Raw genomic sequence first — 144,179 nt, forward strand, 5'->3', positions numbered from 1 at the left:
TATTTGTCTTGAGGATGTTGATGGAAAAGTACAGAGAAGGTCAGAAGGAGCTACATTGTGTCTTTGTAGATCTAGAGAAAGCCTATGACAGAGTACCCAGAGAGGAACTGTGGTACTGCATGCGGAAGTCTGGAGTGGCAGAGAAGTATGTTAGAATAATACAGGACATGTACAAGGGCAGCAGAACAGTGGTGAGGTGTGCTGTAGGTGTGACAGACAAATTTAAGGTGGAGGTGGGACTGCATCAGGGATCAGCCCTGAGCCCCTTCCTGTTTGCAGTGGTGATGGATAGGCTGACAGATTGGGTTAGACTGGAATCCCCGTGGACCATGATGTTTACAGATGACATTGTGATCTGCAGTGAAAGCAGGGAGCAGGTGGAGGAACAGTTAGAAATATGGAGGCATTCAATGGTGAGTGTGGTAAGGAAGTGAAGAAACGGGTCCAAGCAGGTTGGAACGGGTGGAAGAAGGTATCAGGTGTGTTATGTGACAGAAGAGTCTCTGCTAGGATGAAGGGCAAAGTTTATAAAACAGTGGTGAGGCCAGCCATGATGTACGGATTAGAGACAGTGGCACTGAAGAGACAACAGGAAGCAGAGCTGGAGGTGGCGGAAATGAATATGTGGAGGTTCGCTCTCGGAGTGATCAGGTTGGATAAAATTAGAAATGACCTCATCAGAGGGACAGCCAAGGTTCGATGTTTTGGAGACAAAGTTAGAGAGAGCAGACTTCGACGGTTTGTACACGTCCAGAGGAGAAATAGTGAGTATATTGGTAGAAGGATTATGAGGATGGAGCTGCCAGGCAAGAGAGCTAGAGGAAGACAAAAGAGAAGGTTGATGGATGTCGTGAGGGAAGACCTGAGGGCAGTTGGTGTTCGAGAGGAGGAAGCAGGAGATAGGCTTACATGGAAAAGGATGACGGGCTGTGGCGACCCTTAAAGGGACAAGCCGAAAGGAAAAGAAGAAGACTGTAAATAACCACGGTTCGTACTGATGTCCACAATCGTTTTATTGGATGTCCATCATGGAACACCCTGAAAGCGTGTGCGCCTTACATACTAGCAGTAGATAAATTGAAGATTACAAGTCCACCACACAGTCAAATGCTATTGTCTCTGTCAATATCTTTCTTTCTGTCTCTGTCTTTCTCTCTCTCTCTCTCTCTCTCTTTCTCTCTCGCGCAATCCATCTGAATACGTAACCTGAGCCAGAAGTGATCGTTCACTTTAAATTCTAAAATAAAACACTTCAACAAACTTTAAACACAAGACCATGACCATATTATGTGTGCATATAAATATATACATGTAAATAAGTTGAAATAGTTGCACATTTACAAGTTTTCTGTCATAGCAACCTAGCGAACACAATATGAGCGTCAACTACACTCCCACCAAATAACCGTTTGATGAATATAATTGTAGAAATTTAGACTTACACTTCTAAATAATAAACGGTCAACAAATGGTCTTTTGTGTTGTAACAAAATGAACCATATGAAGTTCGCCTTTCAGCATCATATGAAGTTCGCCTTGAGGGGAACCCTGGCAAGCTTCAATTCATTGCAAGGGACCTCCTCCCATTTAGAGTGTTTCCTCTACCTTGATATTGTATTTTGTTGTGATGATGAGCAGTGATGAGGTTTGTAACAGCACCATCTTTCAGGAGTATTAGTGGATGTCTCAATTCAAGTGACAGAGGTGCCTTTTTTAGTCTTCCTCCCACTCTCAATATACGATCTTGAAGGAATGGATCGAGCTGACAGTCGGTGTTTACAAGGCAGCTTTCCTCAGTTCTGGCTGAGCATGTTTAAATCTTTTTGGCATCTTGTTGTGCAAGCTTAACGAAAAGTCAGTGTAGCTTGCCTTTTCTCCTCTACATTTAAAGGTACAGTGGTTTAGATGCTCTTGGCCAGCCAGTTGATGCGAACAATGACATTTACTGCTATTGTCCACCTTGAAAACTGTCACAGGTGCTTTTGAATGCCAAATTGCTTTACAGCCTCTGTTTTCAGCAACTTCTCACCTCTGGATCTCCCACAAGCAGCACAAGTGTGACCTGTTTCCTGGCTATTTCTCTCTCCCATAAAAACCTTGGACTGGAGAGCCAATTTGAGTCAATGAGGTCAGCCACCTTGAGGCCTCTGGAGGCACGGTCAGCAAGGTTTTCTCCTGTGTTGCCGGAGTGACATTGCTTTGTGTCAGTGTTTTCTTGAATTCCCGGGACCCAATTTCCAATGAAGACATGAAAGCGCTTGGCTTCATTGTTAATGTGACCTAGAATCACTCTAGTCTGTCCAAAAATATTCTTCAACTGTCTTTAGATCTAGTTCGTCCCTTAACATCTTGCTCACGGCCGCTCATGTTACTTAGCTTGAACCTTGGTATGGTGAGTATTTTGGTTGGAGATATTCTTGTTTTGCCCATGACCAAGGAACAGTTCACATTCTCTTCACTCACCAATCTAATCTAGGAACAATGGCCATATCCTTGGCTACTTGCATCAAAAAAGTGGTGAAGTTCGACTTTCTGCACTTCGCCAAACTTGTCCAGTGTGAAACATCTTGGAATCTCAATTGTCTCAAGGTTCTCCAAATCCTTTATCCAATTCTCCAACCTGAACTTCAAGTCCATGGCTAGTGGATCATCCCACGCTGTACCTCTCTGACACATCTCTTATAGTACCCCCTCTTTCCTTTGAATGGGGCTAGAAATCCTCAAGGGTCATATAAAGAGGCTACAATTGAGATAATGTCTCGTCGTGTTGTGGGTTTCTCATCAAGTGACACCTTGAAGGGAGAAACTGTTGCTTTCAATCTTCCATCTTATTCCCAGCACTCTTTGCACTGGTAAGTCCTCATGGATATCAACATTATTCACATTCACAGCATGTTCTGCAACATCAATTGAATCTAGCACTTTTCAGTTGTTGGAAAGAAATGTGCGGCACGGTGGACGACTGGTTAGAGCGTCAGCCTCACAGTTCTGAGGTGCGGGGTTCAATCCCCGTCCCCGCCTGTGTGGAGTTTGCATGTTCTCCCCGTGCCTGCGTGGGTTTTCTCCGGGCATTCCGGTTTCCTCCCACATCCCAAAAAACATGCATTAATTGGAGACTCTAAATTGCCCGTAGGCATGACTGTGAGTGCGAATGGTTGTTTGGTTCTATGTGCCCTGCGATTGGCTGGCAACCAGTTCAGGGTGTACCCCGCCTCCTGCCCGATGATAGCTGGGATAGGCTCCAGCACGCCCGCGACCCTAGTGAGGAGAAGCGGCTCAGAAAATGGATGGATGGATGGAAAGAAATGTATGGAGGTGGAGCTTGTGTGCATGTGTGTCAGTGAGAGGAGGGGTTCAAAAAAAAAACTGCAAAGGTTGCCTTCATAAGTTTAATGTTTTTTCTTTGGTCAGATGCCACTCCAGACGCTGCTCCAGTCATGCATGTGTGCCCAAGAGATGAATTCTCAACGCATTTCCCTCGTCTACTTACATTTTAATGTTTTACTTTTACTCTCATTTTTACTTTTTGAGACTATTTTGAGTTTTTTGAGAGCAGTGCAGCCCCGTTTTCGAGGCCAGGAGCTCCAGCCGTACCCTTGCATGACACCGATAAGGGTCCTCGGCTGCCGCAAACTTTGCCTCCAATACTCCGACCAAATAAACTTGAGTATAGATTTGTGTATCACTTGCACCCTTCTCTTTGAGTGACTTTCCCTGCTAGAGGGACGTGTCCGCCATCTAGAGCAGAATAGTTTGGTAACTGTACATGTGGCGGGCACACCTGATAGTGTAGGTTGTAGCTGACCTACCAGTCCTGTCAGCATTAGCCCCAAGCAGTTAGCTCACTATAGCGAGCCTGTTCAGACGCATAACAGATTCACTCCTTTAGCTAGACGCATTTCTACTCAGTCTAATGGCTCCCGAATGTTAGTCATACAGTAAGTGACTCCATCACTCGTAACTTCAAGCTTAAAAACCCAGCCATTGTAATGTGTATTCCTGGGGCCAGAACACCCGACATCGAAGCTAAACACTAGCGTGTGGCTAACAACACAAGCTACTTGGATACAGTGATACATGTCGGCTCCAATGATAGAAGGATGAAGCAATCAGGGACTACAAAGAAGAACAGCTTCTTCCCTCTTGCAATCAACTTCTTAAAAACCTAACCTACAATTCCATTGCAACATGCTGGCAATTTTTTTGTCTTGAGTTTGTTGTCACATTTCTGTGGGGACAATTATACATTACTCATGCACTCAGTATAGTAGTCTCGCCACTATTTACACAATTTGGCATATATGCTGCACTATTTGCATATCTATTTGCATATCTGTTGTTGACCAATACTGACCACTCATGCCAGAGTACCATCTGCTCCATTTGCACACTGACTGAGGAGTATCTGCAACATTTGCACAATCAACATTGTCCCTGACTATCGTACTACTCGCTTGAAGTCTCGACGCCCTTCGCACAATGGTCATTGCACTGGACTATTGCAATATTAGTAATTCAAACTGTTCTAAGTGCTAGAGGACTCTGCATCTTTTTGCACAATTGTCGGAAAAAAAACACGGCATTACCAGATAACGAGCAACCCTTTATTGCTCAGTGACTGTTTTTTTGTCAATGTCTTTATGTCCCACAAGTATTCTCTGTCAATTGACTGTCTGTTGTCGTACTAGAGCGGCTCCAACTACCGGAGACAAATTCCTTGTGTGTTTTTTGGACATACTTGGCAAATAAAGATGATTCTGATTCTGATTGTGACATAGTCAGGACTTGTAATCTCACCAGAAAAATATGTCGGCTTCGAGTAATTGTCTCTGGCCCCTTGCCTGCCAGATAAAATGATGAAAAGTTTAGCAAATTATTCTTGTTTAATCGGTGGCTGGCTAGCTTCTGCAGCAGCCAGAGGGACTACAGTTTGTCGATAACTGGCCTTCGTTCTGGAGGACTCCCGGCTTGATGAGGAAGGGTAGCCTTCACCCTAACAGGATAGGTGCTGTCACTCTTTCTGGAAACATAATGTCGATTACTGTTTGATCTTTCCATGACAGTACATACTAGTACAAGCTGGGACACAGATGATTAGCGAGCCTGTTAGAACGGGTGTGGTCTGTAAAGTTAAGGCTAACTAGCGTTATGGTGGATTCTAACGACACACATAGTACTATATGTAGAATACAGCGATATACTACACATTCTGATCCATTACTCACTAATGCATTGCCGACTGTTATGCTGTTATACTGTTATACTGATGTAGTACGGTGTGTTGAGTTTAAGCACTCTTCCCTGGTTCGTTCTACTGATGACAAGTCAAGAAATAACTACCAGATTCCTGCATTATTAACCCCTCACCACGCCCACAGCAACTTGAAATATAATGATGCAATCTTATTAACATTACTACTATGAATATTCTGGGAGTAAATAGGACCGATCAGCCCACTTTAATGAAAATGCGTCTTATGAATATTAGATCACTTTCCCCTAAAGCTTTCCTTGTCAATGATCTTATCAGAGACCATAATCTTAATATGATTAGTCTTTCCGAAACCAAATAAGTTTTTATCACTTAATGAGGCGTCTGCTCCAAACTTTGTGAGTTCACGTTGCGCGTCCTATTAAGAAGGGATGGGGCGTCGCCCTCATCTCCGAATCCGTTCACAACATTAGCACTTAACATCGACTTAAATCGAAAAGTATTCGAAAAATATTGCTGTACACATAGGCTACATTTGTCAGGCCGAAAAGGTTACTTATGGGATTTTAGAACTTTCAACCGTTTGTTATGAATTTTATGGAGAGTTAAAAAGGTGAAAATATCTGAGTGAATTTAAAGCGGTGGCTCAACTCACAGGAGAGGACTACGTCGAGGTCCTGAAGGCTGTAAAATCTCTCCTGGTAATCCATTACCAAACCAAGGCCCGCCCCTAAAATAGAGATTTCTTCAGATTCCAATGAGAAATTGGTATTGTCTGTTCCACAGACTACCAACCCGGCACAGTTGTCCAACATTGCCCCCTTCAGTCCCATTGAAGGTGATACAAGTGGAGCACAGAATTTGAGTGAGTCGTCACAAATCCCTTTAACTTCCAAGGCCCAGGATTTGACAAGTCTACGCCCATGAATCGGATTACAACGCTTGGCGAGCTGGTGTTAATCCCATGTTAAAAGATTCTGCCATTTCAGACCTGCAACGCTCTGGAAAAATATTTGAAATTTTACTTCCACCAGTGACAGGTGTGGTGAGATATCCTTTGCCTGAATCACATCCTACGGTTTATCTTCAGATCCTTGACTCTGCATATGGAATGGCCCAAGATGGCGATGAGTTGTACAGAAAGTTCATGGAGCTGTTCCAGATGCTGGTGAAAAATCATCTGCATAAACTTGGCTGTGAAAAGGGGAGGCGTCCAAGCCGCTGAGCTGAGCCGACATCTATGAAATCAATTTTGTCATGGCTGCTGGGACAACATGCTCCTATCAGAACTTCAGCTCAAGCGGTGCAGGTCCAATTGTCCATCTTTTGCTGAGTTGTTGCGGTTACTCTGGATAGAGGAAGATAGGCTCAGTGGATGAAGCACCACCTCGGTTCAAAAGCAAGAGCCAGGGCATATCCTCAATATGCATCTGTTGCCAGAGAAGAGACAAAAGTTGATGCGCTGACTATCACCACTCAGCAGCTCACCCAACAACTTTCTGGGATTCAAAAGCAGCTGAGCTGGCAGCTCTTACTACTCAGTCCAGACAGAAGATGTCTATTCCACCCACACCAACACATGTAAGCCAGCTCAATGACGGCATGAAATCCAGCAAAACTACTCCTAGATCTTCTCAGCAGCCTCCTTCATCTGGGCCGAAACCAGATTACTGCTATAATTGTGGAGAAGATGGACACATAAAACCAAATTACAACAATGATTTATAATAATCTGTCACTTGTAGCCAGGAAGAACAAACAGTTCACAGAAAGACAGAGAAAATTGTCAAGATCAAACCCTCACGGTAACGCTTTAAAATAAATGAGGTTCCTGCTGAAGGGCAAACAGGAACTGCAATAGATTCACAAAGTCCCACCAAGGAGACACAAGTGAAATGTATCAACCAGGTTTAATCAGCTCAAAATGCACTGGCAAAATAATTATTGCTGATCAAGAATGTTCGTGCTTTCTGGATACTGGATCGCAAGTAATGACGATACAAGATTCTTCTCATTGGAGAGCATGGCCATTCCATTGAGACGATCCTCAGGAAGGTCTTGATTCTCTTAGTGGTGAGAAACACCTCTCAGATTCAGCTGTGGTCATGGGAGTAAAGGAAACTGTGTTTTAAAATCACCAATTAACTCTCGAGGTTCCAAGCGTGTTCGTTTTCGTGAAAGAACTACAATTAAAACGACGTTAAAAGCCAACCAATTTATTCCTGACAGAGGAGTCTATACATACTTCAGAGCTCTGGGTCAGCAACTACGCTTATCTTAGCCTCAGCAGAGATAGTGTAGACTCAACAAAGCTATCTGTTCCTGACCCAGTCTTATCAAATTTTTTAAAGAGGGAGTGTGGAGTTGTCTCCGTCTGGTTGGCCCAAGGTCCATTGACGTCATCGTTGCTATGCAGAATTATGGCCCTTTACCGCTGGTGCCAGACGCTGTCAACACTTCTTACTTCCTCATAAAGTGCAGCAATGCTTTGTAGCCACGGTTATCTCCGAGAGATGTTTCCTGTGACCTCCACATGCACCCTACTGGGAATTTTCAAGCAACACACCCCCACACCCTTATCTTCACTTTCACTCCCCTCACGCTTCACTTCAACAAAGCACCATTGTTTAAGCACAAACCAAGCCACTAGCGTGATTATATCATTTTTAGCTATTTACAAAAAACATATCCCATTAATCCCCCATTTGATCTCTGCTAATCAGAGATCAACACCCTCTAAATATGCAGCCAATATACTAAGTATAGCCCAAACTAAATAAAAAAACTTAAGGAGAGGATACAGAGGCGACGTCCAATGGAGCGAGCGCGCTTATGGTCTCCACGTCCTCTTTCAGGGACAGCAGCTGATATTGGCCGTGGGGGTCGTTCCCCTCAAAGGCCTTGTGGACAATCCGGAGGATAAGACTCCTGAGACAAGGAATGATATAACATCCACACAAAGCAAGCACAGCAATGACAACCAGGAGGGTAGTTGCCAAAGTCAACATGAGACCTTTCCATTTACTAAACACCTACAACCTACAATTCCATTACAACATGCTGGCAATTTTTTGACTTGAGTTCGTTGTCACATTTCTGTGGGGCCAATTATATATTACTCGTGCACTCACTGTAGTAGTCTCGCCACACTGCACTATTTGCATATCTGTTGTTGACCAATACTGGCCACTCATGCCAGAGAAGCATCTGCTCCATTTGCACACTGACTGAGGAGTATCTGCAACATTTGCACAATCAACATTGTCCCAGATTATCGCGCTACTCGTCACTTTAAACTACATACACTCCTTGAAGTCTCGGCGCCCTTTGCACAATGGTCATTGCACCGGACTATTGCAATATTAGTCATTCGAACTGCTCTAAGTGCTAGAGGACTCTGCATCTTTTTCACAATTGTCCAAAAAAAAAAATATGTACCAGCATTACCAGATAACTATTAACCCTTTTTTGCTCAGTGACTGTTTTTTGTCAATGTCTTTATCTCTCAAAAGTGTTCTATGTCAATTGGCTGGGGGTGTCGATGGGAGTTTTACTTCACCGACGTCTTGGTCTGTCATTTGAGCGGCTCCCTCGACTGGCAAAGCCGGATAAAGGGAAGTTACTGGGGGGCCACTTTTGGGAAGGTCCGTAATAGGATTTAGTGGGTCGATTTGTCGCGCTTTTTCGCGCCGAACAGCTGCCATGGCAGTGGACACCACACAAATCTCGTGAACATTTCTCCTCAATTTTTCATTCTCTACTATTTTCTTATTCAAATCTCTTTTCTCCATCCACCCTGCAGTGTCCAACTTCTCCTTCATCTCTTTTCCCTTCAGAATAACCTCTCTTTCTTCCTTCTGAAACTCATCTGCTACATGAAACAACGTACATTTCTGCCTTTCCATCTTCTTTTCCTTTTTCCACTTTGCCCAAACACTTCTAAATTCTGCTTGTTTCTTTTTCTGCTTCTTTCAATGCCAGCCAACAACTGACCTTCTATTTCAATCCACAAATCCTCCAATGACTTCTGGTAGTCACTCTGATACATATCACATTCATTACGTCTACACTCGACTGACCAGTTCACACCCCAGGGTTTTGGTGGCACACTCATCTTATTCTAAATCGGTTTTTGGGGGTCCCAAAATCCCCAACGTCTACAGAAACGTCACAGTATGAAACCGCGTCCGATTTCAAGTCAGTCTACGACGGGACTAGTAGGCACCTCGTTACCCTACTTTTGCCAGGTCATCTGTTACCCTGGTCTGTCAGGTCATCTGTTACCCTGACCAGTCAGGCCCTCTGTTACCCTGACTTCCAATTAACACAACAATAACAACACAACGTCTTAGTAACTATTGACAATGAAACAATTGTAGCACATATCTCCCATATTTAACAATTTTCAATGTGCAGAATTCGTTATATACAGGTTTCTGCTCACCTCTTTCTGTCGGTGCACCGGGGAGATTGCAGTCCAACTGAATCCCTGTCCACTCCTCTGTCCTTTTATCTGATGTCCTTCCAGGATGACGTACGGGCTCACCATTTAAGGGAACCTGTGTTTTAAAATTACCAATTAACTCTCGAGGTTCCAAGTGTGTTCGTTTTCATGAAAAAACTACAATTAAAACGACGTGTTAAAAGCCAACCAATTTATTCCTGAAGGAGGAGTCTATACATACTTCAGAACTACGCTTATCTTAGCCTCAGCAGATATAGTGTAGACTGAACAAAGCTATCTGTTCCTGACCCAGTCTTATACAATTTCTTAAAGAGCAAGTGTGGGGTTGTCTTCGTCTGGTTGGTCCAAGGTCCATTGACGTCATCGTTGCTATGCAGAATTATGGCCCTTTACCGCTGGTGCCAGACGCTGTCAACACTTCTCACTTATCACTTCCTCATAAAATTTGCAGCAACACTTTGTAGCCACGGTTATCTCCGAGAGATGTTTCCTGTGACCTCCACATGCACCCTACTTGGAATTTTCAAGCAGCACACCCCCACACCCTTATGTTCATTTTCACTCCCCTCACGCTTCAGTTCAACAAAGCACCATTGTTTAAGCACAAACCAAACCAAGCCACTAGCGTGATTATATGATTTTTAGATATTTACAAAAAACATCCCATTAGTAGTTATGATGATAATCTTTAGTCGAGCCACCATTTCTGAGATGTCCTGAAGATTGTTCAACGTGAAAAGCTGGTACAAAGCCACAGCACAACTCCAATTCCTAAACTCATCATTGTTGTAAATTAGAGCCAGTTCAGTTTTCAGCCTGTTATTGTTCAACAATGGGTAAGCCTTGATGGTGTTGTTCAGTGCTCCTCCTGGTAACTGGCTGTGGTACTCCTGAAATCTGGTTGCCCATAGCAGTGTAGCACTAATCAGATGCTTTGTGAAGGCAAATCTTTCACTTGCATGGCCCATAATGGTGTCAAAAACTTAAAAAATGAATGCAAAAATATACAAATAATTCAGTGTATGGATGTGTTCATTATTGCGTATGAAAAACATACAGTACATACTATGCATATAAAATATTGTTTTTATTAAATTTTACTTACGGAATGAATAAAATAACTCCACCATAACTCCCATGCCTGGTTGAGAAAGGAGGCGGGTTGGCACCCAATGGTAACCCAAGCTAACCCCTCTAGCTAAAGAAACCAAAGCGATAAAAGGTGATGCCAATACCAGGTAACAACAGCGTGAAAATGAAGATGAGGGCTCATCATCATCAGTTATGACGCCGCTGAATCTTGTGCAGTTTATGTGTGATCGTCGAGCTTCTGGATAACTGCAATGAGGATTGGCACCCTGTAGAGGGCAACAATGCCTTGAGATAAACTTCCCTCCCGCAGAGGAAGAAGAGGAAGAAGAAGGAGGGGGTGGGGCGGCGGGGCACAAGAGACAATGAGAAGAGACAAACATAATGGCGGAAAATAGAGAAGACAAAATGAAACAAATCTAAAAAAAAAAATAAAAAAAACCTTTCGGTACTAGGAATGTATTGCGCCAAGGCAAGAAAAATATTTTTGCGACCGACAGAAATTACGCCTTATATCATGTGGGGAATAAAGAATGACACGCCGAGTCAGAATGAAACAAAGCGATCGCTCAAAATTCCGGCTCATACATATGGTGGGGATCCTCCCAGCCGCTTGCCAGCTGATCGTCTCAAGACCAGGATTTGAGTAAATGGGATCCGGAATCGTGATGAGTAAACTCCGTCTGGATCGCCAAACCAACTTCATGACGAGCTTCATCCGACGAAGTCGAAGGTAACTCGTTTGCAGTTTGCGTTAGCTACATTTAGCGAGCAAACACCCTCCTTCAATCCTTGTTACATAAAAACATAATTTAGTCCCACTACTTCACATTACCCCTCCTTGAGCCGTCACCTTATCGTGGTGGAGGGGTTTGTGTGTCCCAATGATCCTAGGAGCTAAGTTGTCTGTGGCTTTATGCCCCTGGCAGGGTCACCCATGGCAAACAGGTCCAAGGTGAGGGACCAGACAAAGCACTGTTCCAAAAACCCCTATGACGAGTACAATAAATGGATTCAGGTTTCCCTTGCCCGGACGCGGGTCACCTCTGGAGCCAGGCCCGGAGGTGGGGATCGAAGTCGAGCGCCTGGTGGCCGGGCCTGCATCCATGGGGCCCGGCCGGGCACAGCCCGAAAGGGTAACAAGGGTCCCCATTCCCATGGGCTCACCACCTGTAGAAGGGGCCATAGGGGTCGGGTGCAGTGCGAGCTGGGCGATGGCCGAAGGCGGGAACCTTGGCGATCCAATCCCCGGCTACAGAAGCTGGCTCTAGGGACATGGAATGTCACCTCTCTGGCAGGGAAGGAGCCCGAGCTGGTGTATGAGGTTGAGAAGTTCCGACTAGATATAGTCGGACTCGCCTCCATGCACAGCTTGGGCTCTGGTACCAGTCCTCTCGAGAGGGGTTGGACTCTCTTCCACTCTGGAGTTGCCCACGGTGAGAGGCGCCGAGCAGGTGTGAGTATACTTATTGCTCCCTGACTCGGCGCCTGTATGTTGGGGTTCACCCCGGTGGATGAGAGGGTAGCCTCCCTCCGGCTTCGGGTGGGGGGACGGGTCCTGACTGTTGTTTGTGCCTATGCACGAAACAGCAGTTCAGAGTACCCACCCTTTTTGGAGTCCTTGGAGGGGGTGCTGGAGAGCGCTCCCACTGGGGACTCCATCGTTCTGCTGGGGGACTTCAATGCTCATGTGGGCAATGACAGTGAGACCTGGAAGGGCATGATTGGAAGGAACACCCCCCCCGATCAGACTATTGGACTTCTGTGCTCATCACGGATTGTCCATAATGAACACCATGTTCAAGCATAAGGGTGTCCACACGTTCGTGGCGGCAATCCCCGAACCCGTAGGTGGACACCAACAGTGAGGGATGCCGTCAAGATGAAGGACTTGAGTTCGTTGTCACATTTCTGTGGGGCCAATTATATATTACTCGTGCACTCACTGTAGTAGTCTCGCCACGCTGCACTATTTGCATATCTGTTGTTGACCAATACTGGCCACTCATGCCAGAGAAGCATCTGCTCCATTTGCACACTGATTGAGGAATATCTGCAACATTTGCACAATCAACATTGTCCCAGATTATCGCACTACTCGCTTGAAGTCTCGGCGCCCTTTGCATAATGGTCATTGCACCGGACTATTGCAATATTAGCCATTCGAACTGCTCTAAGTGCTAGAGGACTCTGCATCTTTTGCACAATTGTCCAAAAAAAAATAAAAAATAATGTACCGCCATTACCAGATAACTAGCAACCTTTTATTGCTCAGTGACTGTTTTTTGTCAATGTCTTTATGTCTCAAAGGTGTTCTCTGTCAATTGACTGTCTGTTGTCGTACTAGAGCGGCTCCAACTACCGGAGACAAATTCCTTGTGTGTTTTTTTGACATACTTGGCAAATAAAGATGATTCTGATTATGATTCTAATTCTGATTCTGATAAGCAGCTGGTATAAATGATTTGAGAAGTCTGTACATAATCATCAGAGAACTGTCTGGTGCAAAGAGCAATTCATCAGCACCAATCAAGGACAAGAATGGCAAAATGCTGTAAACAAGTGAAGAACAAGCAAAAAAGTGGATGGAGCACTTCACGGAGACCTTTAACCAACCAGAATCAACTGTAAAATTTACCTTTGAAGAAGAGTCAGGTAGAGAAGCATTGGGTGTCAATCAAAACTGAAAAACAATAAAGGACCAGGATGGGACGAATTCAATACTGAACTACTGAAGGCTGGTGGTACGATAGTAAACAGAATAATCACTGAACTGTTAAATACATGCTGAATAGAGGAAGAGGTACCAAAAGACTGGAGAAAAGGAGTCATCGTTAAGCCGAAGAAAGGAAACCTGACAAAGTGCACAAACTGGCGATGGGTGACTTTGCTGTCAGTGCCTGGGAAGGTGTTTATGACTGTCCAATTGCAGAGACGTAAGGAAGTTATGGACCAAAAGCTACAGGAACAGTATTCAGGCAACATAGATCCTATGCTGAACAAATCTTCACGCTCAGAACCATTGTCAAACAATGTGTTGACTATCGAATGCCAGTGATGGTAAATTTGATCAACTTTAAAAAAGCCTTTGACTCCGTTCACGGACCATCGTTATGGAAGATTGCCAAGCAGGATGGAATATCAGAAAAGTTTATAAACATTTTAACAAAACATCTATGACTCAAGTTGTTGAGTGAAGACTGAAGAAGGCAAGAAAGACTTGTTCAACATTGTTTCTGGATTAAGACAAGGCTGTATCCTGTCACCACTGCTGTTTCTACTAATAGTTGACTATGTGATGAAGAAGAAATTTGGTGGAACAGAGCTGGGCATCAAGTGGAAAGAAGGAAGAAGACTGGCTGACTTGGACTTCGCAGATGACATGGCACTAGAGCCTAGCAGAGCTGCAAGAGTTAACAAATAGGCTTAGTGAAGCAGCGGGCATAGTAAGAATGAAGATAACCTGTGAAAAAAAGAAAACAATGACAGTAGTGGGACAACAACAACAAGTAACAAATCGGCTACAAGTCCAGACACGCCAGATCCATACTGAACAGCAACAAATTGAGATTGTAGCTCGGTTTAGCTACCTGGGCAGTGTCATTGATTGCAAAGGTGATATGGAAAATTACGTTGTTTGGAGACTGAGGAAAGCAGGAGCCATTTTTCATCGACTTCAAAAGATTTGGAACAGTAAAACAGCACCATTGTGTTGCCGACTGCGATCTACGTCCGAGAGACCTGGAAAATCACAGTAAGAATTGCCCATAAATTGGAGGTTTTCATCAGTGATGCCTAAGGAAAATACTGAAAATCAGATACACAGACCACACTTCAGAAATGAAGGGCGAAAAGGAGAAAGCTGTCAGAAATTGCAGCAGAATGATGGTTGAAATTTGCCTGACACCAGAATTGCCAAAACAGCAATGAAATGGACACCACCAGGAGGGAAAAGAGGAAGGAAGGAGGGTGACGCTATTGGAAGATATTACTGAAAGAGGAGTAACAGAAGAAGAGGAAAGAAGAAAGCGACGAAAGAGCAGCAACATAGACTGGATAGAAGAACTAGAGAACATCGTAGGTGACCGGACAAGGTGGCGCCGAATCGTTGAATCCCCATGTGCAAGAGTCCATGGAGGGACATGATGAACAAGAAAAATGAATAAAATATCCATCTATCAATGCATCTATCTATCTGTCATGTAATAGCATTGCTCCCCTCTTTGTTGCTACATAGCACAACAATGATTAAATACAGTGTAAAGACTAACAACACATTTAAGTTGTATCTCACCTCTGTAGCTATCCTCTGAAGACCACCTGGGCCGAGTGTGCACTGTTTCTTGGCCTTTTCGTTTCTTTTTTTTTTAACCCGTTAAATGTCTGTGAGACGTTTCTTGGCCTGCTGAGATACACCGCCACTGCGTTCTCTACAGACAGTAAGGAGGGAATCTCTGAACAGAGGCGTTCAGAAAAAAAAGGTTACGTTTCCAGGTAAAACAAAACAATTGTTGTCCAGGCATCATAGGAATTAACACAATGTCAATAATATTAAACGGCACAACCTAAACATGTATTTACCTGATCTTTTGTATGTTGTCTGTGAACTGCTGCATAATTCCCTGAACAAAGACCGAGTTGATGGTCCGCTTCTGTCGATGGCTGTGGAAAATGTCCACATGAGGCATTATGAGATGGAACAGTTTCAAGAAGAAGCTGAAACTGTCATCCTCCAGCAGTCTCACAAAACCTCCAGCTTCTTTCACAGTGGTAGGCTCAAACTCTCTTGAGTCTCTGATGGTTCCAAACACTGGAACAGGTCTTCTTTGTGCTTAAAAATGGTGTTCACAGCTTGGTTGTGGAAGTTCCACCTCAGTGTGCTTGGTTTTGGGAGTCTATGGGTCACCATGCTATCAAGCACACCGGTTCTCTTTGGAGAACTTGAAAAAACACAGCGAATCCATCCAAGTCTGAGAAGAAATTACTCACTTTTGCGATATGTGAAGTGACCTGCTGCATGATGAGGTTTAGTTGGTGAGCATAGTAATGGACATAATGAGCATTCCCATAGACTACATCCCGAACCTTCTTTTGCATACCACCTGTGGCTCCTCTCATGACACTTGCACCATCATATGCTTGGGAAATGAGATTGCTATTCTGGTCATCAGAGAGAATAGAGCTCAGCCTATCCAGAAGTGCTGTGGCAATGGAATCAGCTATAGCACTTTGGAGTGCGACGAACTAAAAAAAAAACCTCTCTTTAATATGATGGGCTTTGACAATTTAGTCAGACCACAATCACCAGCTGACACTGAGAGGAAATGTCCATTGTTTCATCAGTCTGGATGGCAAGAAAATATGCTCTCCTGATTTCTTCAATGATACACTCCCAAAACAGCATGCGATCAAGGCGTTCATCCTGTACAGTCTTTGATGTTCCCTTAAACACAGTGGCAGTCTGCCGGTGCTTGTGTAGAACTGTATCCAGTGATGCCACAAAATCCACCAATCCTCTAAAAACACCAGAATTTTCTCAGCCTTGACCTCCATCATGGCCGCGCAGTGAATGTTCAAATGCACCACAGCACTTAACATGAGCTATTATTTTAGATCAGTGATTTCCAACGTTTATGGAGCCAAGGCACAATATTTTACAATTGAAAAATCTCACGGCACACCAACAAACAAAAATGTTACAAAAAGTGGATACATTAATTACTGTATGTACTTCCTGCTATCTAATAGAAGAGCATTTATTTATTCTGTCTGTCACAATGCCTCACTGGAATAAATAGATGTATTAAGATACATTATTTCTTGAAAGTAATTAATTTTTTAGCAATTAAGTAAAATTTGATAATTTCCCATGGGACACCTGAAGAGCGCTCACGGCACACTAATGTGCCCTGGCTCACGGCACACTAATGTGCCCTGGCACACTAGTTAGAATCACTGTTTTAGATCGGATGTTCCTGTTTTTGTTAACCTCCTTATTGTCGTTAGATGGCTAGACACAATGAATTTGCCATGTTGATCCCACAAAGTTCCTGCTTTTTTGCCTTTTCAGCAAAGTGTTTTAAATGTGTCATACCTGTCTTGTCCATGCAGAATCACATCCTGACATTTGAAAAAGCAGGCAGGGGAAACAAAACAGAGCATTCATCTCAGTGCACGCCATTAGCCAGGCCCAATTTCTAAACCAGCTCATAGAAAAAGCCCTCGTGTATTCTCTCCATCTGTCTTTTGACTTCTGCTTGATTTTAATGTTCGGCTGGTCAGGTCCGGTTTCTTTAGTGTTTCTACTTCTGCTAGTACGTTCTTCTCTCAACGTCTGCTGCTTTAAGATACTTAATTGAATTACTTAAAGGGAACCATGATTGTAATGACAAATACTTCTTAAAATACAACCACTGACCTCTACTTTTGAAATACAGTGTTACATATTTATAAATTATTATTTTAAGTTATACAAATACTGTAGCTTTTGTTCGTGGCCGCCGTTTTTGCATGTGCATTCTGGAATTGATGTATAATGGCATATTGCTTCCCTTTCTTATATTTGTTAAATGTTGAAAACTTGTATTGCACACTTGTATTGTAAACTGTCATAAAAAAAAAAAACATTGCTGCCCTCTGCCAAGCTAAAGGCTGCTGCACACCTACACAGAAGCTTTCCCTTACATTGAAAATACAGTACATTTCCGTGTTTTAATTGCGCCGCCCCGTAGACTCAAGCCATACAAATAATATATAAAGCATCAGATATTGTTTTACATCCATACTTAAATATATTCATAATCAATAATGTGCCTGTGGATGAAGAAGCAAAGCTTGGTACCCAGCGCACGTTCAAATGACCTCTCTTTAGAAAACCGCTTCTTCCTTAACTATTAATCTAACTTTTTATGGTTTAATAAATGTGATAAAGTACTAAGGGTAGCTGTGTTCACCACAGTGACATCACAGACATGCACAGCTCTGTCCAGTTTGCAATGTACTGTAGCTGTACAGTGAATGAATGGCACGGTTAAACGTGACAGTCTTTGATGGAGATAGTGACAGTAACTCAGAGGATGTGTTTATTTTTCTTGATGACTCCATTGAACACAGCCAGCGGTGAAAATGAAAGCAGCTCTTTATGGGGAATCAGAATCATCTTTATTTAATACACGAGATGCTCTCCTTCTCAGTTGGCTTTGCCAAGTAGAAGCCAAGACGCCACCCAAAAATGAGCAACTTGCGCTTCTTCACGCCCATCATCTTCATTCTTGTCTCCAATTTCATTGCTGGTTAATTCCTCTCTCTCCTCATGTCTTTGCTCACACGCTGACTCGAAACTGTAAGGGCTGAACAGCGTCCATCGCTGCCGCGGCTAATACTGTAGCTAATGCTAAAAACACCAGCGAAACTGGGCATAACCCACGTTTGACGTCACTACCCAGCGACACAAACAAACCATTGTTGTTTGACCAATGTTGAAATGTTTCGTAAAAATATATGAACCTGGAAATTATTTTCAAAAGTTTTATAGCATTGTTATGTTACTTACATCGAAACAGAACATATAAATCAAACGTCATTGCAATCGGAATTCTTTTCAAGGTCTCTGCTAACATTTTTCAAATTGCATGTGGCTCCACAATGGCAAACGAAAATGCTGAGAGAGGAGGTTGGAAGGCCCGGAGACCTGAAATGAACGTTGACGGACACGAACGGCGAATGGTGAGTGGCATTTCGTTTGAAACCCGTTAAGCGAGCGCTGGAATGCAACGTCCCCCCTCCGCAATATATCTTGCATTGGACTAGGACCCAATGCGCATGTCAAACTTTTAACGAGAGTATACTGGAAAAAACGGCTGAGCGTCCCTAGACTGGAAATTACGTCACAGAACAAGACAGCAGCAATAAGTAAATGGTTTTTACTCTTCATTAACTTTGTACAATTTATCCTGTTGAACTAAAAATACATATACGTATAATATGTAATATTTCTATTATAATATTTCATTTTAATTAACTTTTTTCTTATTTAAAGTAGTGACTCTGCTAAACTGCAGGGCGGCGCCCCGAGCGCCCTTATTGACCAGCCCCCACTGATTATATCTTGTGCAGACAATGTAATCTGAAGGAGGTTACTGAAAGTAAGGTAGTGGTAGAGTGTAGCTAGACAGCATAGGATGGTGGTGTGAAAGATGTGGTGGTGTTGGGGACGTTTTGTGCAGCTTTTCGAGAAGAGTTGAGAAAGGCTCTCGGTGGGCAAGAGGAGCGTTTAGAAGACTGGACCACTTCAGCTAAAGAGGATCAGAGAGACAGGCAGGAGAGTACTTTGTGTCTCTTCTGGAAGTAAAGGGGAGGAGACTTGGTGGTGGAACAAGGAAAGAGGTTAGCTAAGAAGTGGGACACTGAGAGGACTGAGGAGAGGTGACAAGAATACATGGTGATGCAATGTGGGGCGAAGGTAGAGGTGGCAAAGGCCAAACAAGAGGCCTATGATGACATGTATGCCATGTTGGACACTAAAGAAGGGGAAAATATATATATAGGTTGGCCAGACATAGGGATAGAAATGGGAAGGATGTGCAGCAGGTTAGGGTGGGTGGTTAGGTTAAGGATAGAGATGGAAATGTGTTGACTGGTGCCAGTAGTGTGCTGGATAAATCGAAAGAATACTTTGAGGAGTTGATGAAGGAGGAAAATGAGAGAAAAGGAAGAGTAGAAGAGGCAAGTCTGTTGGATCAAGAAGTGATGCAACACAGAAAATGAGTAGGCATATGGATCAATACATGAAATACATTAAAGGCATTGTAATAACACCAGGGGAGCCAAACACCAGCTACTGGTCGACAGGTCAATCACCCAAGACTGTAAAACCAGAAGTACCAACCTGTGCACTTCCTGGATTGACTAAAAGAAAGACTACGACTCAATAGTGAGACAACCCTAATTCCAATGAAGTTGGGACGTTGTGTTAAATATAAATAAAAACAGAATACAATGATTTGCAAATCATGTTCAACCTATATTTAATTGAGTACACTACAAAGACAAGATATTTAATGTTCAAACTGATACATTTGTATTTTTTTTTATTTTTTAGCAAATAATCATTAACTTAGAATTTTATGGCTGCAACACGTTCCAAAAAAGCTGGGACAGGGTCATGTTTACCACTGTGTTAAATCACCTTTTGTTCAATAAATGTTTGGGAACTGAGGACACTAATTGTTGAAGCTTTGTAGGTGGCATTCTTTCCCATTCTTGCTTGATGTACAACTTCAGCTGTTCGACAGTTCGGGGTCTCCGTTGTCATATTTTACGCTTTATAATGCGCCATAAATTTTCAATGGGAGACAGGTCTGGACTGCAAGCAGGCCAGTCTAGTACCCGCACTCTTTTACTACGAAGCCACGCTGTTGTAACATGTGCAGAATGTGGTTTGGCATTGTCTTGGTGAAATAAGCAGGGGCGTCCATGAAAAAGACGTTGCTTGGATTGCAGCATATGTTTCTCCAAAACCTGTATGTACCTTTCAGCATTAATGGTGCCTTCACAGATGTGTGAGTTACCGATGCCATTGGCACTAAGACAGCCCCATACCATCACAGATGCTGGCTTTTGAACTTTGCATCCATAACAGTCCGGATGGTACTTTTCCTCTTTGGCCCGGAGGACACGACGTCCACAATTTCCAAAAACAGTTTGAAATGTGGACTCGTCGAACCTCAGAACACTTTTCCACTTTGCATCAGTCCATTTTAGATGAGCTCGGGCCCAGAGAAGCCGGCGACGTTTCTGGGTGTTGTTAATAAATGGCTTTTGCTTTGCATAGGCACTTACGGATGTAGCGCCGAACTGTATTTTCTGACATTGGTTTTATGAAGTGTTCCTGAGCCCATGTGGTGATATCCTTTACACATTGATGTCGGTTTTTGATGCAGTGCCACCTGAGGGATCGAAGGTCACGGGCATTTAATGTTGGTTTTCGGCCTTGCCGCTTACATGCAGTGATTTCTCCAGATTCTCTGAACCTTTTGATTATATTATGGACCGTAGATGATGAAATCCCTAAATTGAGGAACATTGTCCTTAAACTGTTTGACAATTTTCTCACACATTTGTTCACAAAGATTTGACCCTCGCCCCATCTTTGCTTGTGAGTGACTGAGCAATTCAGGGAAGCTCCTTTTATACCTAATCATGGCACCCACCTGTTCCCAATTAGCCTGTTCACCTATGGGATGTTCCAAACAGGTGTTTGATGAGCAGTCCTCAACTTTCTCAGTCTTTTTTGCCACCTGTCCCAGCTTTTTTGGAAAGTGTTGGAGCCATAAAATTCTAAGTTAATAATTATTTTCTGAGAACAAGGCGGCACGGTGTCCGACTGGTTAGAGCGTCAGCCTCACAGTTCTGAGGACTGGGGTTCAATCCCCGGCCCCCCCTGTGTGGAGTTTGCATGTTGTCCCTGTGCCTGCGTGGGTTTTCTCCGGGCCCTCCGGTTTCCTCCCACATTCCGAAAACATGAATTGGAGACTCTAAATTGCCCGTGGGTGTGAATGCGAGTGCAAATGGTTGTATGTGCCCTGCGATTGGCTGGCAACCAGTTCAGGGTGTACCTCGCCTCCTGCCTGATGAAAGCTGGGATAGGCTCCAGCACGCCCTCGACCCTAGTGAGGAGAAGTGGCTCAGAAAATGGATGGATGGATGCTGAAAAAAATACATTTTATCAGTTTGAACATTAAATATCTTGTCTTTGTAGTGTATTCAATTAAATATAGGTTGAACATGATTTGCAAATGGTGGCACGGTGGATGACTGGTTAGTGTGGAGTTTGCATGTTCTCTCCGTGCCTGCGTGGGTTTTCCCGGGCACTCCGGTTTCCTCCGACATCCCAAAAACATGCATGGTAGGTTGATTGACAACTCTAAATTGTCCGTAGGTGTGAATGTGAGTGCGAATGGTTGTTTGTTTGTATGTGCCCTGCAATTGGCTGGCAACCAGTTCAGGGTGTACCCCTGTGCCTCCTGCCCGATGATAGCTGGGATAATGATTTGCAAATCATTGTATTCTGTTTTTATTTATGTTTAACACAACATCCCAACTTCATTGGAATTGGGATTGTATTATTAGTTAATGTAATAAAATGTAAGCCTAGATTGAAGATAGATTTCCCCATCAAGCTTCCTCTAATGGCTTGTCACGGGACTCCTTTTTCTGGTGAGTGGCGCACAGTGATCAATAAATTCATTCACAATAAAAAAGCTAAAGCTAAAAGTTTTTCCTGGCTCATGGAGTGTTTGAATGGCCTTTTCTCTTTTGCAAAGAGCTACAAAAATAAATGTTTTTTTATGTCTTTATGTCTCAAAAGTATTCTCTGTCAATTGTCTGTTGTCGTACTAGAGGGGCTCCAACTACCAGAGACAAATTCCTTGTGTGTTTTTGACATACTTGGCAAATGAAGATGATTCTGATTCTGAAAAGAAGTTGCTTATGGCACTCTCTTGAACTGTGCATTTTCGCACCATCAAAGTAAATCTCCTTGATTCTATTTTTTTATGTTAAAAATAAAAGTAGAGACAAGAGGAGCGTTGTTTTGCTGTAAGCTATGTGTCGTGATTTCAGACAATTTAATCAAATGAACTGTTTAAAATAATTTGACACATCTTCCATCTGTAAACTGTTCACAACACAATCGCGTAGCGGCTTCATTAGGCATACCTCCACGACGCTCACAAAACCACAACACATATACAGTGTCAGCTTTCACAGTAATTACGAAGTTGCAGAGCGTGCCCAGGCTCACAGCAGTGTTAAACAAATCAATTCAAGAATGCTTAGTTTGTAAACCGCTATCTATTTCTGTGTGTGCGTTCACACTGATGCTTCTCTGAGCCTATCCCATAGGGCATTTATAAAGAGACTTTTGGAAATGTGTAATTGGAAGGATAGCTACAGGCTGACCCACAAATACACTTTATTGATCCACAGCATCTCCAATAAAGCGCCTAAAGCTAGCACAAACACGTCAGCAAGGCGTTGTATTGACTTTATTCACATTTTGTTGTTATCAGTGCTTGTTTATCGAGTGATCAATAATCTCTGAGTTTCTCATTTCTTTAAATGGCAAAATATCCTGAATATTTGTAATTTATGATCTGTAAAGGGAGTCGGCACTGGAGGGTTGCATGACATTTTTCATTTTATAAATGTATTTTTAAAATAACCTTTGGAAGATGTAGGCAGGGATCGAAGGAAAGGATCCAAGAGGTAAAAAGTGGGATGAAGGGTTAGTCACTGAAGAAGAGAGTTAAGATGCTGATGTTTGGTGCTCACCAGGAAGCCATTAGTTTAGCTGAACATTATTTGCATGTTAAGTGGTGTCAATCTTCATCGATTCCTAGCTAAATGAAATACAGTTTTCAATAGAGCCTGTGCTTTGGAAAGCCCTCCTACCTGTTACAACCACTTTATTGGATTCAGATTAACATGCACAGTATAGACTTCTGAACCACTTATCTTTAATTAAAATCACTTCCGCCACTGGATTCTCTGAACAGGATTTTATCCAACTGATCCTCGACTGCCTAGGCCAGATTGAATTGCTCTGGGCTAATACCAAAATTACTTGTTGAGCTAATGTTAAAGTGTGCAGGAATAAAAGATGAATGTAAAGTACTTCACAATGACCCCTGGTCCAATCATTGTAAGCAGTAAATTTGACTCATATTGATTGGAATTGTTGAACCCTGTCCAGTCTCAATTGAAATTGACCAGAACATACAGACACGCAATCCATGCTAAGAGTAATAAGACAGAACATGCAGTATTTATGGCATGCAAAACATTATTTTGACATATAGAAATAGACTAAATTATGCATTCGTTGAAAGGGAACCTCTTTTTTCTGCCAAATTTGTCAGCGCTCCTTCTACAGAGCCGTTTCATGCAGAGTTGAGCATTTGACAAAACTTGCAATCTCCCTGTGTGGACAGTAAAATTATTTTTTTCCAATAAATCTGCCAAAGATGCCGCTGTTATTAGGACCCGCAAGTCAAGCCAAAGATAGTCATACAAGGTTCACTCAATAACCTCGACTTTTCTGCTCAAGATGTAGTATTTGTTGTCGTTTTTGCCTCAGCAAAACTGCATTCCACTAAACCAGCCAGTACTCATCAGCTGCCTCTGGAGTCCCACTGGCAAAAAGGGCTCGATAGGACTCTATTCTTCACCACCGGAGTCCACCACCGGTTTTGGGGACTGTTGCCAGGACAGGCACCAACCTTTTTACGGCCACAGCTCCGCATGTCCGCTGCGACAACGGAGGTATGGAACACGGCCCAATAGGACTCAATGTCACATGCCTCCCATGGGACGTGGTCAAAGTCCTTTCTGAGTTGGAGTGGAAATGGTACGTTTGGGTGAAGGTGGAGTGATAGCCGGAGGCTGTTGATACTAACGATGGAAGTAGGCAGACCAGATAGTTTTATTCCTTGGGCTTGGAATAACATGGTGGTGGGTGGCGTGGCGCAGAGGATAAGTGTACGCCCTGCCACAGGAGGGTTGTTTGTTCATATCCCCACTCAAGCATGTCATGATTGTGTCCCTGAGCAAGGAGCTTAACACATTTCTTAGGACTGAATGTGATTGGACTTTTGGTCGTGGTCAGAGGGGCCATAGGCACAGGATGACAGCCCCAGGGCAGCTGTGGTCACCACACAAGTAGCTTACTCCCCCCCCAGGTGTGACCGTGGAATGAATGAAAAGCATTTTTGAGTGCCTAGAAAAGCGCTATCCATCCATTCATCCATCCATCCATCCATTTTCTGAACCGCTTCTCCTCACTAGGGTCGCAGGCATGCTGGACCCTATCCCAGCAATCATCGGGCAGGAGGCGGGTTACAACCTGAACTGGTTGCCAGCCATTCGCAGGGCACATACAAACAAACAACCATTCGCACTCACAGTCACACCTACAGGCAATTTAGAGTCTCCAATTAATGCATGTTTTTGGGATGTGGGAGGAAATCGGAGTGCCCGGAAAAACCCATGGTTTTTGTGCACGGGGAGAAAAATGCAAACTCCACACAGGCAGGCCCGGGGATTGAACCCCGGTCCTCAGAACTGTGAGGCTGATGCTCTAACCAGTCGTCCACCGTGCCGCCTTAGAAAAGCGCTATATAAGTGTAATGCATTACAATTATTATTCTGGTGCCCAGACTTAACCTCAGGGGAGGGGGATACAGAAAAGTTGTCAATGATGAGGTTCAAACTAGGATGCTTGGCAAGAATGGATTTGGAGCTGATGAGGACAATCTTCGTTTTGTCACTTGAGTTTGAGTAAATTTGAGAAAAGCTCATTTGATTTCCTGCAGACAGGTAGAAAGGGATGAGGGTGGGAAGGTGGTAGTGGGTTTGGACGAAAGGTACAGCTGGGTGTTTTCTTAGCAGTGGAAGTGGATGTTGCAATTGTGGAATATATGAGGTATGATGGAAATTATTGGCTGCACGCTTACACAACACTGCATACACTTTTGTTTGTTACATCCCATTATAGATACACACCCAGATCTCCTTATAAACATATAGTTGCATTACACTTAGTTGCACCGACACAACAAATGCACTAAATATCAACGCAGGGTGTTTTGGGAAATTCACTCCTGGCGTGCTTTCTGCACCCCGGAACCTTCAGTAACTCGGAGCGTTGTTGGAGTGTGCCGTTCGATACAAGCATAAAATGGGGGTTGTAGTGACGTATCCCTGCCAATAGCCAAGACATTCATTAGTAACATTAAAGAAAATGGTGGAAAATGGAAAATGCTGTCTCTGTGTACCGCAATCTTGGGGCGCGATAAGAGCGTTGGAGTGAGTTTCCAAAGCACCCAGACACCGAGGCGAAGCTAAGTTTGGTCCGAGACTGCATGACGTCACGACAGGAAGCAGTTTTGGCCACAAAACACGTGGAGGAAAGCTTCCGGGGTCTTTTTCATACAGACGCGGTTCCGAGCCACGTGCGAGAGAGCCCAGCGCTGAACCTTCACCAACCTTATTGTTTGATTCTGTATTTTCGAATATATTGTTAAACTCTTCAGTCGGCCTGATCATTGAAGAATCCCCTCGAACCGAATAAAAGAACCAGGCCGGCAGGCTAAACTCGGGCTGTGACTTTTCTTTGTTCTCTTTCAGCCTCTAACAAATGGTGCCGTGACCCCCTGGGTTCTGAAGAACTGCAATACAGGGAAAGCGAACCGAGACAACACTGCAGAGACTAAAGGTACCGTATTTTCACGACCATAAGGCACACCGTTTTAAAAGACGCAGTCTCAGTTACGGGGTCTATTTCTGTATTTAACACATACATAAGGCGCACTGTATTATTGGGCACAGACATGGTAAAACATACGCTAGCTTAAAACATACGGTAGCATGCATGCATGCTAAAACAATGTTTTTAAAAAGGCAGCGGGAGCAAAACTGAGTTCAGTTGTACTTCATTGAAGTATTTAACAATGTACTCACGTTATTTTTTTATCAATCCTCATCCACAAATCCATCAATGTCCTCATCTTCTGTATGCGAAATGAACAGCTGGGCAAGTTCTCAATCGAACACGCCATGTTCCCTCATTGTCGGAGTCAGTCTCGTTTGGTCTCACTTTGAACACCCTGTTAACACCGATGTCCAGCGGTTGGAGTTAGTCAAGCCTCCCGGAATGATGGCAAGCTTCCTCACTTGCTGCACATGGCAGAGTTATTGCACTCAGTCGAATGGTGACTTGAGACGCTTCTCCCGGCTGTTCTTTGCTCATTAATCCGTCTTCCAACTCGGGCCACCACGCCTTGTTTCCGCGGTAACTCAGCTTGGTCTTCTTGACTTGGCAAAGCTCGTTTTCCTGCTTCCTCCACTTGCGAACCATGGATTCGGTGATCTTGAATTATTTTGCGGCTGCTTAATTCCCATGTTCCTCCGCGTAACTGACAGCTTGCAGTTTAAACTGTGCTTCGTAAGCGTGTCTCTTCGTAGGTGCCATTTTCGGGGGTCCATAACCAAACCGATGTTGTTTTGCACAATGCACACCCCGGCGCTATATACCTACTGGGGGCGTGGCTTTACCGTCCTCCTTCACGCACCTTTCCCCCTTTACTTCCGCATGCTGTCCTCAGCCACATCAGCTTTTCCTCTGTATAAGCAGCGTGTCGGCAGGAAATGCTCCCAGTCAGTCAAGCGGTCAAAAAAAGTGAAAAAAAAAAAAGTGCTCATCACACAACGACATTTATAGATGTTGGAACTCGGTGCACACATAAGGCGCGTCACATTATAAGGCGCCCCGTCCATTTTGGAGAAAAATTAAGACTTTTAAGTGCGCCTTATGGTCGTGAAAATACGGTAAGCAGTAATCCTTTATCTAAATTTCTGCCGGATTCTCTCCCTGTGTTGTTTAAATCTAAGTGGCACAAACTTGAAAGAGACAATAAGGGTAAGTTTTTTTGGGGGAATTGAAAAGGTGTGTTTTTGTCTGTCTTTATGTAAAAAAAACAAAAAGCACTGGAATCCCTAGCAGGTACCGACGTGTTCCCGCCTAAACAGGTTTCAAAGCCCTAGATTCAGCCGGCATGCGAATGTTAAAAATTTCAAAGTGGCAAACTCTAAAAAGGTTGAGAATCCCAAATGCCGCGGCAATGGTAATTTAAAAATATCTGGGGGGAATTAATATCCGAAAGGATGAGGTAAGAAGATTGGTTCTGGTTTCGGGTTGGAAAACCCGTGCACAAAATCAATGGTTTGGTGACCCCACTCCCTGATGAAAGGAACATTTGTTGGTTTGTAGTCCATTCACGGAGGAAGAATAGTCTCTAACGAAACTCTACGAAATTAGGATTTGAGATGAAGATGAGGTGAAATTTACAAAGAAAGTAATTGGAGACATGTTGAAATATAAATTGTGTTCGCAGGAACTTCACTATACTCACACGTCCCATTCAGGAGGTTACGAGTGGCGGAGGAAGGCCCTCCCCCGTCTCTCAGAACAAAAGCCCATGGACCCTTTTACGGACATGTGTAAAAAAAATGACAGAAAGGGGAGAGGTGCGCCAACCCTCCCCCGTATCAATCTGGGCCATATGCGCTAGTCAGTGAACTATTGACTCAGACTAAAAAACGACAACAGCAGTAAATCAACAAGCAAATAATACATATCCAAGAAGGTGTCTTAGAGACTCACCATAATACAGAAGTAGAGAAATAAAGTGTCATTTTTAAAACTCTAGTGTGTGCATTAGAGGAGAGAAAGAAAACAGAAAAAGAAAGAATTTAAGAAAAGACAAGAAAATTAGAAGAGGAATTTGAGGAAAAGACAGCAACATTGGCAGAAAAGCATTGACAAATGGGGTTAAAAGGGAGGAAAAAACATTGGAAGCAGGGGACAGTGAAGATAGCGAAAACAGCGAAGGGAAAGCGAAGTTGCTTCTACCAACTGTAACCCTCTTTTTCCCTTCGCTGAAAAAGAGGGTTACAGTTGGTAGAAGCAAGAAGGAAATAAGATCAAAAGCCTGTAATAACCCAGAATTAACAAAACATGCTACAATCCATCGATCCATCCATTTTCTCGACCGCTTATCCTCACTAGGGTTGCGGGCGTGCTGGAGCGTATCCCAGCTATCTTCGGGTGAGAGGCGGGGTACATCTGAACTGGTTGCCAATCGCAGAACATGCTACCAAAATTTATGATTTAAGATTACGTCCTAGAACAAATCCAAAATATGCAATGCCTCTCGGTCCAATGCGTGACATGGTTGGACAGGTAACACACACCTATGCCCCATTTACACTGTCAAATGCGGAACACAATTAGGACAAGGCTCTCCTCCCCAAAGGAGGGTGGAGCATCCTGGATTGCAGCTTTCATCGAGCTGACCACCGGATACGTCTGAGGTTTTGGGGACTTGGGGAGTGCGATGAATGCTCATTTAACCAAGACTGAATTACGCATCCTAGAGGATGAAGCAAGTACTGCAAACTTAGAAAATGATACACCCTTAGCAGAGGTTGCAAATGAATATATATGGCCTGCAATTAGAGACATGTTCCCGACTAAGACAAAAGGTACAGACCTTATGACATGCATACCCATACTAGGTGAGACAGGAACAGAATTTGCCCAATGTTGCCGTAACCTATGGAAACAGCAGCTGGGACCCTTAGGGGAGTCCACAGAAGTTCTATTTAGGTAGATCGTTATCCAACACCTAGACTGTAAAGTGAGAACCAAGCTTACCGATGTCATAGATTTGGAATAAAAGACACCAGAGCAATGGGCCAAACACGTGATTCACTTTAGAGACAAACACCTGAAAACTGAAGAGGACTTAGAAAGGGAACTCAATACAAACCAACTACAACTAGCAAAGGCACAATTTCAAGCAAACAAACAGCAGAATAAGACATGTCCGCAAGTCCACAAACCCAAGAGCCCACAGCTGAATCTGCACAGATGATGTTTCAGAGGGGACCTTTGACTTGGGGCCAGTAACTGGGACAATGGTCCTCAAACAGAAAATGGTCTCCATACAATCAGGGGTGTTTTGCATGTGAAGACATGGGCCACTGGGCAAATGAATGTCCTTACTCCACACAACAAAGACCGACAGGCCGAGGTAGCTTCAACAGAGGAAGGGGCAGGAACACCAGAGGTGGAAGGGGACCACAGAGGGCACTTATGCAAGGTCAACAGTGGCATCAACCACTTTACACCGCTCAACAGCCTCCCCAGCAACCAATCCAACAACAGCCCCAACACCAACAGTAGGGGCCACCCCAAGCCCAAAATAGCTACCCGCCCAAACAACATAAGATGCCCCAATAGAGGGGCCAAGGTCCAGCCTTAGACAAGCAAGACTATCCAGAAGGAGTTTTGGACATTAGTGTGAATGGTTCGTGCCTGCCCTTCATGGTTGATACCAGAGGCAGGTGTAGTACAATAAATAGCAGTCTCCCCCTCTCGTCCACTTATGTCAGTGTGATGTTTTGGAAATTAAATCAGGAAACAATCTTTTCTTTTGTATTTTTAATAAAATCTTTGCCAAGAGAGAGAAAGTCAAGAGAGGTTACAATTACTTCGCGTCTCTGCCTATCTCTGAAGAAGATGGAAGAACAACGCCTTATTAAACCAAAGAAAAAAATGGGAGGGAGATGAGGAAAAGAAAGAAAGTCCTATTCACAAAGTTGTCTCATCTTGTCCTTGAGAGAAAAGGGAGGTTGGTATAGTCACCGAGACAGTATGATGGAAAGTACTAAGACTAAGAAACAATTTAGCTACTAGACGATTTAGCTACTAGGCCACACAAGAACAAAGGACTATTTAAGTAATAAAATTATCACGCACAAAACTATGGGATAAAATATATGGGATAATATAAGAAACTGTGGGATAATATAATAATATAATAATAATATATTTTCACGACCATAAGGCACACTTAAAAGTCTTAAATTTTCTCCAAAATGGATGGGGCACTTTGTGCACTGAGTTCCAAAATCTGTAAATGTTGTGGTGTGACTTTGATGAGCGCTCCTCTTGACTGACTGGGAGCATTTCCTGCCGACACGCTGCTCATATAGAGGAAAGCCGGACGTGACTGAGGACAGGATGCGTACGTAAAGGGGGAAGGGTACGCGTGACAGAGACACGCCCCCAGTAGGTATATAGCGCTGGTATGTGCATTCTGCAAAACAACATCGGTTTGGCTAAGGACCCCCGAAAATGGCACCTACGAAGAAACACGCTTATGAAGCACAGTTTAAACTGCAAACGATATATCAGTTATGCGGAGGAACATGGGAATCGAGCAGCCGCGAGAGAATTCAAGATCAACGAATCCATGGTTCGCAAGTGGAGGAAGCAGGAAAACGAGCTTCGCCAAGTGAAGAAGACAAAGGTGAGTTTCCGCGGAAACAAGGTGAGGTGGCCCGAGTTGGAAGACCAACTCAAGTAATGGATCAATGAGCAAAGAACAGCCGGGAGAAGCGTCGCTACAGTCACCATTCGACTGAGGGCAATAACGCTTGCAGAAGAAATGAAAATCGAACATTTTCAAGGAGGTCCGTCTTTGTGCTTTTGTTTTATGGAACGGCGCCATCTATCCATCCGGACAAAGACTACCGTGGCGCAGCAACGTCCGGCGGATTACAAGGAAAGGCTGGCCATCTTCCACTCCTACTGCAGTAAAAAGATTGCCGACAAACACATCACCAACATGGACGAGGTGCCGCTCACTTTCTGTCACGTACGTGGTTAGGGCGAAGGCGAGGAACGCAAGGCAAGAACATGGTGGACCCAATTGCAGGGAAGCAGGGAGGCAAGGCAGGAGTGCGGGAATCTCAAAATAATAATATTTAATCACAATGATAAAAACAACTGGCGACTATGACATGGCAAGACATGTGACAACGACAATGAACCGACAAGAACTGAAAGAAACCAGGGAACTAAATACAAACAAATTGACGAGACAACGAGAAACACCTGGACAAGACACGAGTGGCTGGAGAGAGCTGATTGGTCGACACAAAGTAGACGAGACCAGGTGGACACAACAACCTAATGAGCACACGACAAACATGGAACACAGGAAAACTAAACACAACCCAAACCAAAACACAGACCATGACACTTTCGCTCACTTTAGAGAAGAAGGGGACCACCACGGTAGCGATACGCACAACAGGGCACAAGAAGTCGGCTTTTACTGTTGTGCTTGGTTGCCATGCTAATGGACAGAAACTGCCACCGATGGTGATTTTTAAGAGGAAGACGCTGCCTAAAGAAAAGTGTCCAGCCGAAGTTATCGTTAAGGCCAATCAAAAGGGCTGGATGGACAAGGAGAAAATGAGAGAGTGGCTGAGTGAGGTGTATGTAAAGTGACCGGATGTTTTTTTCCACGCGTCACCATCCCTGTTGATCTGTGACTCCATGCGCGCCCATCCCACACCCACTGTGAAAAACCAAGTGCAACTAAGACTGGGAGGCAATGCCGGGCGAGTTACGCCACCATATGTGAATGGATTGTGGATGCTTGGGCTAAGGTATCTGCTTTGACTGTTGTCCGAGCTTTCGCGAAAGCCGGCATCATTGCTGAACAGCCCCCCGGCAACGAGACTGACTCTGACAATGACGAGAGGGAACCCGGCGATTTGGATGGAGAACTTGCCCAGCTGTTCATTTCGGATACAGAAGATGAGGACTTTGATGGATTTGTGGATGAGGATTGATCAAAGGGGACCGGAGGGTGTGTTCCAACTACAGGGGGATCACACTCCTCAGCCACCCTGGTAAGGTCTATTCAGGGGTGCTGGAGAGGAGGGTCCGTCGGGAAGTTGAAATCTCAGATTCAGGAGGAGCAGTGTGGTTTTCGACCTGGCCTTGGAACAGTGGACCAGCTCTACACCCTTGGGAGAGTCCTCGAGGGTGCATGGGAATTCGCCCAACCAGTCTACATGTGTTTTGTGGACTTGGAGAAGGCGTTCAACCGTGTCCCTCGGGGGTTCCTGTGGGGGGTGCTTCGGGAGTATGGGGTACCGACCGGTGTTTTAGTTTGGTCCGCATATTCAGCAGTAAGTCGGACTCGTTTCCGGTGAGGGTTGGACTACGCCAAGGCTGCCCTTTGTCACCGATTCTGTTCATAACTTTTATGGACAGAATTTCTAGGTGCAGCCGAGGCGTAGAGGGGGTCCGGTTTGGGGGCCTCAGTATTGCATCTCTGCTTTTTGCAGATGATGTGGTTCTGTTGGCTTCATCAAGCCGTAACCTCCAACTCTCACTGGAGCAGTTCGCAGCTGAGTGTGAAGCGGCTGGGATGAGAATCAGCACCTCGAAATCTGAGACCATGGTCCTCAGTCGAAAAATGGTGGTGTGTCCTCTCTGGGTCGGGGATGAGATCCTGCCCCAAGTGGAGGAGTTCAAGTATCTTGGGGTCTTGTTCACGAGTGAGGGAAGAATGGAACGGGAGATCGACAGGCGGATCGATGCATTGTCTGCAGTGATGCGGACTTAGTATCGATCCGTTGTGGTAAAGAAGGAGCTAAGCCGAAAGGGGAAGCTCTCGATTTACCGGTCGATCTACGTTCCTACCCTCACCTATGGTCACAAGCTGTGGGTCGTCACCGAAAGAACAAGATCCAGGATACAAGCAGCCGAAATGAGTTTCCTCCGCAGGGTGTCCGGGCTCTCCCTTAGAGATAGGGTGAGAAGCTCGGTCATCCGGGAGGATCTCAGAGTAGAGCCCCTGCTCCTCCACGTTGATAGGAGCCAGATGAGGTGGCTGGGGCATCTGATTCGGATGCCTCCCGGGTAAGGTGTTCCGGGCATGTCCCACCAGACCCCGGGGACGACCCAGGACACGCTAAAGCTACTGCCCTCGCGACCTGACCTCGGATAAGCGGTAGAAAATGGATGGATGGATGGATGGATGGATTGATCAAAAAATAACATGAGTACATTGTTAAATACTTCAATAAAGTACAACTGAACTCAGTTTTGCTCTCGCTGCCTTTTTAAAAACATTGTTTTAGCGTGCATGCGTGCTACCGTATGTTTTAAGCTAGCATAGGTTTTACCAAATGCGCCCAATAATACGGTGCACCTTATGGGCGTGAGAATACGGGATGTCAAACTCAGGCCCGCCGGCCAAATTTGACCCACGAGTAATTATATTTGGCACGCAAGACCATGTTAAATGTGTATGATAGCTGGGCCACCAGTATATAGCACATGTGCCACTAATATTACAAATCCCAGAATGCTTTGCTTGTGTGTTGACCCATCAGTCGAGACCGGCGAGTGCCTCTTCCCTTTCTGTTGCAGTCGTTAGCAACTATGCTACCAGTCTCCTAGAGCAAATTTACACTTCCCCTTCCCAAAAATGGCCAAACGAAAGATGGAAAACAGTTAACTTCCAAGACAGGTGAGAAGCAGATGATCTGTTCACTAAAGTAAAAGACCTGTTTGTCCTGTGCGGAGCAACGTGGCTGTAAAAAAGAATATAACATAATTGAATTAATGTTTTTTTTTAATGCCCTTTATCAGCTCCTAGGCAGGGACTGTTAACAGTTTGAGGTTTGGATTTTTATTGAAGGACATTCTGATTTTTTTGGGTTGTTTTGTTGTTGGCCTTTAAAAAAAGATTTACATAAAAAAGAAAGGTAGTTGGAGATAGATAAATAGAAGATAGAGCGACAGAAGAATTCATGTTATCTATTTAAATACAAAACAACAAACAAATACCACGGATGTCTTTTATCGCAAATTTGATTTCTCGTGTTTAGAATATTAAAGTTTGTTTATTCCAGATTCAGGGTTTAAGCAAAATTTAAGTTTGTTGTCATATGATAAACTTTAACGCTACATTTCTGCAGAAAAGGGAAACATGCACACCGCAGTGATTTTTCATTAAATATAGAGTTTGGCCCGCGACGTTGTCCCAATTTTTTATTTTGGCCCACCGTGAATTTGTGTTTGACACCCATGATATAGACTATATTTTGTCATAACAAATCCCCTTTTGATAATCAATAAATCAATCAAACAAAATGAAAAAGTAGTAAATAATGATATGATAGGATTAGAATCATCAGGATCAGAATCAGAATCATCTTTATTAAGTATGTCCAAAAAACCTACAAGGAATTTGTCTCCGGTCGTTGTACCCGCTCGAGTACGACAACAGACAGTCAATTGGCAGAGAACACTTACAAATAAAGACATTGAGAAAAACTGTCACTGAGCAATAAAGGGTTGCTAGTTATCTGATAATGTCTGTACAATTTTTGTTTTTTTTGACAATTGTGCAAAAAGATGCAGAGTCCTCTAGCACTTAGAGCAGTTTGAATGACTAATATAGCAATAGTCCGGTTCAATGACCATTGTGCAAAGGGACTTCAAGGAGTGTATGCAGTTTAAAGTGACTAGTAGCGCGATAATCTGGGACAGTGTTGATTGTGCAAATGTTGCAGAATCCTCAGTCAGTGTGCAAGTAGTGCAGATGCTACTCTGCTCTACTCTACATTCGCGCATGTTGAGTAACACAATCGTTTGGTTGGATCAAGAACAACAGGTTCAGAGGCCATAATTACAGAATTAGATGCCCCAGAATCAACAAGAAAGGTAACAGTTGTATTGTTTACCAAACATTTAACTGTTGGAAAGTTCATGTAAGCAGCAGTTTTCAAAAGAGCGTGAATACCTGGTGGTTTGCCTGTAATTTCTTTTTCTAACTCTACAATCTTTTCCTGAATCTGATCAAGCAGTGAATCAGTGCCAAGCACGTCTTCATTGCACAGAGGAGCGTGTTGGATGCGAGTGTGGCTGTGCATCACCAAATGTCAGCGTTGCTCCGCATCCGGGGCCGGCGTGGTGTCAGTCAGAGACGACACCACATGAACCGGCTCCCCCGCGACCCCCGTGAGTGCGAGTGATCCAGTCTTGATGCTGTTTCGGGATTCACTTTGCCAATATCCCCTCTCTCCACAGGGTTGGCAAGTGTCGTCTTGTCGTTTAGTCAGGCAGACTCTTTGCAAATGTCCTTTCTCTCCACAGCAGTGGCAGACATAATCTGCATAGGTGCCACTCGCTCGGTTGTTAGGGTAGGGGTTGTAACCACCTCTTTTGCCACCTGCGCGTCCCCTGCCTTGACAGACGCCACGTCCTCGGTTTTGAAATTGGCCTTTAGCAAGGGCAGTCATGGCAAGGTGTGCGTTCAGTGATGGTTTTGCTGTTTCGTCCTCTTTCTTCCTCCTTTGGTCGCATTCTTTTGTCTCAGAATTCTTGGCATGATGCATAATTTCTGCCAGGCGGTTGTTTGGCCAGCCGCCAATTAAGCTAGCAGCCATGATTCTGTTGAGCTGGGGGTGAAGGCCATCCATGAATGTCCATGAGGCAGTGCAGGTAATCAGGAGCTGTTTTGGCTTTCCCTTGTAGGCAGGAGCGAATCCGTGACAGGTCGGTGCGGAGGGGAAAGTGTGCCTCCAGGGGTTCCCCTATGGCTTTCAGCCGCACTTCCTATGGGCTTTCTGGGTTTCAGGTGGCAGTCATCGCTCGCAATTGATCATACTGTCCTTGTTCCACCACCGCAGCAATTTTGCAGAAGTTTTCTGTCCCAAGGTGGAGGAGGAGGAGTTTTCAGACCTCAGTACGAGTGGGTCTCCACCGTTGGACAAATTGGAGGAAAATGCGGTAAAGTTTGTTGCCACCTTCTTTTGGATGTGGCCATTCCTTCATTGGCTCTTTCATTTCACTGTCCATGTGACTGTATGCAAGAACAGGTTGACCATCAGGTCCGGGGAACTCAATCACCTGTCACCCATTCTTCCTTTTTCATGGCATGTTGCTAGCAGGAGGTGGCATACTGCTAGCATTAGCAGGCTGTGCAGAGTAGGGAGGGGCGGCAACAGCGGCAGGTTGTATAAGGAAAGGAGGGAGCGGAGCGAGTGGAGGTGGCGGCGCCGCGTGCACTGGAGGCAGCCACTGACTGTCGTCACCTGGCTGGACTTGCTGGGGCTACTGATTGACTTGTGCTGGTGAGTGGTATGGGGGAACCCAATCATTGGCGTCCGCCCGACGTCTTCAACCAGGCAACCTCGGATACATAGATACAGGAGGGGGTGCACAGTCATCAGTTTCTTTGCAGTCTTTTTCTTTTTTCACATTATTCTTATCGACCTTTCTCTCGCCTATTAGCCTCAGCCTCGGACCCTACCAATGGAATATGGGGAGAGGTATTATCAATAAATGCAAAGGCAAGATTGTTTCAAACACAGTACATTGGTTTTCAGCTTATGAAATAGATGCAAATCATTGTATTCTGTTTTTATTTATCTTTAACAAAACGTCCCAACTTCATCGGAATTGGGGTTGTAAAATTATTCTACCATAGTTCTTTATCTGGAAGACAACTCAGGTCCGTGTGGATCTCGACGCGACAGTCAGTTGTCCAAGGGCCGGCCAGTCCCCCTGTCCAAATGCCTCGGGTAAGGGGCAAGACAGCTGCTTGATCAGTCTCCGCCCGGTGCCTGGTCCGAGAGCCGAAATACAATTTTAATGACTTCATTCACCCATCAATTCCTCGTAAATATGTGCTGTCCTATTCATCTTTGTGCCCAAGATCTACAACCCCAATTCCAATGAAGTTGGGACGTTGTGTTAAACATAAATAAAAACAGAATACAATAATTTGCAAATCATGTTCAACCTATATTTAATTGAATACACTACAAAGACAAATATATTGAATGTTCAAACTAATAAACTTTAATGTTTTTAGCAAATAATCATTAACTTAGAATTTTATGGCTGCAACACGTTCCAAAAAAGCTGGGACAGGGTGATATAACACAGTTTACCACTGTGTTATATCAGCTTTTGTTTTAACAACATTCAATAAACGTTTGGGAACTGAGGACACTAATTGTTGAAACTTTGTAGGTGGAATTTGTTCCCATTCTTGCTTGATGTACAGCTTCAGCTGTTCAACAGTCCGGGGTTTCCGTTGTTGTATTTTATGCTTCATAATGCGCCACACATTTTCAATGGGAGACAGATCTGGACTGTAGGCAGGCCAGTCTAGTACCCGCCCTCTTTTACTACGAAGCTACACTGTTGTAACACGTGCAGAATGTGGTTTGGCATTGTCTTGCTGAAATAAGCAGGGGCATCCATAAAAAGACGTTGCTTGGATGACAACATATGTTTCTTCAAAACCTGTATGTACCTTCACCTTCACAGATGTGTAAGTTACCCATGCCATTGGCACTAACACAGCCCCATACCATCACAGATGCTGGCTTTTGAACTTTGCGTCCATAACAGTCCGGATGGTTCTTTTCCTCTTGGGCCCGGAGGACACGACGTCCACAATTTCCAAAAACAATTTGAAATGTGGACTCGTCAGACCACAGAACACTTTTCCACTTTGCATCAGTCCATCTTAGATGAGCTCGGGCCCAGAGAAGTTGGTGGCGTTTCTGGGTGTTGTTGATAAATGGCTTTTGCTTTGCATAGTAACTTTGCAAGTTGCACTTACGGATGTAACTGTGTTTACTGACATTGTTTTTCTGAATTGTTCCAGAGCCCATATGGTGATATCCTTTGCACATTGATGTCGGTTTTTGATGCAGTGCCGACTGAGGGATCGAAGGTCACGGACATTCAATGTTGGTTTTCGGCCTTGCCGCTTATATGCAGTGATTTCTCCAGATTCTCTGAACCTTTTGATGATATTATGGACCGTAGATGATGAAATTCCTTGCAATTGTATGTTGAGGAACATTGTCCTTAAACTGTTCGACTATTTTCTCACGCACTTGTTCACAAAGAGGTGAACCTCGCCCCATCTTTGCTTGTGAATGACTGAGCAATTCAGGGAAGCTCCTTTTATACCCAATCATGGCACCCATCTGTTCTCAATTAGCCTGTTCACCTGAGGGATGTTCCAAACAGGTGTTTGATGAGGATCCCTCAACTTTCTCAGTCTTTTTTGCCACCTGTCCCATCTTTTTTGGAGCGTGTTGCAGCCATAAAATTCTAAGTTAATGATTATTTGCTAAAAACAATGAAGTTTATCAGTTTGAGCATTAAATATCTTGTCTTTGTAGTGTATTCAATTAAATATGGGTTGAACATGATTTGCAAATCATTGTATTCTGTTTTTATTTATGGCCACGGAGGAGGGTCTGGTTGGGACCGGTGCTGTGGTGTGGTGGGGTAAGTTAACCAATTTCGACACATCTTCGCTAAAAACACGTCGACAAATGGCTACCATGGATTCTTAATCTCCGGTCATACACATTATCACACGACCCCATGCAATGCACATATAATTACTTTATACAAGATGACACATCACACTTAATCAAAGAATATGAAGAATTATGGTCGGCTGTAACTGAGCATTGGGCCGTTGTGGGACACACTCCTGATATCCAAACCGGCGACGTTTATATTGGTGCTGAAGGTATCGTTGCAGAGGTAATCCTCTATCCAAACTCTGAGGTTTTGGATCAGTTACCTGGCAGTGCACCACATGTCACCCTTCTGATACGTACAGGGGGCAAGGTGAAAAATCTGGGCCCTATGGTCAAAAAAGGCCCAAGGCCTGACATGGACAGTGGTGTTGGACAGACATGATATTTTATTCTGTGAATCTGCCAACATTTACAAATTCAGTCCTGATTGGATGACACAAGTGCCAACTCCTTTCTAGGACACACGGCTGTGAGAACACATATTCGCCACTGGCCCTGTCCCCCTTGCCAACCTTGCAGATGTGGGATTGTGTAAAGACATTAAACATGTAGCGTATATTGGGTTTGGAGAAAAGGCTCCAACCTTTATGCCCAGCCGAAAGGGGTGTATGTGATTTTCAAGCTTTTTTGGTCAATATCTTGAGCCCTGCACGCACAGGGGGTCTTTTGATGACTGGGAGCCCAGGTTTCTGGGGTAACTGTTAATTAATTTAAAGTACAGGTGAGAAGTTAGGATTCCTGGTCTCTGCTTTTGATGAGCTCTTTCAGACTGGCTGGTCATTCATTTAGCATTCGTGTGAGATAAACCAGGCATCCCCATAACCGTCTGTCTCGGCGGGGGAGCGGAGACAGGGATGCAGTCCCAATCATGGTGCCATCTGGCGAGAGCATTTCCGTTACAATTCCCCCTTCGTTGGCTTGATCCAGCTCGATGGCGGATCTAGGCGACGTCTCTTTGGAAGATGGCACAGGTTGACAGGAACACACAACAACAGTTACCAAAGTACAACATTAGTGCACATCACCCCCCTTATAGCTATAACAGCTGTCCATAACGACTTCTTACTTAAGGCGTGCCTATATGTGCATATAGGTGTCGATTGACGTGTGTGGCTAGATGTCTGTATGTGTGTATATTGGGATGGCAGTGAGAACAGCAATTTGGGGCAGGGGAGAAGTTAACACTGGATAAACATTAACTATGTGTAGAGTTCTCAGTAAAAAAAAAAAAAAAAAAAAAAAAGGAGAAACTCAACAGGGCTTAAGAGAAGAAGAGGGAAAGAAGGAAGAGGGAGCTTGCGACAACTTAGCACAAGAGGGAATAACAGGTGTAGAACCCGACTCATCAATCGAGGAGAGGGAACGTGCCAACTCGAGGTTCTAATCTTGAGAAAAGAACAAAATCCTAGTGAAGGAACCTGTGTTTAAAATCACCTATTACTTTCGAGGTTCCATGTGTGTTCGTTTTCGTGGAAGAACTACAATTATAACGCGTTACAAGTCAACCAATTTATTCCTGACAGAGGAGTCTATACATTTTGCAGAGCTCTGGGTTCGTAACTATCCCTATCTTATCCTTAGCAGATAGAGTAGTCGAACAAAAACTATCTGATTCTACCCCAGACTTATACAATGTTTCAAAAAGTGAAAGTATGGAATCGCTGTCGTCTGATTGGTCCATGGTCTGATCTGACGTCATCGTTGCTCTGCAGAATGTGAGCATTTGCCGCTGGCTCCAGATGCCGTCTCCAGACGCCGTCCCACATTCCTGAATCTAATGTTTATAGTGGCTCCCCGCAGTCCTTTTCTTCCTTGACATCTGTTCTTTATTGTCTCCAGATACACCCTGATGGGGGGGGGGGGGCTTTCCTGCAATAAACTCCTATCCCCTTATCTGATTATACTGCAATACACATCCTTGCTTACCTTCCAAACCAGTTAAACCCTGAAACTCTATATTATATAATATTACATATAGAATTACACATTAGAATATAAGTATTCTATATTACCTTCAATCCCCCAAGTTGATCGTCTGATAATCAGAAGATCAACAACCCCTATACCTGCAGCCTATTTCACGACAATACTCAATAAAACCTAATCTAAACACAGCAAATTAAAAAAACTTAAGAAGGGGATACAAAGGCATCGATCAAGGCAGCGAGCGCGCTCATTGTCTCCAAGTCCTCTTTCAGCGGCAGCTGCAGATCTTGGCAGTGGGGGTTCTTCCCTTCAAAGGCCTTGAGAGCAAACCTGAGGACAAGACTCCTGGGAAAATTAATAAAACACCCCCACACCAGTCACTCTCCCAGCTGAAATCCGCCATATGGTTGATCTCCTGGTGAGAGAGAGGCTTGATCACAGTGGGGGTTATCATAGAAACCAATGCACAAGTGCCTGTCCATCCACTCCGTAGCAAATGACTGTTTACCGCCCCCTTGACCAAGTCATTATTCAGGTCATATCCCGTCACTTTAGAGGTTCGAAAAACCACTGGATCCTCATTTTTGATGCTGGTACTTTAGCCAATTTTCTCATTATCGGACTAGATGAACTTTTTGTCGGTCGTATCCGATTAATAATAATCTGTCCTAGGGGATCGGCCCCTGAGACATCTATACCCAAGGTCAAGACCGTGAAGGTCCCTACTGGTTTGCCCCACTCTCTCCACGGGGGGCTAGTTATATCATACAAGGGGTTACTGAGTGCATACTACCTCTTTCCAATTTGATCCTGTCCTTCCACCAACAATATCTATTCTTCGTCGGCTCCCAGTATCCCGGTTTCGAATGGATAATCATGATTATAACCTTCTTTAACCAGACATACAGGATGTACATATTTCCCCCTTTGTTAAATGACTAATTTGACACCAAAACACAGTATCCACACACAACACCATACACAAACAAGCAGGTCATCTCCCCCGTCGGAGAGGCCCCTGACCAGACCTGCAAACAAACCCTTATATAAATTAATCACAACTCTGCAAAAGATACACGTGCCAAAGGGATGGACTACATAATTCCTGTATACATACTCCAGAGAAGGGACAAGTCGGCAATTGTCACCCAACATTGATATTATTCCCCAACCAATTGTTAATTTGTCTCACAAAAGTGTTAATGTCAATAAACCAAGAATCACATAAAAATCAGTAAGTCAGCACACCAACATCCTGCAATACAACAATAACACTATCAAGCTCCATCCTCCTGGGCGTCCTGTAAAATAATGTTATTTCAACAAATCAGTCATTCAACAGTCTGTAGACCGTATTCTCTCGTCAGTCACACTGTCCTTGGTAACTAAAGGTCTATAGTCTCTTTCACATGATCACATCCTTCATTACTTCTGTCAGCCAGCTCAGTAGTGCTCCATTTCTGCTTTTAATTAAGACGACACAAACATTAAACACAAAACATAAACAATTAACATGACATGACAAGCGAGAGTTCACAGACAATAACATTAACCTGGACCCAGGAGTGAATGTCCTCTCACATATACCACACAGACAAAACTGAACACAGCACACTTATTGGTTGAACCATAACACCTAAACACCCAACTCCTGCAACCACGCAGCTTGCATTTGAAGGTTGTTAGGTTTGAAATAAATATTACCATCACTACACTAGGTCTTCCTCCTCAGTAAAGCGATATTATAGTAAAAGCGAGTGACGATTTAAAATAGTTCAGGCTAATAATAATTACCGTAACCAACTGTTAGCCTAAGTCCCCTAATTCCCAATATTACATCTGCCAAATTCTCAAATCAAGTCACCCTCTACCACTACAGACCAGGCTTCTATCCATTGCATTAATTAAACGATCCTATTGTAAATCTCCCTGGCCTTTGCAATTCCATAAACACGCAAAACTCACACACGCCCTTCGTAAAGCTGCCCCCCCAGCTGGGACGCCTGTGTCCTGTCATAAACCATTTGGTGCCCATTCCCTGCGAATTTTAGAGCTCTGGGTCTCAGAAGGACATCCCAGATTATTCTGTTTGCTATTTCCTCAATAAGCCTTAACTTGTATTTATTAATCTATATATGGTGCTTCACTATTACCCTTTTGCTCAAAAAGTAGTTCTCCGCTTGTCCACAAATTTTTTTAATCAACCTGACTTAGGAGACAGAATGCAAAAAAATAAACCTCCTCAAAATTGACTTGCCAGACAGATGGAAAAATCGTCTTTGTCCTCCCTGCTCTAGTGCTGAATCTGGGAAGACAATCAAACAGATTAATCCTCATACCATATTAGCCATTCTCAAAAACATGTACTCCACACATTTCCCTTGTACATGATGCAAATTAGGCACAGTCTCATGACGTATGTAGCATAAGTAGCAACTCAACTTGACACCTCTGGCATATCCTTCACTTCTGTGAATGAAAAGAGTTGCATTCGCTATGCTGTATTAATAGTCACTATACTGTATCAACTAAATATTGTAAGGATGTCTTTAGTTGACTGGCGTACCTCTGGCTATGTCAAAGCTCCTCTTCTAGGCACAAACAAGACTAAAGCCATCATATGCGCTAAAGTGCTTCTCACAATCCTCTATCACTTCAAGTGCTCTCTAAGCATCCATCCATTTTCTGAGCCGCTTCTCCTCACTAGGGTCGCAGGCGTGCTGGAGCCTATCCCAGCTATCATCGGGCGAGAGGGGGGGGGGGGGGGGGGTACACCCTGAACTGGTTGCCAGCCAATCGCAGGGCACATACAAACAAACAACCATTTGCACTCACAGTCACACCTACGGGCAATTTAGAGTCTCCAATTTATCTACCATGCATGTTTTTGGGATGTGGGAGGAAACCGGAGTGCCCGGAGAAAACCCACGCAGGCACGGGGAGAACATGCAAACTCCACACAGGCGGGGCCGGGGATTGAACCCCAGTCCTCAGAACTGTGAGGCTGACGCTCTAACCAGTCGTACACCGTGCCGCCACTCTCTAAGCAATATATATCAAATCCCATTCACCAGCTCAGATAGCAACTTGCACGTCATTTATTCAAACTCCGAAGCGTTTTCTGACACCAAAAACCTCCCGTACTGTTTTCAGGCTTTTATCCCAGGCACGCAGAGCCGCTCTGGTCCGCTCTGCTGACCCGGAAATAGAAATTCACGATGCCACTCTGGCTTGATCACATCCGCTGGCCACACGCCTTAATTTATCTATTATTTAATTTATCTTCCAGAATATCATATGCATACCTATTTATACATACAATATGTATGCCTTATTTATTTAGTTAATAAATATAATGGGTACCCTTTGAAGCGCTTTATAACGTTTTACATATATAGTCATATAATTTTATTCATCAAAGTTCTAAGGTTTACTTTATATTGTGTACACAATTTATAAAACATATCGCACATAATATTTATACCATTCACACTTAGTCCACGTTTTTTTTACAATAGAGGCCTGCACAGGACATGTAGAATCACTTTTCCGATCTGATTACTCGTGGAAACTCATGCGTCGGGATATAATGGTTAACCAGCGCTTTGTCGACAGACGGCACATTTTCTTTTGCAGAAGGATAGCCTTTGGGCCATCCAGAAAAAGTGTCGACAATCATTAATAAGTACCTTATGCCTTGGACTGGGACCACCGTTGTCGGTTCGGTCCATTACCACCACATCATTCGGGCATCGGCCCATCTCAGTGTGTTGCAATTCCCTCTTCGTTGTAGGGGCAACACTGAAATTCTGACATATATCACAAGAAACACAAAAATCTTTTACCTTACGCAGAAGATCAGGGTGCCACCAAAAGCGCAGCTTGTACAGCATCGACACATAACTCTTATGTGTCGGGGTGTGTGCTTCCTCCTCCACTAACCACACGAACTTTCCTGTAGTTAAGACCAGCCTCTCGTCGGGCCAAACCACAGCTTCTCCTTGTCATCATACTCAGCACCTGTCTTTCGCCACTTACGCTTGTCTTCCTCTGGCGCCGCCTCTTGGAGGTTGCGCACCACATCAACTGTTACTGCAGGGAGAAAGTCAATTAACTGATCCTGTTTAACAACATTTTCCTTCAGCATCCATTTATTAGCCTGCTACTTTTTCAGCACCACTAATAAATAGTAACACTCTGACTTTCAGATACCTCCAGTGCCCTGCAAATGGCCAGCAGTTCTGCAGCTTGAGCGGAGGGTTTCATAACATCATTTATGGACCAAAGCGTTTGGATTTCAGAATTTGGGTTTCCGCGATATCTTCTACGGCCTCTTGTTTACAAGGATACTACGGCACGTTAACAAAAGCAGTTGGGTCTACCTTGAATGTTACCGGAGTCACGGATGCACATAGACCCCCATCTGCAGGCCCCTCGGACCACAGTGAGTCCGGCAGCGAGTTCAACAGCTGTGCGGCGTCCTCATGGTCCGAGAGCTCTCTGCCATGGAATCGCGCCAAAGTCACATGGTCCAACATTCCCCGTCTACCATGGCACCCTGAATACAAAAACATTCAGTTCTAGGAAAGTACCACACATTGTATTTGACCTTGTTGCAAATCATTTGCCAAATGGCATTTTCTTACCATCGGTCCCAGTTCTCAGGCTTCATGAACTAGTGCAAGTGCAAGTGAAAAAGTGTGGAAAAGATGTCAAACTCATCATAAACCACTCACTCTGCTCTGGCGTCAAGGTGGAGGCAGCTGCCACACCTTGCTTCCCAATGTAAATACCTTTACTATTGAGCATCCAGTTTTCCTCCTGTATTGACTCAAAAGCTTCCCTATAAACCAAATCGTCATTTTTATCATAAAACAGTGTGAGATGGAGGGGATCGATCGGAGGGCTGTAGGAGGCAAGAGAGTCGATTCAGGGCTTCCACCGCAGGAAGGCCGAGTAGACACCTCCTCCCTCCTTGGTTTCTGCAGCGGTCGCTTCCGGAAGTTCATTTTGTACCATGTTCCATGCGGTGGACAATTTTCCACTCTCAGTTCATCACAGTCCCATCAGGCAACCGTATCGTCAGTCCATCCGGGCTACAAAGGATGGTAGCCCTGGTTTAGATAAGCAGATCTCTGCCCATCAGATTCACTGGAGCCCCTCCTTTCATTAGGACAAACTGATGTTCCTGTGTCTGTCCAGCAATTTCAGTCTTTAATGGTGTCGTAATCGGCAGACTCATGGGCACTCCTGCACAGCTCATTCAGGTGGTTGTCTTCCTTTAGCGGGGTTAAGAGGCTCTGCCTTTCCTCCGTCCCCTGGCGCCGGGCTCTTTGGGCATTCGAACCAGTCCTCATCGCAGTAGTACTGGCGAGATGACTGTTGTTGCTGTGGAGCCCGCTGGGATGCTGTTGCCAGGGTGCCGGGCTGCGTCCACCTCTGCCGTGTGGAGCTCTGTAGCCTCCTCTTTGAGGTGGGGCCTCTCCGGGTTCCACTGGAGGTCTCTGTTCCATCAGTGGGGGAGCATTATATTGACAATACCAGTGTCCATACTGACCACAATTGAAGCACGCTTGGTTCGTTGGAGGTCGGCGAGCGCTTCCCCTGCCTCCGTTGGTGTATCCCCTGTCACGACTCCCGCCTCGTCTCCTCGTTGACCCCTGCGCCATCCACATTTGCATTTCTGCTTCCATTTTTATGTTTTATTTATTTATTTTTTAATGGCCACTTTACGGGCCTGGGCCAATTGTAGCTTCAAAAGTTGTTCCTGCATGTCCTTTACCTCATCTGATGATTTGTGTTGTCTGTCGACAAAAAGTTTCAAATGGTGTGACATGACAATTAAAGTAGCTATCTCCCCCTTTCATGAGGTCAGGGTCTTTAAAAGTTCAGTCCTAACTTCAGCTGGCAATGAGTCAAGCAAAGCAATTCTATAAATAACATTTGCCTCCCTTAAACGGGAGGGATGTGACCTTGTCTTAACTGTCCAATTTTCAAAGTGAGAACTGGGATCCATGATAGGTTTGTAGTCCGGGTGCCTCGTCCCCGTCAGCTTGGAGAGCGGGAACATGTCACCGATGACCGCAAACATACGTCAGCACACGCCAGGCTCATGCTGTCCGTCAACTTTTTCAGCCCCTGGATCCAAATTACACCAACAGCCGCCAGTCCGGGCAGCCGTTTCTGTAAAAACTCAAATTTTTGTATATTTACCCACCTCTTTGAATGCGGGCTCGTGCGGAATTGATAGGAGTTTTATTTCCCCTCTACAATATGTCTGTCATTTGAGCAGCTCCCTTGACCGGCAAAGCCGGATATAGGGATGTCACTGGGGCCGTTTTCGGGAAGGTCCGCAAATTGTATTCAGTGGGGGAATTTGTCGCTCTTTTTTTCTTTTCGCTGAACAGCTGCCATGGCAGTGCACACTACACAAATCTCATTAATTTTTTCTCCTCAATTTTTCATTCTCTTCTATTTTCTTATTCAAATCTCTTTTCTCTTTCCACCCTGCAGCATCCAACTTTTCCTTCATCTTTTTTTCCTTTCAGAATAACCTCTCTGTTACGTGAAACAACTTACGTTCCTTTTTCTTTTCCACTTGGCCCACACACTTCTAAATCCTGCTTGTTTCTTTTTCTGACTTTCTATTTCAATCCACAAATCCTCCAATGACTTCTGGTAATCACTCCGACACATATAACATTCATTACCTCTACACTCGACTGTCCAATTCACAACCCCGAGTTTTGGTGGCACCCTCATCTTATTCTAAATCGGTTTTTGGGGGTCCCAAAATCCCCAAGGTCTATCCAAACGTTATAATTTGAAACCGCGTCCGATTTCAAGTCAGTCTACGACGGGACAAGTAGGTACCTTGTTACCCTACTCTCTCCCAGGATTTGCTATTATCCTGGTTTGTCAGGAACCTTGTTACCCTGACGTCAGGTCCTCTGTTACCCTGACTTCTGATTATGCAATTTTAACAACACAACATCTTATTAACTATTGACAACAAAACAACTGTACCACAAGTCTCCCAAATTTCGCAATTTCCAATGTGCAGAATTCGTGATATAATCAAACAGGCTTCTGCTCACCTTTTTTATTTTGGTGCACCGGGGAGATTTGCAGTCCAACTGAATTCCTGTCCGCTCCTCTGTCTTTTTATCTAATGCCCTTCCAGGATCACGTTGGGGTCACCATTTGAAGGAACCTGTGTTTAAAATCACCTATTACTTTCGAGGTTCCATGCGTGTTCGTTTTCGTGGAAGAATTACAATTATAACGCGTTACAAGTCAACCAATTTATTCCTGACAGAGGAGTCTATACATTTTGCAGAGCTCTGGGTTCGTAACTATCCCTATCTTATCCTTAGCAGATAGAGTAGTCGAACAAAAACTATCTGATTCTACCCCAGACTTATACAATGTTTCAAAAAGTGAAAGTATGGAATCGCTGTCATCTGATTGGTCCATGGTCTGATCTGACGTCATCGTTGCTCTGCAGAATGATGACCATTTGCCGCTTGATCCAGATGCCGTCTCCAGACGCCGTCCCATATTCCTGAATCTAATGTTTATAGTGGCTCCCCGCAGTCCTTTTCTTCCTTGACATGTGTTCTTTATTGTCTCCAGATACACCCTGATGGGGGGGGGGGGGGGGGGGGGGGGGGGGCTTTCCTGCAATAAACTCCTACCCCCTTATCTGATTATACTGCAATACACATCCTTGCTTACCTTCCAAACCAGTTAAACCCTGAAACTCTATATTATATTATATTACATATATAATTACATATTAGAATATAAAGTATTCTATATTACCTTCAATAGTCTAGTTTCAAAAGGTGGGTGGAGTGGTCCGGGGCTATTTAGGTCAAGGAGGACCTCCTCCACTGTCTGTATGTGGTAAGGTTCGGGTTCAGCCGTTCTTTTCCTACGGAAGACCTTGGCCAAGCATTGGAGTGCTGTTCTAAGCAGTTCCGCGGCTTCTGGGTCTTTTGGTAGGCCAGGTAGGCTATGCTGAGAATCATGCAGTGACCGAAGATGGTTAGGGCCACTACGTTAAGGTATGTAGCAGAGAAGGAATGCACAAACAGGGGTTTTGGTGTCTTAGCGTGGTTGATGTCAATTGCCTGAGTTCCTTAAAATTTAGTTTGTTCAAGAATTTCAGGGTCAAATTTGAATTTGTGTTGTTTGAACAATTTAGAAATCACAATTTGGCTATTGTAAATGCCAGGCGTCCGGTGGTGCCGGGTGACATCCTCAGTATGCAAAGTGGCATCTTTGAGGGTGTCGCTGATTGAGCGAGTTACACGGAAGGCTTTTCCTCGGAATTTAGAATTGACATGGTGAGCTGTGGAGTTTGTAAGTAAAAATCCAAGATGGGCCGGATTAGTGGGGCCTGTCAGGGCCGTAAATAATTTTAATGAAGCTGATGGGTCCCAAATGTGGGAGAATTCTATCCATTGCTCAGTTGTCGATGGAGGGAGCAATTTTACCTAGCCTGTCGTTCATCAGCCTGTTAGCAATTTCAAAGGGAGACAGGAATTGGTTACTTCGTCACCCATGCGTTGTTGTGTGGTGGGGATTTCGGACTGGAATTCCTTAGGTTGTGTATCAATGGTGCTAAGGCTACAAGCATCACCGGTGGGGGCGCTGCAGATACATGTTATTTCGGTCTTTATGCTTTTAGTTTGCGGCAGAGCGGCGCGTTTGGTTTCACCGGTGTCTTGGTTGGGCATCTGCGTTGGCAGACTTGGTGTAGTCCTTGGCGTAGCAAGGATGCTTTCACTGAGGTTAGAACTGCATGACCGGTCCGGTCTCAGTGTGTTGACCATCCTCCGTTTCATGTGGATGTCGCTTTGTGTGTGGTTGTGAATTAACAGCACGGTGGTCGGGAAGCGTCTAGGAGGGGTTTGGCATGCAGTGACAAACCCAGGTCGTTAAACTCCGGCCAAGCCTGAAAGAACGCATCGGATCGGTTCGGGAAGTTAACAGTCGACAGTTTTACTATAACTTCGTCTTCGCTCAAAACTTCGCAAGTGTCTGGGTTGGTTTGTCCCGACTTAAGGTTTAATGGTTGAAAAACATGGTTCGCGGAATCAGTATTAGTGCGCGACCACAAAACATTGTTAATGGTGTCAGCTTGAACGGCCAGTCGGACAAGTACATCCACGCCTAAGTAAGTTTTATGCGGCAAATTGGGGACTCCTATGAAGAAGTGAGTCAACAAGCGATGGTTCCATTGTAGGTTCAGGGCGCACACAACCACTGCAGTGACAGTAGACAGCGGCACAGTATTAACGGTAAGGCGAAATGTTTTCAGGGTTAATTGAAGGTCAGAATGCGTAACTTGTAGGATGTCAAACAGTGTCTGAGAAATTGCCGATTTGTCTGCCCACAAGGCCATGATGATGTCGTTTGTCTGGCAGTCATGCAAATTAATCCCACCAGCAACATTGGGGCAGTAGTGCTCTTCATGTGGTGGTTGGACAAGATGGCAGAGTAATGTATCGAGTTCTCTAAGTCGGTTCAGTGGTGGCGAGGTGGCTACAGGGGAGTCGGCAGTATCAACAATGGGCGTGTCGTCACTTGAAGGAGTACAGCTTGACAGGTCGCCATCCTCCAAGTGGTCCAACATCAGGCACCGGTCTGAGGACAGTTCTCGAGTTGGTGGCGGTAAAGCCTGTTCCACCTGAGCCCACAGCTGAAGATTTTTGTAATCTATTGGTGGCTCGAAGCGGCAGAGCAGGTCTTGGCCGATGAGCAGGGGAACAAATTCAATTAGAGACACGTAGAACGGATGGACTAAAGTCAAGGAGCCAATTGTCCAGTGGAGCATAGTTAAGGTGTTTAACTCGGTGTTAGTCAAAATGCGCGGATAGTTATTGCGCAGCGTTGCAGTTGGAGGTCACGGCCACTGGCTTGTAGCAATGTCAGAAGTTGATTGAACATGGCGTGGGACATAACAGTGATGTCTGCCATGGGGTCAATCAGAGCTTCGCGGACAATTTCATGCTCAAGTGTAACAGTTAAATAGAACCTCCGAGAAGTACCTTGTAGCGGACACGCCATAAAGAGATGCCACCCAGCACCACCAGTCATAAATATCAAAAGCAAGACACACACATTTGCTTTGCCATGCTGACGCTAAGTGAATTACGGGCACCCGGAGCTTCAAAGCATGTCTAACGTCGCATCTGTTGTTAACTGAACCAGATGAAAAGTTTCACTCTACACCACACAAATGCCACATGGGAAATAGTAGTTTTATCAACAAACACACATTTGAAACATTCGTTACAGGTATTAAAGAGGATGAGCGTGGAACAATGCAAGGTGAGGAAATGGTAACGTTATCTTAAATCCAATAATTAATATTTTATTCTACTGGTTTTAAACCACGAAATAATCCTAAAATGGAAAAATAACTCTAAAAGGCGGTCCAGCCCCCCTTTTGGTCACGAGGGTGGTAGGAAGGGAGGAGGGTTAAACGACCCCCTTTTGTCTTGCTCCGGCCATAAAAAGGGCCGGCGCTGTGGACTGGGGTCAGCTTTGTCTCACCCGACCAACTTGCCGACAACCGGGCCAGGCAGGACGCCACCTCACCACGAGGTTACGAGGACACATTGGACCATCCCCAGCTGCAGAGCATCCTGCAAGCGCTCCGAGCTACCCTGTTTGGGGGCCTGAGCTCACTTCGAGGGAAGGAAAGCGGACACAAAGCGCCCGCTCCGAATGTCTTGGGTGTAGAGACACCCGTGATATGTCCTGCCTGGGAACCTTTTGGTCTCCTTTTTTTCTTCCTTTTTTTTCTTCCTCCTTTCCGTCAGATCCACCTGTTCCCGGTGCGGACCGGGCCGGCCAAACACTCGGGAGCTTGACCCGCCTGCCTCAAACGTGTTCAAGACACGTAAATCCAACATTGCGGTCAGAGTACAGATTAGTGCATATTTGGGTTTAAATTAACGAGAACAGGAATCCGCAGCTATATGCATGCCCTACACGCTCATTCTGCTGATCTCACATCACAAGTCAGTTTCCCTTTCCAAAGTTCATCTGTACTTTATTTGTTTTGTGTTCTTACCCTGTAGATTCCCCCATGTTAGATCATTACAATTTCCATAAAATTCACCACCTGCATTGTGTGTGTGTGTGTGTGTGTGTGTGTGTTTGTGTCCGGAACAAAAACCTCTGAAACGTCTAGAACTCATCAAAGTTTTCTAAAGTGTAGCCACCTTCAGATTACGAGACTGATAAAAAGGTTTCTCGTCACTTCTCCGAAATTTAACCACATAAAAAGCGATGTGGTGCTCCTCTTATATATAAAATAGCTTGACTTATAACGCTGTCATTTAAAATAACGATAAACCGGAAGTGACGCAGGCGTCGCTTCCAGCTCATTCTTTCCTCCTAAATTAATTAAATTTTTTATTGAACCCATATACGCCTTTAGCAGTTCGTTTGCCCAAAAGCTGACGGAACGGCAAAGCAAAGCAAATGTATTTATAGAGCGCATTTCATACACGAGGTAACTCAATGTGCTTTATATGATTAAAAGCATTTAAAAACAAAGAAAAAAACAGCTTACAAACATTTAAAACAGAGAAAAAAATTAAATAAAATAAAAATACAATTAAAACAGCGTACAGTGCAAGAAATATCATTTAATCAGAATCAGAATCAGAATCATCTTTATTTGCCAAGTATGTCCAAAACACACAAGGAATTTGTCTCCGGTAGTTGGAGCCGCTCTAGTACAACAGACAGTCAATTTACAGAACACTTTGGAGACATAAAGACATTGACAAAAAACAACAACAAACAACAATTGTCCAAAAAGATGCAGAGTCCTCAGTTCGAATGGCTAATATCGCAATAGTCCGGTGCAATGACCATTGTGCAAAGGGCACTGAGACTTCAAGGAGTGTATGCGGTTAAAAGTGGAAATGCTCTAGAAAGCATGGGAAAGAAGAAGAGGTTTTTAACCTGGACTTAAAAACATGCACACTTGGGGCTGACGTCACTTCTGTTGGCAACTTATTCCATTTGTGTGCAGCATATTAGCTAAATGCTGCTTCACCATGTTTGCTTTGGACTCTGTGCTCCACTATTTTACCTGAGTCTGTCGATCTCAGAGCCCTACTGGGTTTATATTCAATTAGCATTTCATTCATGTATTCAGGACCTAAACCGTTTAGTGATTTATAGACCAGTAGCAGAACTTTAAAATCAATTCTAAAGCTGACTGGAAGCCAGTGTAAAGACTTTAGAATTGGAGTATGCCCTGACCTCTTTGTTTTGGTCAGAACCCGAGCTGCAGCATTCTGAATGAGCTGCAGCTGTTTAAGCTCTTTTTAGGGAGTCCAGTCAGAAGACCATTACAATAGTCAAGTCTACTTGAGATAAAAGCATGGATGAGCTTCTCCTGGTCTGCTTAACACATGCAGCAAGCCTTCACTCTGGATATGTTCTTCAGATGGTAGAAGGCAGTTTTAGTAATTGATATGATATGACTGTTGAAAGTCAGGTCGTAATCTATCAGACCACCAAGGTTTCGGACTTTTAAAGAGAGTGACTCCAGGTCACTAACAGCAATCCTCTTTTCTTTATTTCATCACCCCTGTTTCCTCCACCAATATTTCCATTACAATCTGCACCAAACACGACTCTATCTCTTTATGGGATGCTCAGAACTACTTCGTCTCGCTCCTTCCAGAATTTCACATCCTACCTCTGGTGCATAGCCGCTAATCACATTATACATAACACCCTCAATTTCAAGTTTCAGCCTCATCACTCGATCTAATACTCTTTTCACCTCCAAGATATTCTTAACTAGCTCTTATTTTAAAATAACCCCTACTCCATTTCTCTTCCCATCTACACCATGGTAAAATAATTTAAACCCTGCCCCTAAACTTCTAGCCTTACTGCCTTTCCACCTGGTCTTCTGGACACAAAATATATCAACCTTTCTCCTTATCATCATTTCAGCTAACTCCCCAGATTTTCCTGTCATCGTCCCCACATTCAGTTCTAGGCTCTGTGCTTTCTTCTTCTCTTTCTGCCCAGGAACCCGCTTTTCACCTCTCCTTCGTCTTCGACCCACAGTAGCTGAATTTCCACTGGCGCCCTGCAAGTTAACGGTGACGGGGGCGGACGTTGTTAACCCGGGCCACGACCAATCCGGTATAGAATTCTTTAGATGAATGCTCATATTTGTTTGGCAACGTTTTAAGCTGGATGTCCTTCCTGACGTAACCCTCTGCATTTATTCAGGCTTGGGACCGGCCTACAGTTTGCACTGGCTTGTGCCCCCGATATGGCTAACCTTAGCTCAATAATAGTGTTTAAAGTTAGGAGGATTTAGGCCTCCCTCCGGTTTACCTTTCTGGAGAGTAGATAAACTAATTCCATTTTTCTTCTTTTTTGAATACAAATTTATTCTGGCAGAATGTAATGTTTGAAACCATTTAAATGTAATGAAACCATTTAAATGTGGGCAAATTGTTGAAGCTTTGTAGGTGGAATTCTTTCCCATTCTTGCTTGATGTACAGCTTCAGCTGTTCAACAGTCCGGGGTCTCCATTGTTGTATTTCATGCTTCATAATGTGCCACACATTTTCAAAGGGAGACAGGTTTGGACTGCAGGCAGGCCAGTCTAGTACCCGCACTCTTTTACTACGAAGTCACGCTGTGAAAAAGATGTTGCATGGATGGCAGCATATGTTTCTCCAAAACCTGTATGTACCTTTCAGCATTAATGGTGCCTTCACAGATGTGTAAATTACCCCTGCCATTGGCACTAACACAGCCCCATACCATCATCATCATCATTTGCGCCTCGGGGTCTTCTGGAGGAAATTAGATTGTTGCGCATGCTTCATGATTGAATGTCCAACATAGTTTGTTTCATGATTTTATATTCCAGAGTTTGTAATTCCGCTGATGTTGACATCATGTTGGATCGAAGCGCAGTATTATCTATCTTAGCTCCTTGACCTGCTGCTACGTGAACTCCAAGCTCTTTCTGAGTTCGGTGATCTCTATGCAAAGTCAAGTGTAATTGACAATTTTTTGTTGATTGAGAGGAGCACACTTGTCTTGGTCTCTGTCGAATTGAGTAAATCCTCAGACGAAGTGGAAGAATCCGCCTTTTTTCTCCTCAGCAGCAGCTCAACGCAGTCACAAGCGGGATCCTCGATGACAGACGAGTTGGCATTGATGTAGCAGCGTGAATCTCAAGTGGCTCTCTGCGAGTTACCGCTGCTAGAGAACCTGGTGAAGGAAAAGAGAAAAGAATGAAGCGACAATCCGCCGCTGAAAAAGGAAAGACTTATGAAAGAAGAAATTTTGTCATGTAATAGCTGCTTTTCCAAGTCTATGCAAGGGGCACAGCCATGTTTTTCGTCTTTGGAAATCATGCAATCTCTCACGTTGTCACAGCATGCTCACCGCCTCCCCCAATATATATGTAAATATACTTCCAAAGCTGCTATTGACCTGGAAATTTCACCAGATGTTGGGACAACCCAAGTAATCCATACATACAAAGAAAGTAGAACAAATAACCTCAGAAATTAAGTGTAAAAATGTGAAATGACGCAGGGAAAAAGTATTGAACACATAAAGAAAGGGAGGTGCAAAAAGGCATGGAAAGCCAAGACAACACCTAAAATCTATCAATATTCAAACAGCAATCCAGCCCCTTGTCAATGCAAATGATTATCAGCTGGTTCAGTCCTAATTGATGGCCTACAAAAAGGTCTAATTGCCAAGGTGTGAGTCAAGACACGTATCATGATGGGTAAGAGCAGAGAGCTGTCTCAAGACCATCGCAAAGTAATTGGTGCAAAACATAACGATGGCATTGGTTACAGGTGCAGATCTAAACTTCTGAACATTCCAGTGAGCACGGTTGGGGCCATAATACATAAATAGAAAGCCAATCATACCATCATAAATTTGCCTCGATCAGGTGCTACTCGCAAGATTTCTGACAGAGGAGTGCAAAGAATAATCAGAACAGTTGTCTGAGAGCCAAGAACCACATGTGGAGAGCTTCAAAAAGCCCTGGAATTAGCAAGTACTATTGTCACAAAACAGTGAGTAATGTACACAATTACTCCGCCCCCATGGTTTGTATGCACGCTCACCACGCAAGACCCCATTGCTGAAAAAATAAAGAATGTCAAAGCGCGTTTAAAGTTTGCTGAACAACATTTGGACAAGCTAGTTAAATACTGGGAGAATATAGTCTGGTCACTCAAGGTCCATAAAAGAAGCCGACAGAACCTTCAACATTTGAAGACTGCTTGTGTGGAGGAATGGGCCAAAAACACACCAGAACAATGCATGCAATTACTTTCTTCATACAGGAGGCGTCTTGAAGCTGTCATTGCAAACAAAGGCTTTTGTACAAATTATTAAATAAATACCAGTTGGCGTGTTCAATACTTTTTCCCTGTGTCATTTCACATTATTACACAACTTAATTTATGATCTTATTTGTTCTACTTTCTTTGTATGTATGGATTACTTGGGTTCTTCCCAACATCTGCTGAAATTTGCAGGTCAATCGCACCTTCCATCCATCCATTTTCTGAGCCGCTTCTCCTCACTTGGGTCGCGGGCGTGCTGGAGCCTGGGAGGAAACCGGAGTGCCCGGAGAAAACCCACTCTAACCAGTCGCCCACAGTGCCGCCTAATTTAATAATATTCATACATTTTTTTTAAATAAACAGCAGTGGGTTTATAACATATTATCAAATGGATGAAATATAGTCACATGACATTTATGCTAAAATAATGTTAATACTAAGCAAATTACAGATCAGTGTCCAGGATGCTTAATAAGGCGGCACGGTGGGCGACTGGTTAGAGCGTCAGCCTCACAGTTCTGAGGACCCGGGTTCAATCCCGGCCCCGCCTGTGTGGAGTTTGCATGTTCTCCCCGTGCCTGCGTGGGTTTTCTCCGGGCACTCCAGTTTCCTCCCACATCCCAAAAACATGCATTAATTGGAGACTCTAAATTGCCTGTAGGCATGACTGTGAGTGCGAATGGTTGTTTGTTTCTCTGTGCCCTGCGATTGGCTGGCAACCAGTTCAGGGTGTACCCCGCCTCCTGCCCGATGACAGCTGGGATCAGAATCAGAATCAGAATCAGAATCATCTTTATTTGCCAAGTATGTCCAAAACACACAAGGAATTTGTCTCCGGTAGTTGGAGCCGCTCTAGTACAACAGACAGTCAATTTACAGAACACTTTGGAGACATAAAGACATTGACAAAAAACAACAATTGTGCAAAAAGATGCAGAGTCCTCAGTTCGAATGGCTAATATCGCAATAGTCCGGTGCAATGACCATTGTGCAAAGGGCACTGAGACTTCAAGGAGTGTATGCGGTTTAAAGTGACGAGTACTGCGATAATCTGGGACAATGGTTGTGCAAATGTTACAGATACTCCTCAATCAGTGTGCAAATGGAGCAGATGCTACTCTGGCATGAGTGGCCACTATATGCAAATAGTGCAGCACGGCGAGACAACTACAGTGAGTGCACGAGTAATACATAATACAGAAATGTGACAACGAACTCAAGTAAAAAAATTGCCAGCTTGTTGTAATGGAATTGTAAGTTAGCTGTTCAAGAAGTTGATTGCAAGAGGGAAGAAGCTGTTGGAATGTCTACTAGTTCTAGTTTGCATTGATCGGTAGCGCCTACCTGAGGGAAGGAGCTGGAAGAGCTGGTGACCAGGGTGGGGAGGGTCCGAGAGGATTTTGCACGCCCTTGTCTTAGTTCTGGCAGCGTGCAAGTCCTCAAGGGTGGGTAGGGGGGTACCGACAATCCTTTCAGCAGTTTTGATTGTCCGTTGCAGTCGGAGTTTGTCCTTTTTTGTAGCAGCACCAAACCAGACTGTGATGGAAGAACACAGGACTGATTTGATGACCGCTGTGTAGAACTGTCTCAGCAGCTCCAGTGCCAGGCCATGCTTTCTCAGAAGCCGCAGGAAGTACATCCTCTGCTGGGCCTTTTTGAGGACAGAGTTGATGTTGGTCGCCCACTTCAGGTCCTGGGAGATTGTAATTCCCAGGAACTTGAAGGTCTCGACGGTTGACACAAGGCAGCTGGACAGCGTGAGGGGCAGCTGTGGCGAAGGATGCCTCCTGAAGTCCACGATCATCTCTACAGTCTTGAGCGTGTTCAGCTCCAGGTTGTCTCGGCCGCAGCACAGCTCCAGCCGCTCCGCTTCCTGTCGATATGCAGACTCGTCACCGTCCTTGATGAGGCCGATGACAGTGGTGTCATCTGCAAACTTCAGGAGTTTGACAGTCGGGTTCGCTGAGGTGCAGTCGTTCGTGTAGAGAGAGAAGAGCAGCGGAGAGAGGACACAACCTTGGGGCGCCCCAGTGCTGATGCTGCATGTGGATGAGGTGGCCTCCCCCAGCCTGACCTGCTGTGTCCTGCCCGTCAGAAAGCTGTAAATCCACTGGCAGATGGCAGGTGAGACGCTGAGCTGGAGAAGCTTGGATGAAAGGAGTTCAGGGATGATGGTGTTGAACGCTGAGCTGAAGTCCACGAACAGGATCCTCGCGTAGGTCCCTGCACTGTCGAGGTGTTCTAGGATGAAGTGCAGTCCCATGTTGACTGCATCATCCGCAGATCTGTTCGCTTGGTAGGCAAACTGCAGGGGGTCCAGCAGGGGACCTGTGACACTCTTGAGGTGGTCCAGCACAAGACGTTCAAAGGACTTCATGACCACAGATGTCAAAGCGACAGGCCTGTAGTCATTCAGACCCGAGATGGTGGAGCGTTTGAAGCAGGATGGAACTTCGCACATTTCCAGTGATCTGTTGAAGATCTGAGTGAAGACTGGCGCGAGCTGGTCCGCGCAGACTTTGAGGCAGGATGGAGACACGTGGTCCGGGCCTGCCGCTTTGTTAATCTTTTGTTGTTTGAAGATGCGTCTCACATCCTGTTCATGGATGGTTAACGCAGAGGTCAGAGGTGTGATTGTGGTCGCGGGTGCGGCCGGGTTGGTGTGTGGTGTGAAACTGTCCTTTTCAAATCTGCAGTAGAAGGTATTCAAGTCGTTGGCTAGTGTGCTATTGTTCTCAGCTTGGGGGGATCGTCGCTTGTAATTAGTCAGCGACTGGAATGCATGCCAGACTGATTTAGAGTCGTTTGCGCTAAACTGTTTTTCCAACTTTGCTGTATAGATCCTCTTTGCAATGTTAATTTCTTTGGTCAGCTGGTTTCTAGCTCGATTATACAGGGCCCTGTCCCCGCTCTGATATGCGTCCTCCTTAGCTTGGCGAAGCTGCTTAAGTTTAGCAGTGAACCACGGCTTATTGTTGTTGAATGTGCGAAATGATTTTGTTGGAACACAGACCTCTTCACAGAAACTGATATAGGATGTGACAGTGTCCGTATATTCATCCAGGCTGCCAGCTGAATTTTCAAAGACACTCCAGTCTGTGCAGTCTAAGCAGCTTTGAAGTTCCATCTTGGCTTCATTTGTCCACTTTTTGACTGTTTTCACTGTAGGCTTCGCACATTTAAGTTCTTGCCTGTACGTCGGTATTAAGTGAATTAAGCAGTGATCAGACGAGCCCAAGGCTGCACGAGGTATAGCACGGTATGCGTTTTTTACCGTGGTGTAGCAGTGGTCTAAAGTATTATTTTCCCTGGTAGGACAGTCGATGTGCTGCTTGTATTTAGGGAGTTCGTGGTTGAGTTTAGCTTTGTTAAAGTCCCCGAGAATAATGAGGGGTGAGTCGGGGTGTTTTTATTCAATTTCGTTGACTTGATCGGCGAGCGTTAGCAATGCGGCGTTCGTGTTAGCTTGAGGCGGAATATAGACGCCAGCGAGAATGAATGATGCGAACTCACGTGGGGAGTAGAATGGTTTACAGTTTACGAATAGCGACTCCAAATGCGGGCTGCAGTGTGTGCTGAGCACCGTGACGTCCGTACACCATTTTTCGTTGATATAGAGGCATATCCCGCCGCCCTTTGTTTTCCCCGATGATTCCATGTCGCGGTCCGCTCGATGAATATGGAAACCGGGAAGCATAACAGCGCCATCGGGTACGGCGTTGCAAAGCCAGGTCTCCGTGAAGCACATGGCCGCGGAACGTCCGAAGTCTTTACTGGTCTTTAACAGAAGATGAAGCTCGTCCATTTTGTTGGGTAGGGAGCGTACATTCGCGAGGTGGATCGACGGGAACGCCAATCTGTGTCCTCTCTTGCGGAGTTTCAGCTGAATGCCTGCTCGCTTCCCTCTGTGGCGACGCTTCCGTCTCCATGCGCCGAAAACCGCGGACGCCGCTCCGGTGAGTAACTCGGGGAAAAAACTGAGCGGATATTCGAAAGTTGGTGACAGAAAGTCCGGAGTAGACTCCTTGATGGTTAGCAGGTCTCCCCTTGTGTAAGTGAGTCGTGTAAGGTCTCCAAAGACGGACGAAAAACACAAAAAACACAAAAACAAAGACAATACTAGATAGCGCGTTACCGAGGCGACCACACTGGTAGGCGCCATCTTGATCATGGCTCCAGCACGCCCGCGACCCTATTGAGGAGAAGCGGCTCAGAAAATGGATGGATGGATGGATGCTTAATAATATTTTCATGGTGTATTTCTACATTTTATTTCCTGGGGAAGCAAATAGCACTAATTCGGTGAAATGGCATATAAACTTGAACATAGTATGGGGGCTTGCTCTGAGCACATGGTGGACAATGCATTTACATCGTTATTTATTACTTTAGCACACACACACACAATGCGGTGCGCATCAAAATTTTGGTCTGGTCCTCAATGGAGCACCAGAGGTTGTTGCTTGGTGCTCACTTTTTTCCCAGACCCAGCGACCTCTATCGCAGGATTTATTACTATTAATTATAGTACTACATTAATAGATGTAGCCGAAATCAATATCATGAAACGTGTTTCTTATATGTATTCACAATGTATAATTTAATACAGCCCAAACTTAATTCAATAGATTGTACAACATAAACATGATCTGGTAAAGGTTTATGGTCGGAGCATACTTGCACAACATGGAAAGTACAATAATTGTAACTTTCAAAAGCTTCTCTTAAAACTCAAATCGATTTACAAAAAAAGGATTTATCCATCCAGCCATCCATCTCTCTAGTCATCCATCCATCCAGCTATCTTCTTCTGCTTATCCGAGATCGGGTCGCTGGGGCAGCAGGGAAGCCCAGACTTCCCTCTTCCCAGCCACTTCATCCAGCTTTCCAAGGGGGAGTCCGAGGCGTTCCCAGAACAGCTGAGACACGTAGTCGCCAGCGTTTCCTAGGTCGTCCCTGGGGCCTCCTCCCAGTGGGACATGTCTGGAACTCCTCACCAGGGAGGCATCCAGCGGGCGTCCGAGCCAGATGCCACCTCATCTGGCTCCTCCCAATGCAGAGGAGACACTGAGCCCCACCGAATGATGGACCTTCTCACCCTATCGCTCACCCTGCAGAGGAAACTCATTTCGGCCGCTTGTATCCGCAATCTTGTTCACGACCCAAAGTTTGTGACCATAGGTGAGGGTGGGAATAGAAACCGATCGGTAAATCGAGAGGTTTACCTTCCGCCTCAGATCCTTCTTCACCACGACAGACCGATACAGAGTCCGCATAACTGCAGGCGCTGCACTGAGCCTCCTGTCGATCTCCCGTTCCATTCTTTCGTCACTCATGAACAAGACCCCAAGGTACTTGAACTCCTCCCCTTGGGGCAGGATCTTATTCCCGACCTGGAGAGGTAAGTCCACCCTTATCCGACTGTGTACAATGGTCGTAGATTTGGAGGGACTGATTCTCATCACACCCTCTCAACGCCACGGCTGCGCCTAGAATTTTTTTCCATTAAGGTAATGAACAGAATCGGTGACAAAGGGCAACCTTTGCAGAGTCCAAATCTCATTGGAAATGAATCAGACTTCCGGCTGGTAATGCACACCAAACTCTGAAACCGGTTGTACAGGAACCGAACAGCCAGTATCTGCCTTCAGGAGCTCTGGGGGGATATCAACCACCATGGGGTCCACCAAGGAACTTTTTAACCACCATGGTGACCTCAACCCCAGAGATACAAGAACCGGCCTCAGAGTCCGAGTCAGACTCTGCTTCCTCATGGGAAGTTGTGTCGGTGGAATTGAGGAGGTCTTCGAAGTATTGGGTCCACCAACTCACAATGTCCAGAGTTGAGGTCAGCAGCGCCCCATCCCCACCATACACAGTGTTGATGGTGCACTGCTTCCCACTCCTGAGACGCTGGTTGGTGGACCAGAATTTCCTCAAAGCCCTCCAGAAATCATTCTCCCTGTCCTCAACAAACTCTACCCACGACTGCGTTTTTTTCCCCAGCGACCACCAAATTTGCGTTGCGCTTGGCCAGCCGGTACCCCACGGCTGGAGTCCCATATGCCAAAAAGACCTGATAGGACTCCTTCTTCTTGACAGTATCCCTTACCCCTGGTGTCCACCAATAGGTTCGGGGATTGCCGCCACGACAGGCACTGACCACCTTAGGGCCACAGCTGTAGTCGGCCGCCCCAACAATGGAGGCATTGGAACATGGTCCACTCTGACTCAATGTCCCGTGCCTCCTCCGGGACGTGGGGAAAATTCTGTCTGAGGTGTGAGTTGAATCTCCTTCTGGCAGGGGACTCTGCCAGACATTCCCAGCAGACCCTCACAATACTTTTGGGTTTCCCAGGTCGGATCGGCATCTTCTCCCACCATTGGAGCATTCCTCCCAATCATGCCCTTCCAGGTCTCACTGTCGTTGCTCACGTGAGCACTGAATTCCCCCAGCCAAACGAGGGAGTCCCCAGTGAGAACGCTCTCCAGCACAATTTTTGGTGGATGCTACAAGACACACAAGGAATTTGTATCCGATAGTTATAGCCAGTAAGTCGGCAGTAAGTCAGACTCGTTCCGGGTGAGGGTTGGACTCCGCCAAGGCTGCCCTTTGTCACCGATTCTGTTCATAACTTTTATGGACAGAATTTCAAGGCGCAGCCGAGGTGTAGAGGGAGTCCGGTTTGGTGGCCTCAGTATTGCATCTCTGCTTTTAGCAGATGATGTGGTTCTGTTGGCTTCATCAAGCCGTGATCTCCAACTCTCACTGGAGCAGTTCGCAGCCGAGTGTGAACTCAGTCGGAAAAGGGTGGCGTGCCCTCTCCAGGTCGGGGATGAGATACTGCCCCAAGTGGAGGAGTTCAAGTATCTTGAGGTCTTGTTCATGAGTGAGGGAAGAATGGAACGGGAGATCGACAGGCGCATCGGTGTAGCATCTGCAGTGATGCAGACTTTGTATCGATCCATTGTGGTAAAGAAGGAGCTAAGCCAAAAGGCGAAGCTCTCCATTTACCGGTCGAACTACGTTCCTACCCTCACCTATGGTCACGAGCTGTGGGTCGTGAACAAGATTGCGGATACAAGCGGCCTACCCGGTGAGGTGTTCCGGGCACGTCCCACCGGGAGGAGACCCCGGGGACGACCCAGGACACGGTGGAGAAACTACGTCTTTCGGCTGACCTGGGAACGCCTCGCCATCCCCCCGGAATAGCTGGATGAAGTGGCTGGGGAGAGGGAAGTCTGGGCATCCCTGCTAAAGCTACTGCCCCCGCGACCCGACCTCGGCTAAACGGTAGAAAATGGATGGATGGATGGATAGTTATAGCCACTCTAGTACTGTATAAGAGCAAACAGCCTCTATGACGAAATATACATTAAGGACATAAAAAACACAAGTGTGGAGAGTAATTGAGCAATGAAAGTGTACCATTAGTGTGGTGATACTGATATCTTGCCAATTGTGCAAATGATGCAGTCCTCAAACAATTTTGAGCAGTTTAAAATGACTAAAAGTGCATTGATTTGGTACAGTGATGATTGTGCAGAGAATTCTCAAACACATGAGTGGCCAGTAGTAATCAATAACAGAATGCAAATAGTGCAGCGTGATATGTGCAAAATTGGCAGCATGTTGCAATGAAATTTAAGAAGTTAATGGCAATCGGAGGAAGAAGCTGTTGGAATGTCTGCTGTTAGTTTGCATTGTTCAATAGCGGCAACCCGAGTGAAGGAGCCGGAATAGGTGGTGACCAGGATGTGGAGGGTCCAAGAGGATTATGCGTAGGGTTGGGAACGATAAACCGATGAGCCCGGATATCCATTCGTAAAGGCGAGAGACACGACTGTATCGGTAGCAGACTAGACTATAGATACAAAATCCGCCAGCAATCCTGAGATACATTGGTTGGAAGGCTGTGGACCAAATATTGCGAGGCTAGGAATCGGTTGTCTGAGGCTTTATGGTTTTCATCTCGTAAAACAAGCGCGAGAGGTTTCTTGCTGTGCTCAGAATGTTATGTTTCAACCAAACACAGCAGTGGTGGATACTAGCGAAACTACTAGTTTATCGACATTTCTCCATTGCGTCACTATTTCAACATCAAATAGCATTTCAGTAGTTAAGCTACTTCTTTGGTCACAGCGATAGCAAAGTAGCGTTCCCCCAGTTGTAAACATTGAATGCAACGTCACGTTATGTACCTTATCTCAAGTCCGCCATCTGCACCGGGGCCAGCGGCGAAATGTGCACCGCAGATTGTAAACATGCAGACAATATGGCAAAGGTAGGTACATCTCGGCAATTTTCTTGGGCTCTAACTCAGCAAACTAATGCTTCTTTTTAAAAAAAGAAAAAGAAAAGAAAAGCAGTGCGCATGTGCAGTGACAGTCCTAGCTTGAATGGCATATATATATATAGCAGCCTATTGTGCAAGTTCTCCCACTTAAAAAGATGAGCTATGGCCTATAATTTTATACCTTACCTATGAGAGACAAAATCAGAAAAACAAAATCCAGAAAATCACATTGTCTGATTTTTAAAGAATTTATTAGCAAATTATGGTGGAAAATAAGTACTTGGTCGCCTACAAACAAGCAAGATTTCTGGCTCTCACTGACCTGTAACTTCTTTAAGAGTCTCCTCTGTCCTCCACTCATTACCTGTATTAATGGCACCTGTTTGAACTCATCAGTATAAAAGACACCTGTCCACAACCTCAAACAGTCACACTCCAAATTCCACTTTGGCCAAGACCAAAGAGCTGTCAAAGGACACCAGAAACAAAATTGTAGCCCTGCACCAGGCTGGGAACACATAATCTGCAATAGGTAAGCAGCTTGTTGTGACGAAATAAACTGTGGGAGCAATTATTAGAAAATGGAAGACATACAAGACCACTGATAATCTCCTTCGATCTTGGGCTCCACGCAAGATCTCACCACGTGGGGTCAAAATGATCACAAGAACGGTGAGCAAAAATCCCAGAACCACACGGTGGCGGGGGGGGACCTAGTGAATGACCTGCAGATAGGTGTGTGTGTGTGTGTCTGTGTACAGTACATAGGTTTAAATAATTGAACATTTAAAAAACAAGACTTTATATATACCTGTATATCCATCCATGTGTGTGTGTGTGTGTGTGTGTGTGTGTGCGCGCGCAGCCAAAACGACAACAACACTACAACTGCAATTTACTGCAAGGTGTTTTCTCAAGTTATAAGTGGGCTGAAATATCCATGTTTGGCCAGACAAATACTACAATACATGAAAGCTGTCTTTTTTGTTCGTCTAAATATAAACACGAGTAGCACACCGTTGCCTTCATGATAACGACGACCTTCCCAACACGGTGGCCACATAGGCACGACGATCAGCCAGGCTGGTTTATCTAATGGAAATACCTATGCCCAGGAAGCCCAATAGAAGATGTTATGTGAGGTCATGTGACTTTTTGTGTCGTTTGATTGGTGAACTAGACTAAAATGTCACTAGCACTTAAATTGGATTGGCGCAAACAGCGCCCAATGCGGAAGTCGAAGTCGTAGTCTAGCGCACGAAATAGTTGATAAAAAAGCAATAATTGAGAAATAAAAGTGAGACCGACATTTCGATCATTGTAACGGAGTAAAAGTACCATTACTTCTTAACAGCTGAAGCGGCGGAAGTTGTTTTTCTGGTCTCGTCAACTCCTCTGACTTACCCAAACCAGGTCACGAGCACACAGGCGGAATCTTAGGCCGATGCGCTCGCATATTAGTCCACCATGGATTAATAATAATAATAATAAATTACATCATTGTGTGAATGGTGGATGTGTTGAATGGATGTAGGTGGTGTCCTCCCCCCTCACCTGCTGTGACCTGCCCATCAGGAAGCTGTAAATCCACTGGCAGATGGCAGGCAAGGCGTTGAGCTGGAGAAGCTTGTAGGAGAGGAGTTCCGGGAAGGTGGTGTTGAATGCTGAGCTGAGCAGTCAGCTGCTCCACCTGTTGTGTGCGTTTTTGTAGTTTCCAACACTTGTACACACCGTCAACTCTATGCTGGTGTATAATCGCAAAACGCTCCTAGATCTGAGGATCAACACTGGAAATTTGCGTATATTGGACTATTACGAGGGGCGAGGAACGAATCCTCTTTTCCTATTGGATATTCTTTCATACCGCCGATGCACTCTTGCTCAACCGCCTCGGTGTAAAAGTCACTGACGCCGAGGAAAGCGTGGCTGGTGCCTTGTGAGGCTGAAGGCCGTGTTGGCACGTCCTGATCGAGGTGGTTTTGGAGCTGGTCCTTGCATGTGTGTCGCTCAACGTTCCCTGTTCCTCCCTGTCTGGTGACGTTGGCGGGGTCCGATGTGGCCTTCCAGCCCCTGCTCTCCATGTCTACGCTGGCACGGAGTGAATCTGCACCCTCTGTGTCAGGCTTCCTTCGCCGTGATCCTCCAGTTCCTGCTAGGTTTGGCCTGGTCAACGCCAGATCACTTGGAAATAAATAATTTATTCTTAAACATTTCTTCATATCTCGGGAGCTGGACTTCTGGACCTCTTTATCTCCTAGACCTGGCTGAGTGTTGGTGAGTCCTGTGACTTTACTGAACTTTTACCTGACGAGTGCCGCTATTTCAATTCTCCAGGGACATCCGGACTGTTTTTAAGAGTGATTTTAAATGCAAACATATCACTGTCACCCCCCGCCAGCTTTGAACTGAGTCTGTTTGAACTGGGACATTCACACATGGTGTTGTGTGCGGTGGTTTATCGGCCTCTAAATATAACAAAGACTTTAACTGACTTTTCTATGTTCTTGGTGGATATTATGCCGAAATATGACCGGGTTCTTATTGGTGGTGATTGTAATATTTACGTGTGTTGCCTCAAGAACCCATTAGTGAGTGACATTTTAAGCAACATCGACTGTTTTAATCTTGTCCAGTCTGTAAATGGGCCTCGACATGAACGTGGTCACACACTTGATCTTGTTTTATCCTTTGATTTGTCTGTTTCTAATCTGGAGATCTGTGATGCTTTTTTTCTCTGATCATATATGTCAGGGTTGCTGTTTCAGCACCCTGAGTACAGCCGTGTGTGTGTGTGTGTGTGTGTGTGTGTGTGTGTGTGTGTGTGTGGCACAGGACAGCATAGTCTGGCCTGTCATGGACCCAGCGGAGATGGATCCCCTTCGCCAAACAGTTACCGGACAGAGCATGCTTTTGGAGCAACACGACCAAGCCCTCACCCTGCTGATTCAAAAGGTACGTGACGTCTCACAAGCTCTCACATCCCTCCGAAATCAATTTGCCTCACTCCAACCTTGCGCACAGCCACCTGTTGCAGCATCCACCGCTCCCACTGCCCCCTCACCCACGTAATGCGTGAACCATACGTACCCGCACCAGCCCCTTACGACGGCATCCTAGGGTCTTGTCGCGCCTTTTTTGGTCCAGTGTTCACTTGTGTTTGAACAGCAACCGCAGTCGTACTCCACCGACAATGCTAAAATTGCCGACCTCATTGGCTGTCTCCGGGGTACAGCGCTCTCGTGGGCCATGGCGGAATGGGAGAAATGGTCAGCCCTCTGTGCGTCATACTCTTCTTTTTCCATGGAGATGAAGAAGATTTTTGACCTCCCGGTGTGCGGGAGGGAAGCCACTAAACGGCTGATGTCACTCCGACAGGGCTCTCGCAGTGTGGCTGAATTTGCTATCACTTTTCGGACTATCGCTCCCGAGATTAACTTTAATGATGAGGCGCTACAGGATGTTTTCCGGGGGACCGTAAATGAGTCTCTTAAAAACGAGTTGGCCTCCAGTGATGAGCCCAGCTCCCTAGATCAGCTGATTGATTTTTCTATCAGACTGGATTGTCGTCTCCATGAGCGGCAGAGGGAACACAACACGAGGTCACAGACTCCGCCTACCCCGCTTCCTTCTCCACAGCACTCCACTCTCAAATCCTCCTTTGAGCCAGTCTGCGGCTCAAAGGGGCCAGCCCCGCTTCCTGAGATCGGTGAACCCATGCAACTTGGCCGACAAAACTCTCAGATTGGTAGAAAACACGCAGGAGAACCTCTAATCTGTGCTTGTATTGTGGAGAGGCATGCCACTACATTGCAAACTGTCCCACACGTCCAGCAAACTGGTAGTAAAACCAATAAAGGAGGAGTTGGTGAGTCAGAATCCAAGTTCCTCCTCTTCTGTCCGTTTTCAGATCTCTGCTACCATCTGCTGGAATGTTCTGTCTCTGCCCGTTTTAGCCCTAGTAGACTCTGGAGCTGACGAGAATCTCATTGACCATCACCTAGTTAAACAGATGAAAATTCATCTACAGGCTCTCACCACTCCCAAGAATGCCACTGCCCTTGATGGGCGGCTGATCACCCATATCCAGCAAGAGACTTCTCCCGTTTCCCTCAAGCTATCAGGTAACCATTTTGAGACTTTAAGTTTTCATGTTTTCCTTTGTCTTCAAGTTCCAATCGTGCTTGGCTTGCCTTGGCTAAGGCTCCATAACCCCAGCATCGACTGGACCCTGCCCAAGATCACCTTATGGAGCAATTTCTGTCATGAGAACTGCTTGCGATCTGCTGCGGTGCCCCCGAGTGGCCGAAGTCAGAGTAAATCCCCTGACCTATCAGGTGTCCCCTCAATTTATCATGACCTAGCTCCAGTATCCAGCAAACACCATGCCACTTCTCTACCTCCACACAGGCCTTACGATCGCACTATTGAACTACAGCCCGGTGCACCGCTACCTAGCAGCCGCCTTTTTAACATCTCTCGTCCAGAGCGGGAGGCCATGGAGACCTAAATCAGCGAGTCATTGGCCGCAGGTATTATCTGGCCCTCCTCTTCACCGGTGGGGGGGAGGCAAGACAAGACCCTCCGTCCATGTGTGGACTATCGTGGCGTTAATAACATCACCATTAAGAATAGGTACCCTTGCCCCTGATTGACTCTGCCTTTTCCCCCCTTCACAGGGCAACAGTTTTCACCAAGTTGGATCTGCGCCAAGCCTACCACCTTGTCCGCATTCGAGAGGGAGACGAGTGGAAGACTGCATCTAACAACCATAGAGGGCACTAAGAGTACCTTGTAATGGCTTTCGGCCTGACCAATGCCGCTGCTGTCTTCCAGGCACTAGTCAATCAGAAAAACGTGTTTTTGTGTACCTGGATGACATCCTGGTTTTCTCCCGTTCAGTCGCAGATCACGAATGACATGTTCGACAAGTACTTCAGAGACTCCTTGAGAACAAGCTCTTTGTTAAAGCTGAAAAGTGTGAGTTCCGTGTTCCAAAGACCACCTTTTTGGGTTACGTCATTGCTGAGGGGCAGCTTCAAATGGACCCAGCCAAGGTAGCTGCAGTCACTGAGTGGCCAACGCCATCCACAAGAAAGGAGCTGCAGCGATTCCTTCGCTTCGCCAACTTCATTCAGAACGACAGTTGGGTGCTCACATCTACCCTAACGTCCTTCCAATGGTCTGAGAAGGCTGACATGGCCTTCTGTTAGCTAAAGAAACTTTTTTCCTCAGCTCCTATCCTCGTTCATCCAGATCCACAGAGGCAGTTCAAAGTTGAGGTTGATGCATCAGAGGCGGGGGTTGGTGCGGTGCTGTCTCAGCGATCCCAGACTGATGGTAAGGTCCACCCTTGCGCCTTCTTTTCTCGCAAGTTGTCTCAGGCGGAGAAAAATTATGGGATCGGAGATCAGGAGCTCTTGGCGGTGAAGATGGCGTTGGAGAAATGGCGGCATTTCCTGGAAGGTGCCGAACACCCATTCATCGTGTGGAACGACCACAGGAGTTTGCAATACATCTGCTCTGCTAAGAGGCTGGGCTCCCATCAAGCCAAGTGGGCATTGTTTTTTGACCAGTTCACCTTTACCTTGTCGTACCACCCAGGGGCCCAGACCACCAAGGTGGATGCCCTGTCCCACTAGTTTGCCTCGGAGAGTGTCAAGAATGATCCAGATCCCATCTTGTCTCCCCGTTGCTTTCTGGGCTCAATCACATTAGAAATAGAAACGCTGGTAAAGGAGGCCCAGGAAGAACAAGCTGATCCTGGTGGGGGTCCTCGGAACTCCCTGTTTGTCCCTGATTCGGTCCGCCCCCAGGTGCTACAGTGGGCCCATTCATCGCGACTTACCTCTCACCCTGGAATCCGCAGAACATTGGCCTTCCTCCGTCAACGCTTCTGGTGGTCCACCATGGAAGATGACACCAGGTCCTTTGTCTCTGCATGCACAGTATGTCCTCAAAATAAGACATCCTCTACACCAAGTTCTGGTTTACTGCGTCCGCTTCCCATTCCCAGACGCCCTTGGTCGCACATCCCCCTGGACTTCGTTTCTGGCTTCCCCCTTCAAATGGGAACACAGTCATTCCCACTGTGGTGGACAGGTGTTCCAAAGCAGCACACTTCCTGGCACTTTCCAAGCTTCCATCTGCTAAGGAGACTGCAGACCTGCTGGTCCAGCATGGCATCCCATCTCATATAGTCTCTGACAGAGGTCCCCAATTCACCTCGCAGGTTTGGAGAGCGTTTTCCACAGCGCTTGGTATAGGTGTTGGTCTTTTCTCTGGCTATCATCCTCAGACTAACTGGCAATGTGAGCGCACCAATCAACAGCTGGAGACGGTGCCCCGTTGCATATACCAGTCTCGTCCCACTTCATGGAGCACCCACCTTGCCTGGGTTGAGTATGCCCATAATTCGCTACCCAGCACCTCCTTGGCCATGTCCCCTTTTCAATGCTCCTAAGGCTACCAACCGCCACTGTTCCCATCGCAGGAGCAGGAGCTTGCAGTCCCTTCAGTGCAGGCCCACATACGCCGGTGCTCCAAGGTCTGGAAGAAGGCCCGCGCTGCACTTCTCCGGTCCTCTGCGATGTCTCAGGTACAAGCCAACCGTCGCCGCATTCCTGCGCCTGCTTACACGGACGGTTGGTCAGAAAGTGTGGCTCAGCACGAAGCATCTATCACTCAAGGTTGAATCCAAAAACTGTCCCCCCGTTTCATTGGCCCCTATGGGATTGTGGCTGTAGTAAATCCATGTGCGGTACGCCTTAAGCTCCCTGCCTCTCTCCGCATTCACCCCACCTTCCATGTTTCCCTAATAAAACCGGTTTCTTCTCGACCTCTATCCCCCCCACCCCCTCCTCCTCCCTTGGTGATCGGTGGTCATCCCGCTTGGGCCGAGGACAGGCTCCTGGATGTGCGTCGCCGGGGTCGGAGCTGTGGTCCGGATGAGTGGAGCTGGGTCCTTGCGCGGTTGATCCTGTGCAAGTCGTTGATCCGCGACTTCCATCGTGCCCACCCCGGTTGCTTGGCTTGTGTGCCGGGTGGCGCCCGTGGGAGGGGGTACTGTCAGGGCTGCTGTTTCAGCACCCTGAGCACAGCCCGTGTGTGTGTGTGCGTGTGTGTGTGTCATGAGTGCTGTGCAGGGTTGACGTGTTGGAGTCTAGCAGCTGCACCTTGTCATCCTAATTACACCTGACTGATCTTAAGACGCTGTGGGACTCCAACTCGTCGCCGGACTATCAACGCTCTATGTCGAGTTTGTAGCTTAGCCACCTTGTCTATCTTTTTGCTTCCTGAAGACCTCGTGAGTTACCTCTAACTCATTCTTCTTTTTTGTCCCTAGTCTGCCATCTGCCCTTGCTCCCTGCAAACAAGTGCTCACCTCTTGCGCCCCACCGACAACACAGACTCCTACCCTGCCAGACCGGTCCTCGTTGGAACCCTGCCAATCCCGGATTTAGTTCACGGAGTTCCTTTGTTCGGTTCCAAGCTGCAATGAACCGTGATTCACAAACTCACCTCCCTGTCCTCTCTGCATCTGGGTCCAACTTGCAACCTGAATCCTGACAATACTGTAGTTTGAAGCTGCTGTTTGCTATCAACCAGTCAAACCTCGTGCTACGGCTCTTCCACTGCTGCTTACTTCATGTATGAAGTCATACCTGTCAATGTGTGTAATGATACTGAGGCTCTGAACTCTTGGTTCCTCGACACCTGTCACACTGCTATGGATAATGCGGCTCCATTAAAAAGTAGAAGGCAAAAAACTAAAACTGAAACAGATGCTGAGCCCTGGCTGAATGAAACAACCCATACTTCCAGACATGCTTGTCAAAGAGATGAAAGTGGAAAAAGGACAGATTACAAGTGTCTTTCCAAATGTTGAGAGACTCCTGGCGTCATTTCCAATCCACTGTGAAAGAGGATAAGAAAAAATATTGTTCTGATATTGTTCTGTTAAACTCCCACAAGCCTTGTGTTCTGTTTAAGGTTATCAACTCTTCCTTGTATGCACCACATACTTTTGGAATTGAAGGTTCCCCGGCTGTGTGTGAAAACTTTCTTTCCTTTTTCTGTGGCGCTTCTGCCAGAGCACTTATTTCACTCCCGAGCTTTGATCCCTCAGTGTTTGTCCCCTGCTCTGCTAATTTAGACCAATTTGAGCCTGTGACCCTGCACTTGGTGCCGGAAATTGTTGGTCATTTGAAGCCCTCAGGTTCACCAAGTGATATTGTCCCACCCTGACTTTTTAAGGAGGTTTTCCCGTCTATTGGGCCATCATTAATTGCATTTATTACTAGTAGTCTGTCTGCGGGTGTGGTTTCCATTAATTTTAAACATGCCGTTTTGCAACCTGTGTTAAAAAAAAAAAATTTAAAAATAAAAACCTGGGCTGGATCCCACTGTTTTGGCAAATTTTAGGCCTATCTCCAAATTACCTTTACTTTCTAACATCTTGGAAAAGATTGTCTATTCCCAATTTATGGAGTTTATTAATAAACAAAATATTATTGAGCCTTTCCAATCTGGTTTTAAAACATTGCACAGCACCGAATCAGCGCATTTAAGAGTTTTTAATGACCTCTTTTTAGCTACTGACTCTGGTCACTGTGTTGTCCTCGTACTTTTAGATCTGACTGCAGCTTTTGATACAGTAGACCATGACATCCTGATTACTTGTTTGGAGCAGTGGGTGGGCATCAGAGGTACAGCACTTGAATGGTTCAGGTCCTACCTGTCTCAGTGAACCTTTTGTGTTAGTCTTGCTGACTCTGTGTCCTCCACTGCTCCCCTTTTCACACGGGGTGCCACAGTGCTCTGTGCTTGGCCCTCTCTTATTTTACCTCTATTTACTCCCACTCGGCTCAATTCTCAGGAAACATGGTATTTATTTTCATTGCTATGCAGATGACAGTCAGATCTATGCCCCCATTAAAAAGTCAGACACCTACTAGCCATTGCGAGAGTGCTTACATGATATTAAGGCCTGGATGTCACATTTTAAATTTTCATGAAAAAAAGACAGAGGTCATGGTCTTTGGTGGCACTTCTTTGCCCCCGTAGTTGATCTTGGTCCCTTAGCACAATATTAAAAGTCCATCATTAACAACATGGGTGTTAAAGTGGACTCTGATCTTAAGTTTGACACCCAAAAGCCGTGGTTAAATCTAGCTTTTTTCAGTTAAGGCAGATAGCAAAAATCCTTGCTTGCCTTGAATGGCATTGCCCCATCATACCTCTCTGTGCTGCTGCACCCTACATTCCCAGCTGCTCTCTTAGGTCAGCTGACCAGCTGCTTCTGACAGAGCCCAGAGCCCCGCTTAAATTTAGAGGTGAACAAGCGATTGCTGTTGCAGCTCCAAAACTGTGGAATCTTTTGCCACTCCACATCAGACAAGCCTCATCACTGTCTCATTTTAAATCCTTGCTTAAAACCCATCTTTTTACCCAGGCTTTTCACACCAGTTCGGAAAAGGGTGGCGTGCCCTCTCCAGTTCGGGGATGAGATCCTGCCCCAAGTGGAGGAGTTCAAGTATCTTGAGGTCTTGTTCACGAGTGAGGAAAGAATGGAACGGGAGATCGACAGGCGGAACGGGAGATCGACAGGCGGATCGGTGCAGCATCTTCAATGATGCAGACTTTGTATCGTTCCATTGTAGTAAAGAAGGAGCTAAGCCAAAGGCGAAGCTCTCGATTTACCGGTCGATCTACCCTCACCTATGGTCATGAGCTGTGAGTCGTGACCGAAAGAACAAGATCCTGGATACAAGCGGCCGAAATGAGTTTCCTCCGCAGGTTGTCCGAGCTCTCCCTTAGAGATAGGGTGAGAAGCTCGGTCATCCGGGAGGATCTGAGAGTAGAGCCGCTGCTCCTCCACATCGAGAGGAGCTAGATGAGGTGGCTGGGGCATCTGATTGGGATGCCTCCCGGACGCCTCTCTGGTGAGGTGTTCCGGGCACGTCCCACCGGGAGGAGAACCCCTGGGATGACCCAGGACACACTGGAGAGACTATGTCTCTCGGCTGGCATGGGAACGCCTCGGGATCCCCTCGGACGAGCTGGAGAAAGTGGCTGGGGAGAGGGAAGTCTGAGGACTGGGGTTCAATCCCCGTCCCCGCCTGTGTGGAGTTTGCATCTTCTCCCTGTGCCTGCGTGGGTTTTCTCTGGGCACTCCGGTTTCCTCCCACATCCCAAAAACATGCATGGTAGGTTAATTGACAACTCTAATTTTGCCCGTGGGTGTGAATGTGAGTGCGCATGGTTGTTTGTTTATGTCTGCCCTGCGATTGGCTGGCAACCATTCAGGGTGTACCCCGCCTCCTGCCCGATGATAGCTGGGATAGACTCCAGCACGCCCGCGACCCGAGTGAGGAGAAGCGGCTCAGAAAATGGATGGATGGATATATATATTCATATATATATATATATATATATATATATATATATATATATATATATATATATATATATATATATATATATCTTCTTCTTTTCCTTTCGGCTTGTCCCGTTAGGGGTCGCCACAGCGCGTCATCCTTTTCCATGTAAGCCTATCTCCTGCCTCCTCCTCTCGAACACCAAGTGCTCATCATGTCTTCCCTCACGACATCCATCAACCTTCTCTTTGGTCTTCCTCTCGCTCTCTTGCCTGGCAGCTCCATCCCCATCATCCTTCTACCAATATACTCACTATTTCTCCTCTGGATGTGTCCAAACCATCGAAGTCTGCTCTCTCTAACTTTGTCTGCAAAATATCGAACCTTGGCTGTCCCTCTGATGAGCTCATTTCTAATTTTATCCAACCTGGTCACTCCGAGAGGGAACCTCAACATCTTCATTTCTGCCACCTCCAACTCTGCTTCCTGTTGTCTCTTCAGTGCCACTGTCTCTAATTCGTACATCATGGCTGGCCTCACCACTGTTTTATCAACTTTGCCCTTCAGCCTAGCAGAGACTCTTCTGTCACATAACACACCTGACACCTTCCTCCACCCGTTCCAACCTGCTTGGACCCGTTTCTTCACTTCCTGACCACACTCACCATTGTTCTGGATGGTTGACCCCAAGTATTTAAAGTCCTCCACCCTTGCTATCTCTTCTCCCTGTAGCCTCACCCTTCCCCCACCACCCTCTCATTCATCTTCATATATTCTGTTTTACTTCGGCTAATCTTCATTCCTCTTCTTTCCAGTCCATGCCTCCATCTTTCGAACTGTTCCTCTAGCTGCTCCCTGCTTTCACTGCAGATCACAATGTCATCTGCAAACATCATGGTCCACGGGGATTCCGGTCTAAACTCATCTGTCAGCCTATCCATCACCTCTGCAAAAAGGAAGGGGCTCAAGGCTGATCCCTGATGCAGTCCCACTTCCACCTTAAATTTGTCTGTCACACCTACAGCACACCTCACCGCTGTTCTGCTGCCCTCGTACATGTCCTGTATTATTCTAACATACTTCTCTGCCACTCCAGACTTCCGCATGCAGTACCACAGTTCCTCTCTGGGTACTCTGTCATAGGCTTTCTCTAGATCTACAAAGACACAATGTAGCTCCTTCTGACCTTCTCTGTACTTTTCCATCAGCATCCTCAAGGCAAATAATGCATCTGTGATACTCTTTTTAGGCATGAAACCATACTGTTGCTCGCAAATAGTCACTTCTGTGCTTAATCTAGCCTACACTACTCTTTCCCATAACTTCATTGTGTGGCTCATCAACTTTATTCCTCTATAGTTCCCACAGCTCTGCACATCACCTTTGTTCTTAAAAATTGGCACCAGTACACTTTTCCTCCATTCCTCAGGCATCTTCTCACGCACTAGAATTCTATTGAACAAACTGGTCAAAAACTCCACAGCCACCTCTCCTAGATGCTTCCATACCTCCACAGGACTGTCATCAGGACCAACTGCCTTTCCATTTTTCATCCTCTTTAATGCCTTTCTAACTTCCCCCTTACTAAACATTGCCACTTCCTGGTCCTCTTCTACTCTTCCTTCTCTCTCATTTTCCTCATTCATCAACTCCTTGAAGTATTCTTTCCATCTAGCTAGCACACTGCTGGCACCAGTCAACATATTTCCATCTCTATCCTTAATCACCCTAACCTGCTGCACATCCTTCCCATCTCTATCTCTCTGTCTGGCCAACCTGTATAGATCCTTTTCTCCTTCTTTAGTGTCCAACCTGCCATACATGTCATCATATGCCTCTTGTTTGGCCTTTGCCACCTCTACCTTTGCCCTGTGTCGCATCTCAATGTATTCCTTTCGCCTCTCCTCAGTCCTTTTTCCTTTTTTGATTTCCTGTACTGTGAGGTTCCACCACCAAGTCTCCTTCTCTCCTTTCCTGCCAGAAGATACACCAAGTACTCTCCTGCCTGCCTCTCTGATCACCTTGGCTGCAGTGGTCCAGTCTTCTGGAAGCTTCTCCCGTCCACCGAGAGCCTGTCTCTCCTCTTCCCGAAAAGCTGCACAAAACTAGTCCTGTCTCAGCTTCCACCACATAATTCTCTTCTCTGCCTTTGTCTTCCTAATCTTCCTCCTCACCACCAGAGTCATCTTACACACCACCATCCTATGCTGTCTAGCCACACTCTCCCCTACCACTACCTTACAGTTGGTAACCTCCTTCAGATTACATCGTCTGCACAAGATGTAATCCACCTGCGTGCTTCTACCTCCGCTCTTGTAGGTCACCCTATGTTCGTGCCTCTTCTGGAAAAAAGTTTTCACTATAGCCATTTGCATCCTTGTTGCAAAGTCTACCACCATCTGTCCCTCCAAGTTCCTTTCCTGGATGCCGTACTTACCCATCACTTCTTCATCACCCCTATTACCTTCACCAACATGTCCATTACAATCTGCACCAATCACGACTCGTTCTCTGTCTGGGACGCTCGTAAAGCTCCTTCCAGAATTTCTCTTTCACTTCTAGGTCACATCCTACCTGTGGGGCATAGCCACTAATCACATTACACATAACACCCTCAATTTCAAGTTTCAGCCTCATCACTCAATCTGATACTCTTTTCACCTCCAAGACATTGTTAGCCAACTCTTCTTTTAAAATAACCCTGACTCCGTTTCTCTTCCCATCTACACCATGGTAAAATAATTTAAACCTTGCCCCTAAACTTCTAACCTTACTGCCTTTCCACCTGGTCTCCTGGACACACAATATATCAACCTTTCTCCTAATCATCATGTCAACCAACTCCCGAGATTTTCCTGTCATAGTCCCAACATTCAAAGTCCCCACATTCAGTTCTAGGCTCCGTGCTTTCCTCTTCTCTTTCTGCCAAAAAAACCCGCTTTCCACCTCTTCTTCTTCTTTGACTTCGACCCACAGTAGCTGAATTTCCAACGCCGCCCTCCAGGTTGACGGCGCCGGTGGCGGACGTTGTTAACCCGGGCCACGACCGATCCGGTATGGAATTCTTTAGATGAACGCTCATATTTGTTTGGCAAAGTTTTAAGCCGCATGCCCTTCCTGACGCAACCCTCTGCATTTATCCGGGCTTGGGAAAGGCCTACAGTTTTCACTGGGTTGTGCCCCCCATAGGGCTGCATTATTTGGTTATCCTCCATATCACTCCATTTGAATTGTAACACTAAGTTTAAAACTATCCAACCGAGCGTTCAAGCGAGATTTTTATCTTTCAACGTTTTGTATTTGGCATCGCTCATGAGTTGCGTGATGTTAGCATTGAGGACCTAAGGACGAGCGTCTTTGACGGATTCTGCATAACCCGGGATGAGGTCTTTGGTTAAGTTACTGACGAGCTCTTCCAATGTGTCAAGATTGTCGTATTGACTGGGACTTTTTTAAAGTTCCGCCATAACTGCGTTGCGTGTGCAGTAGCTGAACGTTGTACGCAGCTAGATTGTTAGTATTGTAAGCCGTTAAAGTGGTGTGTCTAATTTGGAATAGGTGCACAATATAAGCGGGATAATTAATTGTTGAATAATGAAATAGCGTTCGCAAACTATGGTTCACATAACTTTAGAAGTGTTGGAGAAGGTGCGTAGAAGCAGTAATCGAATATAAGAAATTGTTGACGTCAATTATTATTTTTTGCACAAAGTTAATTTGATCAAATAAAAATTGCTGCGTGAGGGTTGGAAATTTTATCTTTGATTTAAAACAATTGCGAGACCACTTAGGTGGAGTGCAATGAATCAGCTTAACTAAATTTGAAATTTTGACAAATTCACCCAATTAATTTATTTTGCTTTGATCAATAAATTAAATTTAGTTACGATTTGGTAAACAAATTGATTTGGCCGTGTGTGATGACTATCACTGCAAGTCAATTAAATTCTTGAAAGCAATTTCAAATATAGCGAATTCAAATAAGTTTTATTTAACTTTGGTAAAAAGTTAAATGTACTTATAATTGGGCGTGTGAATTAATTGCTTGTATGTCTGATGTTGGCTTTGGCAGAGAAGAAAATGCAAAATTAAAAAAATCCTCCCAAAAAAAATTGGGAAAAAGTTAGAAATGGAAAAAAAATAAAAATAAATCAAACTTAAAAGGAAGCCCAATGTGATTAAACTAAACAAGCTATTAATTAATAAACTGCACTTGCAAAAGAATCCATTCAGTAATTGTGTTTACTGTAACGTGTTGCAGGGTTAAACCAGATGGATGGAGGGTGGTGGCGTTAAATTAGAAATGCAACACCGTCCAGTAATAAAGGTGTTATATATATATATATATATATATATATATATATATATATATATATATATATCCCCTCATCTGGGGAGAACCTGTCTCACGACTGTGAGAATTATATATATATATATATATATATATATATATATATATATATATATATATATATATATATATATATATATATATATATATATATATATATAAAAATATAAGGCACGGTGGCCGACTGGTTAGAGCGTCAGCCTCACAGTTCTGAGGACCCGGGTTCAATCCCCGGCCCCGCCTGTGTGGAGTTTGCACGTTCTCCCCGTGCCTGCGTGGGTTTTCTCCGGGCACTCCGGTTTCCCCCCACATCCCAAAAACATGCATGAATTGGAGACTCTAAATTGCCCGTAGTGAATGTGAGTGCAAATGGTTGTTTGTTTATATATGCCCTGCGATTGGCTGGCAACCAGTTCAGGGTGTATCCCGCCTCCTGCCCAATGATAGCTGGGATAGGCTCCAGCACGCCCGCGACCCTAGTGAGGAGAAGCGGCTCAGAAAATGCATGGATGGATGGATGGATAAGTTAATATATATATATATATATATATATATATGTGTGTGTGTGTGTGTGTGTTTATATATATATATATATTGATACCCCCATTGAGCATGTTTGGGATGCGCTGGATTGACGTATACGACAGCGTGTTCCAGTTCCTGCTCATATCCAGTAACTTCGCACAGCCATTATGTCATAAACGGAACAGAGGACAGGACCCAAAAATGCACGACTCCAATACAAATTGACATTTTCACAAAAGAGAGATTTAATAAACGAGCAGAGGTCGGTACACAGGCAGGCAATCCGAAAAGGCAACAGTATCCAAAAAACGTGAGGCAAGAGGCAAGGTCAATAATCAGAACAGGGTCTAGTCTTACTATGAGTCGGTGACGTGGAAACAAGGAATGCTGGAACGTGACAACAAGGTATGAGAGACGAGGTTAAATGCATGGGGTAATTAGGGTAAACGAGGCACAGGTGGCACAGATGCTCTCAGGAGCAGGTGTGTACGAGACACGGGGAAGACAACCAGAACCCATACCCATGACAGTACCCCCCCCCCCCCCCCCCCCTTTAACGCCCGGCCCCAGACAGCCCCGGACCCCCAGGATGCTGACCCACTTGGTAGTTCGGGGCCGGTGTCCTCCTACGGTCAGTTGCGGTATTGTAGGATTGTCCTTGGCATAGCAGCATCTGGCGGGCTCACTCCCAGGTCCTCCTGCAGCATCTCATCAAGGTCAATGCAGGTGGAACCGTGGACTCTGGGGCGATGGCAGGAAACAGAGATGGTTGGTAACCATGCACAGCGTGAAAAGGCGATAGACCACTGGATGCAGAGGGGAGGGAATTGTGAGAGAATTCGACCAGTTTCTGAGACCAGGATCGTGGCTCCTGTGAAGCAAAACATCGGAGCCCAGTCTCCAGGTCCTGGTTCAGCCTCTCGGTTTGGCCGTTGGTTTCAGGGTGAAACCCAGATGACAGACTGACGGTAGCACCTATGAGATTACAAAACTCCTTCCAAAATTGCGAAATGAATTGGGGACCCCTATCGGATACCAAATTCTTAGGGAAACCATGGAACTTGAAAACCTGGTGTATCATTAACTCTGCAGTTTCTTTAGCTGAGGGGAGTTTCGGGACTGCAATGAAGTGTGCCATTTTAGAGAATTTGTCCACGACTGTGAGAATGGTGGTATTTCCTTTCGAGGCCGGTAATCACGTTACAAAGTCTACGGAAATGTCTGACCAAGGCTGTTGTGGTATTGGCAGGTGTCACAACTCCCCAGAATGACTTTTATGGGAGGGCTAGTTAGCAGCACATACCTGGCAAGCATTGACATAATTCAGAATCAGAATCCTCTTTATTTGCCAAGTATTGATTGATTGATAAGATCCCTTCTAACTTTGGGCCACCAAAAGCGCGGTTTGACCACAGATTGTGTTTTGGCAATGCCTGGGTGACATACAGTCCGGTTAGTGTGAGCCCAGTGGATGACTCTTACCCTTAAGGTCGGGACCACATAAAGCCTGTTTTCAGGGCAATCTTCAGGGTTAAGAGTGTTATTCAGAGCCTCTTTCACCACAGTTTCAACGTTCCAAACAAAAGCAAAAATAAAACATGACTTAGGCAAAATAGTTTTAGGGTCGGACAAAGAATTCTCGTCGCAGAAAATACGTGACAAAGCATCAAGGTTACCATTTTCAGAACCAGGTCGGTAGGATAACATGAAATTCAATCTCGTGAAGAATAGAGCCCATCTAGCCTGCCTAGCATTTAATCTTTTAGCAGATTTAATATACTCAAGGTTCTTGTGATCTGTCCGTACTAAAAACTGAGTCTGTGCCCCCTCTAGCCAGTGCCTCCACTCCACCAAAGCCACCTTGACCGCCAGCAGTTCACGGTCACCTATGTCATAATTTCTCTCGGCTGGAGACAGTTTTTTAGAGAGATAGGCACAAGGATGAAACTTACCACCCTTGAGACATTTCTGGGAGAGCACTGCTCCTATTCCGGCATCAGACGCATCAACGTCTACCACAAACTGCTGTTTTGGATCTGGCAAAGTGAGGATGGCAATGGAGGTAAAGCTTGATTTTTGTTTTTGTAAAGCTGACTGACAAACCGGGTTCCACACATAGGGTCTGTGTGGCGAGGTAAGATCATGCAAAGGCAAGACTATTGAACTGATATTTCTGATGAAATTTCTGTAGAAGTTTGCAAACTCTAAGAACCTTTGTACATCCTTGCGTGACGTGGGAGTAGGCCAATTAATCACGGCATCGACTTTGCAAGGTTCCATTTTGACTTCACCTTGAGCAAGCACGAAACCCAGAAAAGAAACAGACCACTTGTGGAACTCACATTTCTCAGCCTTGACATAAAGTTCATTCTGCAGTCACAGCTGCAACACAGAGCGGACATGAATAATGTGAGTCTCCTCATCCGGGGAGAATATCAAAATATCGTCCAAATAGACAAAAACATACACATTCAACATGTCATGCAGGACATCATTGACAAGGTTTTGTAAAATAGTTGGAGCGTTAGTTAGTCCAAAAGGCATTACCAAATACTCATAATGTCCCGTTGGTGTGTTGAATGCTGTTTTCCATTCATCCCACTCCCTTATCCAGATTTGATGATACGCATTTCTTAAGTCTAGTTTGGTGAAAACTTTGGCTCCCTCCAGGAACTCAAAGACGTGGGAGATGAGAGGAAGAGGGAGGGTACCTATTTTTTTACAGTTTTTACAGACCCTGGTAATAGATACAGGGTCGCAGGGTCTTGTCCTTTTTGTCCACAAAGAAAAATCCTACTCCCGCAGACGGGCGAATAATCCCGGCTGCCAGTGATTTTTCCACATATTCCTTCATAGCCTTGTGTTCCGGCCCTGAAAGAGAGAACAACCTCCCCCGTGGAGGTGTGGTCCCAGGCAGCAAGTCAACTGCACAGTCATAAGGTCTGTGGGGTGGAAGAGATTTGGCTTTGGAAAAAACGTCTCTAATGTCATGGTAACAGGTGAGCACTTGAGATAAGTCAAGATTCCCCAATGGGGTCTGAGGAATTTCATTAGAAACATAACCCTGAATATTAAATGGAGGCTTGAAACAGTTCTGGGCGCAATTGCTGCCCCATGACATAACATGCCCAGAGAACCAGTCAATGTGGGGGTTATGTAATCTCAACCATGGGTTCCCTAAAATAAAGTCGTAATTCATGGCGTCAAAAACATGAAAACTAATGCGGTCCGAGTGAGAATCAGGAAATGTCAATGTGAGTGTTTGGGTGCGGTGAGTGATCTTGCCCATAAAACTGCTGTCTGCAGCGTAAGTGTTGCGGTGGTGTTGTACTTCAGAATCAGAGTCAGAATCAGAATCATCTTTATTTGCCAAGAATGTCCAAAAAACACACAATGGAATTTGTCTCCGGTGGTTGGAGCCACTCTAGTAGGACAACAGATAGTCAATTGACAGAGAACACTTTGGAGACATAAAGAAATTGACAAAAAAAAAAAAAAAAAACAGTCACTGAGCAGTAAAGGGTTGCTAGTTATCTGGTAATGCCGGTAAATTTTTTAATTTATTTTTTTTGACAATTGTGCAAAAAGATGCAGAGTCCTCTCGCACTTAGAGCAGTTCGAATGACTAATATTGCAATAGTCCGGTGCAATGACCATTGTGCAAAGGGCACCGAGACTTCAAGGAGTGTATGCGGTTTAAAGTGACGAGTAGTGCGATAATCTGGGACAATGTTGGTTGTGCAAATGTTGCAGATACTCCTCAATCAGTGTGCAAATGGAGCAGATGCTACTCTGGCATGAGTGGCCAGTATTGGTAAACAACAGATATGCAAATAGTGCAGCGTGGCGAGACAACTACAGTGAGTGCACGAGTAATGTATAATTGGCCCCACAGAAATTTGACAACGAACTCAAGTCAAAAAATTTCCAGCATGTTGCAATGGAATTGTAGGTTAGCTGTTTAAGAAGTTGATTGCAAGAGGGAAGAAGCTGTTGGAATGTCTGCTAGTTCTAGTTTGCATTGATCGGTAGCGCCTACCTGAGGGAAGGGGTTGGAAGAGCTGGTGACCGGGATGCGGAGGGTCAGAGAGAATTTTGCACGCTCTTGTCCTAGTTCTGGCAGCGTACTTGAAAGGTTCTAAGGTGCATACATCTAACGAGGAGGGAGTTGAGTAAATTTGCGTCAGAACCAGAGTCAATCAATACAGATGTATGAATCTCTTGATCAGGAGAGCATATGGTCACTTTTGGAAGAACCCGTGTCGGGGCTTCCTTAATGAAATTTAGACTCACCACTCCCGTACCCTTGTTACCGGCACCGGCAACTTGACGTGACAGTTGCTCACGGAATGACCCAACTGCCCGCAGTAGAAGCACTGCCCTTCCCTTACCCGGCGTTGACGTTCCTCAGGGGAGAGACGGAACCTGCCCAGTTGCCTGGGTTCATCCGTGGTGACGCTAGCCAGTGGATTGAGACTGGCAACAGGGGATCTGCCGTGGTTTGGCTGGTCACCGAGGCTCGTCCTCCAAGTGCGCGGTGACACATCCTTCCGCCGATCTCTGTCCAGCTCGCGATCCAAAAGCCTTTTGTCAATCTTCACGGTGAGAGCGATGAGAGTGTCCAAGTTGGTCGGTAGTTCTAGTGGGACCAAACGATCCTTGATGGCAGGGGATAGTCCTTGAAATAAATGCATCGAGTATTTCCCTGTTGTTCCACTGATTCTCAGTTGCTAGAATGCGAAACTCAATCGTGTAATCTGACACTCTGCACTTGCCTTGTTTTAAGGTGACAAGGGAGCAAGCTGCCTCACGATCTGGTATGGAATACTGAAAGATTTGCTCCATAGTCTTTGCGAAAGAAGCCCAAGAATGCCACGCGGCGGAATTGCGGCTCCATTCAGCAGTAGCCCACGGCTTCACACGACCAGTCAGGTGGGAAATGACAAAAGCGATCTTTGCCCGCTCAGTGGGGAAGGCAGGTGCCTGCAGCTCAAAGTGGAGTTCGCACTGAGTGATGAACGGCTTAATATTCCCAGAATCTCCGGAGAACCTCTTCGGTCAAGAGAGCTGTGGGCAGACAGCAACGGAGATGGCAGGTGGCTGCATGGTGACTGCTTCACATGGAAACGGGGGTACAGTGGCAGCATCGGGTCTTGTGCCAGCTGGTTCTTTCTTCTGAACCATATTCATTAGAACTTCAAACTGTGAGGCTCATCATAATGTCCTGATATTCTGACAGTCCCTTTGATGAAGGTGGAGGGCAACAAGCTGCTCATCCTGCTTCGAGAGGCATTGACCCTGCGCTTGAAGGGCTTTACGCACCGGGTCTGAGTCTGCTGGGTCCATATTATGGCCAGTTCATTCTGTCATGAACGGAACAGAGGACAGGACCCAAAAATGCACGACTCCAATACAAATTGACATTTTCACAAAAGAGAGATTTAATAAACGAGCAGAGGTCGGTACACAGGCAGGGAATCCGAAAAGGCAAGGTGTCCAAAAAACGTGAGTCAAGAGGCAAGGTCAATAATCAGAACAGGGTCTAGTCTTACTATGAGTCGGTGACGTGGAAACAAGGAATGCAGGAACGTGACAACAAGGTACAACGAACTGGCGACCAGATAGAATGAGACATAAGGTTAAATGCATGGGGTAATAAGGGTAAACGAGGCACAGTTGGGGAAGATGCTCTCAGGAGCATTTGTGTATGAGACAGGGGGAAGACAACAACCAGAACAAACACCCATGACACATTGAAGAGGAGTGGACCAACATTCCACAGGCCACAATCAACAACCTGATCAACTCAATGCGAAGGAGATGTGTTTTACTGCGTGTGGCAAATGGTCATACGAGATACTGACTGGTCTTCTGACCCCCACAATAAACCAAACCTGCACATTTCAGAGTGGCCTTTTATTGTGGCCAGCCTAAGGCACACCTGTGCAATAATTATGCTCTCTCATCAACATCTTGATATGCCACCCCTTTGAGGTGGGATGGATTATCTCGACAAAGGAGAAATGCTCACTGACACAGATTTGGGAATACAATATTTGAGGGAAATGGCCTCTTGTGTATGTAGAAAAAGTTTTACATCTTTGAGTCCAGCTCACAAAAGAACATATATATATATATATATTTTTTTTAATTATTATTATTTTTTTTTTTAACCACCCTCCGGTAGCTATTGCTACCTTCTTGTATTTGTTTTTCTATCTTATTGGTTTTGTCTACCTTCTTGTAGTTTATCTACCTTCTAATAAGCCTCCTGTGGACAAATGTTGAGAATTAGCACTCATCGCACTCATTACCACTTAAAGCAATGCATTGGTGTGTCCAATGTTTTTGTGATGTTCATGTCAAATAAACATAAAAATAAACAGGCTGTTTAATCCCTATATGACTGGTGTCAGAGTTTGTTCAGCATCGCCGGCAGGTGTCGGTTTCGTTTTCAGTAAGTGTTGGACTCCGCCAAGGCTGCCCTTTGTCACCGATTCTGTTCACAGGATTTCTTTGTGCAGTCAAGGTGTAGAGGGTGACCTTCAGTATTGCATCTCTGTTTTTTTGCAGACGGTCTGGTTCTTTCGGCTTCATCAATCTTCTGTCAGTCTTCAACTCTTGCTGTAGCAGTTCACAGCTGAGTGTGAAGCGGTTTGGATGAGAATAAGTACCTACAAGTCTGAGACCATGGCACTCAGTTTGAAAAAGTTGAAGTGCCCTCTCCAGGTTGGTGATGAAATCCTCCCCCAAGTTGAGAAGTATCTTTAGTGAGACGCGCAGTGATCTGGGAGTGGCTCGGAGTAGGGCTGCTGCTCTTTCACATCGTAAGGAGCCAGAATAGGTGGCTTCGGAAGCATCCTGGACACCTCAGTGGTGAGGCATTCCAAGGACGTCACGCCATGAGGAGGCAGAACCACAAAAGGCTGGAGAGACTCCTGGCTGAGTTGGGAAGCTGCCTTCAGAATGCTTAGGGTTCCCTCTGGAAGAACTGGACGTAGTGGCTGGGGAGAGGGAAGTTAGAGTTTCTCTTCTTAGACTGCTGCCCCCGTGACCCAACCTCAGGGTATGTTGGAGAAAATGGATGGATGGACGGCTGGATGGATGGTTGGATGGATATTCAATGTAAGAGTACACACCTGGGCAAGAAAACCTTTTTTTGTCAGTCACATAATCCAATATTTTTACACACATGGAAAATGTGAGTTTTAAGACAACAGAGCTCCAGTGTCATATTCTTTTGATCTCCAACCCAAATGTTTTCACGCTATACTAAAAATAAATTGGCCTTACAGTTCAAATACTTTTGGAGGAGATTGTGTGTTCTTTACGTGTCATACAAAACATTTATGCATGTAAAAATTACAATAATTCAACACTTGCCCACAAGCAGTAAAACTAGTTCAGGCTTTGTGTTAACCCTAAACTGGATTTTTCGTAACTGTCAGACTGGTGCATCAAGTTTGACTCGCAGAAAGCTGCTACTTCAGTTGTTGACTAGATTGAAAATCTACACAAAAGGACAAAAAAGGCCACAGATTTTTTTTTAACTTAATAAAAAATAAATTCGTATTGAAAATTAACAATGGTTAATCAGACATTGATTTATAAATTCAATTAAAATGAGTACTGCAAAAGTAAAATGTATGCTTAAATTTAAAAATCAGTACAACAATGTTCATTGCTGGGGTGAAGACAATCTGTCTACACGTACACAAACTGCATACAAGCTACAAGGGTAGCATGTAATCTTCATACATTGCATGTTGTGGACAGGAATGCACATGCACACACATACACAAGACTACTTATAGATAAGAGTTCTTGTGGACACATTGCAGGCAACTGCTGTCATGATTCCAATCCATAAATCATAATGTTTCAGTAGAAGCAGGATTTCATTTCCCTGCCAGGGTCTTATCAGGCTAAGGGGTGACATCCTACCTATCATGATGGTCATTTATCATATCTGTGAATAGGATGTGGCAGGAATAAGGCTATAACCTGGCAAGACCAGTCATAGGACAGGGTTAGATTAATAACTGGGATGACATAATAGGGTAGTCTATTATCAACAAATTCCATACTTCTCTTACTATAATTTATTACATACTGCCACACAGGGAATAGATTTAATGATGAAACATTTAGTTATTCTGCATCTAATTTATTTATTATCATTATATAGTATTAGTAATTTTAATCATTTTATGTATGAAAGAAAAATGCGAAAAAGTTAATATGCCATCGTATAATTTGATTCATCCAGTTCAACCATCAATGATACACTTTATATGAGATATTTAGTCTGATGCAGGAAAAGGTGTCGATGCTATGGAAAACATCCACACAAGAAAGATAAGGTGCTAGTTGTGGACTTTAGGAGGACAAGGACTACCACTGAACCTATTATCATCATTGGGAGGACACTGTGATTGTGCAGCAGTAAAAGTACTTGGTAGTACACTGGATGAATGAACTGGAATGGAATACCAATGTGAATGCTGTGTACAAGAAGGGAATCATCAGACCATACTGTAAAAGTACTTGGTAGTACACTGGATGAATGAACTCGAATGGAATACCAATGTGAATGCTGTGTACAAGAAGGGAATGAACAGACCATACTGTATTTCTTGAGGAATCCCGTTTCCTTCCATTTGTGCAGCAAGCTGTTAGAAATCTTTGACCATGCCGTGGGAGCAAGTACCATCTGCTTTACTGTTGTCTAATGGGGGAGCAGCATCAGTACCAGGGATGGCAAACACAAACTATTTAAGATGGCTAGTGACACCATTGGGACTGTTTGAGTCAGTGAGGGACCAGCGAAAACTTTTAAACTTCTCTCTATCATGGACAATCCTTCACTTCCTCTCCATGACACAGCAGCAGAGGAGCTTTTTCTCCATCCATCCATCCATCCATTTTCTGTACCCCTTTATCAAGGGTCGCAGGCGTGCTAGAGCCTATCCCAGCTATTTTCGGGCGAGAGGTGGGGTACACCCTGAACTGGTCGCCAGCTAATCGCAGGGCACATGTGAACAAACAACCATTAGCGCACACATTCACACGGACGGGCAACCTACCATGCATGTTTTTGGGACGTGGGGGGAAACCGGAGTGCCCGGAGAAAACCCACGCAGGCACAGGTAGAATATGCAAACTCCACACAGGCGAGGCCAGGATTTGAACCCCGGTCCTCAGAACTGTGAGACAGATGTGCTAAACTGTCGTTCTCCAATAAACTTATTTCGCTTCACCAAAAGCAATGGTTTGGATGATCAATTATATTGTTCACCATTCCCTTATATACAGTGCCGTGAAAAAGTATTGGCATATCTGTTGGTCAACAACAGATATGCAAATAGTGTAGCTTGGCGAGACTACTACAGTGAGTGCACGAGTAATATATAATTGGCCCGACAGAAATATGACAACGAACTAAAGTAAAAAAATTGCCAGTATGTTGTAATGGAATTGTAGGTTAGGTGTTTAAGAAGTTGATCGCAAAAGGGAAGAAGCTGTTGGAATGTCTACTAGTTCTAATTTGCATTGATCGGTAGCGCCTACCTGAGGGAAGGAGCTGGAAGAGTCCTCAAGGGTGGGTAGGGGGGTACCGACAATCCTTTCAGCAGTTTTGATTGTCCGTTCCAGTCGAACTTTGTCCTTTTTTGTAGCAGCACCAAACCAGACTGTGATGGAAGAACACAGTACTGATTCGATGACCGCTGTGTGGAACTGCCTCAGCAGCTCCTGTGGCAGGCCATGCTTTCTCAGAAGCCGCAGGAAGTACATCCTCTGCTGGGCCTTTTTGAGGACGGAGTAGATGTTGGTCGCCCACTTCAGATCCTGAGAGACTGGAATTCCCAGGAACTTGAAGGTTTCGACGGTTGACACAAGGCAGCTGGACAGGGTGATGGGCAGCTGTGGTGAAGGATGAAAGGAAGCTTGGATGAAAGGAGTTCAGGGATGATGGTGTTGAATGCTGAGCTGAAGTCCCATGTTGACTGCATCATCCGTACACCTGTTCGCTCGGTGGGCAAACTGCAGGGGGTCCAGCAGGGGACCTGTGACGCTCTTGAGGTGGTCCAGCACGAGACGTTCAAAGGACTTCATAACCACGATGTCAAGGCGACAGGCCTGTAGTCATTTAGACCCAAGATTGCAGGTTTCTTGGGGACTGGAATGATGGTGGACCGTTTGAAACAGAATGGTACAGTTCCAGAGATCTATTGAAGATCTGAGTGAAGACTGGCGCGAGCTGGTCCGCGCAGACTTTGAGGCAGGATGGGGACTCATGGTCTGGGCTTGCCGCTTTGTTAATCTTTTGTTGTTTGAAGATGCGTCTCACATCCTGTTCGCGGATGGTTAACGCAGAAGTCGGTGGTGTGATAGGGGTCGGTGGTGCGGCTGGGTGGGTGTGGGGTGTGAAAGTGTCCTTTTCAAATCTGCAGTAGAAGGTATTCAAGTCGTTGGCTAGTGTGCTATTGTTCTCAGCTTGGGGGGATCGTCGCTTGTAATTAGTCAGCGATTGGAATGCATGCCAGACTGCTTTAGAGTCGTTAGCGCTAAACTGTTTTTCCAACTTTGCTGCATAGTTCCTCTTTGCAATGTTCATTTCTTTAGTCAGCTGGTTTCTAGCTCGATTATACAGGGCCCTGTCCCCGCTCTGATATGCGTCCTCCTTAGCTTGGTGAAGCTGCTTAAGTTTGGCAGTGAACCACGGCTTGTTGTTGTTGAAAGTGCGAAATGACTTTGTTGGTACACAAACCTCTTCACAGAAACTGATATAGGATGTGACAGTGTCCGTATATTCTTCCAGGCTGCCAGCTGAATTTTCAAAGACACTCCAGTCTGTGCAGTCTAAACAGCTTTGAAGTTCCATCTTTGCTTCATTGGTCCACTTTTTCACTGTTTTCACTGTAGGCTTCGTGCATTTAAGTTCTTGCCTGTACGTTGGTATTAAGTGAATTAAACAATGATCTGACGAGCCCAGGGCGGCACGAGGTGTAGCACGGTATACGTTTTTTAGCGTAATATATCAGTAGTCCAAAATGTTATTTTCCCTGGTAGAACAGTCGATGTGCTGCTTGTATTTAGGGAGTTCGTGGTTGAGTTTAGCTTTGTTAAAGTCCCCGAGAATAATGAGGGGTAAGTCCGGGTGTTTTTTTTCAATTTCGTTGAATTGTTCGGCGAGCGTTAGCAGTGCGGCGTTCGTGTTAGCTTGAGACGGGATGTATGCTCCAGCGAGGATGAATGATGCGAACTCACGCGGCGAGTAGAATGGCTTACAGTTCAAAAACAGCGACTCTAAATGCGGGCTGCAGTGTGTGCTGAGCTCCGTGACGTCCGTACACCATTTTTTGTTGATATAGAAGCATATCCCGCTCCCTTTTGTTTTCTCCGATGATTCCATGTCACGGATTGCTCGGTGAATGTGGAAGCCGGGAAGCATGACGGCGCCATCGGGTACAGCATTGCAGAGGCAGGTCTCCGTAAAGCATATGGCGTCGGTACGTACCAAGTCTTTACTGGTCTTTATCAGGAGATGAAGCTTGTCCATTTTGTTGGCTAGGGAGCGTACATTCGCGAGGTGGATCGACGGGAACGCCAATCTGTATCCCCTCTTGCGGAGTTTCACCTGGATGCCGATGTTTGACGATTTTAAACAAAGTGGGGGAATTATGTAAAAATATAAGAATTTGAGAAGGGGGCCAATACTTTTTCACGGCACTGTCTGTGTAAAATACTTTTGGACACCAATAAAACTAACCCACTAATAAATGTTTAGCCAACATATTATATATGTACAATTAATATTACGAATATTATTACTACTATACATGGATACTATAGACTGTTGATATTATTATCTATATTAATACCTGTGAAATTGTGCTCACTGCGATTGGCCGTCGAGCAGTCTAGGGTTTACTCCCCCTTTCAGCCGAAGTGAGCTGGGATGTGCTCCAGCCCACCTGTGTTGCTAGTGCATATAAGCGGGATAGAAAATGGATGGAAGGATGAACTTGTACTCAGTTTTCAATTATGTCTTTCAATTATCAATATTTTGCATGGATGTGAGACGCATCTTCAAAAAACAAAAGATTAACAAAGCGGCAGGCCCGGACCATGTGTCCCCATCCTGCCTCAAAGTCTGCGCGGACCAGCTCGCTCCAGTCTTCACTCAGATCTTCAATAGATCTCTGGACCTGTGCGAAGTACCATCCTGTTTCAAACGCTCCACCATTATTCCAGTCCCCAAGAAACCTGCAATTTCGGGTCTGAATGACTACAGGCCTGTCGCTTTGACATCTGTGGTCATGAAGTCCTTTGAACGTCTCATGCTGGACCACCTCAAGAGTGTCACAGGTCCCCTGCTGGACCCCCTGCAGTTTGCCTACCAAGCGAACAGGTCTGCGGATGATGCAGTCAACATGGGACTGCACTTCATCCTAGAACACCTCGACAGTGCAGGGACCCTGTTCGTGGACTTCAGCTCAGCGTTCAACACCATCATCCCTGAACTCCTTTCATCCAAGCTTCTCCAGCTCAGCGTCTCACCTGCCATCTGCCAGTGGATTTACAACTTTCTGACGGGCAGGACACAGCAGGTCAGGCTGGGGGAGGCCACCTCATCCACACGCAGCATCAGCACTGGGGCGCCCTAAGGTTGTGTCCTCTCTCCGCTGCTCTTCTCTCTCTACACGAACGACTGCACCTCAGCGAACCCGACTGTCAAACTCCTGAAGTTTGCAGATGACGCCACTGTCATCGGCCTCATCAAGGACGGTGACGAGTCTGCATATCGACAGGTAGCGGAGCGGCTGGAGCTGTGGTGCGGCCGACACAACCTGGAGCTGAACACGCTCAAGACTGTAGAGATGATCGTGGACTTCAGGAGGCATCCTCCGCCACAGCTGCCCCTCACCTTGTCCAGCTGCCTTGTGTCAACCGTCGAAACCTTCAAGTTCCTGGGAATTACAGTCTCTCAGGACCTGAAGTGGGCGACCAACATCAACTCCGTCCTCAAAAAGGCCCAGCAGAGGATGTACTTCCTGCGGCTTCTGAGAAAGCACGGCCTGCCACCGGAGCTGCTGAGACAGTTCTACACAGCGGTCATCGAATCAGTCCTGTGTTCTTCCATCACAGTCTGGTTTGGTGCTGCTACAAAAAAGGACAAACTCCAACTGCAACGGACAATCAAAACTGCTGAAAGGATTGTCGGTACCCCCCTCCCCACTCTTGAGGACTTGCACGCTGCCAGAACAAAGACAAGAGCGTGCAAAATCCTCTCGGACCCTCCGCACCCCGGTCACCAGCTCTTCCAGCTCCTTCCCTCAGGTAGGCACTACCGATCAATGCAAACTAGAACTAGTAGACATTCCAACAGTTTCTTCCCTCTTGCGATCAACTTCTTAAACACCTGACCTACAATTCCATTACAACATGCTGGCAATTTTTTGACTTGAGTTCGTTGTCACATTTCTGTGGGGCCAATTATGTATTACTCGTGCACTCACTGTAGTTCTCTCGCCATGCTGCACTATTTGCATATACTGGCCACTCATGCCAGAGTAGCATCTGCTCCATTTGCACACTGATTGAGGAGTATCTGTAACATTTGCACAACCAACATTGTCCCAGATTATCGCACTATTCGTCACTTTAAACCGCATACACTCCTTGAAGTCGCAGCGCCCTTTGCACAATGGTCATTGCACGGGACTATTGCAATATTAGTCATTCGAACTGCTCTAAGTGCTAGAGGACTCTGCATCTTTTTGCACAATTGTCAAAAAAAATAAAAAAATGTACCGGCATTACCAGATAACTAGCAACCCTTTACTGCTCAGTGACTTTTTTTTTTTTGTCAATGTCTTTCTGTCTCCAAAGTGTTCTGTAAATTGACTGTCTGTTGTCGTACGAGAGCGGCTCCAACTACCGGAGACAAATTCCTTGTGTGTTTTTTGGACATACTTGGCAAATAAAGATGATTCTGATTCTGATGCATATTAGGTATAAACAGTTTCATACACTGTACATATTGGGTGTTCATTGTATGTTTGTATCTATCACTGTCAATGTCGTGTTTTCAACAAAGATGGTAGCGATGTTAAATCACAAATGAAGACCCTGGTTTTTAGTTGCAGAGTTTTTAATTATCTTCATGAACATATGGTGAAAACCGTAATAACAGAAAATAAACTCAATTGCAACAAAACATAGCACAATTAAAAACTAAGTGCAAAAACTGTTTCCGATTCTACAGTTATTTATCACATACCTGAGAGTAAAATACTTTATATACTTTATGTACTTTGAAATACTTACTAAAAGTGATTTGACAGATTTGGCAGTAATTAACTAGTTTCCACTGCATCATTGGATTTTGGTTGACGTCATAGTGTCATGAACAGAACAGAGGATAGGACCCAAAAATGCACGACTCCAAAACAAATGGACAGTTTCAAAAAAGAGAGGTTTAATAGACGGGCAGAGGTCGGTACACGGGCAGGCAATTCAAAAAAGGCAACGATATCCAAAAACATGAGGCAAAAAGGAGAGGTCAATAATCGGAACAGGGTCTCGTCTTTCTGTGAGTCTTTGACATGGAAACAAGGAATGCTGGAACGCGACGAGAAGGTACAATGAACTGGCAATGAGAAAGAATGAGACACAAGGTTAAATGCAAGGTGTAATTAGGCTGAACGAGGCACAGGTGGTGAAGATGGTCTCAGGAGCAGGTGTGTATGAAACAGGGGGAAGACAAAAACCGGAACACACACCCATGACAGTACCCCCCCCTCCCTTAACGGCCGGCCCCAGACGGCCCCGGAGCCCCTGGATGCGCAACGTGGAAATCCCGAATGAGCGAGTCATCCACGATAAATGCAGACGGCACCCATGAACGTTCCTCAGGCCCGTAGCCCTCCCAGTCCACGAGATATTGAAACCCCCTCCCCCTCCGACGAGACGACAACACCCGCCTCACAGTAAAGACAGGGCCCACATCCACGAAACGGGGGGGAGGAGGGGGCCTGGAAGGTAGGACCAGAGGAGACTCCCTGGCTGCCTTGAGCAGGCTGACGTGAAAAGCAGGGTGGACCTGCATCGACCTTGGGAGCCTAAGCTTCACGGTGAAAGGGTTGATGATCTTTGTGATGGGGAAGGGCCCAACGAACCTGGGAGTGAGCTTCCTCGACTCCACCCGGAGTGGAATATGCTTGGTGGAGAGCCAAACTCGCTGACCCACTTTGTAACTCGGGGCCGGTGTCCTCCGACAGTCAGCAGCGGTTTTGTAGAACCGTCCCTGGCGCAGCAGCATCTGGCAGGCTCACTCCCAGGTCCTCCTGCAGCGTCTCACCAAGGTCAATGCCGCTGGAACTGTGGACTCTGGGGCTATGGCAGGAAATAGAGATGGTTGGTAACCATGCACAGCGTGAAAAGGCGATAGACCAGTGGATGCAGACGGGAGGGAATTGTGAGAGAATTCGACCAGTGTCTGAGACCAGGATCGTGGCTCCTGTGAAGCAAAACATCGGAGCCCAGTTTCCAGGTCCTGGTTCAGCCTCTCGGTTTGGCCGTTGGTTTCAGGGTGAAACCCATATGACAGACTGACGGTAGCACCTATGAGATTACAAAACTCCTTCCAAAATTGCTAAATGAATTGGGGACCCCTATCGGATACCACATTCTTGGGGAAACCATGGAACTTGAAAACCTGGGGTATCATTAACGCTGCAGTGTCTTTAGCTGAGGGGAGTTTCGGGACTGCAATGAAGTGTGCCATTTTAGAGAACCTGTCCACGACTGTGAGAATGGTGGTATTTCCTTTCGAGGCCGGTAATCCGATTACAAAGTCTACGGAAATGTCTGACCAAGGAAGTTGTGGTATTGGCAGGGGTCACAACTCCCCAGAAGGACGTTTACGAGAGGACTTGTTGGCAGCACATACCTGGCAAGCATTGACATAATTGGTGACATCCCTTCTAACATTGGGCCACCAAAAGCGCTGTTCGACCACAGATTGAGTCTTGGCAATGCCTGGGTGACATACAGTCCGGTTAGTGTGGGCCCAGTGAATGACTCTTCCTCTTAAGGTTGGAACCACATAAAGCCTGTTTTCAGCTCTTCCGGGGGATCCCGAGGCATTCCCAGGCCAGCCGGTAGACATAGTCTCTCCAGCGTGTCTTGGGTCTTCCCCAGTGTCTCCTCCTGGTGGGACGTGCCCGGAACACCTCACCAGGGAATCCTAATCAGATGCCCGAGCCACCTCATCTGGCTCCTCTCAATGCAGAGGAGTAACGGCTCTAATAACCCCCCACAGGACTCCCCGAAGGACACGGTCGAACACCTTCTCCAAGTCCACAAAACACATGTAGACTGGTTGGGCGAACTCCCATGTACCCTCGAGGGCCCTGCCGAGGGTGTAGAGCTGGTCCACTGTTCCACGGCCAGGACGAAAACCACACTGCTCCTCCTGAATCTGAGATTCGACTTCCCGATGGACCCTCCTCTCCAGCACCCCTGAATAGACCTTACCAGGGAGGCTGAGGAGTGTGATCCCCCTGTAGTTGGAACACACCCTCTGGTCCCCCTTCTTAAAAAGGGGGACCACCACCCCAGTCTGCCAATCCAGAGACACTGTCCCCGATGTCCACGCGATGTTGCAGAGTTGTGTCAACCAGGACAGCCCCACAACATCAAAAGCCTTTAGGAGCTCCGGGCAGATCTCAACTACCCCTGGGGCCTTGCCAGCGAGGAGCTTTTTAACCACCTCAGTGACCACAGTGATAGGAGAGCCCGCCTCAGAGACCCTAGATTGTGCTTCCTCATGGGAAGGCTTCTCGGTGGAATTGAGGAGGTCTTCGAAGTATTCTCCCCACCTACACACAACATCTCGAGTCTAGCTCAGCGCCCCACCCCCACTATACACAATGTTGATGGTGCACTGCTTCCTCCTCCTGAGACGCCGGATAGTAGACCAGAATTTCCTCAAAGCCGTCAGGAAGTCTTTCTCCATGCCGAACCAAAATTCTTCCGGTCTCGAGTTTTTGCCTCAGCGACCAACAAAACTGCATTCCGCTAGGCCGCCGGTACCCATCAGCTGCCTCAGGAGTCCCACAGGCCAAAAAGGCCCGATAGGACTCTTCAGTCCGGGCGAGGGAAAACGAGATCCAATATTTGTCTGGTCCCTCACCTAGGACCTGTTTGTCATGGGTGAGCCTGCCAGGGGCATAAAGCCCCAGACAACTTAGCTCCTTGGATCATTGGGACACACTGAGCTTCGATCTATCTGTGTTTTTTTTTTTTTTTTTTTTTAGAAAATAGAGCTCTTATAACAGTCTTGGAAACATGAATACTTTTCCATACAACAGTTTCTATGTTCCATAGTTTTATTAAATAATTAAATTGAATTCCATATTTTTTTATACTTTCCATACTGAGGTACGAACCCTGGCGATTGTATGATGTAACTTCGCACCAACGTCTCAAACCCTTATTCTTGCGAGGTGGCGGAAATTCAGACTCCCGTAGTTGTCGTATTCATATTTGGCAGGCTTGATAACATTACTCTTCTCTGTGGCGTCAATCAATTTTTTGGGTCAGCTTAGTGCCACTTTAAATGTGTGTCTAAGAGCGACGATCCAGCATCGATTTGCTTCCAGAGGCAATCTTAAATTGAGGGACGTCTGATGTAGTCTTATGGCTCCTCGATGGTGACGTATGAAGATGGGTGTGTATTAGCTGGATCGTAAACAGAGCAGAACTTTAAATTAAATAGTTAATCTTCTGTTTTTGTCATTCATTTATTATTTTTAGTTTGAATATTAATATTTTTCACAGTTTACACTCTATTTGGGGCAGTATTTGATCCCAAAATGACTTAATTACACTGGCTCATGCTTATTACGCCGAACCAACCACCTATTTCTAAGGTTTGTAGAACTTAAGCTGTCATTTTGTCAAATGCATTTGGTTAAATAAAGAAAATAACAACCTTCTGTTGGTTCTACACTGTTTTTGCATTCATCGTAATATATAAGCTACAACCCCAATTTCAATTATGTTGGAACGTTGTGTTAAACATAAATAAAAACAGAATACAATGATTTGCAAATCATTTTCAACCTATATTTAATTGAATACACTACAAAGACAAGGTATTTAATGTTCAAACTGATCAACTTTATTGTTTTTAGCAAATAATCATTAACTTAGCATTTTATGGCTGCAACACGTTCCAAAAAAGCTGGGAGAGGGTCATGCTTACCTCTGTGTTACATCACCTTTTCTTTTAACAACATTCAATAAACATTTGGGAACTGAGGACACTAATTGTTGAAGCTTTGTCGGTGGAATTCTTTCCCATTCTTGCTTGATGTACAGCTTCAGCTGTTCAACAGTCCGGGGTCTCTGTTGTTGTATTTTACGCTTCATAATGCGCCACACATTTTCAATGGGAGACAGGTCTGGACTGCAGGCAGGCCAGTCTTGTACTCTTTTACTACGAAGCCACGCTGTTGTAACCACAGAATGTGGTTTGGCATTGTCTTGCTGAAATTAGCAGGGGCATACATGAAAAAGATGTTGCTTGGATGGCAGCATATGTTGCTCCAAAACCTGTATGCACCTTTCAGCATTAATGGTGCCTTCACAGATGTGTAAGTTACCCATGCCATTGGCACTAACACAGCCCCATACCATCACAGAGGCTTGCTTTTGAACTTTGCGTCCATAACAGTCCGGATGGTTCGTTTCTGTCACGTACGTGGTTAGGGCGAAGGCGAGGAACGCAAGGCAAGAACATGGTTGACCATGAGTCCACCCCTCAGGTCAGTCTGGTGGCCATCCAGGCCACCCGAGGTGAGGTGCTTGGCTGAGCGGTTCAGGAGGTCGTCCAGGACGCCAAGCACCAGGGTCTTTACAGGGCCATTCAGGCGGACGGCCACGGTGCCGAACCCAATGTTAATGCAGGGGCCAGGCAATAGGGTTGGGTGGCGGCCGCTGGACGAACGCCGCCGGAGCGGGGTCGGGTGGCGGCCGCTGGACGAGCACCGCCGGAGCAAGGACGGGTGGCGGCCGCTGGACGAGCGCCGCCGGAGCAAGGACGGGTGGTGGCCGCTGGACGAGTGCCGCCGGAGCAAGGACGGGTGGCGGCTGCTGGACGAGCGCCGCCGGAGCAAGGACGGGTGGCGGCCGCTGGACAAGCGCCGCCGGAGCAGGGACGGGTGGCGGCCGCTGGACGAGCGCCGCCAGAGCGGGAGCCTGGCGCAGCTGCCGAGGAGCCGGAACGGGAGCCTGGCGCAGTTGCCGAGGAGTTGGAACGGGAGCCTGGCGCAGCTGCCGAGGAGCAGGAACGGGAGCCTGCCACAGCTGCCGAGGAGCAGGAACGGGAGCCTGCCGCAGCTGCCGAGGAGCAGGAACGGGAGCCTGCCGCAGCTCCCGAGGAGCAGGAACGGGAGCCTGCCGCAGCTGCCGAGGAGCAGGAACGTGGCCTGCAGTCGCTTCCTTAGCCTGCCGCCATTGAGGTTTGGGAGTAGAGGGTACGGGAGTGGAAGAGTGCACAAAGTCTCGGGAAGGTGAACTAGGAAAAATGGCCGGTACTGAACATGGTGGCTTGGGGGCAGGTTTGACTAGACGTGACTTAATTGGAGCCGTGGAACAACGTGTGGGAACAGGTGAAAAATTAAGTGACTTGTGAAAAGGGGGAAAAAAACGGGGGGCAAAATTTGACCTTTACTTGGGCGCCTCCGTTGGCCACCACGTGGCGGTCCCGGGTAGATGGCCAAACGGGTGCCCAAGAAAAGGTCCGAGGGAAAGGATTTGGACTCACTGGGGTTGGAAACTTGGAGACGTGACAAAAACGGACGAGGACGGGATAAACTAGGGAAGGAACCAGAAAAATCTAAGTCTGTGTCAGACAGAAGGTTAACTAAATCGGAGCCATTTTCACAATCAGAAAAATCAGAATCTAAGGAAACGTGGATGTAAAATAGTAGGGCATGGTGAATAACTAGGACAAGTGGGGGGACCCGATGAAAAGGACAAAAAAAACTGAACGATAGGGCTTACTGGAGGAGGATAGGTATGGATGGCAGGCTGAGGACGGTGGGAGGCAGTTTGGTGGTGTCCAGGGTGACGCCATCTTCTTCCCGCTGGGTCCTGTTCTGGTCGGTTCATTCTGTCACGTACGTGGTTAGGGCGAAGGCGAGGAACGCAAGGCAAGAACATGGTGGACCCAATTGCAGGGAAGCAGGGAGGCAAGGCAGGAGTGTGGGAATCTCAAAATAATAATATTTAATCTTCAATAAAGGAAAACAAGGATATTGGATAAAGCAAAACTGAACGAAGTCCCACAACAGATACCAAACCAAAGTAACAAAGAAACACTTGAATATCTAAAACTGGAAACAAACTATGATCTGTGAGTAAGACGTGGAATAGATGGGGAAAATTACATCTGACAATGACATACCACAATGACAACTGGTGACTATGACATGGCAAAGACATGTGACAACGACAATGAACCGACAAGAACTGAAAGAAACCAGGGAACTAAATACAAACAAATTGACGAGACAACGAGGAACACCTGGACAAGACACGAGTGGCTGGAGAGAGCTGATTGGTCGACAAAGTAGACGAGAACAGGTGGACACAACAACCTAATGAGCACACGACAAACATGGAACACAGGAAAACAAGGAACAAAACTAAACACAACCCAAACCAAAACACAGACCATGACAGTTTCCTCTTTGACCCGGAGGACACGACGTCCACAATTTCCAAAAACAATTAGAAATGTGGACTCATCGGACCACAGAAGACTTTTCCGCTTCGAATCAGTCCATCTTAGATGAGCTCGGGCCCAGAGAAGCCGGCGGCGTTTCTGGGTGTTGTTGATAAATGGCTTTTGCTTTGCATAGTAACTTTGCAAGTTGCACTTACAGATGTAGCGCCGAACTGTATTTACTGACATTGGTTTTCTGAAGTGTTCCTGAGCCCATGTGATGATATCCTTTACACATTGATGTCGGTTTTTGATGCAGTGCCGCCTGAAGGATCGAAGGTCACGGGCATTCAACATTGGTTTTCGGCCTTGCCGCTTACATGCAGTGATTTCTCCAGATTCTCTGAACCTTTTGATGATATTATGGACCGTAGATGATGAAATCCCTAAATTACTTGCAATTGTATGTTGAGGAACATTGTCCTTAAACTGTTCGACTATTTTCTCACGCACTTGTTCACAAAGAGGTGAGCCTCGCCCCATCTTTGCTTGTGAATGACTGAGCAATTAATAACTTCTACAATATATTTAACATTTCCCTCCTGTTTATCATGTATTTGCACACATTCTAATATCATTTTACAGTCACTTCATTTCGATTTTTAACTGCAGAATCATTTTTATGAAACAAATACATTTACACTCAGCGTAAACTTGTCATACATGAATGTTGTAGTTTAAACATCGGAATCACCTGGATCAGGTAACAAATCAGGTAAAACAACATCATCATCATCTTCGTCATCATTATCAACATCCAGTAAAGGATACATCTGCTCCATACGGTTATCCATGGGGGTAATTGCTGCTGTGATTAATCTACTGATTAAAGCCCGAATGCATGGGATACAACATCCACACAATGTCAGAATGGCTGCAAAAACAGCAATTGATATCAATATTGGTGAAATTAGGGTTTTGTATTTACCAAAAACGTCCATCCAGCTGTCCCACAAGGAGGTGTCCACACCAGAGTGTTCCTTCATAGGGTCCGTAGACCATCGATGGCTCTGGTCAAGCTGCCATCTGAAGCAGTATTGTTTGGAATGTATGTACAACATTGTTCTCCAAACATACCGCAAACACCTCCCTCTCTTTCGAGGAGCATGTCGACAGCTATGCGATTTTGGAACGTCATTAAAGAGGTAGCCTTGAGCTTCTCATGCACAGCTTCCAACCCACTCTGAGTCCAATTTCCTAATCTCTGTACATTGAAGTGGATATAGTTTATCCCATCAACATTTTTATTAATCGTACACCACCAGCATATGAGGTACTCAAATCCTCCTGCAACTTGGTCAGCTAATTTGTATTGATTAGGAACCCCACGAGGAACACCTATGGCGTAGATGTATGTTTTATGTTGGATAATTTTGCCCCTGCCAGGATAAATCTCTTTTTTGTCTATGTTCTAGATTTGACAACAACATTGGTGCTTTTTCCATTAAATCTTGAACAGGCATAGGGTATACAGTGGTCCTAATGTATTGCCTTTACTAATCATTTTTATACAAGTAAAATTACTCGGTGCTACTAAAGTAGAAAACATTGGTTTGTGTTTGTCTGCTTTTGTTACGGGATATATAGGATCCCATGATTTACACCTCTCAGTTGGTATCATTCAGGGTGGGACGTCCCATATACCACATAAACAAAACCAACACCATAGAAGCCAAAGTTGCTACGTAACAACCTATCGAATCTCGTAACCAATGAGGGTGTGCCTTTCTGCTGAGTTCTCACTAAATGGGTTGGTGTCTTTTTTCTTCACTGACCAACAAGCGTTTTCAGAATCTACACATCGGCTCCCGCTCCGTTATCAGACTTTTGCTCACCTTCCCTATTTGAGTACTCAGCTGAAATGACTCTTTTACAGTGTGTTAAATGAACCCACGTGTTTCTTTCTGCTATTTTTTAGGGCTGTAAAGTGTCGATGTATCTGTGCCACCATCCCTCCGGTTGAGACATGTGACACACCATGGCTCAATATAGCAGCCCATTTGAATAGGTTTTTTTTTTTTGGAAGTATTTGTTTCCCTTCTGTGCTAATGTAAATTTCATTTTGTAGTTTTGCACTTTGTTTTTCCCAATAATTGTGTTCTTGTTGTGGAATACGCATATTGGCTATCAGTATAGATTGTACCATCTTTATTTATAATTAGTTTGCATGCCTCGGTTAATGCTCCTAATTCAGCAGCTTGTTCAGCCAATTCCTGACAATCATGCTGCGTGCCTTCATCAGGTAAGGGTATTAGTGTGGCTGGATTTAAGGTTGTGCATCGCTCAACAGTCAAATGTGGTTGTGACAGCAAGATGGCCATGCAAGATAAATGTCTTGCAGGTGATAAAAACGGCATATTCGTTTGCAATAGGAGAGCAGACACTGTATGTGGGACCTTAAGAGTTAATGGATGAAATAACACAATTGTGGAACTGCTCTCCACTGCCATTGAGGCTGCCACAACTGCTCTGACACAATGCGATAATGCACACGTCACGCTGTCCAATTTAGTCGAAAAATAAGCTATTGGTCTTAGCTTATCACCGTATTGTTGTGTAGGTACGGAGGTCATGTAATAGCTTTTACAATCTACCATTTGAATAAATGGTTTATCATAATTTGGAAGGGCCAGCGCCGTACTGGACACCAAATGTTGTTTGTCACAGAAGGCCTTTTCTGCCTCTGTATTCCATTGAACAGGTGATGTCATTTTAAGGTTGTCTTCATAAATTAATTTTGACAATGGTGCAACAATTTCTGCATAGTTTGGAATCCATGCTCTACAATAATTTGTCAGACCTAAAAATGACATCATCTGTTTCTTTGTCTGTGGTTTAGGGGCTTTTAAGAATATAGCTTTCCTGTCTTCTAATATAGTCCTTCCTCCTACACTTAAAATATGGCCTAGATATTTGACTTGCCTTTTACACAATTGTAATTTATTTTTGCTAACTTTATGTCCCTCTTCTGCTCAATGATGCAGTAAGTAAGGCCAATGAATCTTTGATGCATGTCTCTCCATCTGGAGATGCCAGGAGAACATCATCTACATACAGTAAAATTTGGCTCCCTCCTGGGAGAGTGAATTTAGACATGCTTGTTGTCATTACTTGTGAATAAATGGTTAGACTTTCACAGTAACCTTGTGGTAATCTAGTAAATGTATATTTTTTGCCCTCAAATGTGAATGCAAACCAAAATTGACTGTTCTTTTCTACTGGTACAGAAAAGAATGCATTACTTATGTCCAACACTGTAAACACAGTAGCGTCTGGTCTTAATTAATTTAACAATGTGTGTGGATCTTGTACGCATTCTGCCCTTTGTATTACTGCAGAATTTACTGCCTGTAAGTCTTGTTCACATTTTTGTCAACCATCTTTTTCTCGCTTACTCTTACCACTGGTCCTGTCTCGTCATCGTCCTGTCTTTGAAACAACATTTCTTTGTCCCTACCTGTCTGCCTTTTCTGTCCACTTTCTAAGTCCTTCTTTTTCTTACTTCCTTCTTCTCTTTTGGACGCCATGTTTAGCCAGAAGAATAAGTCGTCATATACCTCTTTTTCTATTTTTGATGTATTATTTTTGTGTCAACATTTTATTTCGTCTCGAAGTTGAACCAATTTTTGCGAATTTAGCTGGCCAGCGAAACCGTATTTGGTTATCCACGTGTTTAAATGTTTTATTTTGGAAGGGTTTTCGAGTTGAACATATTTCCAGTCTTTACACGTTAAGCGTTCTTTTGGATCCGTTTTACTGTTATTTTTTCCCATTTTGTGAATTTGGAAGTCAGTTTATTTGTACCTAGTGACCTAAATACTGACTTTATTCAAAATGACAGGGTGACAATGAACGTCTGGGTTTTGGTAATCCTCAAACTTCTACCCAACACGGGGCGGAGGATTCTTGCATCTGCTTCCAAACCCAGTTGTCACTTACAATCCTGTCTTATACATTCATACCTTTACACATTCACACGATACTAGTAACGTTTTTACAAACACGGAATTTAAGTACGTACAGGACTCCGCCGTCCTTGCGGAATTTCTCGGACTCCGCTGTGTCTCTTTTACTTGCCAGTGACTACTCTTACACAAGGTTTATTCTGCCGCAGACTTCTTTGTCGCGCAATTCACTCACTCGTTAATCCTTTTTTAAAAACATTTGAACTCACCAAAGTCGTCTTCAATCCTGTGGATTGTCGTCAACCTTCAGATCCCAGTTGAGGAGAACGAAGACCAGTCCCGGAAAGGGTCTTACTTGCCGTGGCCATGGTCTCTTAACTGGAAGTCGGCTCCACAACTGGAATCCTCAGGTGTGTTGACATCCGGCTCGAAGGACAAATTTTATGTTGGATCTATCTCGCCCAACACCTATAAAAATAGGAATGAAGACGCTTGTTTCTTTTTGCTCATGAGGAGGACGTATGGGAGATTGTTCAGTTACATTCTCCTATCACGCTCTGAACAATCTCTTCCGTTGCTCCTGTATTTATTTAATTTAGGGAGGTATCTAAGTTACAAAACATGTCATACTAAGGGGAGGGAGTCAAGGTGAAGATATGAGATTAACACCTGGCTATGTGTCCTTGGTCAAGGTGTCCTTTCCTGTTGATTCCTGCTGAGTAATTTTCTTGAGGGCGAGACATCTTCCTCCCCCCCACGGTCAGCAAGCAACCATCAAAATTGTCCACAATACCAATGCAAACCAGCAAATAAATGATAACTTTGTACAATTTATTTAACAGAGTTAAATAAATTGTGGCAGCAGACTGAAGAAACTGTGTGAAGGATGGGTGGCATCCCCCACTATGCAGAGTTCCAAATCCATTGACATGATCAGAATCAGAATCATCTTTATTTGCCAAGTATGTCCAAAAAACACACAAGGAATTTGTCTCCGGTAATTGGAGCCGCTCTACTACGACAAGAGACAATCAATTGACAGAGAACACTTTTGAGACATAAAGACATTGAGAGAAACAGTCACTGAGCAATAAAGGGTTGCTAGTTATCTGGTAATGCCGGTACATTATTATTATTATTTTTTTTTTGACAATTGTGCAAAAAGATGCAGAGTCCTCTAGCACTTAGAGCAGTTCGAATGACTAATATTGCAATAGTCCGGTGCAATGACCATTGTGCAAAGGGCGCCGAGACTTCAACCGAGTAGTACAATAATCTGGGACAATGTTGTGCAAATGTTGCAGATACTCCTCAGTAAGTGTGCAAATGGAGCAGATGCTACTCTAGCATGAGTGGCCAGTGTTGGTCAACAACAGATATGCAAATAGTGCAGCGTGGTGAGACTACTACAGTGAGTGCACGAGTATTATATAATTGGCTCGACAGAAATGTGACAACAAACTCAAGACAAAAAGACAAAAAATTGCTAACATGTTGCAATGGAATTGTAGGTTAGGTGTTTAAGAAGTTGATGAACAGCTTGACAAAAAAGAAAAAAGGAAAAAAACCTCCAGAGATTTGTGTGTCATGCTCCTCTTTGAGTTAACACTGCAGCCCCGTGCTCTCTCCGTGCCATGCTGAATATGCTATTATAATAGATAGAACTCCTGCCATCAAGGCCGCCAAGTCAATGGATGGACTGGAAATGTTGCCACATTCAACATAGCCACCACATAGGCACAGGAGGCACGTCTGTAAGTGGATCTAGTCATATTGTATGTGTGACCCGGAAACATGTCTTCCAGTCTCTTCCTATATTGTACCACAGTGCCACTAAACAACAGTAGCCAATTCTGGAACTAACATACTTTGTGAACAGTGGTTTAAATGACAAATAGAGACTTTTTTTTTCCTAACCTGTCCTTTTCAGCTGCATGTCCTTGCAGAATGGTGGATCTCTATGCCTTTGAGCTGGAACAGTTTTGTTGTGCAACAGGGGAGTTTGAAACACTCCCTCTACTAATTTTTAAAATTTTAAATTCTGATGTTTATTGAACATGCAGCCGGACAGAAAAGCGTTTTAGGGGACAGACAGGGACAGAGTGGAGAAGAGGAATAGGGGTGAGAACCACAGCAGAACAATAGTGAAGCAGCCGAGATATTTGAACACTAGTAACATTACAACAGTCAAATCGTATTGTTTGTGGATGGTGGGGCACCCAGTGAGGACATGCAATAACTAACCAAGAGAACAAACTGCTGCTAAACTCACTAATACAATGTCCTGTGTCACAACTTGGTTGCAGGAGTGCTGTCTACAGCTAAACGTTTCTAAAACTGTAGGCATGTATTTCACTAAAACAAATAGAGTATGACCTGACCCCGACATACTTGTTAATGGAGAAAAAATGCAAATTGTCAGCCAATACAAATATCTTGGGTTAATAATAGATTCAAAGCTTTCCTTTAAAGCCCATATTGACAAATTGTGTAAAAATATCAAATTAAACCTCGCAAATTTTCGTGCAATTCGGAATGAAATGTCAACTGAAGCTGCAAAAATTTACCTGCATTCGATGATTCTTAGTCACTTGAACTATTGCATAACCAGTTGGTCCCAGGCTGGTCAGAATGCAAAAAAACCACTGGAAGTTTTGTACAAACAAGTAATTAAAGTGATGGATAAAAAACCAAGGCACTATCATCACTGTGCAATTTTAAAAAAATACAGTCTTTTAAACTGGGACAGTCTTCACATATTTGCAGATTTAAATTTGATTTATAAAGTACTGCATGATTTGGCCCCAGCTCCTCTGGCTGAGTTCATCAGCCAAAGAAACAGCTCTGAGCGTGTCACTCGAGGCTCTGTCAGAGGTGACTGTCTCATTCCTCTGCGCAGGAGCACTTTCAGTAAGTCAGCCTGGTCAGTGAGGAGCGCTGGTGAGTGGAACACAGTACCTGAGGAGGTTAAACTGCTTACAACATACAAGGCCTTCACAAAAAAAACTGAAAATGTGGCTAGTTAACACCTATAGCTGCCAACACTAAAAGACAAGTATGTTATGTAGTCTTTTTGTTATGATCAAAAAAATTATGGTTTTATTCTCTCTTAATAGTATAGTTTGATTATGTATCCTGTATTATATTGTCTTGTAGATGTATTTTACTGCTTTTTTACATCATGGCCAGGGGACTACAGAGGAAAACTAGCCTTCTGGGTAATTCTGGCTTTTTTAACCATGTGTACTTCATGTGTTTTATGAAATTGCATTGTCCCCTTTCAAAAATAAACTGATAAACTAAACTACAACAAGATGAGAGAGGACAGAAAAGTCCAGGATGTGAGAAATGAGCAAGACAGTGCTACTCATGAGTAGTGCTGTGGGATTCTTTTTTTTTTTTTTTTTAGTGTTTAAACACCTGCAAGAACCTGAGTTATGTTAGTATAACCTGTGTCGTTATTAGTGGTCCTAGCATGAGCTATTAAAGCCTATAGCGTTTCTATTGAACTTTTTATTTAATGAACACCATATCACATGAATGTTAGTCAATTGGTGTACGGAGGTGCTGAGCCAGCAAATTGAGAAAGGGTGGGCACTCACAAGTGGGGGGGGGGGGGGGGGGGGGGTCAAGCCAGCCAATAAAACTGGCCAGCAAGCCTGTCCTTCAGGGGACCCAACCAGGGGGACGCCACCGAACCCACAGAACCCAGAGAGGTGCCAAGCCCAACCGAAGCGGCCCAACCAGTCCCAAAGGGAGGAGCATGGGCACCGGACTACCGCCCCTCACGCCCAACATCCCCCCAGCCCCCTCCCAGCGGACCCTACCACCGCCATTGCCCCCACCACCCCTGGGGAGCATGGGGGCCCTAGCCACCGACAGGACCCAACACAGGAGGCAGCCGCCACCCAAAAAACTGTTATAGCCATGAGCCCATGTTAAGCCCGTCTTGAGAAAGGACGGGCGAGGGCACCAAGAGAGGGGAGAGGAAGGTGGTGCCCAAAGTGGGGGGAAGGGGGAACCCACATCTCTCCGTGGCCTGACAACCGAAGTGGGGTGCAGGCCCCAGGAGTCAAGGCAAGAGAAATTTGAAAACCCACCCTTCACCCTATCACTATGGTTACCAGGTCCTCGACTGGCAACCATTATCCCTGTACCATGACTGTGTGTGGTGAGCGACCAGACCAGAAACCAACACTGATGTGCCAGCACCCGGCCCGGTGCCCACCCCATCATGCCTAGTGCCAGTCCCCGAGGGGACCCGGAATAAAATGTGAGTGTGCCCAATGTGCGGAGTATGTACAGTGTGAGTACTAAAAATGTGCAGTGTGTGTGAAGTAAGAGGCTACACTCCTGTGGGCCCGGCTGGCTGGCAGACCACAGAGAAAAGTGGGGAAGCCCCTCCACACCCTACAGCGAGTTCCAACCCCCCTCCCCCAAAATCAAGCAGAGCGCAGTGACCAGAACAGGGCCCAGAAGGCGGGCCCATCCGAGGCAGGAGTGCTGACATCCTACCATAAGCCCCAAGTCAGCCGGGGACCCTACAAAGCCCGAGGGAGAGACGACGACCACGGCGAAGCGCCCCGTGTAGAGGGAAAAGGATGACACAGGCCTGGGACACAGTAGCACGGCCCCCAATCCCCCACCCGGAGACCAGAGTGGAGCCAGTGGGCACCTCCCGACACCCAGGGACAGGGAGCAGCCCCCAGGAGGGCAACACGGACACAACCAGACCCAAGAGAAGGAGGGGGAAACAGGCCCAGCATCCCCAGAGGCCCACATCACAGATCCAGAAGGATAGATGTACAAGTGCATACAAGTGACCCTATGGTGTGCACAGCAGTTTAAAATGAGAAGATATGATTTGGTCATATTACATTACATTTACAGTACATTATACATGACATTACATTACATTTCGGGGTGTCATTATTTCCCAGGCAAATAGAATCAAACTTCAAGAGTCACCATTTTAATGAAAGGTGACCAACTTTTCTTAAAGTTATCTATTTGCTTATTAAATTTGGCAGAGATATTTTCGAGTGTGATATACTCTATGACAAGATATTGCCATTGGTTAATGTTGATAGCTTGTTTATCGTTACAGTTTAACAGTATTGTTTTTTTAGCGATAGCTAGAATTACAAGTATTGGTTGAGCATGTTTATTTGAAAAATCTATACCTTTTAAATCACCCAGCAGACAAATATTTGGAGAAATCAGAATCCTACAATTCAAAACCGAGGAAAGTTTCAAACTAGTGACCAGAAGCACTGTATGGGTGTAAAATGGCAATTAATTAGTATTAATTTGAACAAACTCCTATCAAAAGTATAGAAATACTAATTCAATACATCTACCAATCGCCAAATGGGAAATTTAATATTGGGTGGTGTCTGGCTCCTATGTTGGGCTCTGTTGGTGCCTGGGGCCCCTATAATCTCCGGGGGTGGTGGGGGCGATGGCGGCGGTGGGGGTCGCTGCGTGGGTTTGGGCGTGGAGGGCGGTGCCCATGCCCCTCCCCTTTGGGACTGGTCGGGATTCTTCGGTTGGCCTTGGGACCTGCCTAGGTCCTGGGGGGTCGGTGGCATCCCCCTGGTTGGGTCCCCTGCTGGACGGGCTGGCTTGTCCCCCCCACCCTTCCTCAATGTGCCGGCACAGCAACTCCGTACACCAGTTGACTAACATGCATGCGATATGGTGTTCATTCACTAAGTTCGATAAAGACACTATAGGCTTTTATTGCTAGTGCTGGGACCACTAATGACAACACAGGTTATACTAACATATCAACTCACAGGTTCTTACAGGTGTTTAGACACTAACCCCCCCCCCCCCCCCCCCACCCCCCCCCCCCCCCACCATTTGTCAGTAGCACTGCTGTGACACAGTAAAACTGTTCCGGCATAAAAGGGATACAGATTTTCCATTCTGCTTGACCTAACAGCCGAACAGGACAAAAAAAATAAATCAATTTGCACTGCCTTGCTCATTTCCCACATGCTGTCCTGCCCTTTTCTGTCCTTTCTCATCTTGCGCTCTTGGTTAGTTATTGCATGTCCTCACTGGTTGTCCCCCCACCCCAGCCACAAATAATAACACAATTTGACTGTTGTAATGTTACTTGTGCTCAAATATTAAGACTGTCTCACTATTGTTATGCTGTGTTGTCGCCCCTACTCCCCTTGTCCATTCTGTCCTAAAACCCTTTTCTGTCCGGCTGCATTTTCAATAAACGTCAAAATAATTACAACATTAAAAAATAATCAGAATGAGTATTTCAAACTCCCCTGTTGCACAGCAAAACTGTTCCAACACAAAGGCATATAGATCCACTATTCTGCAAGGCTTGGAGCTGAACAGGACAGGTATAAAAAAAAATAAAAAGAGATTAATTTTTATACTTTTGAAAGGGGTTTTTTGTTTTGTGGGAGTAGTTCTATTTTCTGAACAAAAACGTGTATTTCTAACGTATTCACGTGTGAGAATCTTTTTAGGATTGTTGTTCTAACATTATAGGATTGAAGAAATCTACCACCTCTAATTAGAAATTCTTGGAATACACCCTCATGTGACATGAATGCATTATTTTTAAATAAGTGACGAGGCGGTCAATTCCCCTTTCTTCCCATATGCTGCAGTAAAGGGGTATTTTGTTAATCTCAAAATCGGGGTTGTGCCAGATTGGGGAGGAATGATATAGTGCTGACTGAAATTGCGTGGTTTCTTTCTTTTTTAAATTATTTTTTATTTCATTTTTTATTTTTTGGCCTGTTCGGCTGTTAGGTCAAGCAGAATGGAGGATCTGTATCCCTTTTATGCCAGAACAATTTTACTGTGTTACAGTGGATTTTTTAAACTAGCACTGTGGTTTCTTCATATTATAATGGATATTTATTTAGAATCAGAGTCGATCAGTCGAACAGAACAAACCTTCTAGAGGGGAGTTAGAAAAGAAGACAAAAGACAAAGCAATAACTGTAAACAAAATGAGAAAAGTAAAGCCTGATACATCTAGAACAATGGCACATTATATGAGTGTTGTATGGGGCAGTAGTACTATACCCTGTGAGGGAAGGACAGGACAAGATATGACAGGATAAGGGCAGGAGAAGAAGCATGCAGGATAAGGGTCGTGAACCCGGCTGTACAACTGAAGTGTGGTGGGAGTGGCTATGTAAATTACTAAACGTCTATAGGACCAGAGTGTGAGTGAGGGGATACCCAAGCAATTCCCAGATTCATGAGTTATTTGTCGGAATAAGTGAGTGGCCCCACACCCAGCAAAAAAGTCCCAAGGCTGTGTGTTTACAGACACATGCAAGTGAATTGACACCGTTTCGCATGCACAATGACTATCAGAAGTGTCCTGTAATTGCTGTGCCTGCACCGCGGTGGCTGAGGATCCCATCAAATCAATCGAGAGGCAGGATCGGGCCCAGGAGTCCACCTGAGAGCAGCCCGGCGGACGGGACACGTCCCACACCGAGGCACCCAGGGCGGTTCAAGGAGCCACGACAACCGGCCACCCGGAGGAGGCTGCAGGGACCCAATGCCACCCCACGCGCCCCAAAACCGCCCCCCCTCCTGAAACCTGTCTGGTCATAGCGGATTATCGATGGGAGTACCTTTTCAAGTTTCGCTGCGAGGGCTTTCGAGATAATCTTGATATCTACATTAAATCAGTGATAAGGGCCGATAATTATCCGGGAGAGTGGGATCTTTACCTGACTTTAGTAATAATTTAATTGAAGCTGTGTTCATAATGCTACTAATTTGACCTTTATCGTTTTTCTCCTTAACTGTTCTGAAAAATAGAGGCCAGAAATGTTCAATGAATTCGACGGAGATTCCGTCCGCGCCAGGCGCTTGTCCCGATTGCATATTTTTTAATGCGTTATCTAATTCTGTGATGGTTAAGGGAACATCAAGGCTATCTTTAATTTCTGTATTGAATTGAGGAATGTTTAGATCCTTAATAAAAGTTTCAGTTTCTTTTTAGTCAGTGTTGTTCGAAGATGCGTATAAGCTTCTATCATAATTCTAAATATTTCATTTCTTTCTAGCGGTGACTGTGTACAATTGCCGTTGGAATCTTGAGTGGCTGTAATTAATGACTTTTCTTTATTACTTTAGAAGTTGGTTTGCAATACTGAGGTCATCAAACCTACAGCTCGGCTACGCCTAGAAATTCTGTCCAGAAAAGTTAAGAACAGAATCGGTGACAAAGGGCAGCCTTGGCAAAGTCCAACCCTCACCTCAGTCTGGCATGCATTACAATCGCTAACCAATTACAAGCTACTATCCCCCCAAGCGGAGAACAATAAAAGACTAGCCGACAACTTGAACACCTTCTACTGCAGATTTGAAAAGGACACTTTCACACCCTACACCCACCCAGGCGCACCACCATCACACCTCTGACTACCTCTCCTTTGTTTACCATCCACAGACAGGAGGTGAGACGCATCTTCAACCAACAAAAGACCACCACAAAAGTTAAGTGTGACATATAATGGGTGCGTGTATAGTAATTTTAAATAGATTGGGTACTATGTATTCTTTGATGTTGTTTTTTTTTTCAGGATTCTTTTTTTTTTGGTATTGTGTTGACAAATGTTATTTAGAGAGGGTGATGATGATTTATTTAAATACAGCAAGGCCAGGGTACGTAGAAGGGTACCAAACAAACACTGAACATAGAAAACAAACATTAGTGACAAGGGTATAATATGGTGTGTGGTGGTTGTTTGTTGTGCACAAGAAGAGTTTTGAGCGACTTGTGTGTTTAGTGTGTGTAAACAGGCAGGAAAACAGACAGATTGGAGTGAGAATTCATGCTGGTGGCATGCGTGATTCTGTCTGTCTTAGCAAAAGTGGAAAGAATGAAACAAAATACAATACGCTTTTGACAATTAACAACAACAACAGATCAGAAGAAGTACTTATCTAGAAGAGCCAGGCTGTGATGTTGGCATCATGAAACAGTTGGCTGTCGACGTATAGCTTGTCGACAACTAGCCACGCTCGTTTTCCTTTATCACGGTGGTTATTCATCATTGGGTACTAGACTTTGCGCCTCTTGTTGAGTTCCTTGGGGAACTGGTCGTTCATTCCAAACGAAGTCCCTTTGAGCTCACGACCTTTTGATTTCACGAACAGTTTTTGCTGAAAGTGTTCAAACTTAGCAATGATGGGATGTGGTCGGTTTCCTGGACGAGGGCCTACCAATCGATGAACACGGTGAAAGGTTATCTTGTCGACTGTATCTTGCTGTATCTTGAGCGCAGACATCATTAATTTTTTTAATCTGCACCTCGGGGTCTTCCGGTGCGTTTTCTGGAATGCACGAGAAAATGAGATTGTCGCGCATGCTTTGTGATTGAATGTCCAGTGTAGTTTCTTTCATGATTTTATGTTCCAGTCTAAGAGTTTGTTGTTCCGCTGACATTGACATTATGTTTGATCGGAGCGCAGTATTATCTAATCTTAGCTCCTTGACCTGTTGTTGTGTGAACTCCACGGTGTTTCTGAGTTCGGTGATCTCTTGGCGAAGCAAGTCAAGTGGAATTGACAATTTCTTGTCGATTGAGAGGAGGACACTAGTCTGTGTCTGTCAAATCGAGTAAATCATCAGTCCAAGTGGAAGAATCCGCCTTTTTTCTCTTCAGCGGCAGTCAACGCGGGGGCTGGGATCCTCCATGACAGACGAGTTGGCGTTGACGTATCTGCAAGAATCTCAAGTGGCTCTCTGTGACTTACCGCTGCTTGCGAAGCTGGTGAAGGAAAAGAGAAAATAATGAAGTGACAATCCGCCTCTGAAAAAGGAAAAAGACTTATGAAAAGAGGGATTTTGTCTTGAAGCTGCTTTTCCAAGGGGCACTGCCATGTTTTTCATCTTCGGAAATCACGCAATCTCTCGACTTGTCACAGCATGCTCAGATTGCGTGGTTTTGAGACTTTTCCACCAACCTGATAAAGTGGCTGCAAAAATCAGATTCTTAAAAGAATTGTGGCGTTTGAGACTTGTGCTGATAAATGGGAGGTCTGAGAGTTTGCTGCTATTGCAGTCTATCTGTTCTAGTTCCAGCCAAGGTTGTAAATAAAGAAGGATATCATCTGCGTAAAGACTGATTTTGTGTTCTGACACAGGAGTACAGATACCTTTAATATTAGTGCTCTGCCATATTGCTATTGCCAGTAGTTCAGAATCATCTTTATTTGCCAAGTATGTCCAAAAAACACACAAGGAATTTGTCTCCGGTAGTTGGAGCCCGGCTACAGAAGCTGGCTCTAGGGACATGGATTGTCACCTTTCTGGCAGGGAAGGAGCCCGAGCTAGTGTGTAAGGTTGAGAAGTTCCGACGAGATATAGTCAGACTTGCCTCCACACACAGCTTGGGCTCTGGTACCAGTCCTCTCGAGAGGGGATGCACTCTCTTCCACTCTGAAGTTGCCCACAGTGAGAGGCGCAGAGCAGGTGTGGGTTTCTTATTGCCCCCCGGCTCGGCGCCTGTACGTTGGGGTTCACCCTGGTGGACGAGAGGGTAGCCTCCCTCCGTCTTCGGGTGGGGTGACGGGTCCTGACTGTTGTTTGTGCCTATGCACCAAACAGCAGTTCAGAGTACCCACCCTTTTCGGAGTCCTTGGAGGGGGTGCTGGAAAGCGCTCCCACTGGGGGACTCCATCGTTCTGCTGGAGGACTTCAATGCTCACGTGGGCAATGACAGTGAGACCTGCAAGGGCATGATTGGGAGGAACGGCCCCCCCCGATCAGAACCCGAGCGGTGTTCTGTTATTGGACTTCTGTGCTCATCACGGATTGTCCATAACGAACACCATGTTCAAGCATAAGGGTGTCCACACCAGGACACCCTAGGTTGCAGTTCGATGATCGACTTTGTGGTGTGTCATCAGACTTGCGGCCGCATGTCTTGGACACTCGGGTGAAGAGAGGGGCGGAGCTGTCAACTGATCACCACCTAGTGGTGAGTCGGCTCCGATGGGGAAAGATGCCGGTCCGACGTGGCAGGCCCAAATGTATTGCGAGGGTCTGCTGGGAATGTCTGGCAGAATCCCCTGTCAGAAGGAGTTTCAACTCCTACCTCCAACAGAACTTTGCTCATGTTCCGGGGGAGGCGGGGAACATTGAGTTCGAGTGGACCATGTTCCGCGCCTCCATTGCTGAGACGGCCGACCGGAGCTGTGGCCGTAAGGTGGTCGGTGCCTGTCGTGGCGGCAATCCCCGAACCCGTTGGTGGACACCAACGGTGAGGGATGCCGTCAAGCTGAAGAAGGAGGCCTATCGGCTGATGGGTACCGCCTGGCCAAGCGGAATGCAGCTTTGCTGGTCGCTGAAGCAAAAACTCGGGCATTGGAGGAGTTCAGTGAGGCCATGGACAAAGACTTCCGGACGGCTTCGAGGAAATTCTGGACCACCATCCGGCGTCTCAGGAGGGGGAAGCAGTGCACCATCAACACTGTGTATAGTGGGGATGGGGCAATGCTGACCCAGACTAGGGACGTTGTGAGCCGGTGGGGAGAATACTTCGAAGACCTCCTCAATTCCACCCAGCGACACGCCTTCCCATGAGGAAGCAGAGCCAGGGTTCTCTGAGGCGGGCTCTCCTATCTCTGGGGTTGAGGTCACCGAGGTTGTTAAAAAGCTCCTCGGTGGCAAGGCCCCGGGGTGGATGAGATTCGTCCAGAGTGCCTACAGGCTCTGGATGTTGTAGGGCTGTCCTGGTTGACACGCCTCTGCAACATCGCGTGGACATCAGGGACAGTGTCTCTGGATTGGCAGACTGGGGTGGAGAAGGGGGACCGGAGGGTGTGTTCCAACGACAGGGGGATCACACTCCTCAGCCTCCCTGGTAAGGCCTATTCAGGGGTGCTGGAGGGGACGGTCCGTCGGGAAGTCGAATCTCAGATTCAGTAGGAGCAGTGTGGTTTTCGTCCTGGCCGTGGAACAGTGGACCAGCGCTACACCCTCTGCAGGGTCCTCGAGGGTGCATGGGCATTCGCCCAACCAGTCTACATGTGTTTTGTAGACTTGGAGAAGGCGTTCGACCATGTCTCTTGGGGGGTCTTGTGGGGGGGTGCTTCAGGAGTATGGGGTACCGGACCCCCTTATATGGGCTGTTCGGTCCCTGTACGACCGGAGTCAGAATTTGGTCCACATATCCGGCAGTAAGTCGGACTCATTTCCGGTGAGGGTTGGACTCTGCCAAGGCTGCCCTTTGTCACCGATTCTGTTCATAACTTTTATGGACAGAATTTCAAGGTGCAGCCAAAGTGTAGAGGGGGTCTGGTTTTGCGGCCTCAGTATTGCATCTCTGCTTTTTGCAGATGATGTGGTTCTGTTGGCTTCATCAAGCCGTGATCTCCTACTCTCACTGGAGCAGTTCGCAGCTGAGTGTGAAGCAGCTGGGATGAGAATCAGCACCTCCAAATCTGAGCCCATGGTCCTCAGTCGGAAAAGGGTGGCGTGGCCTCTCCAGGTCAGGGATGAGATCCTGCCCCAAGTGGAGGAGTTCAAGTATCTTTGGGTCTTTTTCACAAGTGAGAGAAGAATGGAACGGTAGATCGACATGCGGATCGGTGCAGCGTCTGGAGTGATGCGGACTTTGTATCGATCCGTTGTGGTAAAGAAGGAGCTAAGCCGAAAAGCGAAGCTCTCGATTTACCGGTCGATCTACGTTCCTACCCTCACCTATGGTCACGAGCTGTGGGTCGTGACCATAGGTGAAAGAACAAGATCCCGGATACAAGCGGCCAAAATGAGTTTCCTCCGCAGGGTGGATCTCAGAGTAGAGCCGCTGCTCCTCCACATCGAGAGGAGCCAGATGAGGTGGCTGGGGAATCTGATTCGGATGCAGGAGCCGGGGTACACCCTGAACTGGTTGCCAGCCAATCGCAGGGCACATACAAACAAACAACCAGTTGCACTCACAGTCACATTTAGCGTGCCACTATGACGCAATAATGATAATTGCAAAAACATTTAAAAACAAAGGGGAAAAAATGCTTATAAACATTTAAAACAAAGAGAAAACAAATAAAATTAAAACAGCCTACACTGCAAGAAATCTTTTAAAAGTGGAAATGCTCTAAAAAGCATCAGAAAAAAGAAATGTTTTAACTTGGACTTAAAAACATGCACACTTGGGGCTGACATCACTTCTGTTGGCAATTTATTCCATTTGTGTGCAGCATAATAGCTAAATGCTGCTTCACCATGTTTGCTTTGCTCTGTGCTCCACTAGGAGACCTGACTCTATCGATCTCAGAGCCCTACTGGGTTTATATCCCATTAGCATTTCATTCATGTATTCAGGACCTAAACTGTTAAGATTTATATACCAGTAGCAGAACTTTAAAATGTATTCTAAAGCTGACTGGAAGCCAGTGTAAAGACTTCAGAATTGGAGTAATATGCTCTGATCTCTTTGTTCTGGTCAGAACCAGAGCTGCAGCATTCTGAATAAGCTGCAGCTGTTTAATGCTCTTTTTAGGGAGTCCAGTCAGAAGACCATTACAATAGTCCAGTCTACTTGAGATAAAAGCATGGATGAGCGTCTCCTGGTCTGCTTAACACATGCAGCAAGCCTTCACTCTGGATATGTTCTTCAGATGGCAGTTTTAGTAATTGATTTGATATGCCTGTTGAAAGTCAGGTCGGAATCTATCAGAACACCAAGGTTTCGGACTTGGTCTTTGGTTTTTAAAGAAAGTGACTCCAGGTATTTACTAACAGCAATCCTCTTTTCTTTATTGGCAAAAACAATTATCTCAGTTTTATTGTGGTTTAATTGAAGAAAATTTTGGCTCATCCAGTTATTTATCGGTTTTAGACAGTGACACACCACCATAATTGAACTGTAGTCATCTGGAGACACTGCTAGATATAACTGTGTGTCATCTGTAGAAAATACCTTTGCCACATACAAACCTAAAAACAGAGTACGAAGAGTCAATGAGCAATGAGGGTTATCAGTAATGTGGTAATGCTGATACTTTTTTTTTTTGACAATTGTGCAAATGATACAGAGTCCTCTAGCAATTTAGAGCAGTTTGAAATGAATAATAGAGCAATAGTCTGGTAGAGTGACGATTGTGCAAATGGCGCAGAGACTTCAAGAGAATTAAGCAGTTTAAAGTGACTAATGGTATCGCATGAGTAGTGCGATAATCTGGAACAGTGTCAATTGTGCAAATGGTGCAGATACTTCTCAAGCACATGAGTGGCCAGTATTGGTCAACAACAGATATGCAAATAGTTCAGAAGGACGAGACTACTACAGTGAGCGCACAAATAATGTATGAATGGCCCGACAGAGATGTGAAAACAATCTCAAAACTAAATTAGCAGCATGTTACAATGGAATTGTAAATTAACTGTTTAAGAACTTAATGGGAAGAGGGAAGAAGCTGTTGGAATTTCTGCTAGTTTTAGTTTGCATTGTTCGATAGCATCTACCTGATGGAAGGAGCTGGAAGAGGTGGTGACCAGGATGTGGAGGGTCCAAGAGGATTTTGCATGCTCTTGTCTTAGTTCTGGCAGTTTTTTCAGCAATTTTGATTGTACGTTGAAGTCGGAGTTTGTCCTATTTTGTAGTTAGAAGAGGGTCGGCTATGTCTGGGATCTTGGCTGATCAGCTGTACCGGGATCTGGCAGTGAAACTGAACCATTTGAACTGTGAGCTGCAAGGCAAAAGTAAGACTTGCTGATATGATAAGTGCTCTCAATGTATTTAAAGCTCAGATGAACATTTTTGCTGTGATTTTACAGAGAAAAAAGGCGCTGCACTTTCCTTCTGTGCAGAGGGTGCTGAAAGACAATGTTTATGTATCTGAGACTTTTGATAGAGTTGTAGAAAAATACTCTCAAGTCATAAACAACACTGGTGCATATCATGCAATGCCAGGCTTCTCACTAACAGAAAAAGAAACAAACACGTTCTGAGTGGCAACATGGCAGTGCCATGACAAAATTAAATTCAAATATTAAAAAACTGTCGGCACGGTGGGCCGACTGGTTAGAGCGTCAGCCTCACAGTTCTGAGGACCGGGGCTCAATCCCCGGCCCCGCCTGTGTGGAGTGTGTATGTTCTCCCCGTGTCTGCGTGGGTTTTCTCCGGGCACTCCGGTTTCCTCCCACATCCCACAAACATGCATGGTAGGTTAATTGACGACTCTAAATTGCCCGTTGGTGTGAATGTGAGTGCGAATGGTTGTTTGTTTGTATGTGCCCTGCGATTGGCTGGCAACCAGTTCCGGGTGTACCCCGCCTCCTGCCCGATGATAGCTGGGATAGGCTCCAGCACGCCTGCGACCCTAGTGAGGAGAAGCGGCTCAGAAAATGGATGGATGGATGAAAAACTGTGGTCATCGCCTCTCTCTCCCTCGGGCTTTGTAGGGTCCCCAGCTGACTTAGGGCTTATGGTAGGATGTCAGCGCTCCTGCCTCGAATGGGCCTGCCTTCTGGGCCCTGTTCTGGTCACTGAGCTATGCTTGGTTTGGGGGGGAGGGGTGTGGGAATTACCTGTAGGGTGTGGAGGGGCTTCCCCCCTTTTCTCTGTGGTCTGCCAGCCAGTCGGGCCGGACCCGCAGGAGTCTAGCCTCTTACTTCACACCCTCTGCACATTTTTAGTACTCACACTGTACATACTCCGCACATTGGACACACTCATATCTCATTCAGGGTCCCCTGGGGGACTGGCACCAAGTATGGTGGGGTGGGCGCCACATCCGTGCTGGTTTCCGCTTTGGAGGGAGGTGGTGGGTGTCCGTACCCCACCCTTTGGGACTGGTTGTGGCACCTTGGTCTGGTTCTGGACCTCCCTTGGTCCTGCGGGATGGGTGATGTCACCCTGGTTTGGTCCCCTGCTGGACGGACTCCCCCTTCCTTGATGTGCCAGCTCAGCAACTCTGTACACCAATTGACTAACATGCATGTGATATGGTGTTAATTCACTAATAAGTTTGATAGACACACGATAGGCTTTAATTACTTGTGCTGGGATAACTAACAACAACATTGGTTATACCAGTGCTTCTCAATTATTTTCTGTTACGCCCCCCATAGGAAGAAGAAAACATTTTGCAGCCCCCCGCGCGACTATAAATAGTGTAATTTGTCTATAAAATTGTCATTCGTACACCTCTGCATAAAATTGTATCCTTATTACCATGAAAAAAAACAGAATAAGAAAAAAGAAAGAAACATAGTTCAACTTACAACAAAGAATAACTTTATAAACACAATCTTACTTACAGTGCTTGCTGGTTTACTGAATGAGTGTTCACAAAGCGGGATGATTGTTGACAATATTTGGCACGTTTTCGCTGAAAAAACTCGAGCCATTTATCAGCGTGACTGGGATGTAATGTCTTCAAGTACCGCCTTAATTTATTTGGCCTCATGCTGTCTGCTGCCAGCATTTTTAGACATAGTAAACACACAGGTCTTTCTTCATCTTCTACAGTCGTCACGGTGAAGCCTAGTGCTACATACGCTTCGTCATAAACTGACTATAGCCCAGTGACCAGAACAGGGAGAACTGCGGCTTCCTTTGGGCAGGAATGAATGAAGACTTCAAGACACTTGGCGTTTGGGCTAATTCGATTTATTGAACAAACCTTAGTGTCATAACAGCTGCTTACATAGCCATTACAACAAAAAAGCCCCCCAAAACCCCTGGATCTCAGTTTATCAAGGTTTAATTTTCTGGGCATGGAATTAGCCCCTCCCTGGGTGCACCCGGAAGAAGGTCGCTTCTCATGACCATATTTGGAATCACATCCGCCTGCTGGCGCCTCACATTCTAACTACGCTCACACACGGTACCCTTATCTTATAAGATGCAAAACAGTCCTGTTTGCAGACCGGGACGCCTGTTGTGAACCCAAGACATGTTGCTGTCTGGGCGAAGAAGGAAAACCCTAATAAACGTACAAATGGTTGAAGGAGGTCCTTTGATGTGGAACTTCAAAAAAAAGATGGTTGGCTTGAATACAGATCACATAGAAACAAACAACCATTCGCACTCACAGTCATGCCTACGGGCAATTTAGAGTCTCCAATTAATGCATGTTTTTGGGATGTGGGAGGAAACCGGAGTGCCCGGAGAAAACCCACGCAGGCACGGGGAGAACATGCAAACTCCACACAGGCGGGGCCGGGGATTGAACCCGGGTCCTCAGAACTGTGAGGCTGATGCTCATTGTCTCCTCTGACGCATATTGTCTCCTCTGTTATTTCATGTACTGTAAATAACTGTGTGACCAACTATCAGAATTTAATATTAGATGTAAAGTGGAGGCAAGGTTGTGAATCGTTTGCTACAGTCTCGTGATACTATTGTATTTTCACCAACCAGCAAAGTTCTGCAGGGCCTTGTTGAATGTTGTGTTAAATGTAACCAGGACTATGATATTAAGTATAATAATGAGAAAAAATATATATATACTGTATGGTGTGGCCTCACAAGGGGGCATATAGTGGAGGGACGTTCCATCGTCTGTAGAAGTAGCTGCCACTCCACAAAATGGCCGTTAGTAATTGTTTTTAAATCTTAAAAGACGTCATAAGTTTTGTTCTTGAGTTACACTAGAAGTGGAGTGGTGCATGCATTCACCTTTCATGCAGACAGTGCAGGTTTGAGTCCTAACAATGCCCCAATACCCAGTCACTGAAGGACCCAACCCAGATAAATGAGTGGGTTGCGACTGACTTTGTGTCATGGTATTCATTGTCTCTCACTTATCAGAATCAGAATCAGAATCATCTTTATTTGCCAAGTATGTCCAAAAAACACACAAGGAATTTGTCTCCGGTAGTTGGAGCCGCTCTAGTACGACAACAGACAGTCAATTGACAGAGAACACTTTTGAGACATAAAGACATTGACAAAAAAAAAAATAAAAAAATAAAAAAATAAACAGTCACTGAGCAGTAAAGGGTTGCTAGTTATCTGGTAATGCCGGTACATTTTTTTTTTTGACAATTGTGCAAAAAAATGCAGTCCTCTAGGACTTAGAGCAGTTCGAATGACTAATATTGCAATAGTCCGGTGCAATGACCATTGTGCAAAGGGCTTCAAGGAGTGTATGCGGTTTAAAGTGACGAGTAGTACGATAATCTGGGACAATGTTGGTTGTGCAGATGTTGCAGATACTCCTCAATCAGTGTGCAAATGGAGCAGATGCTACTCTGGCATGAGTGGCCAGTATTGGTCAACAATGGATATGCAAATAGTGCAGCGTGGTGAGGCAACTACAGTGAGTGCACGAGTAATGTATAATTGGCCCCACAGAAATGTGACAACGAACTCAAGTCAAACAATGGCCAGCATGTTGTAATGGAATTGTAGGTTAGGTGTTTAAGAAGTTGATTGCAAGAGGGAAGAAGCTGTTGGAATGTCTGCTAGTTCTCGTTTGCATTGATCGGTAGAGCCTACCTGAGGGAAGGAGCTGGAAGAGCTGGTGACCGGGATGCGGAGGGTCCGAGAGGATTTTGCACGCTCTTGTCTTAGTTCTGGCAGCGTGCAAGTCCTCAAGGGCGGGTAGGGGGGTACCGACAATCCTTTCAGCAGTTTTGATTGTCCGTTGCAGTCGGAGTTTGTCCTTTTTTGTAGCAGCCCCAAACCAGACTGTGATGGAAGAACGCAGGACTGATTCGATGACCGTTGTGTAGAACTGCCTCAGCAGCTCCGGTGGCAGGCCGTGCTTTCTCAGAAGCCGCAGGAAGTATATCCTCTGCTGGGCCTTTTTGAGGACGGAGTTGATGTTTATCGCCCACTTCAGGTCCTGAGAGACTGTAATTCCCAGGAACTTGAACGTCTCGACGGTTGACACAAGGCAGCTGGACAACGTGAGGGGCAGCTGTGGCGAAGGATGCCTCCTGAAGTCCACGATCATCTCTACAGTCTTGAGCGTGTTCAGCTCCAGGTTGTGTCGGCCGCACCACAGCTCCAGCCGCTCCGCTTCCTGTCGATATGCAGACTCGTCAACGACCTTGATGAGGCTGATGACAGTGGTGTCATCTGCAAACTTCAGGAGTTTGACAGTCGGGTGCGCTGAGGTGCAGTCGTTTGTGTAGAGAGAGAAGAGCAGCGGAGAGAGGACACAACCTTGGGGCGCCCCAGTGCTGATGCTGCGTGTGGATGAGGTGGCCTCCCCCAGCCTGACCTGCTGTGTTCTGCCCGTCAGAAAGCTGTAAATCCACTGGCAGATGGCAGGTGAGACGCTGAGCTGGAAAAGCTTGGATGAAAGGAGTTCATGTATGATGGTGTTGAACGCTGAGCTGAAGGATCCTCGCGTAGCTCCCTGCTCTGTCGAGGTGTTCTAGGATGAAGTGCAGTCCCATGTTGACTGCATCATCCGCAGACCTGTTCGCTTGGTAGGCAAACCAATCCTGTCCATGTCCATAGGGAAACCTAGATACTGTATATAGACGGACAGAAAGATTGTGAACTATGTTAGAATAATTACGAACAAGCAATAAGTTAGCCTGAGGTGCTTGTAAAGGCCTCCAATGATATTTTATATTTCTTATCTGTGTCAAGTGTTAACATTTGTTCCAGTTTCAAACTTGCACTGTCACAGATAGCCTCAGCCAAGTAGTTGAAGTCTTAACCAAACCTTCTGCGATACAATCACAGTGTTGAAGTTGGAAAGAAGTGCTCCCATTAGATGCTCAGTTAGATAAATCGACTATAATAGGTTGGTGGGGTGCATTTGCTCATTTGGCCTGATACTCCCATCAGACGTGAACTCATGGGTCGTCATCATGAATCAGGCAGTGGTGTGACATCATTGGTCATCCTGACAGCTGAACAAAGCTCAGCAACTGGAAAGGGACAGATACTACTAATGAACCCAGATTAGGATGGGTGTGCTTTGTAACTGATGCCGGCACTACTAGAGCTATTCAATTCGATGTGTGAGGTCAAAGACGACTTGAGATGCTCGGGCTAAGTGGAGAAATGGACCAGAAGCACCATGACATTACCAGTGTTATCTCTCTTGTGCCTTATGTTATTTTTTGATTATTATTTGTAGATAATTCTGTGTGTGTGTGTATGTGTGTGTGTGTGTGTGTGTGCGTGCGCGCGTGTGTGCGTATGTGTGCATGCGTGTGTGTGTGTGCATGCGTATGTGTGCACGCGTTTGTGCACTGAGCCTGGTGATGCAGTAGTGGTGGCCTGATAAGAGGCAGATAGAGCGTTAATGGCTAATGGGTTCCACTAATGAGAAAACCGCCTGTGATTATGACAAATGTGGAGAGCAGTAGGCTAAGAAGCAATACACAGCAAACATCATTAGGCAGCGACAACTCAGAATTTCATTCAGCTTCCCAATATACAGTCAAAACTCTTTAAAAAAACAATGTATTTTGTTTATGTTCACACTTTAAATGTTTGGTTTTGTTAAAACTCTGTGACAAACTTGTGAAAGGACTATGATATGTAGGGGTGCTGAGAAAATAAGATGACTACAGTTACTTTATAAGGAGGTTCTCGTTTTTTCAATAAAATAACCTATGTTACACAGCACAAGCATGTTCGATATAAAAGTAGTTTTAACTGAATTTGGTCAAAGAAGATTCTACAAAATAGTTAAGCCTAATAAAAGTGACCAAAAGGTAATGACAAAAATGTGCAAAGGTGACATATATGCTGGCAATTTTTTGTCTTGAGTTTGATGTCACATTTCTGTCGGGCCAATTATAAATTACTCGTGCACTCACTGTGGTAGTCTCGGCACATGGCACTATTTACATATCTGTTGTCGACAAATACTGGCCACTCATGCCAGAGTAGCATCTGCACCACTTGCACACTGACTGAGGAGTATCTGCAACATTTGCACAATCGACATTGTCCCAAATTATCGCACTTCTAGTCACTAAACTGCATACATTCCTTGAAGTCTCGCCACCCTTTGCACAATGGTCATTGCACTGGACTATTGCTATATTGGTCACTCAAACTGCTGTAAGTGCTGGAGGAATCTGCATCTTTTTGCACAATTGTCAAAAAAAAAAAAGTGTTTTAATTGTACCAACATTACCAGATTACGAGCAACCTTTAATTTTTCAGTGACGGTTTTTTCTCAATGTCTTTATGTCTCAAAAGTATTCTCTGTCAATTGACTGTCTGTTGTCGTACTAGAGCGATTCCAAGAAAATTCCTTATGTGTTTTTTTTACATCCATCCATCCATCCATTTTCTACCGCTTATCCGAGGTCGGGTCATGGGGGCAGTAGCTTTAGCAGGGACGCCCAGATTTCCCTCTCCCTAGCCACTTCATGCAGCTCTTCCGGGGGGGATCCCGAGGCATTCCCTGGCCAGCCAACTCTTTCCAGCGTGTCCTGGGTTGTCCCCGGGGTCTCCACCCGGTGGGAATTGCCCAGAACACCTCACCAGGGAGGCGTCCGGGAGGCATCCGAATCAGATGCCCCGAGCCACCTTATCTGGCTCCTCTTGATGTGGAGGAGCAGCGGCTCTGAGATTCTCCCGGATGACCAAGCTTCTCACCCTGTCTCTAAGGGAGAGCCCGGACACCCTGCAGAGGAAACTCATTTCGGCCGCTTGTATCCAGGATCTTGTTCTTTTGGTCACGACCCACAGCTCGTGACCATAGGTGAGTGTAGGAACATAGATCGACCGATAAATTGAGGGCTTCGCCTTTCGGCTTAGCTCCTTCTTTACCACAATGGACCGATACAAAGTCCGCATCACTGCAGACGCTGCACCGATCAGCCTGTCAATCTCCCGTTCCATTCTTCCCTCACTCGTGAACAAGACCCGAAGATACTTGAACTCCTCCACTTGTACGACCGGAGTCAGAGTTTGGTCTGCATATCCGGCAGTAAGTCGGACTTGTTCCCGGTGAGGGTTGGACTCCACCAAGGCTTCCCTTAGTTACTGATTCTGTTCATAACTTTTATGTACAGAATTTCAAGGCGCAGCCGAGGCGTAGAGGGGGTCCGGTTCAGTGGCCTCAGTATTGCATCTCTGCTTTTTGCAGATAATGTGGTTCTGTTGGCTTCATCAAGCCGTGATCTCCAACTCTCACTGGAGCAGTTCGCAGCCGAGTGTGAAGCGGCTGGGATGAGAATCAGCACCTCCAAATTTGAGACCATGGTCCTCAGTTGGAAAAGGGTGGCGGCGTGCCTTCTCCAGGTCGGGGATGAGATCCTGCCCCAAGTTTTTTGGACATACTTGGCAAAGTAAAGATGATTCTGATTATGATTCTGATACAGCCCTGGACAGTGCCCATGCGGAGACAATACATCCAAAATGGGACAACAAGTGTATTTATTCCATATGGAAAATTTCTGAAAACTGCCAGTTTTGGAAATATTGTTTCAGATCACAACATAATTGGTGATGCACCAAACCTTCGGCCACTGAAAAGACCCGGAAGTGCATTTTCGGTTTCACTGAAATAATACTGCCAAAACAGGACATTGTGATGAACCGCGGCTAGCACGAGTTTGTGTACAATGTATTGTATTGTTACAAAAAAATTGAGAAAAAAACGAGCGCATCAGCATCACCCAACCTCCCTGTTTTCAGCTGTTCGTATCTGGTAATGCTTGTTGCAATGCTATTTTGCACCGCCGCAGCTTTACCTACGAGCTACAATGTGCATATAATGATGCAGGCATTCTCGTCAAATATTGAACAAGCATTGAAGTGAGCAGGATTACTGAAGAAAACAAATTGCATGTGGTTCACAGATTGTGATGTCATTTGTTCAGGAGTCTGATGGCGCCATGCGGTGTTCTATTTTTTGGACATACATTTTGCTCTTCTGTCCTTGAGAGAGGCAAATTTCTCAATGACTCTATGGTTAAAGTCAGGGGTGTTTTTGACAAGATTCTTTCTCAATAGAGAGCATGGCCAGTGCATTGAGACGAGCCTGTGACAGCTCGCTCCTGAGGAAGGTCTTGATTCTCTTAAGTGTTGAGAAACACCCCTCAGATTCAGCTGTGGTCATTGGAGTTGTGATGAGGATCTTTAGCAGAGCCACCATTTCTGAGATGTACTGAAGATTGTTCTCCATGAGAAGCTGGTACAGACCCACAGCACCATTGCAGTTCCTGAACTCATCATTGCTGTAGATTAGAGCCAGTTCAGTTTTCAGCCTGTTCTTGTTTGGTAATGGGTAAGGTAGGAAACTGGCCGTGATACTCCTCAAATCTGGCTGCCCATCGCAGTGTAGCACTAATCAGATGCTTTGTGAAGGGATATTTTTTTACTTGCATGGCCCATGATGGTGTCACAAACCTAAAAAATTAATACAAAAATACAGTGGGTACGTAGTTTTCAGACCCCCTTAAAATTTTCACTCTTTTTTATATTGCAGCCATTTGCTAAAATCATTTGTTATTTTTTTCCCACATTAATGTACGCACGCCACCCCATATTGACAGAAAAAAACCCTGATTTTTTTCAGATTTATTGAAAAAGAAAAACTGAAATATCACACAGCCATAAGTATTCAGACCCTTTTCTCAGTATTTAGTAGAAGCACCCTTTTGAGCTAATACAGCCATAAGTCTTTTGGGGAATGATGCAAGTTTTTCACACCTGGCTTTGGGGATCATCTGCCATTCCTCCTTGCAGATCCTCTCCAGTTCTGTCAGGTCGGATGGTGAATGTTGGTGGGCAGCCATTTTCAGGTCTTTCCAGAGATGCTCAATTGGGTTTAAGTCAGGGCCCTGGTTGGGCCATTCAAGAACAGTCACTGAGTTGTTCTGAAGCCACTACTTCAGTATTTTAACTGTCTGCTTAGGGTCGTTGTCTTGTTTGAAGGTGAACCTTAGGCCCAGTCTGAGGTCCTGAGCACTCTGGAGAAGGTTTTTGTCCAGGATATCCCTGTACTTGGCCGCATTCATCTTTCCTTCGATTACAACCAGTCGTCCTGTCCCTGCAGCTGAAAAACACACCCACAGCATGATGCTGCCACCACCATGCTTCACAGTTGGGACTGTATTAGACAGGTGATGAGCAGTGCCTGGTTTCCTCCACAAATGCCACTTAGAATTAAGGCCAACAATTTCTATCATGATCTCATTAGACCAGAGAATCTTATTTCTCACCATCTTGGAGTCCTTCAGGTGTTTTTTTTTTTTTTTTTAGCAAACTCCATGCAGGCCTTTTTGTGTTTTGCACTGGGCTCACCTGGGCTCAGTATGCGACGTTTCCTGGTCTTTTCTGTCATGAGCCATCCTGCAGTTCTGCTGTTGGAGCCTTCTTGTGCAGATTCAATTTCAAACTCTCCTTCCGACCTGAATACCGCAACAGTAAACCTGATGTCCTATCCCGCATGTTCTCACCCCCCTCCAGCCCTGCTGAACACAAGACTATCATCCCTTCCTCCTGCTTCGTAGTTGCTGCCTCATGGAAAATAGAAGGAATTGTCAACGCTCAACAGACTCACCCTGACCACAAGACTGGACCTCCGAACCCTCTTTTTGTACCCGATTCCACACGCTCTGACGTCCTACAGTGGGCCCACAATTCCAAGCTCACATGTCATCCCGGTATCACCTGCACAATCCAGTTCATTCATCAACATTTCTGGTGGCCTAGTCTGGTCAAAGACACCCGGGAATTCGTCCAAGCCTGCTTCGTCTGCGCCCATGAGAAGGTCTCACACTTGCCTCCAGCGGGTCTGCTGCGCCCCTTACCTATCTCGAGCTGCCCCTGGTCCCACATCACTTTGGACTTCATCACTGGCCTGCCCCCTTCTGGAGGTAACACCGTCATTTTCACCATTGTCGGTCGTTTTTGAAATATGTCCATTACATACCCCTTCCCAAGTTACCCTCTGCTCTTGAAACTGCTAACCTCCTTGTTCATCATGTTTTCAAACTCCACGGCATTCCCATCGACATTGTCTCCGACTGAGGCTCCCAGTTCTCCTCCCTGGTCTGAAAACAATTTTGTAAAGCAGTGGGCGCAGCAGCCAGCTTGTCTTCAGGGTACCATCTACAGACCAACGGCCAGACTTTGCTGTGTTGCACGCAACCCCACTTCCTGGAGCTCATTCCTTCCATGGGTCGAATACGCCCACAACTCCCTCACCAGTTCCGTCACCGGTATGTCTCCGTTCATGGCCTGCTACGGGTTCCAACCTCCGTTGTTTAAGGAACACGAGCATGCGGTGGCGGTTCCTGCGATGAGGGATCACCTGAGAAGGGGCAAATCCGTGTGGAAAGACACCATGGCGGCCTTAGTCCGATCGGCGGAGAGGAATAAACGGCTCGCGGACCGTCGTCGTTCCCCTGCACCTCACTACAAGGTGGGTCAGTCCGATTGGCTTTCCTCCTGTGACCTCCGACTCCAGACAGAATCCCGCAAACTCACTTCATGCTTTATCGGTCCGTTTCCCATCACCAAAATAATCAATCCCACATCCGTTCAACTCAAACTCCCGCAGTCTCTTAAGATTCATCTGACCTTCCACGTGTCATTGCTTAAGCCTGTCTCCACCTGCGCCCTATGTTTTAAATGTAAACAGTGCAGCGTCGAATCATCATTCTCCAGCTTTTAAACAAACCTATTCGAGATGGTTCCCTGTGCTGTGTGCAGTCATTTACCGACCACCCAAATACAATAAGGACATTTTACATGACTTTTCTAATCTTCTTGCTGAAATCATGCCGAAATATCATCATGTCCTTTTTGTTGGGGATTATAATATTCATTTATGCTGTCTTGAAAAAACATTGGTGAAGGACTTTTTAAGCCTTATTGACTCTTTATTGCAGTATGTGACTAACGACATACCTTAACATACCCTTGTCCTCGGTTATGGTTTTCCTTTAAGACAATGTGATGGGCGGCACGGTGGATGACTGGTTAGCACATCTGCCTCACAGTTCTGAGGACTGGGGTTCAAATCCCGGCCCCCCCTGTGTGGAGTTTGCATGTTCTCCCCGTGCCTGCGTGGGTTTTCTCCGGATACTCTGGTTTCCTCCCACATCCCAAAAACGTGTGGTAGGTTGCTTGAAGACTCTAAATTGCCTGTAGGTGTGAATGTGAATGTGAGTGCGAATGTTTTTTTTGTTTATATGTGCCCTGCGATTGGCTGGCAACCAGTTCAGGGTGTACCCCGCCTCTTGCCCGAAGATAGCTGGGATAGGGTCCAGCACGCCCGCAACCCTAGTGGGGTCAAGCGGAACAGAAAATGAATGGAGGGAGGGAGGGAGGGAGGGAGGGAGGGACAATGTGATTTCCAATCATATGATTGTACTGTTCAAAGTTATCTTCTCCTATGTTGCAGTTAAATCTGCAACACAGATCCTCCTGGACAGAGCCATCAAATTCTCAACCTTGTCTCTGCTGTTCAGTTCGCTGAGGCTTTTGACCCGCTCAGTGTCCCCTTTGCAAACACAGAGGAACTCAGCTCCTGGTTTCATTCATGCTGACGAAACATACTGGACTCTGGCCCCATTAAAACCTGTGCAGTGCAAAATTAAACACGAACCTTGGTTTAATGATGGAACTCGCGCAGCTAAATGGGAGTGACCCAAAGCTGAATGCAAGTGGAAAAAGGACAAGCTGCAGGTTTATCAAATTTTGAAAGACTGCTCACACTGCTACCAGATGTAGCGGGCATGCGCTCCGCAAATTGAGGCGCCACAGAGACTCCCAACCATTTGAGAACCCTACTCCTCCACGCGGCCCTGTTGTGAGACTGCGACTAGGACAAAGCCTGGTGTACGTCAAGTGGACCTTAACCTAATTAGCAGCTTCCCGTCAAATCTTGATTCCTGTCTTCAAAAGACTTCTTCCTGGACCAAAAGGGTGGAGGGACACTCCCTTCAGGAAGACTATGTGGTTAATATTCAAACCTGCATGTGAGATGCCACCCATTGGCGTTGAGAGGAACTACAAGCGCCAGAACTTGTGGACGTGCCTTTGTTAACGGTAGATAAAATGTCCGTTTTGATATCTTACAAACTCTTTAGAAATATTCCAAATGTATGCCTTGGTGTCTGGGTCACTATTCAGTTCGACAGGTCCTCTGCAAGATTTTGAAACCTGTTCCTCATGATTTTAAATCAAACTGTATGAAATGTTGTACTGAACAATAAGCAACCCATCTGCCATGACCAAAGTTTAAACAATGATTCTATGCGTGAGAGTACAAAGTTGGGAGTGTTTTAGATTAATATGATTTTAAACCCATTAGTTTGATTTTAACAATTACATTTAAAATTACGATAAACCGGAAGTAACGCAAGCGTTGATCCCTGCTTATTACTTTCTCCTAAATTAATTAAATTATTATTTGACGTGGCGGCACGGTGCGGGACTGGTTAGAGGATCTGCCTCACAGTTCTGAGGACCGGGGTTCAATCCCCAGTCCCGCCTGTGTGGAGTTTGCATGTTCACCCCGTGCCTGCGTGGGTTTTCTCCAGGTACTCCGGTTTCCTCCCACATCCCAAAAACATGCATGGTAGGTTAGTTGAAGTCTCTAAATTACCCCTAGGTGTGAATGTGAGTGTGGATGGTTGTTTGTTTATGTGTGCCCTGCAATTGGCTGGCAACCAATTCAGGGTGTACACCGCCTCCTGCCCGAAGATAGCTGGGATAGGCTCCAGCACTCCCATGACCCTTGTGAGGATAAGTGGCTTGGAAAATGGATGGATGGATTATTTGATCTATAAATGCTACACAGAACACCAAAAAAAAGGCCAAAAGAGAACACCTGTCAAACCTTATTCAGGCAAACTGTCACAATCCACGTTTTATTCAAAACTATCATCTCTTTTCTTAACCACCCCCCCCCCCCCCAACGAGCCTATTTGCATAGAATCATCACTTGAAATGTGGAAAAACCTCTTGCACTTTTTTATTGATAAGGTTGCTACAGTTAAGTCTCTCATTTTAACTGCCACATTTTCCCCCTATGACCCAATCTCTTTTTCGGCTGTGTTAAATTCATTTGAATCGGTTTTCCCTGAGGTTTTTAGAAGGTGTGATTGTCCAGATTAAGCCATCAAGGTCCCTTTATGATTCTGTCCCTCCTCATTTCTTTAAGGAAGTCCTTCTGAGTATAGGGCAGTCTATTTTAGCCATTATAAATAGAAGTCTGTCTTCCGTTGTTGTCCCCCAAAATTTTAAGCATGCTATGGTGCAACCACTGCCCAAGAAACTTGAACGTAGTCTTGATTGTGGTGTCTGAGCAAAATTTAGATGGATTTCTAAACTACCTTTTATTTTAAAAAAAAATCCTAGAAAGTGTTTCACACCAAGTTGAAGTTGTTTCTGGATGACCATAATGTTATGCAGGTCTTCTAGTCAGGTTTTAAGATTCTGCATAGCACTGAGTCAGCCCTTTTAAGAGTTTTAATGACACCCTCCTGGCTAATGACTTGGGGGATTATATTTGTGTAGCTGGACCTGACTGCAGCATTTGATACTGTGGAACACAGTATCCTTCTGGCTCGTTTGCAGCACCTGGTGGGCATTAGTGCTCTTGAGTGGTTTAGATCCTATCTTGCTGGCAAAACTTTGTGTTGAAGCCTTGGTCGCTCAGAGTCCCACTCTGCTCCACTGTCTTATGGGGTTCCACAAGGTTCTATTTTGGGGCCCCCTGCTGTTTTCTTTAAATTTGCTGTCACTGGGTTCCATTCTGATAAAGGATGGGATTTCTTTTCATTCTTTTCATCGTTTCACTACCAAACTGACTTGGGTTTCAAACTTGACTGATTTTAAAATGGATTGTCAAATTAGTGTTGTTGTTTTTTTATTTTATTTTTGTATAATTTACAGCACTTTGTGTGCAGCTGTGGTTGTTTTAAAGTGCTCTATAAATAAAGCTGACCTTAGTTGAGTGGAGCTGAGTTGTCTGTGAACTGCTGCATAATTCCCTGAGCAAAGGCAGAGTCGATGGTCCGCTTTTATAGCCTGCTGTAGAGAATGTCCAACTGAGGCATGATGAGATGGAACAGTTTCAAGAAGAAGCTGAAACTGTCAGCAAGTAGTAGTCTCACAAACCCTCTAGCTTCTCTCACAGTGGTAGGATCAAACTCTCCTGAGTCACTGATGGTTCCAAAACACTGGAGCAGGTCTTCTTTGTGAGTACAAACAGTGTTCACAGCTCTGTGGTGGAACTTCCACCTCACTGTGCTTGCTCTTGGGAGTCTGTGGACCACCACGCTATCAAGCACATCGGTTGTCTTTTGAGATCTTGAAAATGTGTAGTGAATCCAGCCAGGCCTGAGAAGAAATTACTCACTTTTAGGATATGAGAAGTCACCTGCTGCATGATGAGGTTTAGCTGGTGAGCATAGCAGTGGACATAGTGAGCATTCCCATATAACTGTACTGTACATCCTGAAACCTTCTCTTGGACATAACCTTTGGATCCTCTCATGACACTTGCACCATCAAATGCTGGGGAAATGAGCTTGCTCTTCTGGTCAACAGGGAGAATGGAGCTCAGCTTATCCAGAAGTGCTGCGGCACTTTGGAGAGGGATTAACTCCAAAAACCTCTCTTGGACATGATGTCAATGTAGCAGACCACAATCACCAGCTGACACTGAGTGGAAATGTCCATTGTTTAATTAGCCTGAATGGAAACAAAATGTTTTGCAAAGTGTTTAAATGGGTCATACCTGTTCTTGTCCACGCAGAATCATATCCTCACATTGGAAAAAGCAGGCAGGTGAAACAAAACAGTGCATTCGTCTCGCCAGGCACTGTTCCTCTAAACCAGTTCCTAAAAAATGACCTGTCCTGAGATGTTTGGCGCATCTGGATACCATGAGGTTGAGGCTGGAATTCTGAACTTCTGTCTCGTATTCGTCTTTTGAGCTGAGACCCGGATGTCTTCGGTGTACGGCAGGGGAGTTGACCTTGCCGTTCCAGAACTTTTGGAGGGGACCGTATATAATTCTTTACTTTCGTCATCTTGGTTACAGCTCCTGCTTTGTCTTTTGTCTTCTTTTCCTATATTACTTAGTGCCCTTTTCACTCGCTCTCCTTTGATTTTTTTTCTCACTTCCCTTTAAAAACGTTCTGTTCGACTGAACAACTGCAATTCTCAATAAATATCCATCAGAATACAGAGACACCTAAGTGGCATCTTAAAAAGTTCACTGTGACACAGTAAAACTGTTCCAGCATAAAAGGATACAGATTTTCCTTTCTGCTTAAAGTAACAGCCGAACAGGACAAAAAGTAACTAACTAACTAAATAAATAAAAGACCATGTATTTACTCTGTCTGTCTTTTGATCTCTTCTTGATTTTAATGTTCAGCTGGTCGGGTCCGCGTTCTTTGACGTCCAGCTTCTGCTAGTACATTGTTCTCTCCAAAGGTGCTGATTTAAGAGACTTCACTGGGTTACTTAAGGTCTCTGCTGCCATTTTTCAAACTCTGCACGTAGCTCTACTTGGTTCCACAATGGCCAAACAAAATGCTGAGGGGGGCGGAGGACCCGTACACCGGTACCTGACGTTGACTGAAACAAACAGCGAATGGTGAGGGGAATTTCTTTTCATAAACATGTTAAACATTAAACGGGAGCTGGAATGCGACATCCCCGCTCGGCAATATCGCTTGCATTGGCCTAGGACCCAATGCGCATGTTTAACTTTTAACGAGAGTTTACTGAAAAACGTCTGATCGGCCCGAGACCATAAATTACATCATAGAACGAGACAGCAGGAATAAACAAATCCTTTTTACTCTTTCTTTTTACTCATTAACTGCATACAATTTATCCTGCTCAACTACAACTACATATACATTTAATTTGTGATATTTTTATTATAATATTTAATTTTGATTATTGAATTTTTTTTCTTATTTAAGTAGTGACTCAGCTGAGCAGTAGGGCGGCCCCTAGTGCCCTTATTGACCAGCCGCCACTGTTTAACAGAGGAGGTGGCCGCATGAGTAGCCCGCACACCTGTTCTAAAAATAGATCACCAGTGAAAAACTTTACAAAAAAATGTGTTGCTTACCTAAAAAAATAAAAATAAATGAAATAGTGCCACTTACCAATGAGCTGCATCTAACCTTTTTGGTTGCTATGCATTTTTAAATCATACTTACTCTTTAACATCTGGCCTTTGATGCTTGGGAGTTCAGACTTCGAGGGTAAATGTTAATTAGTTTAGGGGCAGTCTCACAGCAGGGCTGCTTGGAAGAATGCAGTTTATCAAGGTGTGTGGACACTGTGTCACCTCAGTTCGCGGGGCACATGTCCGCTACATATCCCCCCCAGCATGCTGGTTCTGTGGCAAGCCTGGTCACCTCCAGAGCCAATGTCCTGATAACCCCTGGAGTGGACCAGCCAGAGGAATTCAATAGGGAGGCTAGAGAAAGCTGATGGGGAAATCATGGCACCAGCTGTCTTATCACGACCACACCACGAGCCAATGGTGCCTGTCTTCATCGAAGGCAAATAACATGACTTCATAGTCAACTCAGGCGCCACCTACTCTTGTATTGGGGACTCCAGTCTGAATATCCTCTCTGGCTTGTCTGTCAAGACCATACGTTTCTCTGGGAAAACACAATTGATCCCCCTCACCCAACCAGTCCCCATGCAGATAGCAGGAAAAAAAGGTTCTCCTCTGCTAATTTCACAACAAACTCGCATGAATTTACTAGGAAGAGACATTTTGTGTGCACTCAACGCCAACATCATGTGCACCCCTGATGGTATCTGGATAGACCTGCCCTCAAGCGACGAACCTGCTTCAACAACAATGATGCTTCTAATGTCACTACACACTGATGATTTGTGCAATGCAGCTGCCGTCTACATGCTTGAATTGACCTCCTGTCTACCTCACCCTCATTGGAATGAATGGCTCATATGGGTGCGCAGTCAAATTGAGGATGCTCGGGAACCTACATTAGGAGGACACTGCACTCTCCTGGATGATGCCTTACAAAGTCATTAAGATTATGACGGTGCTGGTTGTACTTGATGAACAACAAACTTTGCTACTTAAGCATTGTCAACATATAAATTGGCCAGCAGGGAGCAGCTGCATATGTTTTGCTCACTCCAGAACAAAAACAGTGGTTCCTGGTTCCATGCTCTGTACCACATATGACTCTGTAGCCAAAGGGCACTTTTCTTATTAACTTGGTGCCATGATGGCTGCTGCATTGTAGGTCTTCTATTGGCTACAAACAGACAATCCAGAAATGTACATATCTCCTAATAAACGGTTCATTAAAATAGCTCTACAAACTGCAGGTGAAGTGAGGGGCTGAAAAGTGCTAATACAAAGGAATGGAATACCTATGTTACCCCTCACAGCAGAACGTTGAAGGGAATATAGAATACTTTATATTGTAATGTGTAATTCTAACTAGTTTGGAAGAGAATGTGTATTGGAGTATAGGGGTATTTGGCCCCATCGGGGGGTATTTGGAGACACATCTCAAGGAAGAAAGGAACTGCGGGGAGCCACTATAAACATTGAATGCAGGAATGTGAGCCGACATCTACAGGCAACACCTGGAGCAGAAGTCTGGAGCCAGATCAAATGGTCATCATTCTGCAGGACAACGATGACGTCAGATTACGGACCAATCAGACGACAGCGATTACATACTGGCCCGTTTGAAACATTGTATAAGTCTGGGGTAGAATCAGATAGTTTCAGTTCGACTACTTTATCTGCTAAGGATAAGATAGGGTAGTTACGAACCCAGAGCTCTGCAAATGTATAGACTCCTCTGTCAGGAATAAATTGGTTGGTTTTGATACATTGTTGTGAACGAAGTTCTTTCACGAAAACGAACACGCTTGGAACCACGGGAGTTAGGAGATTTTAAAACACAGGTTCCTTTAAATGGTGACCCCGACGTGATCCTGAAAGGACATTAGATAAAAAGACAGAGGAGCGGGCAGGAATTCAGTTGGACTGCAAATCTCCCCGGTGCACCGTAATAAAAAAGGTGAGCAGAAGCCTGTTTGATAATATCACGAATTCTGCACATTGGAAATGGCGAAATTTGGGAGACTTGTGGTACAGTTGTTTTGTTGTCAATAGTTAATAAGACGTGTTGTTAAAATTGCATAATTAAAAGTCAGGGTAACGGAGGACCTGACGTCAGAGTAACAAGGTACCTGACAAAACCAGGATAACAGAAAATCCTGGGATAAAGTAAGGTAACAAGGTACCTACTTGTCCCGTCGTAGACTGACTTGAAATCGGACGTGGTTTCAAATTGTAACGTTTCGGTAGACGTTGGGGATTTTGGGACCCCCAAAAACCGATTTAGAACAAGATGAGTGTGCCACCAAAACTCGGGGTTGTGAATTGGACAGTCGAGTGTCGAGGTAATGAATGTGATATGTGTCGGATTTGTGGATTGAAAGAGAAAGGCAGAAAAAGAAACAAACAGGATTAAGAAGTGTGTGGGCAAAGTGGAAAAGAAAAAGGAATGTAAGTTGTTTCACGTAACAGAGAGGTTATTCTGAAAGGGAAACAAAGAGGAAGGAAAAGTTGGATGCTGCAGGGTGGAGAGAGAAAAGAGATTTGAATAAGAAAATAGAAGAGAATGAAAAATTGAGTAGAAAAATGTATGAGATTTGTCTGGTGTGCCCTGCCATGGCAGCTGTTCAGCGAAGAAAAAATAAGAGCGACAAATTCCCCCGCTAAATACAATTTACGGACCTTTCCGAAAACGGCCCCAGTGACGTCACTATAACCGGCATTGCCGGTCAAGGGGCGGCTCAAATGGCAGACCATTTGTAGAGGGGAAATAAAACTCCTATCAATTCCGCACGAGCCCGCATTCAAAAAGGTGGGTAAATGTACAAAAATTGTCTTTAAAATTTTTGGAGTTTTTACAGAAACGGCTGCCCGGACTGGCTGCTGTTGGTGTAATTTGGATCCAGGGGCTGAAAACGTCGACGGACAACATGAGCCTGGCGTGTGGTGACATAGTGAGATTGATGCGCGCCTGTTGCATTTCGGTTCACCAATCGGATGATATTTTGACACGGTCGGGTCTGAATAATGTCGAACCTGAAATTTTATTTGCCCCTTTTGCTCCTATAGTATTTGCTGTGTGACATGTTCCCGTCCTCTTCCCCAACGGTGCCGAAGCTTCCGGACTTCAAACCTCTCATGGATCCCAGTTCTCACTTCGAACATTGCATAAGTATTTGGACAGATAAGACAGGATCACATCCCTCCCGTTTAAGAGAGGCAAATGTTATTTATAGAATAGCTTTACTTGAGACCTTGCCGGTTGAAGTTAGGACTGAACTTATTAAAGACCCTGACCTCATGAAAGGGGGAGATAGCTTTTTTAATTGTCATGTGTCACACCATTTGAAACTTTTTGTCGACAGAAAACACAAATCATCAGATGAGGTAAAGGACATGCAGGAACAACTTTTGAAGCTACAATTGGCCCAGGCCCGTAAAGTGGCCATTAAAAAAATAAAAAAATAAATAAAAATGGAAGCAGAAAAACAGATGTGGATGGCGCAGGGGTCAACGAGGAGACGAGGCGGGAGTCGTGACAGAGGACATCAACGGAGGCAGGGGAAGCCCTTGCCGACCTCCAACGGACCAAGCGTGCTTCAATTGTGGTCAGTATGGACACTGGGATTGCCAATGTACTGTTTACCCAATGATTCAACAATGACCTCCAGTGGAACCCAGAGAGGCCACACCTCAAAGAGGAGGCTACAAAGCTTCACGAGGGAGAGGTGGGCGCGGCCCGGCAACAGCATCCGCAGCAGGCTCCACAGCAACAAGAGCCATCTCGCCAGTACTACTGCGATGAGGACTGGTCCGAATGCCCAATGAGCCCGGAGCCAGGGGACGGAGGAAAGACAGAGCCTCTGAACCCCGCTAAGGGAAGACAACCACCTGAATGAGCTGTGCAGGGGTGCCCATGAGTCTGCCGATTACGACACCATTAAAGACTGAAATTGCTGGACAGACACATGAACATCAGTTTGTCTTCATGAAAAGAGGGGCTCCAGTGTACCTGATGGGCAGAGATCTGCTTATCAAGACCAGGGCTACCATCCTTTGTAGCCCGGATGGACTGACGATACGGTTCCCTGATGGGACCATGATGAACTGTGGAAGAAGTTATCCTCCGGATGGAACATGAACTTCCGGAAGCAACTGCTGACATATATTGGGCCCGACTAAAACCTGAAACAAAGGAGGGAGGCGGAGTTTACTCGGCCTTCCTGCGGTGGAAGTCCTGGAGCGACTCTCTTGCCCCCTATCGTCCTCCAATTGATCCTCTCCATCTCACACTGTTTTATGATAAAAATGATGATTTGGTTTACAGAGAAGCGTTTGAGCCAATACAGGGGGAAAACGGGATGCTCAATAAGTAAAAGTATTTACATAGGGAAGCAAGGTGTGGCAGCGGCCTCCACCTTGACGCCAGAGCAGAGTGAGTGGTTTATGATGAGTTTGACATCTTTTCCACACTTTTTTACTTGCACTAGGTCATAAAGCTTGAGAACTGGGACCCATGGTGAGAAAATGCCAATTGGCAAATGATTGGCAACAAGATCAAATACCCAATGTGTTGTACTCTCCCAGTACTGAATGTTTTTGTATTTAAGGTACCATGGTGGACGGAGGGGTGTTGGAGCATGTGACTTTAGCGCGATTCCATGGCAGAGAACTCTCGGGCCATGAGGACGCCGCACAGCTGTTGAGCTCGCTGCCGGACTCATTGTGGTCCGAGGGTCCTGCAGACGGGGGTCTGTGTACATCCGTGACTCCGGTAACATTCGAGGTAAACCCGACTGCTTTTGTTAAAGTGCCGTAGTATCCTTGTAAACAAGAGGCTATAGAAGATATCGCGGAAACCCAAATTCTGAAATCCCCATGCTTTGGTCCATAAATGATGTTATGAAATCCTCCGCTCAAGCTGCAGAACTGCTGGCCAGGTGCAGGGCACTAGAGTTATCTGAAGGTCAGAGTGTTACTATTTATTAATGGTGCTGAAAAAAGTAGCAGGCTAATAAATGGATGCTGAAGGAAAATATGTTGTTAAACGGGATCATTTAATTGACTTTCTCCCTGCAGTAACAGTTGATGTGGTGCGCGACCTCCAGGAGGCGGCGCCGAAGGAAGACAAGCGTAAGTGGCAAGAGACAGGTGCTGAGTATGATGACAAGGAGAACCTAGGAGACTGATGTTACCTACAGGAAAGTTACGTGTCAATGCTGAAGAAGCTGAGCTTTTGGTGGCACCCTTATCTTCTGCATAAGGTAAAAGATGTTTGTGTTTTTTGTGATATATGTCAAGATATCAGTGTTTGCCCTACAACGAAGAGGGAATTGCAACACACTGAGATGGGCCGAGGCCTGAATTTATGTGGTGGTAATGGACTGAACCGGCAATGGTAGTCCCAGTCCAAAGCATAAGGTACTTATTAATAATTGTCGGCACTTTTTCTGGATGGCCCAAAGGCTATCCTTGTGTAAAAGAAAACGTGCCGTCTGTCGACAAAGCGCTGGTTAACCATTATATTCCGACGTATGAGCTTCCACGAGTTATCAGATCAGACAAGTGATTCTACTTGTCCCAAACATGTCCTGCGCAGGCCTCTATTGTAAAAAAAACGTGGACTAAGTGTGAATGGTATAAATATTCGGTGCGATACGTTTTATAAATTGTGTACACAATATAAAGTAAACCTTAGAACTTTGATGAATAAAATTATATGACTATATATGTAAAAAGGTATAAAGCGCTTCAAAGGGTACCCATTATATTTATTAACTAAATAAATAAGGCATACATATTGTATGTATAAATAGGTATGCATATGATATTCTGGAAGATAAATTAAATAATAGATAAATTAAGACGTGTGCCGGACGGATGTGATCAAGCAAGAGTGGTATCATGACTTTCTATTTCCGGGTCAGCAGAGCGGACCAGAGCGGCTCTGCGTGTCTGGGATAAAAGCCTGACAACAGTACGGGAGGTTTGTGGTCTAAGAAAACGCTTCGGAGTTTGAATAAATGACGTGCAAGTTGCTATCTGAGCTGGTGAATGGGATTTGATATATATCACTTAGAGAGGGGGCGGCACGGTGGCCCGACTGGTTAGAGCGTCAGCCTCACAGTTCTGAGGACCCGGGTTCAATCCCCGGCCCCGCCTGTGTGGAGTTTGCATGTTCTCCCCGTGCCTGCGTGGGTTTTCTCCGGGCACTCCGGTTTCCTCCCACATCCCAATAACATGCATGGTAGATTAATTGGAGACTCTAAATTGCCCGTAAGTGTGAATGTGAGTGCGAATGGTTGTTTGTTTGGATGTGCCCTGCGATTGGCTGGCAACCAGTCCAGGGTGTACCCCGCCTCCTGCCCGATGATAGCTGGGATAGGCTCCAGCACGCCCGCGACCCTAGTGAGGCTCAGAAAATGGATGAGTGCTTAAAAGAGCACTTGAAGTGAAGGTGCACCAAATGGTTTATGACAGGACACAGGCGTCCTCAGCTGGGGGGGGCCACCTTTACGACGGGCATCTGTGAGTTTTACGAGTTTATGGTATTGCAAGGGCCAGGGAGATTTACAATAGGATCGTTTAATTAATGCAATGGATAGAAGCCTGGTCTGTAGTGGTTTAGGTGTTATGGTTCAACCAATAAGTGTGCTGTGTTCAGTCTTGTCTGTGTGGTGTATGTGAGAGGACATTCACTCCTGGGTCCAGGTTAATGTTATTGTCTGTGAAGTCTCGCTTGTCATGTCATGTTAATTGTTTATGTTTTGTGTTTAATGTTTGTGTCGTCTTAATTAAAAGCAGAAATGGAGCACTACTGAGCTGGCTGACAGGAGTAGTGAAGGATGTGATCACGTGAAATTGACTATAGACCTTTAGTTACCAATGACAGTGTGACTGACGAGAGAATACGGTCTACAGACTGATGAAAGACTGATTTGTTGAAATAACATTATTTTACAGGACGCCCAGGAGGATGGAGCTTGATAGTGTATTGCATGATGTTGGTGTGCTGACTTAACGCTGATTTTATGTGATTCTTGGTTTATTGACATTAACACTTTTGTGAGACAAATTAACAATTGGTTGGGGAATAATATCAATGTTGGGTGACAATTGCCGACTTGTCCCTTCTCTGGAGTATGTATACAGGAATTATGTAGTCCATCCCTTTGGCACGGGTATCTTTTGCAGAGTTGTGATTAATTTATATAAGGGTTTGTTTGCAGGTCTGGTCAGAGGCCTCTCCGACGGAAGGAGACGACCTGCTGGTTTGTGTATGGGGTTGTGTGTGGATACTGTGTTTTGGTGTTAAATTAGTCATTTAACAAAGGGGGAAATATGTACATCCTGTATGTCTGGTCAAAGAAGGTTATAATCATGACTCTGGTGATCTCCCTAATTATAGTTACAGGAATCTATTTTGGAATGCCTTCAATACAAGGAGAAAGAGTGACCAAGAGGGCCGTGAAGCCAACAGGGGCCCTAGAATTGAACTACACATTGGGGGAAAAGACGGTATACCAATTTGAATTGTGTAAGGTGGTAAATTGTGCACCCTGGGGCGACGCGGCGGGATACGATATTTACTTTTTATGTAAATATATTTTTATGTAAATTTTATGATATTACACTTTTATGGATTATTATGATGCGGTCCGATTAAGTAAGATGAGGTGTGATTTGTGGTGAATGTGTGGGGATGGTCTATTGTGGGACTTCCTGCCCGGGGAATGGACAGGCACTTGTGCATTGGTCTCTATGATAGCTCCCACAGTGATTAAGCCCCTCTCTGAGCAGGAAATCACTCAAATGGCGGATTTCACCTGGGAGCGTGACTGGTGGGGTAGCTTGAACCGTTTCCGCCGTATGGTCAGTGGCTTCAACGTGGGTGGAAATGCTTGGGAAGAAGGTGAGGACCCCACCTACCTGGATGCCATTGGAATTCCCAGAGGTATCCCGGATGAGTATAAAGCTCGCTGTCAAATTTCCGCAGGTCTTGAGAGTATTTTTATATGGGTAACTCCGAATAAAAATGTTGATTTCATAAATTACCATCATTACCAAATTCAAAGATTGGTGAATTTCACCTCCCAACTAGCGGAGGGCATCCATGAGCAACTATCAGCTACATCTCTCATGCCATTCCAAAATAGGTTGGTCCTTGATAGTATGTTAGCGGAAGAAGGGGGTGCCTGCTCTCGAATTAAAGGACATTGTTGTACAATTATCCCCAATAATACGGCGCCAAACGGAAAGATCACCAGAGCCATGAAAGGTTTGCAAGCCATGTCTGTTAAACTTAAATCAATGTCTGGAGTGGAGGACAACCCATTCTGTAGCCTGCTTAATAGGATGTTTGGTAAATGGAGAGGTCTCATACTGACTTTGGCAACTACCATCATAATTGTCATGGCTGTGCTTGCTTTTTGTGGATGTTGTATTATCCCTTGTCTCAGGAACCTGGTTCTCAGAATTGTCCTCAAGGCCTTTGTGGGTAAGGACCCCTACGGCCAATATCAGCTGCTGTCCCTGCACGAGGACAGGGTGGCCATGGAATCGCTCGCTCCATTGAACGATACCGGTGTATCCTCTCTTTAAAGTTTTAAAATTTAAAGTTTTGTTTTGCTGTGCTTAGATTAGGTTTATTGAGTATTGTAGTGAAAACGGTAGTAGGTATACGGGTTGTTGATCTTCTGATTATCAGAATATCAACTTGGGGGATTGAAGGGAATATAGAATACTTTATATTGTAATGTGTAATTCTAACTAGTTTGGAAGAGAATGTGTATTGGAGTATAGGGGTATTTGGCCCCATCGGGGGGTATTTGGAGACACATCTCAAGGAAGAAAGGAACTGCGGGGAGCCACTATAAACATTGAATGCAGGAATGTGAGCCGACATCTGCAGGCGACCCCTGGAGCAGAAGTCTGGAGCCAGATCAAATGGTCATCATTCTGCAGGACAACGATGACGTCAGATTACGGACCAATCAGACGACAGCGATTACATACTGGCCCGTTTGAAACATTGTATGAGTCTGGGGTAGAA

At 45.3% G+C, this 144,179-nt stretch overlaps 1 protein-coding gene and 2 long non-coding RNA genes across 6 annotated transcripts in view; 2 read left to right on the top strand and 1 right to left on the bottom strand.

The window, feature by feature from the left end:
- Positions 1 to 7,103: 7,103 nt before the first annotated feature.
- Positions 7,104 to 9,946, bottom strand: LOC133485072 (uncharacterized). Its single transcript, XR_009790593.1, has 3 exons — positions 9,657 to 9,946; positions 8,014 to 8,140; positions 7,104 to 7,309 (listed from the first exon to the last, which is right to left on the bottom strand). It is a non-coding gene; the product is annotated as an uncharacterized LOC133485072 (long non-coding RNA).
- An 8,278-nt stretch (positions 9,947 to 18,224) lies between these two features.
- On the top strand, positions 18,225 to 72,049 carry LOC133485119 (uncharacterized). 4 transcript variants are annotated; one of them, XR_009790614.1, is made up of 8 exons: positions 18,225 to 18,491; positions 53,562 to 53,678; positions 67,001 to 67,120; positions 68,338 to 68,697; positions 68,845 to 69,310; positions 69,401 to 70,562; positions 70,659 to 71,423; positions 71,511 to 72,049. It is a non-coding gene; the product is annotated as an uncharacterized LOC133485119 (long non-coding RNA). The 4 variants fall into 4 exon arrangements; XR_009790615.1 differs by having other exon boundaries at positions 69,401 to 70,397; positions 70,464 to 71,423; XR_009790613.1 differs by having other exon boundaries at positions 68,338 to 68,481; positions 68,576 to 68,697; positions 69,401 to 71,423.
- A 69,584-nt stretch (positions 72,050 to 141,633) lies between these two features.
- Positions 141,634 to 144,179, top strand: part of LOC133484829 (uncharacterized) — a 2,785-nt gene continuing 239 nt past the window's right edge. Inside the window, exons 1-2 of the mRNA XM_061787949.1 lie at positions 141,634 to 142,645; positions 142,928 to 144,179. The exon at positions 142,928 to 144,179 is cut by the window's right edge and continues 239 nt beyond it. Coding sequence (XP_061643933.1) covers positions 142,469 to 142,645; positions 142,928 to 143,728 — 978 coding nt within the window. The 5' untranslated portion in view covers positions 141,634 to 142,468 and the 3' untranslated portion in view covers positions 143,729 to 144,179. The remainder of the gene's footprint in view (positions 142,646 to 142,927) is intronic.

Source organism: Phyllopteryx taeniolatus, chromosome 10 (assembly GCF_024500385.1).
Source record: "Phyllopteryx taeniolatus isolate TA_2022b chromosome 10, UOR_Ptae_1.2, whole genome shotgun sequence".
NCBI lineage: Eukaryota > Metazoa > Chordata > Actinopteri > Syngnathiformes > Syngnathidae > Phyllopteryx > Phyllopteryx taeniolatus.